Source organism: Protopterus annectens, chromosome 1.part2 (genome assembly GCF_019279795.1).
Source record: "Protopterus annectens isolate FY-2018-M chromosome 1.part2, PAN1.0, whole genome shotgun sequence".
Lineage (NCBI taxonomy): Eukaryota > Metazoa > Chordata > Ceratodontiformes > Protopteridae > Protopterus > Protopterus annectens.
The window spans coordinates 980269348-980413526 of record NC_056727.1 but is presented as its reverse complement, the minus strand read 5'-3'; positions in this window follow the sequence as shown (position 1 = coordinate 980413526).

Sequence of the window (144179 nt, the reverse complement as noted above, 5' to 3'; positions counted from 1 at the left end):
AGGAATCATCTGTGGATACTGGCTCTGGGGGCTCTGCTCTAGGCCTCTTCTCTGGAGGTGGATGAGAGGTCCTGTCTGGATGAGGCTGGGATCCACGAATTAAAGAAATGAGATCCTCAGCCAAAGAAAGCATATGGGAGCTGGTGCTGGGCCTGTGAGAGGGGGTCTTGACAGGCACCGTTTTTGAAGCTTTAGCTGCTTTAGCCCTGGCAAAGGCCTTAATAGACATGGCTGCAGGAGGCCTAGCAGCTCCACGTGCAGGGGTTGAAATATCCAAGGGAATAGTGTCTGATAATTCCTGAGAAACCACAACTGCAGGTTGGATTTCAGAAGCCGATTCCACCAGGTTAGAAGAGGCCTCGGTAGAAGGCATGTTTTCGGCTGGGGGAAGAACCGCTTGCTCGGTTTCAGCCGAAACCGAGACACTCGTGGTTGGCTTAACCGCGGTTTCGGCCGAAACCGCGGACCGCGAGTGTCAGTCCTTTTCCCTGCGTTTTTTGGTTATTTGTGAAGTCGGAGGATCCGACGGCATGATATAAGCAAAATCAGAGCCGAAAAACTGTTCTGCAAATTCCGACCGACGTCTAAGCGTCCGTCTGTTAAAAGAAGCACAGGCTAGACAAGCTGCTACGTCGTGGTCTGGGCCTAAACAAGGTAAGCAGTAAGAGTGGAAATCTTTATGAGGTATTTGTTTCCCACAAGTTAAACAGTTATTCACTTTTTCTGACATCGGCTGAGGCAAGAAAGAGTCCCCAACGGGGTACTTAGCTTTTTAGAAGTCTTCGAAGTAGTATTCGGTATGTAGTAATCTCTGGTTCTGACCGACCGGCACTTGCGAACAGCTTCTGCTTCGGGCGCCATGCGGCAAGAAAGACTGAGGAAAATGGCATCGGCTGATGCCTTTATACCCGAAAAACTGCAGCTATGACATCGGGTGAAGCGCGACACCAGCCGAGGCCAGACCCAGACTTTGGAATCCAGCCGACCGAGGGGCTGCCTGACGACAGGACAACCCATTTGTAAGGACTGCAGATGCATCCTTGAAGGACATCACAGTAGGGGACTGTGCTATGTGCTGTGCAAATCATGCTTTGGACTACAGAGATGGGGGGAGGGCATAAATCCTACAGTACAGGCAGTGAGAAGTGGAAAAGAAAGTAAAGTGAGTACATTAAAATTGCGCCCTTTATGAGACCGGCCTGTACGGTGCCCTAGGCGGCCGCCTAGTTCGCCTATGCCTAAGGCCAGCCATGAACCAGAGGGGAGAGTACACTAGATAATGTTTTCACAAACATAAAACTGGCATTTAAGGCAGCACCTTATCCACACCTGGGCAGCTTGGATCATCTTGCTGTTATGGCCTACATCTGAAAATATGTGGATGATGTGGCAACTACCAAAGACATCATCATACGTGCAAACCAAATACCAAGGCTTTTCATTGAGGTGTATAAGCTTATAACGGCACATAATGCAGCATTCAGATATAAAGACAAGGATGCCCTAAGGGTAGTCAGATTAAACCTAAACAAAGGCATAAAAGATGTAAAGAGAAGCTACGGAAGAAAAATTCAGGGTCACTTTAATGGCCAAATGGAATCTAGACATCTGTGGAAATGTATACAAACCATAACTGACTACATTTACATCCACCCAGCATGTCAACAGTACAGAATTCTTAAACAAATTATGCATCTTCTTCAGCAGGTTTGACGTGGACAACATAACTGTGACAAATAAACTACTTGTCAGGATGCGAAAGTGCTATGCCTCAGCACAGCAGATGTACTGAAAACTTAAATGAGTTGATCCAAGGAAATCAGCTGGTCCAGATAACATTCTGGACAGGGTTCTCAGGACCTGTGCTGCACAGCTGGCAGCGGTACTCGGACATTTTCAATACATCATTGTGATTAGCATCATACCGAGATGCTTTTAGAGCATGACTATCATTCCCTTACTGAAGAAAGCACAACTAGCAAGTCTGAATGGTTATCAGCAAGTTGCTCTACACCAACAGTAATGAAGTGCTTCTTGCGGCTGATCAAGGGCCACATCTCAGCAAGCATACCTGCAACATTAAATACATTATAGTTTGCCTACAGGTCAAACTGCTGCACAGCAGATACTATCTCTTTAGCACTTCATGAAACCTTGAATCACTTGGAAAATAAGGACTATTATGTCAGGATGTTATTCATCAACTTCAGTTTTGCCTTTAATACTGTCAGTTCCCCAGAACCTAGTGATTAAACTAATCCAACTGGGCATCAACACCCCCTTGTGCTGTTGGATACTAGACTTTCTCACAGACAGTATGTGTGGGAAGTAATAGCTCTAAAAGCATAACTCTGAACACAGGTGTACCACAGGGCTGTGTTCTGAGTTCTCTACTGTTCACCTTGCTTGCACATGACTGTGTAGCCAGATATGAATCCAGCAGAGTTATCAAGTTCGCAGATGACACCACAGTCATAGATCTTGTCAGGAATGGCGTGAAAACTGCATATAGGAGTGAAGTGGAACATCTGCTAGGCTGATGTGACAGCAGCAAGCTGGCATTGAACGTCAGCAAGATCAAGGAACTGATTGTGGACTTTAGAAAGTCATCAACTTCTGGAAATCAAGGGGCAAGCAAAAGAAACAGTCAAGAACACAAAGATCCTGGGTATGCACATATCAGAGGACCTGTTTTGGTCGGTGCACACCAACCACACTGTCAAAAAAAAGTGCAGCAATGTTTGCACTTTTACAGAAACTGAGGAAAGCAAACCTGTCACAGTCCATCCTCCAAGCCTTCTATAAGGGGACCATCGAGAGCGTACTGACAAACAGCATCATTGTATGGTACAGGAACTATAATGCCCCAGATTGCAAGGCTGTCCAAAAAGTAGTAACAGCAGTGGAAAGAATCATTGGCTCTCCACTGGCATCCTTGGATGACTTACAAAAATCTTGATGTATTTGAAGAGCTGGAAAGATAATGAATGACCATACTCACCCTGCTTGTGGTATGTTCTACTACCTTTCCTCAAGTAGACATTACCGCAGCATGCATTGTAAGACTTCCAGGCTCAATGGAAGCTTTTTGTTCCCCTTATCCACCAGATTGCTGAACTCTAACAGCAGGGATGTTAGAAGCCATTCTGCTGTTTCAACCTATTAACTGAATATACCCTTGGATGATGTACTCTCGTGTCCATTTATTCTAAGATCACTATTACTAGTAGCATACTTTAGTGCAATATCCAAGTCTTCATCTGTTCTGAAACTTGAATGTGCAATACTCTGTGCAGTATTTTTGCTTCATAGGTACCTGTTCATGTGAAAATTCACGTTTGTGCATCTACTTGTGCAATACCCTAAGTGGCACATTTAGATACTTGTAATGTCTGTAAGTGTTTGTCATAGTATTAGTAAGTAGTAACTGTATGTATGTATGTATGTTTCTTGCACTGGAAATGGAGCAACATACTTTCATTTAGCTGCACTATGTGCAGATCTAAATGACAATAAAGTTTACTTTGACTTTGATTACGTTGTAGTAGCCATGAAAAAATGGCAAACTACTTTGCAAGTAAGTTATGATAAAGGGCAAATTACTCTTCTGGGGATAAAAATTCAAAGAGGGATATTCTAGGGTGAGTTTTTGTTACCAATATTTTTTTGACTTGCCCTTAACCCATTAAGCTGTTTACTTAACAGCTTAGGTCTGAGATCTCAAACATGTGGCCCATGGGCTTCATGTGGCCTGAAAAGTAGATGTTCTTTATGTTTCACTGTTGCAGTCATCACATTTGGGTTATCCCTGATAGGGTAGCCCTAGGCTGGCCTGAATACCAGAGGCTTATTATTTCTGTGTTGGTTGCTGTCACTTCAGGACTGACGTCAGGTCATCAGTAGTATAAAGTAAGGCAGCCGACACCATTACATCAGTCTTTCTTACCGAGGAGCCTGAAGCAGAAGCAGTTTGCATGAGTGCCAGTCGGCCGCTACCTGAGTTTCGTCTTCCGAATTGAAGCTCAAGTCTTCTAAAGCTAAGAAACCCCATTGGGGATCCTTTTTTCTTGCACTAACCGATGTCAGAAAAAGTTAACAATTGTCTCACCTGTGGAAAGCAAATATCACACAGAGAATTTCATTCTTACTATGTCACTTGCTTAGGCCCAGACCACGATGTCCCCCGCTGTTGCTTCTGTGTTTTGTTCAACGCCAAAACTGTACATTGTCAGGCCCTTATTGTAGCTAGATATTTTTGCTTACAGTCCTTGAATTCCGATATGGCTTCGGTAAGCTATCCGACAGCAGATCTTCTGAAAAAATGCAAAGATAGACCACACAGGTCCAAACCTACCAACGTCGCTCCCGTTAAGCTAGTCATCGTTCTCTGGTCCTCAGTAAAGTGCTTTTGCAGCCCCTGATGCCCGCTTCTGTGGATTCGCAGGCCGCTACCAAGACCCTTTTGGAGTCCGGTATGCCACAAAACTCTTCTTTGACTAAGGATCCTGTGGTTGTCTCTACCTTGGATGGGTCCAGAGCCACTGAGCAGGCAGCAGCTTCCAAGGAAGTCCTTCAAACTACCGATTCTCGACTCAAACCAACGACCTGTTTCACGACTACTGTTCTTTCGAAAACTACCGAGTTTCTTAGGCCCAGGTTACGAACCACACCCAAGAAACCGACGATCCAATCTCAGGCACCTGCTTCTTTGCCTCAGTTTCAAATGCTTAAAATGGCAGAAGACCTTATCATGCTGATCAGGGTAAGCCAAGCTACCCCTTCCAAAAGAAAAAGAGATCTGTCCCCTGTAGTCCAAAGACTCTGATGTATCTGAGTATGAAGACATGCAGCCCTCTCTGCTTATGAGGATTCTGATGCAGAGGATTCCATTCCTTCAGCCCCTCCCCCAGAGGATTTTCCTTTGAGGAAACCCTTCACACCTTAAGGGAGCATTTCCAATGGGAAAGTCAGGACAACCCTCAGTCTAAAAAGAGACTCAGGAAATTCTTAGATTTTTCGCAGCACAGACCCCTGACCATCCCCCCAGTCCTGGATGTTGTGGAGGATGTTTTCCTGGACTCCAGCTTGAATCCTGACACCCTCCCTCCTGCACCCAGAAAACCAGACAGGTATTAGAGTCCCTGACTCACACAAATTTCTTTTTAAAAATCCTACTGCTGACCCTGAGGTAATTTCTCATGGGTTTAAAGGAATTAAAGCAACCTGTGCTAAGAATCCCACCCCCTCAGATAGTGATTCCCAAGCACTAGACAGATGGGGTAAAAAAGTATACACCTCAGCTACTCTTGCTATCGGAGCACTAAATTGTCAGTTCCATATGCTAAAATTTCAGCAACATACCATGGAACTCCTCAAACAAAAAAAATGTCTTCCTTTCCTGCTTGTGCAGAATCTAGAGAGTTACAAGAGTTAATGCATTCTGCAAGTCAGGTAACTAAACACACCTTGCACTGTGGTTTTGATGCCCTAGAAGCTTCTTGCAGGGCAGCAGTCACTGGTTCTGTCCTTAGAAGGCATGCATAACTTAAAGAACAGCCCTTGCCAGACCATGTTAAATCTAAATTGTTGGATGCCCCCTTGCACAAAGACAACTTATTTGGCACTAAGGCAGAAGAGTTCTTAAAAAGGATGGAAGAAAAAGCAAAATCTATGCAGACAGGTAAGGATTTCTTACAGGTCCAGCCACCCAGGGTCAGCAGGCAATGTCCCTCCAAGCAATGGTCCTTTTCTGCTCCCATCAGTTCAGTTCAACCTAGACCCCGGGGAACCAGACCCCACAGACAGCAGCCACAGGGAATGCAGAGATCTAAGCAGAGGACCACCTCCACTTCAAACCAGGTAGTTGTAAGCCACCCCCCTTATGGCAAGAACTCGCAATGACTCTCCTCCTCCACCCCCTCCTGCTGCCCACCTCCACTTACATCTAGGAGGAAAACTCTCCTTTCATGCAAACACCTGGGCCACCATTACCAACGACCACTGGGTTCTCAGCGTAGTGTCCCAAGGATACAAATTTTCTTTCCACACCCTTCCAACTCCAAAAGAGCTCCCAGATCTACCTCAAAACTACTGGGCAGTGGTGCAAAAGCAAGTCCTTTCTCTGCTGTCCATGAGGGCATTAGAGCACGTTCCTGCAGAACAGAAAGGCCAAAGTTTCTGGTACCCAGGAAAGAGGGCACCTAGCGCCCCATCTTTGATCTATCCATTCTAAACACCTTCCTGGTGATCCCAAAACTCAAAATGCTCACCCTTCAGCAGATGCTACCCATGCTCTCCAAGGATGCTTGGCTGGCCACCCTAGACCTAAAGAAGGCGTACCTCCACATTCCTATCAGGGAATCATGCAGAAAATATCTCAGTTTCAGGGCAGGATCTCAGCACTTTCAGTTCTCTGCGCTTCCCTTTGGCTTATCTTCTGCTCCCAGAGTTTTCAGAAAATGTCTGGCTCTGGCCATTGCCTTTTGCAGACAAAGGAATATCCAGATTTACCCATACTTAGACGACTGCCTTATTCAGGCAGACAGCTAGGAAAAATTGCTCAAGCACCTGGCCTTTGTAAAATCCTTACTAACCTCCCTAGAGTACACAATCAATGAAAGAAATCCAAACAGATACCCACCCAAAGGATTATATTCCTGGGAGCAAGCCTAGACACAGCATCCCAGATGGCATTCCTTACGCCAGAAAAGCAAACCTTCCTGACAGCCTACTTGTCTCAACTAGCCACCAGACCCCAACTATCTGCAAGGAAAATTCTGCAAGCTCTGGGGTTCATGGCATCTTGCATTCTACTCCTTCCATATGCCAGACTGCATATGAGGAAACTCCAATGGTACCTAAAAAGCCTTTGGTGTCAACATCTGGAGGCTCTTATACCTGCAATACCTTGCCTCAGAAAAGATTTTCTTTGGTGGGCAACAGCATGCTCCCTCAACAAAGGAATACCTTTCTCACCACCCCACGCCACCCAGACACTCCCACAGATGTATCAGATTATGCCTGGGGTGCACACCTAGACAGCAGGTGCATACAGGGCCAATGGAGCCCACAGCAAATCCATCTGCACATCAACCAAATAGAGATGATAGCTGTCCAGCATGCCTTGATAGCTTTCAAGCCCCTTCTCTCCCCAGGGGCTCTCCTGATCAAAACAAACAACACAGCTGTGATGTGGTATATCAACAAGCAGGGATGGACTCAGTCCTACCCTCTATGCAGGCTGGCCATGACTGTTTGGCACACAGCCTCGGCCATGCAACTCCACCTGTTAGCACAATTCCTACCGGGTTCTCTCAACTCTCTGGCGGACTACTTAAGCAGAAATCTTCTGGACCCACATGAGTGGCAGCTCAACAAAAGAACCTTTGCCCTAATAACTCAGAAATGGGGCACCCCAAAGGTTGACCTCTTTGCCTCCCACACCAACAATCGGCTCAGCAAGTTCTGCACCAGGGAGCTGCTAGACTTGGGAAGTGGATGCCCTGTCCTTCCCCTGGGTCAATCTATCAGTCTATGCCTTTCCTCCACTACCTCTCATCCCCAGGGTACTGCTCAAAATAAAGGAGGAAAGACCAAGGACAATTCTTATAGCTCCAGACTGGCCTTGCCAGCACTGATACCCTTGCTGCACAGCCTGTACCCTCTGCCACTTTGGCATCTCCCACAGATTCCAAACCTCCTGACCCAGAGGGAAGGGGAATTCATGCATCCCCAATTGCAGACACTCAATTTGGCAGCTTGGCTTATTCCCTAACCCCCGATCAATCTGCCAACCTCAGCAAGCAGGTTCTAGATGTAATACGTAAACCCAGATGCCCTAGCACCAGGAAGTCTTATGCTGACAAATAGAAAAGGTTCTGCACCTGGGTTCAGGCTAGGAGATCCAATACGGCACAGCCCTCCCTCTCATTTTGGATTACTTAGCTGACCTGCTACACAGTGGACTCTCCTTTTCCTCTATTAAAATTCATGCCTATGCTGTCTCTGCCCATTTTCTCACTGAGCAGCCCCTTTTTCTAACACTGGCTGATCAGACAGCTCCTAAGAGAGGCCAGCAACTTGAGGCCACCCAGAAGAGCACCAACCCCAATTTGGGACCTTAACTTTGTGTTGGAAAAGCTCACCCCCCCTTTCAAACCTGCCTCTTCAGCAGAGCTAAAGTTTCTCTCCTGGAAGACAGCTTTCCTTCTTGCTATCACTTCAGCCAGAAGGGTCTCTGAGCTGCAAGCACTCATGGCTGTGGAACCCTTCATCATCTTCCATGCTGACAGGGTATCACTCAGGACTAACCCATCCTGCATGCCCAAGGTGGTGTCCAGTGTGGCTCCTAACCAATGCATTCATTTGACCACCTTTTTCCGTAACCCACAGAACAAGGGTGAAAGGATCCTGCACTCCCTAGATGTGCACAGACAGCTCAGATTCTATCTAGACAGGACTAAATCATTCAGAAAGTCTGATCAATTGCTGGTTAGCTTTGCTGCAGGGTCAGAGGGTAAAGCCATCTCCCAACAAACCATCTCCAAATGGATAGCACCCTGCATCCATTTCTGCTACAAACAACATGGAAAGCCTCCCTCCAAGGGGGTAAGGACTCACTCCACCAGAGCAGCCTCCACCTCTGTTTCCTCAGAGGAGTCCCCACCAGGGACATCCCGGAGGCTGCCACCTGGACATCTGTTCACACCTTCACCAAACATTACCACCTGCTTATCTTCTCCAAATCCAGGACAGGGTTTGCCTCTGCAGTCTTGCAGGGCATCCTAGCCAGCCCTAGTTTCCTTGACTGCCTCCACCCTTTTCCTCAGCTTTGGGAATCAACCCAAATGTGATGACTGCAACAGTGAAACACAAAGAACATAGTACAGTTGTGTACACAACCATAAATGTAGATGTTCGAGTGTATTCACTGTTGCAGTCCTGGTTTCCCTCCCCCTCTTCCTTCTTCTCTTTCCTTACAAGGGACATATTGGTATTTACTTTCTACTGGTGGGGTTCTTCCACCAGAACCTGTCTCCCACTTGGGGGCTCCTGACAGGTTAGGGCAAGAAAAACTGATATAATGGTGTCAGCTGCCTTACTTTGTACTACTAATGACCTGAGATCAGTCCTGAAGCAACAGCAACTGATGCAGAAATACTAAGACTCTGGTATTCGGGCTGGCCGAGGGCTACCCTGGCAGGGATAACCCAAATGTGATGACTGCAACAGTGAATACACTCGAACATTTACATTTATGGCAAGTGTACACAATTGTACTTTTTCTGCAGCCCGTGATTACTTGGTTTGGTATCTGTTTTTTTTAAACTATGTATGTTCCCTGATCTATTCAAACAATAAATTCTGTCATCGAATGTGCCCAATACATTGGAAATGTGATTGGAGGTTACAATCATGTAATATTTTTTACTGATCCTTCTCCAATTGCATCTCTCCATTGAATTTGCCATGTTTGTTAGAGCTGTGGTATGGTTGGTTGATTTTTTTTGTCTGTAGAGCAGTGGAGTCGCTAGGAACAGTAAGTTTCTTTTGGTTGTTTGTGCATACTTGGACAAACTGCTGAAGGGATTGGTGAAGATATGTTTCATTTTAGTCTTTGTGCATAATTGGACTTATTGATGAAGGGGTTGGTGGGGGAAGTGTTTCATTTTGGTGCTTGTGCATATCTGGACATACTATTGAAGGGGTCAGTGGGGAATGTTTCATGTTCATGCTTGTGCATACTTAGACATACTGATGATGTGATCAGTAGGGGATGTGTTTCATTCTGGTGCTTGTGCATACTTGGACATACTACTGAGTAGGTCATTTGAGGAAATGTTTCTTTTGGAGTCAGTGAAGTGCCTGTACATAAATGGGCAGACTACTGAAGGGTTTGTTGGGGTAAACATTTCATTTGGTGTTAGGGATGTGCTTGTGCATAACTGGGCAGACTACTGAAGGGGCCATTGGGGTAAATGTTTCATTTGGAGTCAGTTAAGTGCTTGTGCCTGCTTGGACATACTACTGAAATAATCAGTGGGGGAAATGTTTCATTTTGGTGCTTGGACTTACTGCTGAAGCAATTAGCATTAGAAGTGTTGGAAGTGTTTCATTTGGAAGTGTTTCATTTTGGTGCTTGTGCATAATTGAGCACACTGCTGAAAGGATTAGTGAGGATGTTTCATTTGAATGTTTGTGCATACTTGGACAAACTGCTGAAGGGATCACTTGGGGAAAAGTTTCATTTTGGTGCTTGTGCATATTTGGACATACTGCTGAAGGGATCAGTGGAGAAAGTGTTGCATTTTGATGCTTGTGCTTACTTGGGCATGCTGCTGAAGGAATCAGTGTGGTAATGCTTCATTTTGGTCTTTGTGCAGAATTGGACATACTACTGAAGAAATTGCTTGGAGAAACATTTAATTTTGGTGCTTGTGTATGCTTGGATAAACTGATGAAGTGATTACTGGGAAAATAATTTATTTTTTTGTCATTTCAGTGCTTTTGTATACTTAGACAAGCTACTGAAAGGGTTGCTGGGGAAATAATTTGTGTCAGTAAAGCACGTATGCATACTTGCACAAACTACTGAAGGGATGGCTGTAGGCAAGTATAGTTTGTGAATGCCTTAAACTTGCGGCCCACCAAAAAATCCTTGGTGTTACTGTATTTGCAGCACTCATGCTCATTTGAGTTTGAGACCCCTGGCTTAGGTTATGGTTACAGTCTAACTTCTAGAAACTAACCTTGTTTAATGATATCCCAGCTATGTTTTGTGAATGATTTAAAATTATATAGGTCATCAGATGAGCTGAAAGCACAACTTCAAGTGGTTAAAACTTTCTGAGATGATGTAAGAACAACATGTGGGCTTGATAAATGTGCAAAAGAAGCATTAAAAAAAGGAAAGCTACAGAACCAAGAAAATAACTTGGGATAGGAATGTGATATAGAGGAGCTTGATTAGGAGGGAGTGCTGAAGTGTCAGCAGTAAAGCATGAACAAATGAGAATGAAGTTCAGTAAGAAATACTTCTGAAGACCAAAGTTAACATTGAAAACATCCTTAATATCTAGGAGTAAAGTCCAAGCTGTTAATTTGTTTGTTCTTCCTTGGATCACTGTTGCAGTATTCTAAACAAAAAGGTTATCCTGCCAAGGCATTTTCACTTCTAACTGAAATACCAAAGTCAAAACCTTCTGGATGCTGCACATGTCTACCTTATGACCTCAGTCCATGCCAGGAGGAGTACATAACTGAACATATGGGCACAAGATCCTCAGACTATCTTGCCACCAGTCCAAATGCAGGATCCTTGCTCCTGTATGGTTTGAACACTGTGTTGTCATTATTGCTGCTGTTACCTGGACTTACTCAGCCAATTACCCTGTTGGGAACCTTCTTTTTCTTCTCTTTATTACAAAATATTTGTCATTGTCAGCTAAGAGAGGGAAGTGTGATTGTCTTAGGCAGATCCCGTATATAGACCTCCACTCCTGGTGTTTATTTTGTCTTGGGGCTGAACATGTCTACAAAAACTGTAAAATCTGACAGTCATTCATTCCTGACGCCCTAAAACAAGATGTTCCTCCCTGAATACCTACTTAAAAAACCCAGCATGTGAAGATTCTCATTCAAAGCTAGATGGATGAACCCTTGGCCTAGAATGTCCCACTCCTACCAAAAAAAAAAAGTTCATGAAGGCTAGGTGTTAAACTTCAGCCATGCAGTTTGACTCAGATGTTCCCACTGAGATGCAGCAGGAATCCACTGAACATCTAAATTCCTTCACAGACACAACCATAACAGAGGCTGATATGGTATCTGTCTCTCATATATCTAAAGAGACAGAGTCTACCACAATAGTAGAGAAGGGGGAGCCTAGGTAATTTAGTTCTGAGGTACCACAAGGTATACCTCAGATCCTGGTAAGAGAAGAGGTTCCTGGAACTTTAATTGAGGTATGACTGGGTTCCATTCTATCAACCTTTGTTAAGTGGATGTCCCACCTCAGAAAAAAAATAAGTATGGTTCTTCATAGATATCTCAGTAAAATGAATGGCTGAATTCTCCAAAGGCCTACACAAGGCCATCTTGTCCTTAAACCCCCCTTTTTCTCTGTTCCACCTTCAAGGCCCCCCACCATCAAAACAACAACAAAAGTTTTCATTGAGGAGAAAGAGGAATTTCATTTGGATGAGGACTCCTTAGCTTACTCATCTCAAATGCATTCTCCTGGACTACTTGCATTAGATGATGAAAACACCCTATCCCCAGATTCCCCTATAAAAGAGACACTGTTACTAGGGTGATGCAACATTTTGAATAGTAATCCAGACAAGTTACTAATCTACAAAAAAGATATGACTTGCGTGATGTAGAAGTACCTAAAGCCTACCTCTGTAGCCCAATTGTAGGCTTTTCTGAATCTTTTGCATCCACCTCTGCCTTCCTTGACTCCCAACAGCCAGCTGCCAAAAAGCCATACAGGTTTTACATGGTCCCTGAAGATATGAAGTTTCTCTACAAAAATCCTATAGTAGACACGTTAGTCCTTTCTATCTGTACTGATAAGCCTGCCAAGCTTTTCCCTGCAGCTAATATATTGCCTTCAGACATAGATAATAGAGCCATGGACCATTATGGTAAGAAGGTCTACACCTCTGCCACCTTGGCTTTTAGGGCCTTAAATTATCCAACCCAGATGACAAAATATCTACTGTCTTTTCTAGGATAATTGAGTAAAATGTCTTATTGGGAGAATTCTGGGCATAAGGCACAGATGGCTGCCTTGGTCAGTCAGGCTATGCAAGTAGCCAGACATTTTATTAATACAGCTATGATGCAGCAGATGCTTCCTCCTGAGCTGCATCAACTGGCTTTGTCATAAGCATATTTGCTTGCTTTGCATCCAGTCCCTCCCAGTGGAGATCAAAGCCAAGTTAATAGATTCTCCTCTTCATATGGATCTTTTGTTTGACTCTAATGCAGCTGAACTTTTCAAATCTCTGCAGGAGAAGAGAGAAATTTTACAGGATTTCAAACAGATTTTTCTCACCTCTTTCCACAGATAGCAAAAAAATCACCCCTTAACGCTCACTTCATGTCTATGTAGAGAACAAAAACAATACAGAGGGCCAGGAGACAGCTGGGGAAAAGATTTCAAGAGAAATCCTCAAGAGATTCCAAACCTGGAAAAAAATATTTTTATTTTTCCCGATAGGTCAGCCTCAGATTTAAATATCTTCTGCCCCCTGTCTTGTCCTGAAGACTCACTTTGTCCCCAACAGCTTGAAAATTCATTACCATGGACAAATGGATCTTTTCCATCATACAGCAAGTTAAAAATGTCCTGGAGGGAGCACCCCTCATTGAGGAGAATGCCTGTACCTAATCAGGTCCACCTCCTTTCACCCCTCATTCAGGGTCTCTTATCCCAGGTGACCATACAACTCTTGCTTCCCCTAGGCCTAGAAAAATGTTTTTTTCTCCCCAAGCTTTTTCTCGATTCCCAGGAGGGAGGATACTTGGAAATCTGTTCTGGACTTGTCCCATCTGAGCACCTTTCTGAAAGTGTGATCTTTCAAGATACTCTTACTGCAAACTCTACTTCCCTTCATTCTCCCTCAAGCCTCTCTAGTCTTCCTAGACTTATAAGGATGTGCATTCTGGCACATCCTTATACACCCCGTCTGAAGGAAATTCCTCAGGTTCTGCTTTTTTCATTGCACTTTCAGTTCTGTGCTTTGTCCATCAGTCTATCCACTACTCCCAAGGTCTTTGCAAAGTGTCTGGCATTGGCCACTGCCTTTTGCAGAAGACAGGGAATGCAAATATTTACATAACTAGATGATCTCCTCATCCAGGGATGCTTCAAGAATAGCTGTAGTGCATCTGAGATGCACTATTGCTTCTTGAAAGACTAGGGTTCACCCTCCTACTCAAGTCTTCCTTGGTCCCCTCCCAGGATGTGGTCTTCTTGGGTTGCAGGCTGAATGTTCTCTCTCTGACTGTCTTCTTTCCTTCAACACGATAAAGTTCTATCCCTGACCAGCTACTTTGATTCCCTGCTTCCTCTGAAATCCACCTCAGCAAGAAGATTTTAAGAATCCTGCATTATATGACATCCAGTATATCCATGGTGCCATTGGCAAGCCTACACATGAAAGATCCAGTGGTATTTGTAGTCCCTCTGGTCCCAACACCATCATCCTCTATACTTCCAAATCCCTTTCTTAACCCTTTCTGAAGCAATGGTGACTCTCCCAAATTCTTCTCAAGGCTGGCCTGCCTTTTTGCCCACAGAGAAGTTTCAGTTCTAACCTGAGAGGCCTGGATGGTCACACAAGAGTTCAAGGTCAGTGGTCATCCAGAGATAAGGGACTATATCAATATCAAGGAAATGAAAGCCCCTATTCAAGCCGGTCAAGTGTTCTGCCACATCTTGAACTCAAGTCCACTCAGGATTTATTTATTCTGACACCACAGTCATGTGGTACATAACCAGGGAGGGACAAAGTCCTACCAGCTTTGCAGGCTAGCTCTAGTAGCATGGTATGCAACAAAAGCAAATCTGTTCCTGCAAGCTGTTCACATTCAGTCAGAAGACAGTGCTATGTTACATTCCCTCAGCAGATCAGTGGAAGACAAACCTGAATGGATGTTAAACAGAGATGTCTTCCTGGACAAGTTATGCATTGCTCCTCAAATAGATTTGTTTGCCTCCTCTCAGAACAGAGAGCTCAAACTGTTTTGCTTCAGGATCACTTGCCCCCAGACCTGGAGACCTGACACATGATCCTTAAACTCTGATACATCTCAACTTGCAGGCTTTCAACCTGACTTTCTGGGTGGTAGGATTTTAATGCATTTTGCACATCAGTTTTCTGAGGATGTGTATAAGTACTCCAGGAAGCAAGGTAGCCTACTACTAGAAAATCTTATATCGCCTCTTATATCGCCAAATGGAAGAGGTTTTCTATCTGGTGTGTGAAGAAGAATGAGAACCTATTTTTAGCTGGGATTCCTTGCAGACTTATCTTTGTGTGAGTTACTGAAGAAAGAACTAGCCTACTCTTCTATAAAGATATACATATCAGTTATTTCTGTCTGCATGCTTTTGGACCCTCCTTTACTCTCTAGGATTAAAGACAGACACTTTATGAAAGGAGTCCTGCATCTAAATATTCGCAGGTGGATGCTTCTGCTCCATGGTATTTGAAATATTTCCTGGAAAAACATACTCTCCCTCCCTTCAAACCAGGAGTTACTGTCCCATTGAAATTCTGTACCAAGTAAATGGTCTTACTGGTTGCACTAACCTCTGCCAGAAGAGTTTCTTAACTTCAAGCCCTTATGGCCATTCCCCCTTCCTTATTTTTCACAAGAATAGGGTCTTGTTAAAGGCTAAGTTTTCCTTTATGCCTAAGGTAGTGAATGAATTCTCACCCAGACCATCTGTTTACTTACCTTCTTCCCTAATCCTCAGAATAGGGATGAAAAACTACGCCATTCCTTGTACATGCACAAACAACTTAGATTCTACTTGAACGAGACAAAAGCTTTCAAGAAATCCAACCAGCTTTTTCTCACCTTTCAGGAGAGTGAACTGGGTAACCTGTCTCCAGACAAATGATATCCAACTGGATCTCCAAATCTAGCTCCTCTTCTCATGAAAAAATCTCTGCCTTTACCAATGAAGACTTATTCCACAAGAGTTCTCATCATCTGAAGCCTTCTTCAAAGGTATTAACTCCAGACCATTGTGGTGGCAAGTACCTGATCCTCATTTCACACCTTTACTAAACATTATAGAGTGAATGCATTTCTTCAATCTAGAACCTCTTTTCCTAGATCTGTTCTGCAAGGTCTGGTAGACAGGGCCCATGTCTCTGATCCATCCACCTTAAACAAGCTTTAAGTTTGGGAATCTGTTTAGAATACCACAACAGTCATCCAAGGAAGGACGCAGTACAGTTGTGTAAGAACTTAACAACAGATGTCCTATTGATCACTGCTACAGTGTTACTTCCCTCCCATCTACCCCATTATCTATTGTTATTCCTTTTTGGACCCCCTGCACCATATTGAAGGGGGATAATCACCTCTCTTCATTCTCTTTAGCTGGGCTACTACTCATTTGTGGCCCTTAGACCCCTCCTGGGTCTCCAGGTTCTAGATAATCTGAGATTTTTACTCTCATACTTCTACTGATTTATCCCTTTCCCACAGGCTGAGGTTGAAGTCAGATGTATGCAACATCCAGGAGGTTTTGGCTTTGGTACAGAGGCTGGACATTGGGTTATTCTACTAAGGTAACCCAATGTACAATGGCTGGACATTGGGTTCTCTTAGTAGGATAACGCATGTGTTTACAATAGTACAACAGTGATCAGCAGGACATCTGCTGTTATGGTAAGTTCTTACTCAACTGTACTTTTGAACTTACAGCTTTAATGTGATTGACTTGCCTCAAAAAGAATTAAATAAGAAAATGTTTCATACTTACCAATTGATATATAAAAACAGTATGTACTAAGGTTATATATCCCACTCTCTGAAGCAGGAATGGACCCCCTTGAAACTCTATAGTATAGGTCTGCAATTGTGGGGCTACATAGATCAAATCCAAGCTGAAAGTTCTAAAGTATGAAGAGATGAAGTCTAAGATGACCTCTGATGAGTTCAGCAGAAGCATTTTGGAACAGGGAATAGAAATCAAGCCAGAAATACACAAAAATGAAACGGCAACTATAAAAGTACCAACATTCAATAGAATATAAGGAAGAGACCCAGAAGAGAAAGAAATAAATCCAGAAAATCTGCAAATATAGTGGCAAGTATAGAAAGCATCTGAATAACCTCATGTTGATTGTGATTTAACTCAAGAATGGTTAAGATGAGGTGACTTGAAACCAAAAACATGAAAGGCTAATAATGGTGGCCATGATAGTGTTACATGAATGCTGATTTACAAAGTCCATTAAAAAAGTGGGAGAAACTGATACATTTAGATTCTGTGAAACAGATGCATATCAGATATATAGGTTTGATGTACTCATTGCTGAGGGTCTGTACACTGAAAGGCACAATAATGTGGCAAAACTGTTGCATTGAGGATTGTACAAACTTCATAACACAAAAGTAGCTGAGAAGCATTGGAAACATGATTCACAAAGCATTATTGAGAATAATGAAGTTTATATCATCAGGGGGTACCCATTACCAACAGCTCAAAAATAGTTGCAGAGTTGGCCATTACAGTGTCTTATGTATGGAGATATGCAAAGTTATAAAATACTGGAATTTGCAAGCAGAAAAAAAGAGCAATGTGGAAGAAAGATACCCAGGCAGTTCTAGTAGTAGTAGGAGCAACATAACTAATAAAAAAAGAATTTACAATCATACTTGTATTGCTATGAATACATGTAAACCTGTATGAATTGCAGAAAGAGGCAATTCCAGGTCCATTGTGGGTGCGGAGAAGAGCACTGTTGGCTAACATCAAAGACTGAAACAGTAAAGATTTCATGAACTCTCTACTCTGACTTAAGAATGGGGGGGTATATTCAGTAGCGGCCTTAGGTCAACTGGTGCCCTAGGCAAAAGGGCTCCATGGCGCCCCCCCACCACACCACCTGGTGCCCCCATCCTGGTATACCTACACCAAATAAATACTGGAAAATCGCCCCTACTAGAGCGGTGCCCTAGGCCGCCGCCTAGTTGGCCTATGCCTAAGGCCGGCTATGGGTATATTTCTGCCATGGTATTAGAAATTTAAAAGCCTTGAAAAAATTAAATTGTGAGAAAAATGGTGATGTATCAGTATCAATTATTCTCCTCTTAAAGTCATGCCTCAGCCAGTGTTACATAGCTCCTTTTTCCCTGGATCTGCTTTCCTCCTTCCTAAATTGTGTCTTCATGGTATGACATTGCAGAGTCATCTATATTAAGATCCAGTTGTCTCCCTTCATCTGACCTCGTTGATTTTGCCCTGCAAACAAAACTCTTTATCTTTGCATTTTTTCATTGCATCTGATTAGAAAATGACAATTTTGTAGGTCAGCTGTCCCTTGGCAATCATTTCTTTCAACACTTGTCTTTGTAGTCTACCTTGACATTGCAGTCTGTTCATTATCTGAAGTACTATTTTACATCTCTTTTCTGATATCAGCTATGTCCATAATCTTGACCTTATCTTACAGCCAACCCCTCTCCTGCTCTCTGTTCTCTCATTGGTAGGCTCTACAGCTATCTGGTGGTTGAAAAAAGTAGGTGTAGCTCTCTGAAGATATATATTTTTATATACATATAATTTACATATTTTTGCAGCTCCATATCCATCCTATTTACATAATTTTTACAACTTCATCAGTAGTACAAGACATTTTTACTGTATACTTCTCTTATTCCATTTTCCTTAACTTTCATCTACCTCCAATGCTTTTTCCACATACATTTTTTTATTTTTGACAATGCACCTTTGTCCCTTCTAATATTGTTATGCAATAGTCTTTCACAACTTCTTTTCCACAATACCCAGATTGTAACAAATAATATTTTATCCTATTTTATTATTTTATATTCAAAAAACACTGTTTAGTAGTTTCATTTACCTTGCAATCCTAACACATTCATTTTTTCTATTACTTCATGTATCCCTTAGCAGCTAACTTATTTAACAAAATTCTCCATAATAAATCCCAACTTCATAAAAATCTTCACACCTTTCCCTTTTTTGCTTTAGCACAACTCTACCATTATCTGATAAATCATTACAAGAAAAAAAATTGCATAACTTTTATGGCACTCATTCCTTTTATCAACACATCAGTTTTTAATTTCCATAACTTTACCTTATTTATATATTTCTTTATTTTCATAATCTTTGTTTTATCCCATATTCTCCTTTTTACTTGTTTCAACATCTCTTCAGTCGTCATATAACAGTTTTATCACTGTTTTATTATGCCTGTGTTTCATAGTATTAATAACCCAAATTGATGCATCGATGCTTAAAAAATAGGACCTTTCAGACCTAAAACCTCTATTTCTTTCTTATTGTTTAGTATTCCTCTTTTAATAGGATTCGGTCTTGAACCCCATATTAAACTAAAAAAATCTACCAATTCCTTTCCCATTTTTTCCTGGAAGCATATAAACTCCTCCCAACATAAACAAGTTTACCCAAAATAGCCGTATCATACACACCTTTTTATTGTATGATAAATTAAAACTTTTCTGCCAAGCCAGTAGTTTTTTTTTATTTCTTCCATTTTCACTTTCCACATATAAAGTGCTTTCATAGTCCCCAAACTTAACAAGTAATATATTTCCTTCCTATCATAATAAATTCCATTACTATTCCTTATTCCACCCAATCCCTTACTTTTTTCATTAATCAATATTAAAACTGCCTTTAAAATAACTTTTCAATTCTTGTAACACCTGTATTCGACATCCTCATTTTTTTTTACACTAACTAAATCATTTGCATAACACACACTGGTGACTCAACTTTCTTTCACATCTTCCAACTTACTTCATCCATTTCTGATTCTTCTTCTTCTTCTTCTTTCGGCTTTTCCCGGTTAGGGGTCGCCACAGCGGATCACCTTGTCCGCACATTGAATGGCAGTGGAGTTTTACGGTGTCAAGTTGCCAGCCCAACCTTCCACAGAAGGCACACTCACACGCACACCTAGGGCCAATTTAGAGTGTCCAATCCACCTGCAGCATGTCTTTGGGATGTGGGAGGAAACCGGAGCACCCGGAGGAAACCCACGCGACCACAGGGAGAACATGCAGACTCCGCACAGAAGGCACCCCAGCCGAGGATCGAACCGGAGAACCTCTTGCTGTGAGGCGGCAATGCTAACCACTGCACCACCGTGGCCGCCCAACTTCATCCATTTCTGATATAAAAGTTTAAATAACTGCATTCATTACTAAAAGAAACATGCACATACTTGAGACTCCCCTCTTGTCCTGTTCTCTTTTCCCATTCATCCATTTGCTATTGCTTTCAGTCATGAATTTTCCACTATTTTTTATTTATCTCATATGATTCTATAATTTCACATATCTCCTCATGACGTCACATTCTGAACCTTACACGTAATCACTCTTACCTCATTTTTTTTGTCAAAATCGTACTTATTTCTTTTGCTATTAACATTTCCTTTACTTCTCTCCCTTTTACATCAAACTTTCCATTTTCTATTAATTCATTCATCAGCTTTGCATTCTTATTTGTATACTCAGAAATATTTTACCTAATGTTGTCATTTTCGTTCACTCCTCAACTGACTGGTTTCAGATCTGACTCAGATGATTCTTCCAGATCCTTGGATCAAAACTCTTGAGCTCCTTCCTTTACCCACAATGCCCCACCAGCATAACATAACCCAGATCTTGTTTGCTGCCATATAGTTACAGATGCAGATCCTCTTGCTCGTGAACCATTGGTGCTTTTTCTGAATTAAAACAATGGGTTTCCATTTTTTTTTCTCCAGTAGGCTATTCACTGGATTTCTGTCACCGTCCTCCCTTCATCCACTAAATTTATTTCTTTACTCAAGTCCATTTTTCCCTTTTCTGTCTTTTACCTAGACCTCTGTATTACTTTAAGTACCATTACTGGTACTTTGGCTTTCCTTCTCTGTCCTTTTCCTATCCTTTTTATGGTATTCTTGATTACCATTGTTGGTAGCCCTTCTTGCCATTTTCAAACAAAAAAAAGTGTTGTATATAATTAATATTTCCATACTTGTAGTTATTTCTTTTTGGGCCTTTCCTTTTGTAGATATTCATTAGGATGGCTGACAAACTAACAGGCTTCAAAAAATGCATCTCCTGTGGGCACAAAATAAAGATTCAACTACAGGGCACTCATGGATAAATGCAACAAACTTGCTTTGAAGTTTTTTTCTTTTTTCACCTTCTTCTTCCTCTACACTAGCTGGGGATCAAATCTGAGCCTTGATCTTCTATTCCACTGAGACAGTTAGCCCATTCAAGTATTCATTCAGTATCCCAGGACTCCCCTAACACTTCTGATACTTCATCAGACCATCCCACTGATGAGGTCTCTCAGAAGAGAACATGTAAAAGGAGACACTTAGATTCCCCTCAGGAATCTTTCTCTGAGAATACTGATTTTGATGAAGGGGAATGTTTCTCCAGATCTACATGCAGATGTCTCCTTTGAAGACATTCTTTAACTTGTTGACCTCATATCTCACCAGGCATGGAAGGATCCAGATACTGTGGAGCCCATTCCTAACTGCCCAAATAAGTTTCTAGCCAAAAAAGACAGGACACAAAGGAGCAATGGAGTCCCAGTTGATGCAATGATTGTGGCAGTAGCCATTAAGAAAGTACTTGCAGAGCTCTTCTGTCCATCCCCTAACAGGGAATCTAGGGCCTTGGACAGCTTTGGTAAATGCTTTTATGCTTCAGCAACCTTTGCTGTGTGCTCATTGAATTACATAGCACTCTTCACAAGACCGCAGAGAGATTTGACTAAGGAGCTCTCCAAATCTCTTTCTGGGTCCATGTCTGTGGAGTACCAGAATAGTCTCTTTGCAACTGGCCACCCTTCAATCTATAACTAAATCATCCATGAGGCTGATTTTACATGGGGTGGAAGATACCTCACAGGTAGCGGGTTCAGTCATAACCATTAGGAGGAATGTTTGGATGTTTCTCTGCTCCATTTGATGGAGAGGAGAGAGTTCTGCCATTGGTAGGGGGGATTCTAATGGAAGATGCTGTCCCCACAACAGAGGGGCCTGCAGAACCAGGGTTTCTGGTATTCCCTCTCAGATAAACCCTACTAGCACTCCTGAAAGGTGGCCCAACTGTTGCTCTCTTGAGGCTGTTAGAAGGCATTTGTCTCTGCATCACAAAGCCTGGGGATCCATTAGAAAAGATTGCTGGGTACAGAGAATTTTATCCAGAAATTATATCATGCATTTTCCCAAATTCCCCCAACAAGAATGAAAAATATCTCTTATGTTTCATCCAGTCAGAGGGAGATGGCAGCATTAGAAAGAGAAAAGCTTCTCAGAAAAAGAGTTATCCAGGATGTCTTCCCAGTGCAGATAGGATCCTGAACCTACTCTCTTCTTAATCTCAAAGAAGACAGGTGACTTGAGACTCATCCTGGATCTCAGCAGATTAAAGAAATACATGAAATATTCAAGGTTCCAGATGGTCACAGCTCAGTTCATTTTTGCCTCTACTGCGAAAGGATGATTAGATGTGCTCAGCAGATCTTCAGAATGCATACCATCACATCAAAGTGAACAGGTGCTTCAGGAGATGTTTATGCTTCTGGCTGGGAGCCAGTAATTACTAGTTCAAAGCACTGCCCTTTGGCCTCTCCACAGCCACCTATCCAGAATTTTTCTAGACTATCTGGAAATCAATGATTTTATGGTAGTCTGGAAAGCACTGTACAAATGCTGGTATTCTGTGTAGAAGTGTTAAAAAGCAACCCTTGTCTTTTTTTTTACAAAAAGCATCACTAAAGCAATGTGGTGGAGTCTGAGATACTCCCCAACAAAGAAATAAATTGTAATGCTACTTAGGTTAGACAATTAGGCAAGTGAAAATGGACTAAGAGGGAAGTTCCGCCCTAATGACATATGTGTTTATGTCACAAAATGGGTGTGGTTGTGGTCAGAGATGGGTTGGGCCTGGGCAGAGTTGTGGGCATGGCTTCAGTCCAGTTTTCAGCATCGCAAGAGGTGGCAACCCTACCTCAGGGTGTTCATCAAATGCATGGCAGTGGTGACAGCTCACCTGAGATTTCTGGGATTCAGAGTGTTTCTGTACCTAGATGACTGACTCCTAACTACTTCATCCATACATCTACTTTTTGAGTAAAGTGACTACTTTTTCCAGCTGTGTCTACATCTAGGCATCACAGTCAATTACAGCAAGTCTCAACTCACACCCATGCACATTCTGGAGTTCATAGGTTTTCATCTAAACATGGTCACACAGATAGTCACTCTTCCACTTACACTATTTCAGCCACAAAGATTCCAGGTCATGAAAGTGATATCATGCACATCTCTGCCAGCATGATTAATCTTACAAGCCTTGGGGCCCATGGCAGCAGCCGTCACCCTAGTTTCTTTCAAGGATTCATATGCAGATTCTGCAATAGACTCTGTCATTATAGTGGTCTATTCTTCAGCAACCTTTATCTTCCTCAGTCAAGACCATACAAGCTTGCAAAATATATCTTCTTTGGTGGCTTCACTCAAACTTTTTCAAGGCCATCCTTTTCTCTCCCCTGACCATGGCCACTGTGACCATGGATGCCTTCCAGCTTGTGTGGGGGGCAATACTTGGGCAGGACAGTCCAAGGTAAGTGGTCCCCAGAAGAGGTCAAAATGTATATCAATGTCCTGTAAATAAGGGCAGTCCCCCTAGCATTGCAGACCTTTCAAGGCACTCTCCCATCTAGGACAGTTGCTGTTCAGATGGACAATATGTCTATAGTCTGGTACATCAACAAGCAGGGAGAAACCAAACCATCTGATGATGTCAGTTTTCATTCTGTCCTCAACTGATGGGTTCAGATCTGATCCTTTGGATCTGACCCAGCTGTTGCTAAAGCTCTTGCCAACCAAAAACTCTTGAGCTTATCCCTTACACATAATGCACCATCCCCAGTTACCTCAGATCTTATTTGCCACTTCAAGCAAAAGATATGGTCTTCCATCACTTTCGAGCGTATATCAAATAAGTTTCATATTTTCTTTCAAACTATGTTAAAAAATTTATACTACTTCCCTTGCCTTCATCTATAAATTTATTGCAGTTTCTTACAATTTCTTATTTTCTTCTGTTTTTAGTACATTTTCTGTACCTCTCAGATACTAATGTTAGTATCTTTCTTCCCCCCATGACACTGTCATACTGTCGTAGTACCTAGATTTACCATTGTAGGCATTTCCATCTCTCCTTTTCCTCTATTCTCCTGTTATTTAAAAAAAAAAAACTTATCTGTCCTGTTGTGTCATATTGGTAATGATAGATAATCCAGCAGGTTTTAAGAAATGTATGAAATATGGGCACAAGCTGCCACTATCCGATGCCCACACATGTGTTTATTGTTTATGTAATCTCTATTTGCAAAAAGATTACTCAATAAGTTACAGCTTTAACCCTCATGCTATAGTAGAGCAAAAAAAAAACTGATTCAAAAAAGGTTTTCTTCCTTCATCTTTTGGAGAGGCTATATCTGAGGGTTCTTCCTCTTCTAAAACAAAAAGTATAAAAGTAAAAAAAGTCCTCTTTTCTGAAGCCATCTTCCTCTTCCTCAGCTTTGGGCTTCTTGAGAAATAGGTCTCATAAGGATCTGATCTCAACCCTGAATCCTAAAAAGCCTAAAATCCAAGACCCTGTCAAAGAAACATTACTGGATCTGATGCCCTCTAAGTTGGATCTGATGGAGTCAAAACCCTCGGATCCAACTTTGATCCAGGGCAATCTGCCAAATTGCTACCCAGGACAAGCTACTGTCCATCTCTGGATCTGGTTCCTAATAGGGTACTTTCCCCATTTTTAGAAAGACCAGGGTCACCATCCATATACTCCCCTCACTCTTCCAGAAATATTACAGAAGAAGATGTGGAGAGACTGGTGAAGAAGATTCTTGGCACAGAGCCAGATTAGTGTTCCTTCAGCTCCTACTCCTTTGGGACAGGAGATCTGTACATCTGCTACCCCCCATTACAGATTCCTCTTCTGACTCATGTAGTGTCAGAGTTTTTGGACCCGAGTCATACTGATCCATCTGGCTAGGATCCCAGGATAACTTTATTCTCAAATCAAAGATCTGTGAGGGCTTCAATTCTATCAGATCTGGAGATCTCCCAGAGCAGTAGTCTACCTGTTAGATCTGAGGTGTTGCATTCAACTCCAAAGTTTTTGGAGCTGTCTCTGCACCTTGGAGCCTCGGCACTGGATAGCTACCCTCTTTGGCTTCCACCAGTGAGGTTTAGCCCTCAGAGCAGGGAGGCCTATGATTTAGAAACTTGTCTTCCCAGATCCAATGGTCTCTCTCTCTCTCTCTCACTCTGAGCCACTCTGCCTTCAAGGCTATGAAGAGAGTATTTTCTACCTCATCAATTCATATGGATCCTTCCCCTCGGATCCTAAGACCCCTGCCATGATGTCTCAGTACTCAGAGCTTCACCATCTCCTTCCACAAGGACAGCCAGTACTAAAATCCCAGGCTTCTGCTCATGGAATTGTAATCTCCTCTTCTGGTACCTCCCCAGAACACTCCACTGAGGAGATTCCCTAAGAAGAGGAGATGTAAGAGGAAACACTTAGACTCCCCAGTGGAGTCCATCACTGAAGATACAGATTTCGATGAAGGTGAAGGGTGCCCATGATTACCTCCAGAAGATGGCTCCTTTGGAGAAATACTAGAAATCCTTAAGCAGAGGTGGTTGGAAGTCCAGCAACCCTATGTCTGAGGAATCTGTTCTCCTGGAGCTGGACCCTCTACCTCCTGGCTGACTCCACCCACTTATGACCTCATTAGTTTGATCTCACATTTGACATGGAAGGACCCTGGCACCATAGAACCCATTAATCACAAACTGGATAGGCTAATGGCACCAGTAGTGGATAGACAGTTTTGGGTGTAGAGAGTTCCTGTTGATGCCATGATCATTGTGACAGCCACCAAGAAGGAACTAGCTGAGGAAAGTTCCACTGTCCATCCCCCAACAGGAAGTTGTGGACAATGGACAGATTTGGGAAGAATGTCTTATGCTTCAGCTCCCTTCACTTTGAAGTCTCTGAATTATCTGGCACACTTTACTAGGCTTCAGAGGGATTTGATCAAAGAGTTACCAAATACCCTGTTGAGTGCTATTTCTAATGAAGTTCAGATATCTGTTACTCCTCAACTGATGAACCTGCAGTCCATATCCAATTCATCCTTGAGGTTGATTTCACATATAGTGGAAAGAACATGAAGGGCAGTGGGTTCAGGAGTTTCCATAAGGAGACATGTCTGGATGAGCCTCTGTGAGTTTGCAGAGCCTTTCAAATCTTCTTTTGTCAATGCTCCTTTTGACAGAATGTCTTTATTTGGCCCCAAGATAAAAGACATTCTGTCCAGGTGTGAAAAGGATAGAAAGACCCTGTTTGCTGTGGGCATGCATTTTTTGAATCCTCAAAGAATCTTTTCTGGCAATCAATAAGGTGGTTGAAAAATGTGGTTCAAGAAATCTCAGGGTCCTTTTAAAGACATACATAGAGGAGCTTCCCCCAGAGCCAGAGGAGAGAACTTGAATGGGCAAAAATGCCTCTTTGGAACCAGGGTTTTACAGAATCTCTCTTTGACAAACCCTACCAGTGCTCCTGAAAGGAGGCCCATTTGTCCACCTCTGGAGACAGTCGGGGGAGTTTTTCCATGTACCAGACAGCCTGGCTAGATATAACAAAAGATACTTGGATGCAGAGGATCATTTCCAGAGGATATATTATACCCTTTTCCCTTTCTCCCCAATCCAAAGGAAAATCCCTGATGCTCCACCCAGTCAGAGGGTACAAGTAGCAATTCAAATACAAAAGCTGCTAGAAAAAAAGTCATCCAAGAGGTCCTGCCAGACCAGAAAGAATCCAGAACTTAGTGAAGGTTCTTTTTAATGCCAAAGAAAATGGGGGACAGGAGACCAATCCTGGATCTTGCCAAACTAAACAACATAGAGACCAATCCTGGATCTCTCCAAACTAAACAAGACAGTTCAAAGAACCAAGTTTTGGATGGTCATGGTTCAGGCCATTCTCTCATTTCTGAGCAAGGATGGCTGGATGTGTGCTACAGACATTTAGAAAGTGTATTATTACATAAAGATGAACACACAGTCCAGAAGGTATTTACACTTCTGGCTGGGAGCCAGTCATTATCAATTCAGTGTACTGCCATTTGGACTCCCCACAGCCCCCAGGGTGTTTACCAAGTGCATTTCATTAGAAGCAGCTCACCTCAGACTGCAAATATTCCAAGTGTTTCCATATCTAGATGACTAGCTCATTACTGCTTCAACCAGGCATCAACTCGTATGTGCAAGAGACCAGGTTCTCCAGACTTACTATCATTGGGGGCTAACCACAAACTATGACAAATCTCATCTGGAACAAACTCAGACTTTAGAGTTTATAGGAGCTATTCTCAATACAAAGACAACCATTGCTTAACTTCCATTACTGAGAGTTCAGACCATAAGATTTCAAGTCAAAAGGATAATATGCAACACCTCAGTTTCAGACCAAATGGTACTTAATAGGTTCATAGGTGAGTACTGGGCTAATGGCCCTCGAGCCAACACAAGCCTAGCCCAAGAATATTCCCAGTCGTCCTGTTACCGGATGTTTGCAGATGACATTGTGATCTGTAGTGAGAGTAGGGAACAGGTGGAGGAGACCTTGGAGAGATGGAGATATGCTCTAGAGAGAAGAGGAATGAAGGTCAGCAGGACTAAGACAGAATATATGTGTGTGAATGAGAGGGAGGATAGAGGAATGGTGAGGATGCAAGGAGTAGAGGTGGCGAAGGTGGATGAGTTTAAATACTTGGGGTCAATAGTTCAAAGTAACGGTGAGTGTGGAAGAGAGATGAAGAAGAGAGTACAGGCAGGATGGAGTGGGTGGAGAAGAGTGGCAGGAGTAATTTGGGACTGATGAGTACCTGTAAGAGTGAAAGGGAAGGTCTGCAAGAGGGTAGTGAGACCAGCTATGTTATATGGGTTGGAGACAGTGGCACTGACAAAAAGACAGGAGTTTGAGCTGGATGTGGCAGAATTAAAGATGTTAAGATTTGCATTGGGTGTGACGAGGGTGGACAGGATTAGGAATAAGTATATTAGAGGGTCAGCCCAGGTTGGAAAGTTTGGAGACAAAGTCAGAGAGGCAAGATTACGTTGGTTTGGACATGTGCTGAGGAGGGATGCTGAGTATATTGGGAAAAAGATGTTAAGGATGAAGCTACCCAGGTAACAGGAAAAGAGGAAGGCCTAAGATAAGGTTTATGGATGTGGTGAGAGAGGACATGCAGGTGGTTGGTGTGACAGAGTAAGATGCAGAGGACAGGAAGAAATGGAAACAGGTGATCTGCTGTGGCGACCCCTAACGGGAACAGCCGAAAGATGATGATGTCCTGATACCGGACATTAGTTTCCTGTGCCTCTATCGAGCAGGGCTGTTGAAGTGATCCCCTTCAGGCTCTGGGATAGATGGCAGCAATAATAACGTTAGTACCACTCGCCAGGTTTTATATGAGAATTCTCCAATGGATGTTAGCTACTTAGTGGTCGATTCTTTATCAACCAATGTCTTAAAAGATAGAAATCCCTCACATCTGCAAGAGAGATCTAAAATAGTGGATTCATTCAGACCCAGGTTCTACAAGGTCACCCGGTCATTTTCTCTCAACCCAAAGCCATAGTGACCACGGCTGCATCCTAGCTGGGGGGGGCATTATCTTGACAGTCCAAGGCACCTGGTCTCCAGAAGAGGCCAGTTTGATTATAAATGTCCTGGTGATGAGAGCAGTGCTGTTAGCATTTCAGGAATTTCAGAATGCTCTGCCTTTGGGGACAGCTGCAGTACAGTCAGACAACATGTCAGTCTGGTACATCAACAAACAGAGAAGAACCAAACCCTACCCATTGTGTCAAGAAGCTCTCAGAGTGTGGCAGTGTAAAATCTCTTTCAATCACTTTATTTTAGCAATGCACATTCTGGGGAAGTCCAACTTGATAGCAGACAAATTGAGCAGATGCATTCTTCTACCTCACGAATATTTCTCAACTAAAAGATTGCAAACACAGTCTTCCGACAATGGGGCCAGCCTTGCTATGATCTATTTGCATCCCCCTGAACAACAAATACAGCAGCTACTTTTCCCTAATCTCCTCACGGGGGAATCCCCGAGGGACACTCTACTTCATAACTGGCCCTCCAGTCTCCTTTACACATATCCTCCCACTCCATTGATTCCCATATTTCTTCAGAAAGCTGCAAGGTTAAAGAGCAAAGTCATACTATCCTCATTGCCCCATATTGGCCTCAAGAAATTTGATTTCCTTTCCTTTGGCCTCACCTGATTCAACCACCTTGGCTTCTGGATCCAACTGCAGACCTCTTGTCTCATCAACAGGCATGATATATCCAAACATAGTGAAACTCAGGCTGACTGCCTTGTTCCTCCAGTTCCATTACTAGCCAGACAACATATGCTCTCTTCTCCTGTACGTCATATTCTTTTGTCCTCTCATAAACCTTCCACCAGAAAAAGTATACTGCAGCAAATGGAAGAGATTTGTTTTCTGGGCTCAAAACTGTAATACTGAAGCTTTCTCAGCCTCCATTCATAACATCTTGAAACTTCTAGCACATCTTTTTGAAAAAGCAGTTAGTTCTTCTGCTGTTAAAGTACAATTAGCATCGATTTCCATTTTTCATGTTGGGATAAATGGTTCTTCTGTAGCATCCCATAAGTTGAGCAAAGCTTTTTTGAAAGGCACTCTACTCTTTAATGCCACCCTTTAAAGACCCTAACCCCCTTTGGGACCTTAACCTCATGCTGCAGTCTCTTACAGTCTTGCAATCTCCCTTTTGAACCCTCAGGTACATGCAAACTCAAATGTCTTTCATAGAAGACAATTTTCTTAGTGGCCATTAACTTGATCAGAAGAATTTCTGAGACTCAAGCATTGTGGTCAAAAAATCCATACTTGGTTTTCCATAAAGACATAGTTACCTTACGTACCAACTCGTCATTTCTTCCAAAGGTGGTGTCAGATTCCAATATAAATCAGTTGATTCATTTGACAGTATTCTTTCCTAAAATTTCTAACAATGGAGAATACATATTACATTTGTTGGATATTCATAGACAGTTATATTTTTCCTTGCATAGGACAAAAAAATTAGAAATTCTGATCAGTTTGTTTCATATGCAGAACCAACATTGGGTAAACCAGTTACCAAAGTTACTCTATCTAGATGGATAACAAATTGCATTTCCTTTGTATATAACAAATTGGGCATTGTTTTGACAAAACCTGTTCGAGCCCATTCCACCAGATTCATCGCAACTTCCTCAGTTTTCATTCCAATGTCCATGAATGATATTTGTACAGCAGCTACTTGGGCTACTCCCCATACCTTTATTACTGATTACAAATTAGATCTATTCCCCAGAGGAAGGGCATCTTTTTGTTGTATGGTTCTCAGGAATATCCTTCCTTGAGTCCACTCTGGAAATTAAGTAGCTGGGGACTCTGCCCCATCAGTTGAGGACAGAATCAAAATTGACAGAATCAGATAAACAAGTTATGTACTCACCATAATGTTTCATCCGTTTTGTCCATTTTCATTCTTCCTCAACTCCCTTCCCACCAACCCCCATCCTTAAGGCTTCTGGAAGAGCGAGTGCTTACTGGACCTGTCTGTCCTTATGTTTTTATATATGCTCCAGATATAGCTTCTCATAATAATTTCCATATTTTACTTTCTACTAAGGCTGCAAACAAGATCTGAGATAACTGGGGTTGGTGCATTATGGGTAAGGGATAAGCTCTAGAGTTTTTGGTTGCTACGAGTTTTAGCAATGGCCAAGTCAGATCCGAGGGATCAGATCCAAACCCATCAGTTGAGGAAGAATGAAAATGGACAACACAGATGGAATGTTATGGTGACTACATAACTTCTTTTTGCCCACTATGTTGAGAAGCAGTGAGAGTGCGGCAATGGGCGATCTCTTCCTGTGCTTTCTTATAGCAAGGTACATTCTGGGGAAAGCTGATGTGATTGCAGACAAACTAAGCAGGTCCATTCTGATGCCTCATGAGTGAACTCTCAATGTCAGGATGGTGGAGAGGAGTTTCCTTCAGTGAGGCCAACCATGCTGTGACCTTTTCACCCCCCCCCAACAAGTGCAGCAGGTTCTTTGCCCTGATCCCTTCAAAGGGGGAGTCACAGAGAGATGCTCTAGTCCACCATTGACCCTCGAGTCTTCTTTATGGTTACTCCCATTACCTCTCATCCCCAACTTTCTACAAGAAGCATACCAGTTGAAGAGCATAGTTATCCTAATTGCACATTTTTGGCCACATCAAATTTGGTTCCCCTTCTTCTGGCCTCATCTTCTACATCTGCCATAGGTACTGGTTCCCAATCCAGACCTACAGTCTCGCCCAACAGGTGTGACTCAGCCAGACTTAAAAGGCCTCAAACTAACTGCATGGTTGCTCCAATTCCTCTGATTGCTAGACAGCCTACAGTCTTCTCCCTGATCCATCATGTTTTTATTATCTTCTCAAAATCTTGTACTATAAACATTTATAAAAATGTAAGTGGAAGAGATTTGAGTTCTGAGCCCTTAAGAGTGATCTGGACCCCTTTCCTGCTCCTATACCATACTTGATTTTTTAGTTTCACTTTTAAGTGGAGGGGCAAGCTTTTCTACCAATAAGATCCAGTTCTCTGCCATTTCAAACTTCTGTCTAGGTGAAAATAATTCTTCGTTAGGTTCTTCTAAATTATACAATGCTTTTCTCAAAGGATTTTTTTTTTTACTTAGACCTTCATAAAGGATCCTATTCCTCCTTGGGATTTAACTATCTTGCTTTAAACTCTGACCCAAGGGTCTGTATTAATTCATCAAAGGGTACATTCTGCGAACAGGTATTCATTGACAAGAAAACACTGAATGTCTGTTTCAGTGCACGTGCACATCAACGAATTTAAAATCATTGAATAGTTGTAGATGGCCAACATTGCAAATCTGAAATAATTCTGTAAAACATAACTGAAAAGAAACACCCTACATGAACACTACTTGTAACATATACAGTACATATCTAAATCCATACAGAATACCTTCTTACATGAATAAGTAATGACATTATACCCCATCTACAATGAAACATGTCTGTAAAGAAATAACACCATCTATCCAAGACATAGATGCATAAGAGAAACTCAGTAAACAGAGTTATGCTTTTAAAAGGACAGCTACAGCTGTTATAAAATATTGCACATCATACTTGTCTCTGTTCTCAAGCACTACTTGCAGACATCGATGCCTTTGTATAATCTTACATTTCTTTGGAGAAGGGGGAACCTCAGCCAACAACTGCAAATCATCCAGTATATTTTGCTCCCTCACAAGTACAAACTCAACAGCAGGGATATTGGAAATTCTTAGCAAACAACAAACTCACCTATGCCATCCTTCCACATAATTCTGTGTGCATGGGAAGCACAATTCGTTCAGACAGGAAATATTCCAGAACTTAACTGGAAACATAGGAGGAAATCAAGAAGAAGCAGAACTATGAGTATTTACTTTACATGGATGACCTAGCAAGTAAACATTCCAGGAATAAAAAAATGCAGGCCAAGAAGAGCTTGCAGTAGTTTACTAAAACACAGAAAAATTGGCAAGATTAAGCACTTTCATTATAAAAATATACTTCATCAGAAGATTCTGATGAAGTATATTTTTATACGAAAGTGCTTAATCTTGTCAATTTTGCTGTGTTTTATTAAACTACTGGAAGCTCTTCTTGGCCTGCATTTTTCATTCCTGGACTGTCTTGCTGGTGGTGGAATTTAGCTGGAGTTGGTCTTTGTTATTTTGGTTACCCTAGCAAGTAAACATCTGTAAAGTATGCAAGAATGTCTTTACCTTCAACTGGAGATGTCTTGTATAAGTCATGAAAGAGGAACAACCTCATTTTATTTTAGAAATGACAATGCTATCAGTTTTTTTGTACCAAATTGAAATGTCATGCATTTACCATAATGAGATGATAATTCTAACAACCGAACTTTTCGCCAAATGTTTTGAGCAAAGTGGAACAAGCAGCCTTTACAGTCAACATTCTTAATATTATTTGTTACACTTTTTATAGTAGCCAGTTCAAGGTCACACAGTATATACTTCACAGTTGCACTCAACTCACATGTAGACAGCAATTAGAAAATACATTCCCACATGTAGTTATAATCTTTGCATGACTTCTTAGTCATCAAACAGTACACAAGTGGGAGGCATTTTGTGGTAACACCATATGTTATTAATCATATATACTGTACAGCTGATATCAACATCCTTTAGTTAAATAAACTCCATCCATAAACCATATATGTGAACTACGCAAGTCATTTAAATTCTCTTTGGTTGAAAATACTAATACATGCATATAAGTATGAATATCCACCATATGCTTCTGAATAAATGTACCACATTTTAACTCACAGCTAGTTACAGACACACTACTTAGAGGTGTGCAAGTTTTGCTATTTAATAACATTTTTTTATGTCTAACATGATTAAATTGCTTTAGCATACACTTTCTACTTGATAGAGACATTGTACTTTCTAAAGATGTAGTGTCTCTACATGATATAGCATTTTCTTTTATGTTATTACATGCTATATATTTTCCACTTCAACTGGATCAGAGCCATGATCATGCATAACTTAGTTCCTCTCTTTTCTTTACAGCTTGTCCTTTACTCTTCTCATTAAACTTTAGACAACAATGTGATGATGTGAGGTAGTGCCACCTATATCAGACAGAGTATGGCAGTGCATGTGTAACATATGCCAGCATAACTAGTTGGAGTTTTGTAAAGAATTTTATGTCATCTGTATATCAAACTGATTTGTACAGATGCTTGTGTTAAAAATGTATTTGTAAAATTGCTTGTGGTAAAAATGTATCAACAGTGGGTCCTGCTGGATAGAAAATAAATATGCATTTATATCAGACTACACTGTTGCAACTGAGGAAATATATGTATGTTAACAGAGGATGCTGGAAAGGAAGGGTTAAGCTCAGCTCTCCTTACCTTAAGAAAAATAGCCAGAAATTAAATGACTTGGTTTAGGCCATATAGTCTTTATCTCACAGGCCTGAATGCAACCAGAGATGCAATGTCTGGAAAAGGCCTGTGCTCTTATTGTCCTTAGAGGTGAATTAATTGCTACCCTGGGATGCCAGAGACTGGCTGGTTAGTCTTGCCTAGGAAGGATGAAAGGGTTGGAATTGTTTTTATTGTCTCCAGATGCTGGAAGAAGCATTAGAAAAATCTTAGGTGTGTATTGTGACACATCTGTGCTAGATCCTGGTTCAGATTCTAGTCAGGAGGGTAGCGTGGGAACCACAGAATCAGGTGACAAGATATGATTTAATTCTATAACCAGCACTGAAATTATTTCAGATATTAGTGAGAGATGTGATAGTGACACTCAGGACTCTGTTATTGGAACTGACAGCAGACACTCATCAATTTCATCTTTCCTTGCTTTTGTAAGTGACTTAACTAGAGAACAGTAATTCTTCAGTCAGTGAGGAAAATAGTGAGATTAGCTAAAAGTATTGTTTTTTGTATGTGTCTGAGTTTTCCATCTCTGTTTTTTTTATATTTCCTGTGAATGAAACTCTGGTGTTTATTGTAAATAGATACTCAGTATTTCCATGTTTTCTATTTTATTATTAAATATATCTAAACCTTTCATTGTGGCTCATCTTCTAGAAATTATTTTCACCTTTGAGAGTAATTGCATTTATTTGGTGGCACTGTAGCATCACAGTCTTGAAAGTCTTGCTGCTTGGTTAATACTATCATTTGTATATATACTCATTTTACTAAGAGTAATTGGCTACCCTGGTAAGAGTGTTAAAGTAGCTGGCTAGTGGCAGTGAATCTACCTTATAGTCTTGGTAGAGGTGGTATAGCAGGTGAATCTGTGCCAGTCTTTCCCGGGAGTGTTTGTGTGTATGTGTGAAAATTAAATCTCAAAGAGTGTGTATGTCAGCTACTTGAAACAGGGACATAGAGCACTGTTTTCTGCAGAGAGAAAAGAGGAAGTCTTATTTTTGGGCCTGGAGAAGAAAACTTAGCCCCAGGTCTGGAGTGTGCTGCCTGTCTGCTGTTAAGGGAAATTGTGCTTGATGCAGAGACCTGCATCTGAAAATACTGTGTGTATCAATTTTTGTTCTAAGTGAATGTTTCTCACTGGTGTCAGTAGTGAGGATTGAGGCTCCTTGATTATTGGCCCAGAGAAGGGACGTCACAGACAGCACCAGTACTTTCTTTCCTTGCCTACCTTTTCTAAATTATACAAATGACCATCATATCCTTTCTTTCAGACTTCACAGTACAGTACAAATTCCCTAACACACCAGGAATGTTCTCAGATGTTTTTACCATAATACAGTTTACAGACTGCTGTACACACATTGAAATGTAATGCTCATACCTCTTATATATCAGTTTTATTTGGCGGGCTATCAAACATTGCAATATACTTATGCTTATTTTAAGAAAAAAAATGGAACTATAAATGAGCTGTTACATCATTAAACAGCAACCCTCAGTGCTGAGTAGAACAAGAGATGATGCATCTGGGACAGAACCTTTGTTCATTAGCTCAGTGAAAAGAGAGGACGCCTCCAGGCACTGCCATAAGAGCTCTAAATGTGTATTTTAGCAGTTTGCTGAAGTCCTGCCTCAAACTTCAAAAGGAGATATTGTGGGAACCTAGAGTCAGGTGAACAGATGAGGTCATTCAAGTCATCTTGGATATTATATTTTATAGGGAGTAATCTCAGAATATAGAATGTTCTGTTTGGGGCCTGACTAGCAAGACTGCTCACGTATTTCATCTTGCCTTGTCCAAGTTACTAGGGAAGAGTAAAATTATCTTAGCTTCAGTCAGGAATATAGTGAAGCTTAGTTTAGAGATTGGTTTTCTTTATTTGTATGAGTCTGTCCATTAATGTTGTTTTCAATATTTTCTGTGATTTCAGCTTTGTGGTTTACTTTGGATATACATTTTGTATGTTCTTGTTTTTTTATTATTTATTATTAAATATATTTAAACTTTTCATTGTGACTGGTCCCTTTTAGAAAGTACTAACCTTTGAGAATACTTATATTTGTTTCTTGACACTTTGTGGGCCACTCCAGAAGGCCTAGCCATCTTGGTGAACTACTACCATTTGTATTAGCATTAATATTGCACAGCATAATTGGATACCCTTAGAGTAGCTGATTGTGAAGTGTCTGGTGGCAGTGATAACTACCTTATACTCTGGGCAGAAGGGGACACAGCAGGTAAACCTGTGCCAGCCTTTACCAGGTGTGTGTGTGTGTGTGTGTGTGTGTGTGTGTGTGTGTGTGTGTGAGAGAAGATTAAATCTCTTGGTATGTGTGTTTCAGCTATGTGGGGAAAGGATATGAAGCACTGGGTTTACAGAGGGGGTGCTGGAGGACTTGGCTTAGAGAGTCGGGTGAGGACCTAATCCTACTAGTGGGGAGTCTTATTGGGAATCTGGAGGGAGACAGATATAGAGACATCCAGACCCCGGCTGTGTGTTCCCTGTGTGCTCTTAAGGGAAATTGTATTTGCTGCAGAGAGGTTTGCATCTGGAAATACTGAGTGTATCCATTTGTATTCCAAGTACACATCCCTCTCCAGTGCCAGTGGTGAGGATTCAGTCTCCTTGATTACTGGCCCAGCATGGGGACGACACATAGTGGTGCCCATCACATATTGGCAGCAGTGGTGGGCGTCACAGCGTCCAAGGTTCATCTAGCTGGAGACTGTCCAGTTAGTTGAGAAATGAATGAAAATGAAAACATCAGATAAAAAATGATGTACTCCCCATAACATTACATTTGTGTTATCCATTTTCATTCTTCCTCAACTTCTTCCCCTCCTAACACTCTTCCCTCTGCTTCTGGAGAGGCTGAAGAGTATCACTTTAGAAACTATTCTTCCTTGTTTGAGCTTCAGCTCCATTTCTTATTCTGTACCTTCTTGAATTCTCTTAAAGTATTGTGGATTGACTCTTATGGGTAGCAAACTAGATATGAGGTATGTTAGGCTGGTGGGGCATTATGGGTAAAGGGAGGAGCTTGAGAGTTTGGATCTGAGGATCTGGAAGAGGTGCTGAATTGGATCTCAGATCCATCAGATGAGGAAGAATGAAAATGGACAGCACAGATGTAATGATATTGTGATAACTTTTTTATAATCCATATTTCCTAACGTTGTAGGTTTCCAGTTTTTTATGTCTTTCCTTTCATCTTTTTCCATCTAAATTTTATCACTTCAATGCATACTTTTTCTGCACTATGCCATCATTTCACCATTAATTTAATACTTTACAGAAAATCCAATTTTCTTCCATCTCCATTCAGTTGTGTAACTCATAAATTAGTCTAACCTTGGTGCTGCATTTTTTCTAAAGTAAGCTCCTTTTCCAGTTCTTTGTACCTTCAGATATTTTAATACAAAATTCCTGTTTCACAACTTCTTCCTTTTCATGCATTTTATCTGCAAATCATCTACTACTTCCATTATTTTTTTATTTGTATCTTACACCACCAGCGTTGTCATATATTGTACCCATTCCTCATTCTTTTAGTCTCACGTGCTTTCCTAAATAAGGCAATACTGCCTCCTCTTTTTTTACCTTTTAAGAAAAATCTTTGGTTAAAGAAAAGAGTTTCTGTATTGATACTACAAGGCACATGTTTGTTGCTATTATTTACTTTCATTAAGGTGACCCAAACCTTCTGTCTTAGTAGCTTCACCACTTAACCTTTTTATTTTTATTTTTTTTCATTGTTTTATCATCACTTTACTCTTATCTGTTCTTGCCCACACAGGTCTGCAATCAGAAATAACAGGAATTTCCACATATCCCATTTCTTCATTTTTTTAGAACATATTACCTAGTCTGTTTTAAACTTCTCTCATTGAGTCCACTCTCTTTTTTCCTATCTTTATCATCCACATTTTATAACTTATTTCAATACTTTCACATATTGTATTGTGTTTCTCTTATCCTTCCTTAAATTACAGTTTAAAGTCTCCAACCCTAATAAACATATTAATCATAACATAGTTTTAAGACCTCAGACATTTTTCTTGTCTGTCATATATGTATATGCATAAATTGCAAATAATCTTGCACATATTTTTCTGTTTCTTATATCACTCATATCCATCCAACCTGGTATTAATATTATAACATCTAATTGTAGCATCTAATATTATTTTGTCGCTTATCAAAATACATATACCTGAGCATTCTTTATTTCCTACAGACCCTATAATCTTGTTTATCCATAACTCCTCAATTATTTTCCATTTCTCTTTTTAACACATCTTGTATCTAAAAAATTCTAATTTGTGCTTTCACATTCCTATACAATTCAATTGCCAATAGCCCTAATATCATTTGTAATTTTTTCATTAATACTTTACATCAGGGGTGTCCAACCTTTTCAGTTGCAAGGGCCGCATTGAGTCAACAGAAATGGTCTGGGGGCAAACGACAAGTGAGGACCAAAAAAAAAAAAAAGGTCTCAAATTAACTGAAGAGCAAAAAAAAAAAAAATCTTGTTTCTGTGTATAACAACTGCATTATAGGCTGAGTGGGTAGTTCATTGACAAAGTAAGCATCCTGCACAAAATACTTTGCAAAGAGCAACTAAATAATGCAAATAAATAAATGGCAGTATAAATGAATGAATAAATAAAATAAAAAATAAAAAGTGAGTGGGCGTTTTAAAAAACAAACTAAAAAAATATTTTTTTTTAACAAATATATTCTCTGCACCCCAATGTCAATATATATTTTTCTATAATGTTATACTCTGTAACTAACTGATGATAGATATTTTCTCCCCCCTCATGACTCTGTACCCACATAAAATTTCATCCGGTGTCAAAATATTTTCTGTGGTCCGCATCTCTCTCTCTTATTTAGTGTGAATAGACAATAACCATTTTTTTTTGATGATGATAAAGCCAAATTTTGTTTGTTGTGTGTAGTAAGTAATACCTTTTTGTGTAGTATATGAGACTTGCTATCTGAATAGCTGCCCTGGGCTGCCTGGCACTCCTCCTGCCTGAGTGAGGTCTGGCCCGAATCAAATAATAAAAAAATAATTTAAATAATTAATTTCTAACCTGATAATTCTCCTCTCCTTGATCACACCAGGTCAGATGGTGATTTTTTTTTTTTGTTTTGATTTTTCGAGACAAAAAAAAATGTAAACTTTTGCTTTATAAAGCAAAGCACTGTGCGCAGTTTGCTTTAGTACTGACAAGTACTTTGTTTTAGTTCTTACTCTAAAGCAATATTTCTGTACTAATGCCTATCGCACCAGGCAAGGCAGCATCAGCCAATCATGCCTGCCTCCCTAGTTAGACCCCTGCAGACTTCTCTGCTTATCTCTAAAAAGCTTGCTTCTATATATATTTATTAAATCTAATGAAAAGAATACTTATTAACATACTGAGACTGAGTTGAAAATAAAAGAAACTGTATTTGGTTTCAAACTAAAATCCTAAATAAATGTTAAAATCTAAAAAAATTTTGATCTTTTAATATTTTAGGAATGTCTTTTAAAATTACAAAAACAAAAATTTTACATAAAATATAAAAGCACAAAATAATTTAAAAGCTACATAAGGCTATAAAGGCTAAGTAAAAACGTAGAATGTTTGCATTTTCATTTTAGCTAGAATTATTTACCAGAATGCACAACATTTGTACGAATCTACAACAATACAGAATACACACAGAATAGTTCCAGCCACTTAAGCACAGCTGCCTTTGCTTTGCTGTAGAATAGATAGCTGTAAAAACTAAATAAATCCATCTCCTTTCGCTCCTGATCTTCACAGCGAAAATGACAAAACGGTGTTTTAATGACAAAAAATGAGCTGAGATGAAAATGGCTTGAAAAAGAAAGTGAAAAGAAGAATTTTTCGAAAAAGAAATAGCTGAAAAAGTAATTTTTGGCAAAAAAACCACGGAAAAAAAGACAAGGAATTAGTAAAAATTCGGAAAAAAGTCGGAGGACCTCCTGGGCATGCGTCTGGGGGCCAGCGGGCCAGACACTCCTGCTTTACATCATCCCTTTCCTTGCCTCTTTTTATCTTTTCTTTTAATTTTTCCTTTTCTTCTTCTGTTCCTTCCTAGTGACTTTTCATTGTTTTACTCTTGCTTTTCTCCTGAGTGAAACTGACCCCTCCCTTCCTTCATTTCTTCTCTGTAGTTCATACGTATGCTTTTACTGAATCACATCTTTTTTCCCAGTATTTAACTCCATTTCTGTTAAATGTGTTATATATTATATATTTTCTTCCATAACATTTTCTGTGTCATCTTCTTTGCTGTTATTTTCAGTATTTTCTTCAGTTATGTCTTCATCCTGTAAACTAGGACAATCATTGGGCATTGCATTTACTCCCATTTGTTTCACAGTTTTACCTATATGTTCTTCCCCTCCACATTGGCTGCATCTTCTTTTTTTAAAGTCATGTAGTGAAAGTCTTTCATCTCCATTAAAAACAAACATACAAAACACATCTTTGTGGTTGGCCCCAGTGTCTCTCAGTCCTTCTCTTTCCATTAACATTTATTACATTCTGAATATACGACACCCTTCCTTCTTTCTGACATATTTAATGTTACCACCACTTCCCATTCCAGTCCACATATTTCTTTCATGTACCATATGGATACAAATTTTCATTCATTTGCTACTTTACAAACAAAAAGATATGAGAAGGAAAGAAAACTGGATATAGTGGCAAGTACAGTGATCTCATGTTGACCAAGATTTGACACAGGAATGGTTAAGGACAGATAAATTGAAACCAGAAAAATGAAAGGTTAATAATTGGGGCCCAGGATAGGGGATTACATACACATTGTTTTACAGAGTCCATTGAACATGTGAGAGAAACACAAAGAACTAGAAGTGGTCTTGTTGCTGCGTGTGATACACTCATGGCAGAGGGGCTATCTATATATTAAATAATGTGGCAGGACTGTTGCATTGCAGATTGTGCAAACACTACAGTATAGAAGTAGGGGAGAAGCATTGGAAACATGAACCACAAAGCATTATAGAGAATGATGAAGTTAATATCACACAGGATTACCCATTACCAACATAAACAAATAGATGTGAAAAAATCAGATATAGTAGTCCATAAAAAAAAAAAAAGCATTGATCATTGAAATTGCTACACCCAGTGACTACAGTGTCCCATGTACAGAGACACAAAGTTACATAAATTACCAGGCTTTGCAGGCAGAAAGAAGGGCAATGTGGAAGATACGCAGATAGTTCCAATAGTTGTTGGAGCAACAGATCTAAAAAAAATTGCAGTCATAATTAGATATGCTATCAATACATGTAACTTTATATGAATGATATAAGGAGTCAGTTCTCAGCATATTGTGGGTGCTGAGAAGATAACCTTTGGTTAACATCAAAGATTGGAACAAAAAAAATTTCATGAGCTTTAATTGTACTCTGACTTAGGAATGGGTCTATTCCCATCATGGCATTAGAAATCCAAAAGACTTGAAGAAATTAATAAGTTGAGCATTTGGTTGTATGTAAAAAGCAAATTATATAACAGACATTGCTCAAATAGACTTGGTGGCAAGTGACTGTTAAAAATAAGACAAAAAATGACAAAGGGATGAAAGGATAAGCACATCTCTCAGCCTATTAGCACAAGAAATCTGGACAAATCCTGACATTATGGGGTGACAAGGGCCCATAAATATGGACAACTTTTAAAGTATTGCTCTTATAAACTTAGAAAGTTGTTAGAATAACAGGATTTGTATTAGCATGAATTTTTGAAAGATATGAAGTCTGAAACTCAAATGTATGTCATTATTTAGTGACTTCATTCCACAGATCCTCCCAGTGAATTGCCAGAAAATCACAAATTTTATGAGGAACAGACCAAAAATGTGAGGCAAAAAGCTGGACATTCTGTGAAAATCTGGGCAGTTAAGAGCTATGGATAAAAGAGTCTGAAGTTTTTAAAGTGATAACTACATATAATTGCCAATTTACTAGAACATTTTAAAATTGGATCCGAATAAAGGAAAAAAATAGTAAATTCATGCATTGACCAAGTCAGAGAGTTAATCACTGTAGGGGAATGTAGAACCGCCTAACAACCCAAAAATAAAAAAAAAATCCCATAAAATACTAAAATCTCATCAGTCCAATAATGTTTAAAAAAAATGAAACAGCTTGCTTTTAGGTTCTGAAGGTCATAAGACAATCTGGACCATCCACTTATGGTTCAACTTGCTGATTAGTCTTTACATAAGAACATCAGAAAGGTATTCCAGCCTTTTGTAGGTTGAGGGAAGCCCGACCCTGCCAACCACTGCACAACATGCTCCCCAGACAGCAAACCTTTTGGACCAGGAAAATACTCCCGTTGCATTTGATATGCATGCAAGTTCACTTTGACTGGTTAAAATTATTTCCTTTGAGTGTATACTAACCTTTGCAAGATTCTGCAGGAATATTTTATCTTCAATATTTAAAACATTTAAAAGCAAAAATGTAAATTGTTTTTGATTCTCTTAAGCAGAGTGGACCTCACACTAAAGGCTACCTTGAATTTGTAATGTTACTTGTGGGAATGTAAATACTATGCATTTTTATTTAAGAAGAGTCCCAACAACTGCGACAAATGCACTTATGATTTGAGTGTGTTTGCGGATGAATAAGAATACATTTTTCGAGACATAACTTTGTATGTATATTTTTTCCCATTAGTATGTAAACCTAACAGCACAGAATGCACCAATGTCCATGTAGAGAAGTGTGATTTTGCAGTACTTTACTGGTTGGGGTATTACTCTCAAAGCCATTAATATCTAGGAGCCAACGTACTTATTAGCAGACTCCTTCATTTGCTTTTCCAGTATTTTCTTGGATCTGTAGAAACAGGAGACCTGCTGGGGGGGAGATTTACAAGGAATGGGGCACCATGGAAATTGAACTGTTCACTGTGAAGAAGATTGTAAGTTTCCCTAATGCTGCTAACATCAGCATTGCTGCAGGGAATTCATGTTTTTCATCTTCTAACTTCAGTGCAAGGAAGATTTCTGTACACATTGTCCCCTTTTCTTCTGATTCATTGCTTGCTAGCCAGATTCAGACACGAATGACCAACGTTAAACCTTGTTGACTGATAGTACTATGGTTTCAAACTTTCAGATATTTGAGATTACAGTAGGCTATTTCAATACAATCTAGATGAGTCCTCCTGGGTTGGGGCAACATTTGACTCCATCTTTGAACCAGTTTTCTACTTTAGTCCTCCTAAGCATGCTAGACAGGTAAAGGTCTTGGAGATGACTGAAACTGCTGTAAAAGCCTTTCTTTAGACAGATACAGTTTTAGTAAGTTATACCAGAGAGGTGTTCCTTCTTAGAGTTTGAGATCACATGTGATTCTCTCATCTCATCTGCCTGGCTTAGATGCCAGTTATTTCATGATTAACTTGCATATTCTGACATTTTAGTCCATCACAGTTTTCTGGATGGCAGGGATGAAGTTCACCTTAGGCATGTGAAGTAGTTCTTTAAAGGGACATTTTTGTCTGCTTTGACAAACCCTTTTCCTTCTTGAGAATTGAACATCCTGATTGATAAGCTTACCTGTCCTCTTTGTGAGCCATCTAGTTTGGCAAACATGAAGTTAGTTTCTTGGCCAATGTAGTTTCAGTGGCCAGTACTGCCATTCATTGGATCTTAGAGCTGCTGGTCCTTCCTGGTATGTAATCTTGCCTGGACTTTCACTAGGATCATATATGTGTCAGGACTAATCTACAGTCCCTAACATCATTGATGTTGTTAGTTCATGTTTTACAAGCAGTGGGGGCTTATGAGCTCAGGGGGATGGTCCAGCTTTTATCTTGTTTGCTGTGACTGGAAAGACCTGGCTGAAGCTAAGTGAACCTTATCCAGATGAATTGCTAACAATAAAGTTTTTTGTCAGTTGGCAGCAAATTACCCCTTGGTAAGGCTACTTTTAGTCCCGATTCAAGAAAGTGTCATCTGCAGACGTCTGTGTTTTGGGCAATTGGCCATCTTTTCAAATCTACATCAAGCAATATTACTTAAAACTTAATTTCAGCTTTCAGGTCTCTTTTGGAAATTTATTGCTTCATTATTTGACCTCCCACGTTTTGCCTTTTTAGCACTCTGGCTCCTTCCTTTATTGGATTTTTTTGTGTTGCTAGGAATTCTTTACATATGTTAACCACTGCAGATGTGCCCTTTAAAGTAAAATGTAACAGATATGTGCATATTTTTATCATCTGATGTTTTGAGAGGGTTCTTAGCATTGTACTTGCTACCCACCATACAGTACATACTCTAGAACTGCCCTTCCACCCACTTTGTGGATGTATAACCTTGTTAGTATGCAAAGAATGGAATTTGCTATATCAACCTGGGTGGATATAACAAATTTGCAGGCTGATAAATTTAGCTCCAGCTTCACCCCCCATTATCCCCATTTCCCCCCAGGAAATGCCCTCTACCATTTCTTCCCCAACTGTCACTAAGGTACAGGTCCTCGTGACACTCTCCAGAGCTAAAAGCACTGCATCAGTGGGTCTTGATAATATCCCAGGATACCTCCTAAATAGCTTGAAACATTACCTGTCAAGCCCACTGGAATCTCTACTCAACCACAGCCTCCTGATAGGCTTTATCCCTAGGGAATGGAAGATTATAAGGGTCATCTCTCTACACAAAGATGGACCATAGACAATCCCAGGGATCTATAGACCCATAACTTTGACTAGCCTTATATGCACGACCAGTGAAAGAATTATCATGGCCCAGATAAATAAAGAAATAGGAAATCTTCAAACACTGGGCCCATCTCAGTTTGGTTTCATGAAGGGGAAGTTATGTATATTGAGCTTGATGGACTTAGAGAAATTCACTAGAGTCATGGATGAGAGCAAAACAGTGCATATTGCCTACTTTGACCTGGCAAAGGCATTTAACATGATAACTCACTCAGGTATTACAGACAAACAACAAATTTAGGCATAAATCCCAATGCCACCCAATGGACAGCCAAATGGCTCACATTAAGTTAGGACAGGGGAATCCATCTCCGCTAAGAAGCCTGTTACTAGTGGTGTCCCACAGGGCTCAGTACCGGGACCTCTCCTGTTCAGGCTATACTTCTCTGAAGTCACGACAAATGCAGAGGGCCTTTGGCTGGTAAATCTGTTGATGACTGCAAGTTGGGTGCAATCACTGAATTCCCCAAAGGTGTAGATATCCTCCAGAAGGGTCTGACACACACAAATAATTGGTGCTAGTACCATGGCCTAAAACTCATTGCAAAACATTTCATAATTATATCCTTTGAGAAGCAGACCACCCCTACAAATTGTAACCTTGATAACACTTCCCCAAGAGTAGACCCAGTGATGAGACTTGGGAACTCAGGTTGACAGTAACCTAAACATTGATCACCATGTGTCCATGGTAGTGAGCAACTTATAAGTAAGGACATGGCATCCAGATCTAAGGAGATCATAGTCCTACTATACTCAACCCTCATTTGACCAATAATCGAGCATAATGCACAATTCAGCATGCACCTGACCAGGCATTTGCAACAGCTGGAATGTCCACAGCAATTCCTCAGTAAAAGAATACAGGCTGTAAATAATACATTCTATGCAGACCACCTCAAAGCCTTGTTCCTGTACTCAGACTCCTACAGACTCCTGAGGGGTGATCTGTGCCTAACCTACAAGGCATTCTCTTTTCCAGTCCTGATGGATCTGCTGCACATTCGCAAAACAAACAGCACAAGAATTACCCAGTCTAAGGATCTAAACCTTGTCTGAGACCTAAACAAAACATATTGGAGAGTCAGGTATATGTTTCAGAGATTACCCCTTCTCTGGAACATTCTCTCCCCATTCGTGTGAAACAGAGCTCTTCCGTAAGCCTAGTCAAATGCAATTTGGACCAATGGATGGGATATTACAAATTCACCCCTGGCTTTTCGCCTCTGGTCCTATGGACAGGGGCAGTTGGTAGATGAAGATGCAAAAAACAAATGGCTGCAGGTACACTGAGGTGCCCAAAACACACAACAACAGCAAGAGTAAATTAAGGCACCAAAGTTACACACTGGAAATAAGTCACTGTACTTTATTGCAGAAGACAAACGGTAAGCGCTTTCACAACTTAATGTTGCTTCATCAGACCACATAACTACAACTGATGCTTGGTTAAATACTAGGACAATTAGTATGACATCACAATTTAAAGAGATATTACTCCACTAACATAAGAACATATATCGATATGCATAAAAAAATGCATAAAATATATAGAAAGGTGTGTATTTACACACAATAATATTTAAAAAAGGGGGAATGTCATCCCTGATGGTTATTAAAATATACATATACACACACATTTTGTGCACATATAACCATAATAGTACAATAAAAAATATATAAAAAACTCATATTTAGTGTTTAAGGCATCTTGCCTTAAGGTAAGGAACTAATGAGGTGCAGCCATTCAAACCAGGATATCTATCTGCTTGTAATTTAGTGATCCATTGTTGTTCTAATTCTTCAGTGTGGTTTTCTACATCACCACCTCTGTTTGTCCTTACTATTTGTTGTAAGATTAAAAATTTAAAACAATGACTACTGTCTATTCAGGACATGATTAGCTAGAGCATTTGATTGCTTCTGGTTCCGTATGTCCCTTATATGTTCTAACATTCTTTCTTTAAAACTCCTATTTGTTTTGCCTACATAATAGGCATGGCATGCTTGGCAAAACAAAATAAACAACATCGACACTTTTACAATCATAGTAATTCTTCAGATAAAGTTTAAAACATTTCACAGGATGAATGTACTCATTTTTAGTGTAGACATGCTGACAAGCAGCACAATTCCTGCACGGGAAGGTGCCCTGTCTGTTTGAGAGATTTTTTCTAAAAGACTGATGTTCTCTATTACAGAGCTGCTGCTTTAAAGACACATTATTTCTAAAACTGAAGTTTGGGGTGTCACCAACTGTGGAAACCAGACCTGGTATTTCATGTAATAAGTGCCAATTCTTTTTAATAATTTCCGTATACTTATTGATGTCACTTGCAAATCTAAACACTATTCAAAACTTATTTCTATCAATACTTGTATCATAAGGTATACTTGTATCAGCACTATAAGAGCTCATGTATGGTTTACATCTTGTAGATCTCAATTTCCATGCAATTTCAAGTCTGTGAGTGTCACCCTTACTGATTTAAAGCAGATAAGAAACAGTATTTATCACAAACCCACAAGAACTAATGCCTGTCTTCACAGGTCAAGCATGCACCCGAGACACATACCTAGAAATGACCTCAAAGGACAAGTCTATAGAACCCTATGCCTACATAATAATGATGAAGAGGCAGTAGTTGCTTTAAATAAGTTACAAGACGAATTTCAAGCAAGAGGCTATTCTAGCTCAGAAATCACTAGAGTGATAGCAGATGCATGGAAATTGAGATCTACAAGATGTAAACTATACATGAGCTCTTATAGTGCTGATACAAGTATACCTTATGATACAAGTATTGATAGAAATAAGTTTAGAATAGTGTTTAGATTTGCAAGTGACATAAATAAGTATACGGAAATTATTAAAAAGAATTGGCACTTATTACATGAAATACCAGGTCTGGTTTCCACAGTTGGTGACACCCCAAACTTCAGTTTTAGAAATAATGTGTCTTTAAAGCGAACAAACCTAAGTCTGTGTAATAGCTTGCCATTTCTCTTTGCATGGGCAAGTATTTTAGAAAAACAAAAGGTTCATCGTACTGTTCACTATGCAGTCTTTATTTTGGGATATCTTACTTGCAGATAGCCCAACTGGCCAGTCCAACTTCAAGAGCTTTACCTTCTTGCAAGGCTTCAGAGGAGTCTCACTCACTGCCCCTTAAGGTCATCAGTGGGTATAAGAAAGGTGATGCCATCTTCACATCTTTCTTCTATGCAGTTTGCTAGTTGCAAATGCTATCCATGCCATCAATTTGTAAGTCATCCTGCTGTTAGAAGCCAGATAAGTACACCACAGGAGATTTTCTTGTCTGTATAGTGGCTTAGATATCTAATATCTGATAGTGATTCACATTCTGGGTCTCCTGTGAAAGTAAACAATTATACTATATCTGCAAAGTAAATCCCTCATAAAGACTTTGTTCTGCCTTGGGCAAGGCCATGTCATGGACACATATCTGCATTGTGCTAGCTTCACCTGGAAGACACTGTGGGAGTTTGCAGTGAAAAAAGCTTTGTGACTGTTTCAAGGCACAATGGTATTAACCAAGGACTCTAGGAACCTTCCATCTAAGGGAAAATAAATCCAAGAAAAAGCAGGTGGAGAACCATTAAGAGTATGAATGCACTCTACTGGATGACTCTGATCTTCCCCAGTTTTGAGACTCAGGACATTTAGAGGTACTTTTGCAGCCCCTGTCTTTAGAGTCTGTGCCAGCCAGGACCTCTGGCATAACTGATGTCCAGGCCATCTCACCACTGGCTCTTTGCATGTCCTAACATATTAAAGATTGTACCATGCCTTCCAATACTGAGGTAACCTTGGTGTCAGGGGCTCACATCCTGATTACTGAACAGGAAGTGCAGAGTACAGACAGTATTTATTCACAAGTAGAGTCTTAGGGACCAGATTTAGGTATTAATCACCCACGCTTAATCCAAGGGCTCTGTGGCTGTATTATAGGACACCATGAGACAGAGCAGTGAAATCTAAACCTGTGCCAGTCAGCTTGTCTTGGCCTAGGTTGAGTAGTCCCTCAGTCCTTTCTACTTCCCAGGTTCTTTCCCAGCAAATGTTCTAGGTGGCACAGGATTTCATAGCTTCTTAGAAGTCTAACCAGTCAGCACTGAAAATTGCTGGGGAGTTTAGGACCCCTTCTATAAAGAGAAGAGTGGAGCCTACATTGGAGGATTCTGATACCCCTGACTGAAGCAAATTCACTGGTCCATGTGGATTAGATTGCCTATGCTCAGCATCTACCTACATTTCTACCAGACAGTTTCTCCTTCTGTGATAGTCGTCATAAGGTGAAGGAGGTATTCTAGTAGGAGACAAAGGAGTACTTAGAGGCCCAGCTCAGAAATCATGCTTTCATTGGCCTGCCTGGGCCTAGGACAGTTGCTGTTCCTCTAGTCGTGGATGTCTTGGAGGATGTGTTTACTGAAGCAGCTATGGAGTCAGATTCTCTCCCCATCTCCTAGGAGACCTGACTGCTTTTTCATGGTTAAAGAATCTCATTAATACCTATACTAGCATCTTCTAGCTGTTGTTTCCCTGGATTCCAGTAAGAATCTGCCATTTAGCACTTCTGTGGATCCCTAGTGATATCTGCATTGCTTACTGTACTTATTTCCTTGTTTCACTTGAAAGAAAGTTACTGTTTGTCATTTTTGCATTTAAGTTACCTGTAACACATTGCATTTAAGTTACCTGGCACTTGCTCACTAAAGCAATTATATAAGTCAGCTCTAAAAAATTAAAGCACTACACCCTCACAAACTCCCCTTGAGTACCTTGTTCCCCATTGGCCCTTTTTTCAATTACAAAGGAATTCCCAATACTATTCTAGCATGTCCAAAGGTCAGTTGTCAATCTCCTCTCCGGTCCAGCTGGTGAATCTGGGAATCTTGAGGCAATGTTACAACTGCCTCATGTACACAGACAACCCTCTCCTCCTCCCAACAAATTCCAACACATGTGAGAGATGCAACCATATAGCCAAACTGGAGGCTAAGCTCTCTCAACTCAGTACTGGCATAACCAGTCAGGAGGAGAAGAAAACCACACTCACTACAATTCCAGTCTCACATAGACCTACCACGACAACAAACCAAACACATAAACACACAAAAACATACTCAGAGGCTCTAAATAAAAATCTGCCTAAGCAGCAGAGACCTCCAAAGCAGACACCCAAGCAACCGCTACCCCAAAACAAAACACGTGCAACACATAGCTCACAAAGCCAGTGTGCCGAACAGTCACAGCCCTTAAGGCTAAACAACACACCTGATACACTTGTAATAGGTGACTCTATCGTCAGGCACACTGACGTCCCGCTCACCAGGCTGAACAAGGAGAAGGTCATGGTGAGCTGCCTGTCGGGCGCTAGGATCCGCCACATAACACAAGCACTCAGGTCACTCCAAGGCACGTACAAATATGACTCAGTCATTGTCCATGCTGGTGTGAATGACCTGAGACGTACCTCCCTGGCCTACATGAAAAGAGACATAGAGGAGCTCTCTGAGCATGTAGCCCAGGTTGGTATGACCCTGACCTTGAGTAGCATCTTACCCTCACCAAGAATGATGCCACAATATGAAGACAAGATGATCAATTTCAACAATTGGCTTAAGTGTTGGTGTCATTCAAAGAGGATCCAATGCCTGTCAGCCTGGGATGACATGCTCGACAAGCCACGATGCTTCACTAGGGACGGCTTGCACCTGTCACCCCTGGGCTTTCGGATATTGGCAAAGGCTCTTGCTACCCCATAGTGCCTTTTTAGGCAAGGCTCAAAAGACAAACCCACCTCCATAGATATCACAAGGGATAAGAAACTAAGAGTAATGCTACTCAACGCCAGAAGTCTAAACCTCAAGATGCACGCACTCGAAACTCTCCTTAGCATGGAGAACATCGATATCTGTGCAGTAACAGAAACCTGGTTCAAGGCTCCCGAGAGCACCCCAGCATTACCAGGTTATACCTCATACCATGCTTTTCGGCCCCAAAACTTGGACCGAACCACAGAAGGAGGGGAGTATGAATATTCGTCAAAGATACCCACACCTCCAGGTTGGTGGCACAGCACGAAGCATCAGAGACTATCCATGTGCAACTAACTGTGGGTAAAACTGCCTTCCAGTTTATAGCCTGCTACAGACCACTCTCCCAAACACAGGAACCCCACTTGGCCTTCCTGAGAATACTGGAAAATATGAAGGTCTCTCCAAACACCATTATATTGGGCGACTTCAACTACCCAAACATAGACTGGGAGCATTACTCTAGCTCCAACACCCTAGCCCAAAGGTTCCTAGAATTTATAAACTCAAATGCTATGGAACAACTTGTTACCACTCCCACAAGAGGAGAAAACATACTGGACTTGATCATCACCAACATGGGGACACTATGCTCCAGACCAGAAGTGTATCCCTCACTGGTAAGATCAGACCATAAACTAATCTCACTGGATATTCACATCCCGACCCCACCCCCTGCCCAGAAAACCACAGTGAAAAACTTCTCTAAAGCAAATTTCACACTCCTCAAAACCGAGGCGAAATCCTTCAAAGCCCCCGGGCCTGTGGAAAATACGGCCCAGACCGCAGAATCCTTTATAAACACATTCTATGAACACCTTCAGGAATGCATGAATCATGCAATCCCAAATAAAACCAAGACCCAATCCTCCAAAGGCAGACATCCTGTCTGGTGGACCCCAGCCATAAACAAACTATACAATAGAAGGAGGAAGTTACTACATGATAGAGCAAAATCCCAAAAAGGGAAGGCATCTCTGATCAGTATTAGCAAAAAACTATGGGCACTCATAAAATCGTCTAAGGCCAGCTTCGAGAGAAAAATTGCACAGGACACTAAGGATAATCACAAGGCTTTCTTTAGTTATGTTAGGAACCTGGGTGGGAATTCCCAGATATGCTCAGAATTCATCCAAAATGACAAAAAATACACCGAGCCCACAGACATTGCCAACATCCTAGCTGACAGTTTCAGTGCAAGCTTCTGCCCCCTCTCCCCACCAAAAGGGCAAATATCTATCCCAGCAGAGTGCTGCCCCCCCTGACATCTCAGATGCTCAGGTAAGAGCCGCCCTCTCCAAAGCAAAAAACACAGCATCAATGGGACCAGATGGTGTCCCGGGCTGCGTCCTACATGAACTCCAAGAAGAGCTAAACCCAAACATAAAACTACTGTTCAATCTTAGCCTTACTACAGGATATGTACCCAAAGAGTGGCGTACAGCAACAGTGGTCCCTCTCCACAAAGGTGGTGCCTCAATGGATCCTGGAAACTATCGCCCCATAAGCCTGACTAGCTTGGTCTGCAAAGCTATGGAAAGGATCATCATGGACCTCCTAAATAAAGATATTGGGGACCTACAGACACTGGATCCTACCCAGTTTGGCTTTGTTAAGGGCAGAACCTGCCTCTTAAACCTGGTCGATTTCTTTGAAACAGTCACCAAGGCCATCGACGAGGGGAAGGTGGTCCACACAGCCTACCTGGACCTCGCAAAAGCCTTTGATACAATACCCCACTCGAGCATTATAGATAAGCTCACCAGCTTAAATATAAACCCCTATGTCACTAGATGGGTTGCAAACTGGCTCAAGGACAGAACCCACATGGTTAGAATTGCTGGAGCCATGTCAGACTCCAAACCAGTTACAAGTGGCGTCCCACAAGGCTCAGTCCTGGGACCTCTCTTGTTCGGTATATATTTCTCGGTACAGGCCAACACAGAAGGACTGTGGCTGACCAAGTTCGCAGATGACTGCAAACTGGGTGCCATAATCAACTCTCCAGCTGACACAAGCATCCTCCAAAAGGGCCTCATAGAAACAGACAACTGGTGCCAGAGCCATGGCCTCAAGCTAAACGCCAAAAAGTGTATCGTCATCCCCTATGGCTAAAACAAAGTGCCCACAAATTACCACAGAGGTGGTAATCCATTAAGTACAGAAGAAGTCATTAGGGACCTGGGGACCCAAGTTGATAGCAATCTCTCATTTGACAACCACATGGCCAAAGTGGTTAAAAAAACATTTTATATAGCCCACCTAATCATGAAGGGATTCACATCTAGATCAGGGGAGGTCATCGTGCCTCTTTACTCATCCCTCATCAGGCCCATAATTGAGTACAATGCCCCTTTTGGGATGTACCTTACCAGACACCTGCAGCAACTGGAAAGACCCCAAAAGTACCTCACCAAGAGGATCAAAGGGCTCAAACAGATGCCATATGCTGCCCGGTTAAAGAATCTCCAGCTCTACTCAGTGGCATACTGCCTGCTCAGAGGCGATCTGTGCCTGACGTATAAAGCCATGTCCAACCCGGAATTAATGGACATGCTGCACCTCAGAAAATCCAAATCCCATCGAGCTATGTGCTCTAGAGACTTGAACCTCAGCACTGAAATAAATAGGACATGCTGGAGGGACAGATTCATAACCCAGAGGCTCCCTTCACTCTGGAATAAAATCCCAGTCCAGGTTAGGTAGAGCCCCACATTGACTCTCTTCAAGAGGAATCTTGATGAGTGGATGGGAGATCGTAGGTTTACCCCGGCTATCACTTCTGTGTCACTGTTAGACAGAGGCACAGTATACTAACCTCAAAAAAAAAGGCATAGCAAAATTAATTTAAAATGGGTGGCGAAAGCCAAACACACTCTGGCTAGGCTTATAAATGCCCTAGGGCAGATAGCCTAGTATGTACCTATGAACCTATTAATTCATCCAGGAACCCTATGTCCAATGACAGGAAGGATAGAATACTCCAGGTTTGGGAAGAAGGTTTATATCTGTGCTGCCCTGCCCTTCAGGGCCATGAACTGCCAGGCCCTCATGCTTACCTTTCAGTGATCCCTGTTGGAGAAGATGTCTAAGGGAGAGTGGTTCTCAGATAAGGATCTAAAACAGAAGATGTGTAAGATATGCAACTTCCCTGTTCAGGTGGCCAGGCCAGGCACTCCATAAATGTGGACGTGATGTAGTGGCTGCATCATGCTGGGCAGCAGCCATAGAATCTGTGATTTAGAGGCATTCCTGGTTGAGGTTTCAACCCCTACCTGACCATATAAAGACAGAGCTCCTTAATACACCCCTGGATAAAGGCCTTCTCTTTGGATTCCTTGCTGAAGATATTTTCAAGGCACTGGAAGAGAAAGGCAACACTATGCAATCTGTCAAGCAACTTTATTCAGCACAGGTAATGATGTTCAGCATAACTTACTCAGTTAAATTTAGGCCCTTGTATTATAAACAAGACATGAACAAGTCAGGAAAAGGAAAAAGTGAAAATTTCCAGAAAGACTGGCAAACAAACCTCAAGAAGAAGCCTACAGTCATGACTCAGCTGGGCTGCCCCCTCTGCCCTCACCTTTAAGGTCACCCCAACCCAACACTCTTGCCCTCCTTCACTTCAGTCCACCTTCACTGAGGGCTGGAAAGCACTTGGCCATCTTTGTTCAAAACTGGGAAAGCATTACTCAGGACCATCGGATCCTGAGCATTGCACATCACTGCTTTGAAAAAGGTCCATTTTCAAAAAACTCCAAAGTAAAAAGGAATCCTCCTGTTCCAGTAGACCAGCTCAGTCTGGTGCTTTCTCTGCTGAGAGATATTCTCAAGGAAGGAGGCATAGAAAAATATTGTCACAAGAGAAAAGCATAGGCTTTAATTCCAGATTGTTCCTGGTGTGAAGACAAGCATGAATACAGAAATCCTTACTGTGCTTAAGTCATTTAAGCAAGTCTGTCATCTTTCAAAAGTTCAGAATGTTAACAATCTAAAATCTTCTCTCATTGCTGTCCCCTTCATTGCTCATGGCCAATGTAAACGTAAAAAATGCTTACCTCCAGAGTTGGGCTGGGATGTGCACACCATTTCACTTCCTTGGCCTTTGGCTTGCTTACTGTATCCAGACATTTGTCTCTACAGTAGTAGTTTTCTGCAGGACAAAGAATATTCACATGTACCCTTACTTGGACAATCATCTCATTCAATCATGTACCTTGGAGGGAATCTGCAAGGCATTGGCCTTTACCCTAAGGTGTTTGAGGAACATGAGCCTCTCAGAAATTCTAAAGTCCAACCTCTCTCTGACTAGGTACCTTACTTTCCTGTAGGGAAAATCTAGACATGCACCTTCAGAGAACCTTCTTCCCAGAGGACAATGTGTCTTCTCTGACTCTTAATTTTCAGACATTTTTAAGCAGGTGACAATATGAGCCTGAGAGGTTCTTATAGTGCTGAACTGTATATTATTATTATTTATTTATTTATTTGCATTTTATAGTGTCATTAACATGCTTGCACAGAAAAAAAACTCAGGTGGTATATCAGGAACAGATGGTGCCAATGCTGCCAGTTTCTGGGGACCAAGATTCATGGTGGTAGAACAGCTGCAACTGAATCTAGAACAGCGATTCAGAGCAGTTAAGCCTGCTATAACCTTTACAAAAGACTTCCCAGATCTAGCTTGGCGGACCTAGGTGGCAGACTTCATGTGCAGGGAACTTAAGACCAAAATATGAAAAAAAATATATAAATATAAAAGAGTTGATGGTTGTCATTTTTGAACTGAAGTCCTTCAAACAGTTATAGAAAAAAGGGGGTGTTCCAGATCATGGCAGATAATAAGACTGCAAATAAGGACTCACTCGTATCTACTGTGTATGCTTGCTATGCATAGGGGGAGGTAGCACAAGGGATGCAATGCAGAGGGGGAGGTAACCCAAGGGGTGCTATGCAGAATGAGATGGGGAGTAGCCCAAGGTGTGCTATGCAGAGGGGTAGGTAGCACAAGGGGTGCTATGCAGAGGGGAAGGTAGCACAAGGGGTAGCATGACTCTGACAGCAGCCTGCAATCCTTCTCAAGAAAATTTGTTGGTGGTCAGGTTGAGATAATTTCAAACGATCCTCATAAATGGATCCTGAACTAGGATATCTTCATATATCTGCTCAGGAGGTTTAGTGTGCCCGAATTAGAGCTTTTTTCTTCACCTCTAAACAGGAAGCTGAGGAAGTTCTGCAACATAAGCCTGGAAAATAGAGTTCTGTCTGAAATGGACCTGTCTATTTTATGCTTTCCCTCCTTTAAGCTGAATCTGCTGAGTACTGCTAAAATTAAGGAAGAGAGGCCAGAAGTAATAGCAGCGCCTTTATTTTGGCCAAGGAAACACTGGTTCTCCGTCCTGCACAACCCAGCAAAGGAAAAGTGGAGGGGTGTTGCCTCAGTGTGTTGACCTTCTCACACAAAGCAAAGGGTCCCTCCTGCACCCCAGCCAGAACACTCTGTGGCAGACAGCTTGGATTCACATGAATCCTAGCTATGCACATGTATTCTGAGAACATGCACAACATTATAAAGGAGGCTAGGAAGCCAAACGCAAGGAGATCCTATCTAGCAAAGTGTAAAAAGATTTGCCCTCTGGTACCTATCTAGAGACCAAGACTCAAATAAGGTACACCTGGATTACCTGTTAGACTTTTACAAGATGTATTTCATATGTATTTTTAAAGGCTTGTACACCTGCCGTCTATACTTGTCTACCCATGGACCCTCCTTTGTACTCCAAGCATCAGTAAACCCATTTCTAAAAGGGGTTTTCTGTCAGAGACAGCTAAAAAAAGGGAGTATTCTTCCTTGGCATCTTAACTAAAGCTGAGAGAAGCTGGGCCCTATCTTCCTTTGAATCAGCTGTACCTGCATCCCTACAATTCTTATCTTGGACGATCTTGGCGGCTATCATTTCTGCCAGAAGAATCATGGAACTTCAAGTATCGATGTGTATATGACCCCTTTTAGTCCGCTATCAGGAAAGTGTATCTTTTCATATCTATCCCTCTTTTATGCCTAAGGTGGTCAAACAGTTATCCTTCAATCAAGTCATTCATCTACCAATCTTCTTTCCTAATCCTCAAAACAAGGGAGAAAAAATCATTCCCAGGATGAGCATAGACAGCTGATATTTTAAAGGACTAAAGAGTTCTGAAATACTGAACAGCTGAACTCACCTTTGCCAAGGAAACAGGAAGGTAAACCAGTCAGCAATAATTAATTTCAAAATGGCTTGCACATTGTATTACTTGTTGCTGCTCAGCACACTGTATTACTTGTTGCTACTCTGCACATTGTATTGCTTGTTGCTACTCTGCACATTATATTACTTGTTGCTGCTCTGCTCATAGTAATCCTGCTCTTGAGCATGTCAAAGCCCATCCCACTAGAGACACTGCAGCATCCACAGCATTCTTCATAGGGGCCAGTATGTAAGATAATCTACAGGCTGCCACCTGGTCCTCTAAGCACATTCTCCAGGGACAAAAATAAAGGGGGAGGTCAAGAGCTAGGAATGGACTTAGTATCCTAACAAATTATTCCCTGCCAATCATCTTGTGCTTTCTTGTTTTGGGAATCTGCCCAAGAAGTCAGGATTGCAGCAGTGAATAGTATGATAAGCATAGTACATTTGTGCTGGGAACTTTTCATAAATGTGGCGTACATTCACTGTTATGGTCCAGGTTCCCTCCCACCATCCATCTTTTCTTTTTTTTTCTGCTTGGTATTCTGGGTTGGGGTAGTTCCTCATCTGATCCAGTTTCACTTTCATTCTCATCTCTCTACCAAGCTTCCCTCCCTCTTTGCCTTGCCATATTTCCTGGAAAGGGAGAGTAGGGACCTGTGGGATGGACCTGCAGCCTGCTGTCATTGTTTACCAGGGTTTTGACACCGGGGTCTTCTTACCTGGTATTGGTAAATAATGAACAATCTGAATATGGTGTTGTTCAGTTCTCCTCCTAGAACACTGATGTGTTTATGTGGCATTGGGAAGAAGTCAACCAAAGCCATGGTGGGGAAGGTAGGTTGGGATACTTGTAGGTAGGATATCTCAGTAAGTAAAGACTGCAGCAATGAATGTATATGAACATCTACATTAATAATATGCTCCTGTCCCAGCCATACTATCTAATAAGTAGAAGGCCTACTTTGATAATCTGTAGTACTTGCAATGCAAGTGTTGGGGCTGTTTAACACACAAAACTTTCCCAGCCTGCTTTACACCCTCCTCCTTCAAATCATGCAGAGTTCAATAACTTCTCCTCAGTTATTTCTTGCTACACAAAATGCTATGGTCAGAGAAGATATGGCCCATAGGCAGCTTTCAATATTTTTGAACAACATTTGTACTGTGAGGGTTTGTTTTTCCTTTACTTTCTTTATCATACTCCACTTCTGGTGTTCTCACCTTCCTTTTTTTTGCTGTGGAACATCGGCTATTATATCATGCATGATGTATGTCTTGACACTTGGATATCCAGGCACTATTATTGCTGCTCTGTGTAGGTCACATTGAAAATAAGTCCAAGACAAACTCCTTATCTCTTACTTCAGTTCCAAATAAATGACTTCCTTCTTCAATTCAGCATACAAAATGACCAAGATTAATGTACATCCACTAAACAAATATATGCAATAAAACTGGCCAAATTGCAAACCTGGCTAAAACGATATTACCATAATATATTAGCTGAAAAAATTTAATTTGATTTGAATGTACCCTAACTACTATTTTTTAGATGTTGTACAATATTTTTTAAAAGGGTCTATATCATATGAGCGAATCTCACAAATTGCGAATGCTCATAATAGCGAACGTACCGGACCTCAAACTTCCTATTGTGGGGGGCTGCACCCCCCACACCCCCCACTAAATATATATTCCAACTCTGAGATCGCACTACAGTGAGGAAAGGGCAAATATATCATTCTTCACTGTACCGCGATCCCAGAAAAAGCACTTCGAGGTCCGGTACATTCGATATTATGAGCGCTCACAATTTGTGCGATTCGCTCATATGATATAGACCCTTTTTAAAAGACTAACAGGAAACCAAAGCATAACTGAAAACAACCTGTTGATTTCATTTATCTGCAGTGCTCCATGCACTGACTTACCTCACATATACAACATTCAGGTAATGCATTCATATCAGGGATTCAGGAATCACTAGGGTTGCCACCTTCCTTTGTGGCTAAAACCAGAGTAAAGCCATACCCCTCGTGTCACCAGTAACCTCGCCCATCCCACCCCTCTACCGCCACATTCTGCCCATTTTGTGACGTTGCAATGACATCACTTGGCAGGGAACGCCCTCTTTTTTCATTCCTGCTGCCTGCTTTCGGCTGATTTACTATGCTTTTCTGTAAAAGAAAGCATAGTAAATCAGCCGATTTACAAACTCCGATAGTCTGTTTCCTTTTTGAAACAGAATACCGGCGTTTGTACAGTGTTTTTCGGACTACCAGAGAATCAGTTTGATTTCCGGATAGTCCGGAAAAAAATCGGAGGGGTGGCAACCCTGGGAATCACTGTTAATATGACCTTTTGTCTAAATGACAAATTGACTACTACTCCCATTTGCATTTCTATAAAGAATACTGTGCTGTTATTGAGACACTGGATCTCTTCATGTACCTGAGTGCAACCACAGCCAAATTATTTTTGAGCATGTCATTTGTGCAGCGTAACATACTCATAAAAGGCTCATTGCTCTGTACTGTACAAAACATTACCTAATTCTATCATAAAAAAGACCCTAGCCAACTCGCCATTACTGATCAAACTCTTCAGTACAATCACAGCCATTGGGACTGCAACAAAATCACATTCCATACATTAGAATCCACATTTTTGCAAAATAGTTAAATTTGCTGCACAACCTCTGAATCCCCCCCCCTCACACACACATGATATACAATAAGTAAACAAAATGAATGCATATCTGTAAATGTTCATCACTTTCCTCACTTCTGTACAACTGTAAAACTGAATGAGTCTTAAAGATCATCAAACAAAAATATACGGATGATTAAAAAATCCTCAAAAATACATGAGTAAACACCTACCTACTTTTTTAATTCTGTTTCCCAGGAGTTATGTAACATTAGTAATTTCACATCATTGAAAAACTTACAAACTCCACTTCAGTGCAATATTATCCTGCCCTAAATTAGGTGTCAACGTATTTTTTTTACTTCAATTCTTTCTGATATGATATAGTTACATTTCCAGTGAAATAACCACTATTAAATATGAATTTTCTCTTGAGCTGCTACTTATTAATCTTGATATACTTTCACTTTGAGCTAACTAAAATGTCTATCCATTACATTCCTGGCCCAGCATACTCACCTTTCATTATATTTTCACCTATTCAGTACCACTATATCCATTAATCTTCCTCACTTACTACTTCCTTTCCTCTCCTCTACCTCGTCCATAGATGTAATATACACATCCTTTATTTTATGTGACTGTGTAGATGCATTGCATTATAATTGCTTTTATCTTAACTCTCTGGTATTGCATAAATGTATGATTAATCTTGTTTTATTTTACTTTATTCTATCTTCCCTGAAAACGGGCCTTGCCCAGAAGGACTTATCGAGTTAACCTAATGTAAGTAACTAAATCAGTGTTTGGCTGCCTGATGTCTAGTGATTGTAACCAATGGCATGGGTGAACAGCTGCTATCATATCTATAATTATAACTGGTGCCTGATTCATAGTATTTACACTATACTTGGAATACCAGTGCTGCCATTGTTTCACATATTGATTGGCCTGGTGCATGAGTTCAGAAGTCAGTGAATCTCGCATTGTGCCATATGCATGCTAGGAGACCATGCCACATTTATGTGCATGACAGCATCACTGCAGCAGACTACAACTTTGACTATTATTCTCCTATATCTGAAACACATGGATGCCAGTGCCTAGAATGTTCTGCACAACAGTACTACTCCATGAGAATGATGTTTATGAATCATGACACTTTTCTTTCTTCCTTATTAAAAAACAGATAATTACAAATACTGTTGGCTAATGGCTATCTTTTATGAAATTTGGATCAATACACAGATGTCTGTTAAACTTTAGTGTTGTAGCATACATAAAGAGATCTTTGTTTATGAAAAAACACAAAGAACATATTAACATACAACTATGATAACAGAAGATGAGTTTGTATAGTTATCCAAATAAAAAAGCACCGGTCCACCAGGCTGATAGATAAAATTATAGCTTATTTAATAAAACAGCAGAGACAGGTAAACGCTTTCAGGTAAAACCCTTCATCAGACAATTAACAAAACATCAAGATCAGTATTTAAAAAACAGCAACAACCAATAGAATTTCAATAATGAACTCTCTGCCTCTTCAGGGCGGGTTTGAGAGGTACAACACCATTCAAGCCAAGAGCCCTGTCAGCCCTTGGCTCAATAATCCATTTGGCTTCATTATATTCAATCAAATTTACAATGTCACCCCCCAGTGTTCAACTTCACAACCTGCAACACCATAAAATTAAATACATGTTCTTCATTGCTTTTAATATGTTGACATAAAGCATTGTGAGCATCACCCAAACTTATTGCTGAAAAATGCTTTAAAATACTGCCTTTTAACCGACAGTTGGTCTTTCCTACATAAAAAGAGCAGCATGACCTACACTGAGCTAAATAAATAACATTCATAGTCTGGCAATCAACATAATGAGTAAAATAATATCTTACATTAGTGTTAGGGTGTATAAAAAAAGTTTTGCCTTATAATGTAAGTACAAGCCTTGCAATGTCTGCATGGAAAAGTACCCATACATTGATGGGAAATTGTCATAGAAGATTTCTTTGTCATACCTTTGTCTCTACATAGTAAATCCTTCAAGTTATTATTACACCTAAAACTAAAAGAAGGATTCGCTTGTATAACAATTCTTAGTTTTTCGCCAGTTAACAACATTTTCTAATTCTTGCATATGATCTGGCACACACCCCCTATATTATTATTACTATATCTTAAAACCACATATGGCACATCTGCTTGTGTGCTCCTACCCCTGGAGGCCTGCTGTCCCAATGTAATATCTGAGAACCAGGGTTTTGCATTTGTGGCTCTCTCCCTCTTGCTGGCCTCAACAGCCATCTGAATAGTTTTCTGATTATAACCTCTATTAACAAAATTAGTGACCAACTGATCAAACTCCTTATTAAATTGTTCTTCTTCTGTACATAGTCTAAATATATGCCTGACCTTTTACCACATTTTTAAATAAATGCCTAGGGTGCATGCTATCAAAAGCTAAATAATTATTCCTCCAGCAAGCCTTCCTATACATAGAAGTCTGAATGGTTACCATCAGACCCTCTCTTCAATTGCACATCCAAATAATCAATCTCAAAATCTGAACAAGACATACTGAATCTTAGAAAATCTGTAGTAGATTCTAGATAGACAATAAATGAGTGTAGTTCATCCCGTATTCCCTTCCACAGAATAAACACATCATCCAAAAATCTCACATAGTAACCCAAGTGTGCCTTCCATGTATGTTCATGTTCAAAAATCACCTCAAGTGATTAAGTCGTTTTTTTCTTAAATAATGTCATTATATAATAGCAATAATTGACTCCGTGGTGTGGTATACTGAAGATTTACCCATGGTTATCTTTGTTTAATCACTTGGGCTTTGTCCTCGTGATTAAACCAGACCAACTGTGGGTAAATCTTCAATATACCACACCCACGTTGTTGGTTATTGTTATATCCTCCACCCTATTCTTAGTGAAGGGATGCATTGTAATTATTAATTCTTTGCTTGACTACCTGCTTAACCCATTAGCACCTATGTGGTGTGGAATGTCACACCTCTAGCAGCCTACACACATCTTTACATTCCAGAGCATTTTCTAAAAAAAAATAACTTTAAAGGCATAAGATAAACAAATATAAATATTTTGTGAACAATAAAAGCTATTAAAACATCACAAATTGCAATTTTATCAGTAAGGGATATTCTTTGCAGTGATAAGTCAGTCCATTCAAAGCCTTTCCATAAATGTTATATTATATTATAATGCACACTAAACCAGAATGATATATATTTTTTACTAAACTTTCACAAAAATTGTCACATCTTGGAAAATATACAACTTAAACATATAGTCTGAGAATACTTTTGTTAACCAGACACAAGCTTTCACATGACAGCAATAAATTCTTCTTTGAGTGCATATTTACTGAGATACTTACAGAAATATGAAAACACTCATATAATTAGCAATGTAGACACTGTAACACTGAATATTTCTAAATATGTGCAAATTACAGAACAAATATCAATAACATCTAAGGTTTCACGTGATGCCATGCAATAGTTTGTAAGGGACATTTTTAATATTAAGTACATGTGAAGATACTGCTTATTTCCATAATTACAAACAAATAGCAGTATCTCCAGTATATTGTGATCCTAAGGGTCACTGGCTATGAATTATTCTGTCGCTCACCATGGCATTTCACACCATACCCCTCAATAGCATGCAAGTCTTCTCTGGGTTTTGAAAATATGAACAAAATATGAAACTATGAATAACAGGTGGCAAACGGTGATTCATTTCTCTACTACATGACATCCTAGGTTACAGTCTCGGTGTCAGTTTGGTAATTACTTCTTGCCCTTTCTAATGCTGCCTTTTATTAGCTGGTAAGTCACTTTGTTAAAGTAGCCAGAACCAAAAAGGTCTGGATGTCATAAGGAGCTATGGGGGAAATAACTGGAAATGTATAAAAAAGGAACTATAGGCTTGAATGAGTTAATCCAGAAGAGCATGGCTGAGGAGGAGCAGGAACCTGTTCCAATACTCAGCAGAAGCTAAGCATGGAAGCTCAGTTTGAATGGGATGCTAACCCATTGCAGGGGTGCAAAGATATAATTGCATTTTTATATTGCATGCTTAAATACAGGCAAGTTTGAGGATTTCCAGTTCACCTACAGCAGATCTTTGAGATGTAGGACGAAACTGGAGCACCCAGCAAAAATCCATACAAACAAAGGGAAGAAGTACAGATTCCACACATAAGGTATCTCATTTGAGAACCAAACTGGAGAGCCAAGTGTTGGATGGTAGCAGTGTTATCTCTTATGCCAGTGTGCTACCCTTACATGGCAATTAATTTAGTGCAGCCTATTCAAGTTCTTTTTCTTCACTCATAAAAACCCCCCCTTAATGACCAACACAAATGACAACATAAATACATGTTTTTGTAGAGGGAAGCCCATCTGTACCTTTTATACCCCTAGGGACAAACCTACCTAACCTTTTACACCCCCTAGGACTCTATATAATCTATGGGGTTGCTCATCCTTGAGACTGAGGGAGTAGTTCCTTACTCCTAACTTCAGTCACTGGGACTTAGTACATATGTTGCATGCCACTAAATGAGACTCAATGTTACAAGCTGGGAAATCTGGAATTTGAACTAAGTATGATTAGTGAGATCCCAGGGTACTTAACCGATTAGCAGTTCCTTACATCAGTCTTGGAATGTATTTTCTTCAGCTCTCATTAGCGCTTGATTGTCCTTCTCTGTCAGTTTATCCATCAGCCTCCTGAATATGCTGGGTATCCATATTACATGACTTTACCACCTTCCTTCTGCTGGTGGTCTACATTCCTAGGTTTTCAGGTATTTCCTAGTAGCTTAATACTTCCTTCCGTTTTAATTTTATGGTGTGTATTTTTTATCTCCTTTTCTCGGAATCGCCCCAGAACTGTACAAAGTACCCACAGTGTAGCCCTGGAAGTGTTATGGACTAAAGCAGAATGATTTTCTTGATGCAAGATTCAATTACATTAACTATGTGTGTCAACATTTCTTTCACATTAACTACTGCCCATGGGGCAGTCACTGTGGTGAAGCAGTTAGCTTTTTGTTACCTCACAGCAAGAGGTTCTCTGGTTCAATTTTTGCCGGGGTGCCTTCTGTGCAGAGTCTGCATGTCCTCAATGCAGTCATGTGGGTTTCCTCTGAGTGCTCCAGTTTCCCCCAATATTTCAAAGACACGCAGTAGGTGGATTGGACACTCTAAATTGGCCGTAAGTGCAAGTTTGTGTGTGCTAGTAAGTAGTACAGATGAACTACCGTGGAAGGGCTAGCCACCCGGCGGTGTGAATCTTGACTCAAGATGATTGTCACTGTTGAACTGACCCCCCAGCCCCATGTGCAAAATTAGGAAAAGGGGTTGAGGGTGGGTGAATGGAACTATTGCCCTTTCAGACTGTACTTGGTGGCTCGTACTAAGAGTGATCATCAACACTACATCTTTTTCTGTAATTCTCTGATTCATGACATTAAGTTTGATTTCACACTCTGTTGCAGTTAATATGCATAACATCTAATTTTTCTGCCTTGCTATTCCAGTTTCCTCAATTTCATCTTTCGTTTTTCACCTATCATGTTTAATACTTCTGTTTTTTTGTCATCAGCAAAAGATTCTCTTAATCCACAGCAGTTTTCTTCTACTGAGTAATTTACTTCCTGGAATTTGACCATTCTTTCTTTCAGTATCGTGTCCATATTTTTTCCAGAATGGATAAAAGGCTAACAGGATTGGTGCTTTTCTGATACCAGTGTCGTGTAGAGGTAGAACAATGGCTTTCCTTCAGGTCAGGGGCACCTTCTCTGTATCTAAAATCAAGTTATACAGGTCTGTAAGTGTTTTGCTCAGGTCTGTTGTCATTTGCTTTAACAACCTTGCTGGCAGCCTGCCCAGTCCCTAGGTTTAATGTCCTTTTACATTTAGTTCTTCCTCCATTTCTTTTTTCCAGTATCAGTAACTTTCATCTGTCCATTTGTCATCCTCTAGCCTCTATGAGCGAATCTTTTCTGCTTCTTGAGCATAACTGCCATAGCAAGGATCTCATTTATGACTTTTCCTTGGTCTTTCATATGTACAAAATGTTTTGGTGTGTCTTTCTTTCGCCTATGTACATTTTTTTTTATTTTCCATGTAAATGCCCTCCCTTGTTTTAAATCGGCTTCTTTGTTTGCTATTCACCCAGCACCCTGTTGAAATGTTGGCACTTAAAATGCCGAGTGCTGACATGCTGAAAAAAAAGACCAAAAACACAGAAGAAGGGTGAATCTCGATCACTCTTCTTCTTAAAACTGCTTTTTACAGGAGCAGTAAGACCCTCCAACACCCTCAAAACTTATATATACCAACTCTTACCCCTTTTGTCGATGCCAAGCTTTGTTCAGACTGCCTCCACCCAATCTATTAGTTTTCAGATAATTTAAACCATGTAGTGTGTTCCTTTATTTTTTCTTCACTGCCTCTGGTAGCCTATGGCACAAACAGGACTTCCAAGAAAGCCATGATACTTCTTAATGTTAAGCATTTTTATAGGTTCATAGGTTCATAGGTAGGTACTAGGCTATTGGCCCTAGGACCTATATAAGCCTATCCAAAAAGTACCCTGGCTTTCGCCATCCAAGAAAATTATTTTCCTGTGCCACTGTCGAGCAGAGCCACAGAAGTGATCCCCGGGGTGAATTTCCTATCTCTCTTCCAATCATCAAGGTTTTTCTTGAAGAGTGCTAATGAGGAGCTTTGTTTGATATAGATAGGTAGTTTGTTCCAGAGTATGGGAAGTCTCTGGGACAGGAATCTATCCCTCCAGCATGTTCTGTTTATTGTGGTGACAAGGTTTAGGTCCCTAGAGAGTGTAGCTTGTAGGGATTGGGATTTCTTTAAGTGGAACATGTCCAAAAGCTCTGGGTTTGACATAGCTTTGTGTGTTAGGCAGAGATCGCCTCTGAGTAAGCGATATGCGATGGAGTAAAGCTGCAGTTTTTTGAGACGGTCTGCGTAGGGCATTTCTTTGAGGCCAGTAATCCTCTTTGTGAGGTATTTCTGCGGCCTTTCCAGTTGTTGTACCTGTCTTGTGAGGTACATACCAAAAATGGCATTGTACTCTATAATGGGTCTAATGAGTGACGAGTAGAGGGGAACAATGACCTCTTTTTTCCTAGATGAGAAACCTTTTGTGATGAGGTGTGGTACGTAGAAGGATTTCCTGACTACTGTGGCCGTGTGATTATCAAAGGAGAGACTACTGTCCACCTGTGTCCCAAGGTCTCTTATCACACTTCCAGTGTTAAGTAGACTACTGCCTATGCGGTAGTTCATGGGTACAGAGTTTTTACCAAAAGAGATGACAATGCATTTTTTGGCATTGAGCTTGAGGCCATGGCTTTGACACCAGGCATCTGTCTCAGCGAGGCCCTTTTGTAGGATGTCCACATCTTTTGGAGTTTTGATTATGGCTCCTAGTTTGCAGTCATCTGAGAACTTTGTTAGCCAAAAACCTTCTGTGTTAGCCTGTACTTCCGAGAAGTAGATACCAAACAGGAGAGGATGCAGGACTGAACCCTGTGGTACTCCACTTGTCACTGGTCTGAAGTTGGATTTGGAGTCTGCTACTTTCACAGTGTGAGTTCTGTCAGTGAGCCAGTTGGCAACCCATCTTGTGACATAGGGATTTATACCTAGTTTAGTGAGTTTATCTATAATTCCAGAGTGGGGGATGGTGTTGAAAGCCTTGTCGAGATCTAGATAGGCTGTGTGAACCACCTTAACCTCATCTACAGCTTTGGCGACTGCTTCAAAGAAGTCTATCAGGTTTAGGAGACATGGTCTGCCTTTTATAAACCCGAACTGGGTGGGGTCCTGAGTTTGGAGATTACCAATGTCATTGTTTATAAGTTCCATGATAATACGTTCCATAGCCTTGCAGACCAGGCTTATCAGGCTAATGGGGCAGTAGTTTCTGGGGTCCATGGTGGCTCCCCCTTTGTGGAGTGGGATAACCGTCACTGTGTGCCATTCAGTGGGTGCATAGCCTGAGGTGAGGCTATGATTGAACATGGTACTTAGGTGGGGTGCAAGTTCGTTCTGTAGTTCATGTAGAACACAGCCTAGGATGTTGTCAGGTCCCATGGATGCTGTGTTCTTGGCTTTGGAGAGTGTGTTTTTTACCTGTGCAGCCGTGATTACAGGAACTTTGCATTCTTCCGGTATAGAGATGGATTCTTTAGGGGATGAGGGGGGGTAAAGTTAGCATTGAACCTATCTGCCAGGATGTTGGCAATATCAGTTGGTTCTGTATATTTAGTGCCATTTTGCTGTAACTCAGAGAAGATCTGAGTGTTGCCATTGAGATTCTTGACATAGCTATAGAATGCTTTGTGGATGTCTTTTGAGTCAGTGGCAATTTTGTTTTCGTAACTAGCTTTGGAGGATTTTATGAGGGATCTCAGCTTCTTACTGAGGCTGACCAGGGAGTTCTCCAATCATGGGATTTTACTCTTTTTTTGCAACAGTTTCTTTCTTTTGTTGTAGAGTTTGTTTATGGCAGGGGACCACCAGATTGGCTTCCTTGTTTTTGAGGATAGCATCTTGGCTCTGTTAGGGATTGCATGATCCATGCACTAGTGTAAGTGCTTATAAAGTGCATTTGTGTAGGATTCAGCAGTCATACCTCTATTGTCCGTCAGCATGGGTGTCGTGAAGTTTGCCACTTCTGTCTTAAGAAGCGTGAAGTTGGCTTTGGAGAAATTTTTTATGGTGGTTTCCCTAGTGGGGGGTGGGGGAGGGATGTGGATGTCTAGGGTGATTAGCTTGTGGTCGGATCTGACCAATGAGGAATTGACCTCTGGTGTGGAGCACCGATTGCCCATGCTGGTAATAACCAGGTCTAGGATATTGCTGCCGCTGATGGGGGTGTGGATAAGTTGATCCAAAGCACTGAAATTTATGAATTCCAGAAAACGCTGAGCACAAGAGTTGGTACATGAGTAGTTTTCCCAGTAAATGGTGGGGTAGTTGAAATCGCCCATTATTAGGGTGTTAGGTTGTACCCTAATATTTTCCAGTGTATCAAGAAATGAGGAGTGGGAATCCTGGGGCATGGTGGGGGATCTGTAGCAAGCTACAATTTGGATTGCAGTCTTGCCCAGAGTTAGTTGCACTTGGATAATCTTGGATGCATTATGCTGAGCAACTAGCCTGGAGGTGTGGATATCCTTAATGAATATGGACACGCCTCCACCTTTAGTGTTTCGGTCCAGATTAGGTGGCCGAAAGGTGTGGTATGAATTATAGCCTGGTAATGTAGGGGTACTCTCTGGAGCCTTGAACCAGGTCTCTGTCACTGCACAGATGTCGATGTTCTCCATTTTAAGGAGTGCCTCGAGTGAGTGCATTTTGAGGTCTAGACTTCTAGTATTGAGTAGAAATACCCTCAGATTCTTCTTGCTTGTACCTGTTACGGTGGTGAATTTGTCATTTGAACCTTGCCTAAAATGTCAGTATAGGGGTGGCTAGAGCCTTAGCCAGTACCCAGAATCCCAGGGGCGGTGCAGGCCATCTGTGGCAAAGCATCATGGTTTGTCAATCATGTCATCCCAGGCAGACAGATACTGGATCCCCTTAGAATGACACCAGAAGCTTAGCCAATTATTGAGGACAATCATTTTGTCCTTGTACTGTGGTACCATTCTGGGTGATGGCAGGATGCTACTCAGGGCTAGGGTCATACCTGCCTAGGCTACAAGATCAGACAGCTCCTCCATGTCCCTTTTCATGTAGTCCAGGGAGGTATGTCTCAGGTCATTCACACCAACATGGACAATGACAGAGTCATATTTGTACTTGTTGTGGAATGACCTGAGTGCTTGCATTATGTGGCAGATCCTGGCACCCGACAGGCAGCTGACAGTAACTTTCTCCTTGTTTAGCCTGGTGAGTGGAACATCAGTGTGCCTGACTATAGAGTCACCTATGACTAGAGTGTTGGGTACGTTGTTATGCCTTATGGGCTGTAGTTGAGTGGCACACTGAGTTTGTGAACTATGTGTCATTTGGGTTGTGTTGGGGGGGTTGCTTGTGTTTCTGCTTTGGAGGTCTCTGTTGCTTGGGCAGGATTTTACTGAGAGCCTCCGCGAATGTAGATGTGTGTTTTGTGTTTCTATGTATATGTTTTGGTGGTGTAGGTTTTGAGGGACTATATGCTGAGTGTGGTGTGGTGCAAGTGTTTACCTTCTCCTCTTGACTGTCTAGTCCAATCTTGGGTGAAGAGAGCTTTGCTTCCATTTTGGCTATATAAGTGCATCTCTCACAGGTTGTAGTGTTGGGTGGTAGGAGGAGAGGGTTGTCTGTGTACATGAGGCAATTGCTGCATTGCCCCAAGATTCCCAGATTCATCAGGTAAACAGGAGAAAACACCGGGAGCTGACCCTTAGACATGCGTGGATAGGTGTTTATTTATTAAGTACTAAAAACTGCTTTCCACTAGACAAGTGAAGAAAGTTGAGTGCTGTAGTAATTTGTAGCTTATTTAGTGCTTACAATAAGTTCTGAACAAGTGCTGAGCTCAAAGAAACAGACCTGAGTGCTGAAACTAAAAAACTGGCTAGTTCTAAGAAACAAAATTAAGCTAGAAGGCTACCCTCCAACACAGAAAGGCTTGGGGGCACAGAGGCCCACAAATAGTCCTGGACACAGCAAATCTGTATCCAGACTATACTACCCACGGGAAAGGCAGGAAACAAGCTTAGAAAAATTTTTTTTTCTTCCACAGGTTCCAGCTCTTCCAGGCTTAGTCTACTCTGCCATTTGCCAAGTTACTGACCTCCATATATATCATCACACAGTGTTCCTGTTGTCTTCTTCTCTCTCTTTTTTTATGTTTCCTTTAGTCAGTTACTATCTCCATCATTATTAGAATGCTTTTACTCACCGACTTTGTTTCCTGGTGATAACATTTTCTAGCTTTAAAAACTCTTCCACATTAAATCCCCGTCTCTCACTGTATGGTTCTGGCTTTAGCCTCTTGTTTTTTCCTCTCCTATTACTGGCAAAGTTCTTCTTCATGCTTCTTGTCCACTTATCAGCTCACAGGTAATCACTGAATTTTGTCCCTACTCTCATTACAATAGTCTTTATTTTTGTAGTCCTTTCACTACCAGTTTTCTTTACAGTCCAGTATGGCTTTTTCCCAGGTTTTCTGTTTTTTCTCCTGCTTTCTGCTTCTGTTTCTGCCCTTTATGTCATCCTCTTATTTTGTTGTTTTATAATAGACTCTTGATTCTTCCATGTAGGCTGTATGAGTCCTCTTGCATGCTATCCCCTAATCTTTCCTTTTTCCTCCTGTATATTATTTGTTATTGTTAGCCACATTAGATTATTATCTTTTCCTTCAGAGTTATTATTTTTTTGCCCACCGCGGGTCCTTGTCCAATCAATTGCCTACCTTCCCCTACTTGGCCATTCATTCCTACTCAGGAACCCAGTGAGCCTTCCATTTCTGGAGATAGGTGGGGTGGTAGAGAGCAGGCCAGCTTGCTTTTCTAGATGGTGGCCTACCCTTTCCCTTTTGGAGTACTACTATCCCTCCTTGCCAGCTTTTTTTAGCCTGCAGTCACTGCCTTCTGAGGGGGAGTGTACCACTGCCTGCCAGTTTCCCCTTGGCTGCATAGTACAAATGCACTATGGTAATGCTGGCTAAGTCATCTTAGAACTCCACTACATGAACACCTAGTGCCTTTTGTTGGTGCCCCTGCCTGGTGAGCCAGAGCTGCCTCCCTTCCCCTAGGATGGGTGAGTCAGCAGTTTAACAATTAATTAGTTCCAGAGTTAATAGTCTGCAGTTACTGCTGGATAAAACTATCTCACCTGTTTTTTTGGCTTATCTTGCTCCTTTCAGGAATACAAGTGATTCTTACACAATGACTCCCATTTGTTATTTATTTGCCATAAGTATACATCATTATATAACATTAATACATGAAAATATTCAGTGTTGTGCTTTGTTACATATTTGTTTATTACACATTTGTACATATCATTATGTGCCAAGCTGGTATGTGAATGCACATATACATCTTGTGTAGGCATAGATTTGCATATCTGATTGTAGCCTTTAGAGGAGCCAAAACCACAATAACTGTGCCTATTAATGTAGCACTACTATAATCTTCTGGTAGATCCAAAGAAAGTAATAACTGCTGAAAACTTAGTACTTAGTAGGGCTATACAATATCTTTCATGTAATACTGGCTTATCACAAAGCACTTTGTGGATTAATTTATCCCTCAGTACCATATATGCACGCTTGACCAAAAGCACTATGTACATAACATTTCCATGTTGTCTTATCCACAAGTACTTTATATTGCCATCTTAACCAAAAGCACTTTGTATGACAACTATTACAAAAGTTCCAAACTGGGTAATGGTTGTGTCACAGAATGGCACTTAAATGAAATTAGCAAGCCCTTAGCACTGGCCAGTGACTTTTAGTAGGTTAATAGGTTCATTGGTTCAGTTGTTAAGCTTACAACTTACTGACCTTCAAGAAACTTGTTTCCCATAACATCATGTTGATATGTTTTACTTCACATTTATATTAAGATTATTTCTGAATGAAGTTGATTAATTTCTTCTGAATGTAGATGTAAGCTTATTCCACAGTCTCGCAAGGAGTTGTGCACAGTCACTATTATATTACTCCAAATGAAATGGATGTAGTCTACCATTTATTTATTCTTTGTTGACCAAGCTAGTTCCACTAAGCTGGTCTCCTTTCGGTAGAGATCTGAGGTGGTATTTAGATTACTAGGGTAGATTTGGCTAGGGCATTAGGGAACTTCACCTACTTGTTGTTTGCAAGTGTGACTCATTTTGCATGAGCACTTCCTATTTTTGTTCCAGGTGTGGGGGCAGCCCAGAGAAGGAGGTAGGCAGATGGAGAGAGAAGGAGATAATGGTGCGGTGATAGAAATGGAGGAGAAAGCCAATGCTGAGGCCGTAGGATTCGGAGGAGTTGTTTCAAATAAATATGTTTGATGGAGATGAGTTGGCATATGATGGATGTGTAATTACAACCCCCCTGTCAGGAGGGTTGTAGGATGATTTACTTAAAGAAATAGTGAAGCAGAGTAAGTCAAAAAAGAAGGAAATGTTTCCTGGGGGAATATTATGAACAAAATAAAAAAGGAGGATGCAGAGATAATCCCGAAAGCATAGCGGTGAGATGGAAAAGCAAACATATGCAGAGAAAGTAAAAGAAGGCAAAAGGAGAATAGCAGAAAACAAAGGGGCAGAAGAAAATGAAACACAGAAGTATGTGGTAAGGATTCAAAGTAAAGAGGACAAAGACATGGACAGGCATGAAGTGTGGGACAATTTAAAAACGCCTTTGGGTGTAAAAGCACATGAGGTAAGAACACTTATTTTATTACCAAATATGAATTTTGTGACATTATATTTGAGATGTTTGTTATTCACTGGAAAACTTTCTTGGAGAATATGAAAAAAAAAAGAAAGACTGTAATCCATGAAATCTTTATGTGATAAAAGCATTTAACAGCAAAAAAATGAAAATTCACGTACAATTTAGAACAGAGGTTGAAAGAGAGACTTTGAAAGGAAATTTGAAAATTTTATGTGAAGAACTATTGGACATTGCAAAAGTGTATGATAAAAGGGATTTATGGACTTGCGGATAGGATTGTAATATTGTGTTAAAAATAGAAAGAGAAAAAATTATATATACTTAGCAAGCATGATGAATGTGGAAAGGAATAGGTGTGTCATAAAATACTGGGGCCAACCCAAAACATTTTTTCGTGAAAAAGAAGGAAATTTGATAAGTAATTGTGATAAAAAAATGTTATATTTGTAGGGAAATGGAAAATGGTGCAAAATGTGAATTGAAATGTTATAAATGTAACAAAATGGCATAATTATGGTTGATCTGTAGAAATGAAAATAACAGTAGGGAAAAAGAAAAAAGGAAAGAGAAGAAAATGAACAAAGAGAAAGCATTTTAGAAGAAGTAGAAATAGAAGAAAAATCAGATGAAAAAATAAATAGCATATAGAAAAAAGCTCTGAAATAAGTGATGAGGAAGACAAAAAAAATTGTTGGTAAAAAACAGAAAAAAAAATTTAACGGCATTAATACAAAAAAGAAAGGAAATGGATGAAAAAGAATATATAAGCCTAGTAATTATATATGAACTTATGAAACCATGATTCTATGGAAAAGAGAAAATGAAAATTTTAGAGTGCTTTCTGAAATACAATTAGTATTAAGAATGTAATAAGAAAAAAGGGATTTTGGAATGGTGTAATACATGTGATATAGATGTAATTATATCAGAGGACACAACATTTTTAACAAATGAAGAAATATTAAAAACAGGGAAACTATGGGGAGGAAAGACAATCTGGAATTTGAGAAATGAAAGATGTTCTGGAATAGCCATATTTTGTAGATATACAGTAAAGATATTAGATGTAACTTTAGTAAAAAATTGGAAGATTAACCATTATAGATTTAAAATGGAATGAACAACTATACATAATTATAATATTATAGGCTTATACTAATTTCAAAGAAAGGGAAAGCTTATTTCTTCAGATTTAAAACTATGTAGTGATAAATATGTATATTATAATAACAGAATACTTTAATTGTGATTGAAGAGGCAAGCATAAAAAGAAAGGAAATGATATAAGAAAAGTGTTAGCAGTTATAACTTGTGGTGAGTTAAAACTTTGAGACAAAAATTCATAGACTTACAAAAGGGATATGTATAAAATGGGTCTACTTTATTAACTTGAACATTCAAAAGTTCAAATGCATAAAGATCGACACATATGCATCAAACTCAAATGTTCGAAAGTTAATAAAGAAAAAATACACAGGAAACAAAAAAAGATGTAGGCAAGGGGGCAAGCCCCCCTGCACCCCCAATGTGGGGGCCCCCCCCACCCCCCACTACTTAAATATACCAACTCCGAGATCACACTACATTGAAGTAAACAGAAATCTCCACCTACAGAGATTTCCGTTTACAGTTTTTGACGGCTTGCACTTTTGATGCATATGGTCCGATCCATATGTATTCGCGGTTTTCCACTTTTGTGTAAAGTAGACCCGTATAGAACTATAATAGATTTTATAGTATCAGAAGGTTTAGTTATAGAAGAAGGCGAGGTACTTGAAAAACGATTTTCTGATTGTCCTGCAATATAGCTAGAGATAAAGGAAAACAAGGAATATATAAAAATAGACAAAGGAAAAAAAAAAGATAGATGAAAAAAACATGGAATGAAGAAGAAAATAGATTAATAATACAGTTATAGGGAGATTATATTACTATGGGAACATTTTATAAAAATTGGTCTGAATGGTGAATAATATTTAAAGAAAAATATAAAAAAATGTTTTTTTTTACAGTGGTAGTATGATGTGAGAAAGGTAGAGAAAGAAAAATATACAAGGATATAATGATGCATTGGAAGATTTAGAACATACTGATAGAAATTACTTTGGCCAAGAAATCAAGAAAAAAATACAAGAATTGTTATGCAATCAAAGATATTTTTACAAGGAAAAAGAGAAGTACTGAGTTATTGAAGCAGATTTTTTTTCAATAAACATCTTTATTAAATTATCACATATGACATAGGCAATCTTACATTTATATAAATGAAAAACAAACAACATTGACACCACTTTAGTTGCAAACATTATACATCACAGACACCATTGAAACAACTGTAGTTGCAAACATTATGCATCATTTCTAAATTCAAATCCTGCCTCTTAAATCTCATTCCTTTACAGCATATATTGTTCCCACAATTCCTAATTTTTTCTATGTAGTTTTCTCTGTTCCTTTTCTAAAGATCACAGTTTCAGTTGTTTTATCTCTTACTATATTCACTACTTCTAGTAAAGTGGTGTAGACTTTGATTTCCATTTCCTAGTAATTGCTTTTTTGGCAGCCATCGTAATTAGACTCAGCAAGGCTTTACTATGTCTAGGTAATTCTAATTCTGTATCATAGCTCAAAAAAAGCATCTCCCCAGTGAATTCAATCCACTCACCAAGCATTTGCGACAGAGCGGTTCACATGGAATCCCTAAAGTTGGCCAGCCTGTTACACTCCCAAAAATATGTGCCCAGCCACCTTTTTCATGCCAGCCACACATCCAAAATTTGCTATCCACATGAGGAAAAATTATTTGGAATCTACTTGGGGAATAAAAATATCTGTGTAAACACTTCCACGCAAAGATCCTAAATCTTCTGGACTTTGTTTTATATTTGGGAGATATACATATATCCCCCAGAGTTACTTAAGCAGATTAGTAAAGGAAGATGGTAGAGTAGTGAGAGAAATAAAAATGTAAAAGCAGAAATAGAAAGAACTCAGAAAAAGATTATGAATAGTATAGTACAATATGTACAAGAAGTGTTTAAACAAAAAAAGAAGGTAGTAAAAAACATGGAAAGTAAAAAAGTTAACAGAAAAAGAGAACGAGAAGTTGGAAAAGGAGATTACTTTTTAAAAGCTAGATAAAGTATTAGCACAAGTAAATATAAATTCAGCTGCAGGTCCAGATAGAATAGGGTATGAAATGCACAAAAATATAAGAATTGAAAAAAAATATTTTTAAAGATTTTGAATGAATGGTTAAATGAAGGTTTTGTGTATCATGTAGTGGAATACTTAAATTGGTATGGAAGAAGGAAAACAGAAGAGCATTAAAAACTGGAGACCGATAGACCTGAATAATAATTATCATAAGAGCTTTATGAAAATAATACAAAAGAGATTTGAAACTAAAATAGAAAATACTATGGAAGATAGTATATATAGTATAAAGGGAAATGGCTGTCAAAAATTATTACTGACAGTTAAATTGTGAATGATATTATGAATAGAAAAAAAGAAGCAAAAATCAAGAGGTGTGTATGAAGAGTAGTGTAAGACAGGGATGCACAAAGAGCTGTATACTCTTTGTATTAGTTATCAATTAGTTATGACTGTCATAGCATGTGAAATTGGGTATGAAATATATAAAACTTTAAGGGATTGGTAGAAAAAATATTTTTAAGAGTATGAATCTTTCAGAATCTTGACCTTTGTGTAACACAACTGCAATAGGTTTAATTGGGTTTATCTAAATTTGTATGGAATTATCCGGTGGAATCCTCCAGTTATGTTGTCAGATTCTAAGGAAATAAAATGAAGGAGGAGGGAATGAAACATCTGATGATTAAGAATTTCAGTTCTGTTAACATATGCAGATGACATTATAATACCTGAAAAACAAAATTTGGATAAAAAAAGTAATAATTTGCACAAACGAGTGTCTAGAGGTGATAGGGATGATTTTAAATAAAGAGAAAAGTAAAGGTTTAGGTGATGTAGTAAACATAGGGGGTATATATTTTAGAATTAATTATTTCCTCACAGCAAAACGTTCTTTGGTTCGATTCTTATCTGCGGTGCCTTCTGTGTGGAGTCTGCATGTCTTCCCTGCCTTCTGTGTGTTTCCTCCAGGTACTCCAGTTTCCTCCCCCATTCCAAAGATATGAGTCTGGAGCATTTCACCCCGGGCCTCTGCTGAAAATAGCCTCTGCCCTAGTTGGACTTTCCTGATCAACAAATGTTAAAAAAATATGTAAGTAGAATTCAATGAAAAAAAAACAATAGAATTAAAACAAACCTATTTTTTTCTGGAGCACATATAAATAATCATTCAGAAAAAAAATGTTTATTTGATAAATTCATTATTGATGGGAAAATAGCATACTTCAATCCAAACACAGATGCACGTTAGACCCTTGCACGGCCAAAAGCACCAAAAGTCCAAAAGAAAAAAGCCAGCAAGTATGGATGGTAAAAAATCCCAAAGTTTATTGGAACCTGGGGGAAAAATCCCCTGGAAAGCACATCAAAGTATCCAAACCGGTTTCGGCTTAACAGAGCCTTCTTCAGTGGATAGCAAACAATCAAAAATACTCACAACCCAGTATATATATATCAAAATATATATACCTAGGTAAATGACATCAGAACCAATAGAAACAAATAATTAATTAGTAATTACATTTGGTCATTAAGACCAGGTGGAAATAAAGCTCCAAGCTTTATTATCCATTTCTTTTCTTTAAAGTTAAGCATATCATGCCAGCTTCGTTTATCTTTACAAATCCCTTTAATGTGATCAATGATAACAAACTTGTAAGAAGCTGTAATGTGTTTTAAACTGTGTTTATATAAAGCATTGGTAAGGCGTTTGTTCTTAATATCACTAAGGTGTTCACAGATTCTTAAACGAAAAGCTCTAGAGGTCTGCCCAACATAAAAAGCAGAACAGGTACAGGTCACCAAATATATGACCCATTCCGTACTGCAATTAGCCCAAAACTTGATGTCAAAAATCATGGACGTATTTTTGCTACTAAATTTACAAGTGTTGGAAACTCGGACACAAAAGGAGCAATGACCACATGGGATGCATCCAAAAACTGGTCCCCCTGTGAGAGATATCTGAACAAGGGCTTTGGAATCAAACGCAGGTTTTTTGTAATGACTAAGCCTAGAACCTAAAGTACGTCCCCTTCTAAACGAGAAAGAACATCTATCTCTAAGAAAAGGATGAAGTCTATCCTCAGCCATTAAAACATTCCAATGCCTGTGAATAATGTTCATAAAACCCTTAGAATTGCATCCATAGGTCGTAACCAGCCGTATAGGATGTTTATCCAAATCTACCTTCCTATCTTTGTAACACAATAGATCTTGTCGATTTAAATTAGATGCCCACCTTTTGGCCAAATTCACAGTCCCTGGACGATAACCTCTCTCTAGAAATCTATGGGCAAGGTCATCCCGAGTATCTATATAAGACTGTTGGTTGGAGCAGATCCTCCTGGCTCTTAAAAATTGAGATTTAGGTATATTCTGGATGATATGTTGTGGGTGGAAGCTGGAGGCATGTAATAGGGAATTATATTTAGGAAATTTTCTAAAAATTGTAGTGGATAAAGTGTTATCCATATTTCTATTAATTTTCACGTCCAGGAAAATAATCCTAGATCTGTGGAAAGTTAACTTGAATTCAATTACCCATACATTGCCATTTAGGTAGTCTAAAAACTCCTGCAGATAGTGTTCATCAGCCTTCCACACCAACCAACAATCATCCAGATACCGACGCCAGATGTCCATCTCACACATAAAAATGTTATGGTTAGGGTCATAAATCATGATCTCCTCTATATATGCCATAAAAAGATCCGCATAGATGGGTGCAAAAGATGCACCCATCGCAGTACCTTTAATTTGCCAAAAACACTTATTTTGAAAGTAAAAAATGTTACTAGTTAGCACATATTCAGTTAGGCATACCAAAAAGGTGTTATGTCCAGGTTTGTAAAGCCCAGATCTCACCAACCAATAGTCAAGAGCTTGCAGACCAGCCCAATGGGGGATATTGGTGTAAAGAGAAGTGATGTCCAGGGTACATAATAGCCAGTGGATTCAAGCTGTGTGTCACAAAGTATGTCTAAGAACTGCGTGGTGTCTTGGATTCTAGCTCTAATATGGGGAAGTAGTGGTTTTAGATAATGAGTAAGGTATTCTGATAATGGTTCAGTAAGAGACCCATGTCCAGAGACAATGGGGATTCATGGCCTGTTTATGTATCTTGGGCAACAGATAGAAATATTGTTGACTAGGAGAAGAAACCATAAGTTGTTCCTTTATGGTTTGAGTAATAATGCCTTCATCCATAGCTTTGGTCAAAAATTGTTCAATTTTCTGTTGAAAATGAAGAGATGGATCCAAGGGCATATAGCTATAATATTCTGTATCACCCAATTGTCGCATAGCTTCCTTATCATAAGCAACCCTATCCAAAACCACCACAGCCCCTCCTTTGTCCGCTTGAGTGACAACCAAGTTCTTATTATTAGCAAGTTCTTCAAGACAAGATACTTCATCCATAGACAAATTGTTATATGATATAGGGAAATCCCTTAGATTGCAGTGTAAATCCTTTAACACATTTTTAAGGAAAACACCTACCAAATGTGTCATGGGTGGGTTAAAGGTAGATTTCTTGAACCTAAATTCTTGGGATTTGTAACTATCTTGATCAGCAAAAAATAATTTAAGATTAAGCAAACGATAAAAATTCACCACATCTTGAGCAAAAGAATATTCAGAAACAAAAAAAACGGGAACATAATTTAGCCCTTTATTCAATAACTTAACTTGTGAGTGAGTTAATTCCACAGAAGAAATATTGTGAACATTACAAAAATTAGTCAATGTTCTATCATCATTTTCAAAAGGGTCTCCAGATCCAGTTTGGGCCTGTCTTTTTTTGTGTTTCCACCCCCCTCGTCTGGATCTGGACCTAAAGGGTTTAACAGATTTACTCTTTTGGCATTAGGTGAGACATCAGAATGGTTACCCTCCGATTCATATTCTGTGTTAGAAGAAGTATCTTCCCCAGAAGTAAGGTTAGAACAATCCAAACTTTTCTTCAGAATGGATTTAGGTCTCTTTCTTTTGGGAGTGGAAAACCTTTTGTTGCTGTTGTTATAGTCCTTAGGTAATCTAAAGGACACATTCTTAGAGGTATCAAACGGTTTTCCCCTCTCATAATCACCTACATCCCTAAAAAATCTTTTAAGTTTCCTTTCCTTTAAACCAACTTCCAGCTTCGATAACTGCATAGTTAATTTTTTAACTTGTGAAGAAAACAAATCACATGTTTCAAACGTATTGGACTCCAAACAAGTAGCTTCTAATTCTTTGACCCCTATTTGCACCCTACGCTCATAAAAATCAGCCAAAGCATCCACAAATTTTGAAGAAGCTGATTGTTGAATATGACCCCACACCTCTGTCAATTGATCATCAATATTCGATACCTTAACCCTAAGACCACGTGGGGTAATCTTTTTCTGCTGGTAAGCCTTAAAAAGGTGTAGGTGCCACACATTAGTCCGAACAATTTTCATGTTTTTATTCAATCGACTGAAAAACATTTCGCATTCAGTATTCAAATCCCCCTCATGGGTTTCAACTGTGTGTTGGGAGCTACGAACCCCCAAACCAAAAACCGATAGGTCATCCAAATCTGAAGATAACCCCTGAATGAGAGGTGAAAGTGCCATATTTGACCCACCAAGACCAAAACTTTAGAAAATATTAAGTGAATGGACCACAAACCAAAACCCCCTCAGGAAAAAATATAGCTGTAAAACGTATAGACACCAAGAACAGCACACCAATGGAATGCCAACACTAAAAACACTCAAAATATCTATAATCCAAAACAAGGTCACAATACAGAGACCAATATAAGTCAGTGAAAAATAGCATAAAATATAAAATAGCATACTTAGCAAGTGTATTTATGTTGCCAACAGTATTTGAAAAGGAATTATTACAGATATATTTTTTTAATTTATATGGGATTCTAGATTAAACTCAGTAAGAAGAGGAGTTTTGAATGTAAATAAAGAGGAAGGAGGTTTAGGGTTAATTAACTCAATGGCATATGCTGCTTCATTAAATTTGCACAAAGTGTTAAAGTGGATAAATGAAAAAGATGAGAGATTATTAGTTAAAATGTATAAATATAATGATGACAAATTTTGGGATATGGTAAAAAGGAGTAAAGGAGAAAAATAGTGCATAAATGAAGAAAAAAATGTTACCAAGAAAAGAATATATTTTTGTGGAAAATAAAAACTGATTATATAGAAAAAGAAAGAAAAGCATGGTATAAGCATATAATAATAAATATTACTATGTAAAACCATGGCAAAATCTAACAGATGAAAAAAATTAAAATAAGAAGCAAATGGTGTAATCAGAAAGCAGACTGTCAGGATTTTTTTTGTGGAAACTGCTAATAGATTAAACTACCAGTAAAATTAAATATGCCATATAAAAAGAAAATTGCTAGAGTATCGTGGGGAGTCAATAAACTCTGTGTAAGCTTCGTGTGAAGACTACATGGAGTTTATGTGTTTGCACTGTGAGCAGTGGCGCTAATTACATATTCATGCCATGCATCACATTTAAACGTAAACAAACATGGTTTCATGGCTAGCAACAGTGTTGCTGTTCAGGAAATCATGTAAAGCAACACAGATAGCAGCACACATGTAGACCTGTTTACTTACGAGTAAATGAGTTGTGCAGGATTGCATGAAATGCCACAGTGATTACCAGGGTTAATAATATAGCAATGTGTATGGTCCAAACATATTACAGGACAGTGCATACAGTGCCGAGTATTGTGGAATCCCATTTCAGGCATCCTGTACAAAAGCTGTGTAAATGATCTGAAAAGGTACATGGACTGTCATTTAAAATAAACAATCAGGGGAAGTGTGTGTATTGAATAGGGGCACACAGGTGAATTGTAGGAATGAATACAGGGAACATGGACAGATGAAACATCTTAATGTATAGCAGAGGAATACATTTAAATGAAGACAGTTGTAGCAGGAACACTAATCACGTATCTACATGATACAGAGCAGACTGCACAATGTAACTGTATATTGTGACTGTCACACAAGGTGACAACAACAGAGAAGATATCTTTGCGATATGAGCATCCTAACATGTACAATGGAGAGAACATCTATCAGGGATGTTATATACAATAGGGGTTAGCTGCATATTGTGAAGCTGTGAAAAATTAGTTGTTGAATATGACTGTACTGTCAGCAGAAATCTCTATCAAGTGTGATAGATATATACAGGCTCATGGACAACAGTAAACTGAAGCACGCACAATCATGGACAATATCAGAATAATACCACCAGTAATCTGATGCCTCTGGCATAACATATGTGATTGCAAGTGATCATAGATGTTTCGTAGCTAACAAACTTTTACAACTATTAGGAGATGTCAGCAATTCATGAGGGTAATGAAGCACATCATCCTGACACTGTAACATTTTCAGGAGGTGTTAGGAGGGTCACTGCTATACCTGTATGTGACATTATGAAGAATCCAAGCTAGTTGACAGGTGTGCATGGCATATGTATGGCACAATCCACACTGTCACAAATGTAACCCATGCCATCAATGCTACCAAATAGCTATGTAAGTACTGTGTGCATCAGTTACTAAGCAATCTTCAACAGGACCTAGCAGACCAAATTACTATCCTCTGTCTCCATAGCCTAAGAACAGGTGTGGTTCAAGTGGAATAGAAAACAGCAGCAGTGATCTCCTTGCTGAAAGGTGGCAAACAACCAGCCCTGTGAAATATGGACCTATAAGTCTAACCAGTCTCATCTGCAAAGCCATGGAAAGAATCATCATGGATCTTATCAGCTAGGATATAGGTGACCTTCAAACTCTAGACCCAACCCAATGTGGCTTTGTTAAAGGTAGATCAAGCTTATTAAACATAATACACTTCCTCAACAAAGTCAACAAAGGGCCAGATGAAGGTAAGACAGTGCATACTGTCTATTTTGATCTAGCCAAGGATTTTGAAACAATCCTCCACTCAGGTATCATTGAGAAACTTTCCCAGCTGGAGATTAACCTTGCATCGGTAGATGGTTAGCCAATTGGCTTATTGACAGAACACATACTGTGAAAGTTGGTGAATAAACCTCTACCAGTAAAGCCACCACCAGTGTCGTACCACAAGGATCTGTGCTGGGGTCTTTACTGTTTGTAATCTATTTTTTGGAAGTCCAGGCTAAAGTATATGGCCTTTGGTTTACAAAGTTTGCTAATGATTGCATATTGGGTGCAATCACTGAGTCCACCAATGATGTTTACATATTACAGGAGGGGCTAACACAGACAAATGATTGGTGCCCAAGCCACACGGTCTACAAAAACCACATAAATGTGTCATATTTGCCTTCTGCAAAGTGGAATTCCCTGCTAATTACAGCATTGGCAGCAGCCTCTCCCCTCCACAGGTCAGGCCTAGTGGTGCAAGACCTGGGAACACAGGTAGATATCAATCTGAAATTCAACCATAAAGTTTCCACAGTTGTAAGGAAAGCCTTTTATGTTCTACACCTCACAAGTCAAGCCATCGTATCCAGATGTGAGGATGTTATAACACCACTATACTTGAACCTTATCAGAACACTAATAGAGTACAATGCTTCCTTTTGCATGTACCTCACCAGATACCTGCAGCAGCTGGAGAGACCACAGGGTTTCTCAACAAGAAAATACAGGGCCTACAAACCATACCATGACATATGTGGATAGACTGAAAGCCCTGTCGCTGTACTCTATATTTTATAGGATGAGGTGGCTTGTGCCTGGCCTATAGGCCAGTCTATGACCTTGTCATGATAGAAATGGTTCACATTCATAAATCTGATAGCACAAGAGTCACTCACTCTAGGGATCTTAACCTAGCCTGTGACAATAACAGAACAAACTTGAAAGACAGTTGTAGCTGATGACATCAGCAGAGTCTGTTGAGAGGAAGGTGGTAATAGCAGTGTCCAACATGCTGGTGTAAAATGCTCTCCTAATGTCAAGCAAGTGCATAAAATACACATCAGTTGACTGTTGTGGCAATAGAACCCCTATATACACCAACTGAAGATCTCCATATTTAACTCAAGCATCACAGCATAAGTCTGACTTGGAGACTGTTGGACAACACTTTATAAGTGATGACATCAACAGTGTCTGGTGAGAGGATAATGGTAACAGCAGTGTTCAACATGCTTGTTTAAAATGCTATCTTTAATATCAAACAAGTGCGCGCACACACACACACACACACACACACACACACACACGCACACACACACACACACACACACACACACACACACACACACACACATGCACCAGTCAATTGCAGTGAGAACAGAACCCCTACTTAAGTACATGGACTAGAGAACTCAGCACTTTATGCAAGTTCCATGGCCCAAGTCTGAATTTTCAAGCAACAAAAATACCTTTACTGTGGCAAACTGCATCCAGTATGAGCCACAAGTCCAAACAAAGAAAAAAAAGGATAGCAGAAACGCTCAGTTAAATTCTCTTCACTTTATTTTTAACAACAGCAAAGCTTTCAGGTTTCCCCTTCTTCAGTGCTAACATAACAAATCAATTATCTATTCAAATAAATAGTAGCAGCAATAAAACATGTGGCCCAGCCCATCCAATGTAAAATAAACTAAAAGCAATAATTAGTTAAAACACAATTAACACAATACAAGTATTTCAATTATATAGTTAATGCAACTTTTGTTGCTTTTTGCATAGAACTGGTTTAATACTTATCACATTATTAATGCAAGGATATATGTCTGCTTGCAGCCTTGTAATCCAAGCATATTCTATATTTTCAAGCATGTTATTAACATCACCCCCTCTTATACTCTTAAATACTAACTTAATCACACTAAATTTAAAAATATGGTCACTACCTTTCTCATTTACATGCTTAGCCAGTGCATTAGTGGGTATATTTCTTCTGATATCAGATCTATGCTCAATTATACAATCTTTCAACCTTCTGGTACTTTTTCCCCACATAAAAACAGGAACATTTTTGGCAGACGGCTAAGTATACAATCTGTGCTGTATTACAATGTGCATAACATTCAAATGTATAAATGTTTTTTGTCAGTGGATGCACAAATTTAGTTTCAATAATAATATCAGCACAACTGCAATTTGTACAAGGATAAGTACCTTGTCTATATGACTCATTCCTGATTTTTCCTAAATGTAGGTCTTTATAGCATACCCTCCGTTTCAAATTCCTTTCATTTTTATAGGCAAAAAAGGGGGATTCCCCAATAACATGCTTCAATTCTGGCATGGACATTAAAACATTCCAGTTTCTACATATTATAGCTTCCACTTCCTTAGACTTAGTATTAAAATTCATTATATATCTAAATTTATTAGCACCTCTCCCACTGTCAGTCCTTACATTAGTCCTATTACTAAAATAGGGGGTCAGGCTGGTCTGCCTTTCATCCCTAGCTCCATCCGCTATACTATTTAAATCAAAACCATCATAGCCTCTATCAGTAAATTCACTCATCTTTATTTCCATCTGACTTTGAAGGTACAGTCTGTTGTATTTAGTCTGCTGACTCTACTCAGCTGACTTTTCACAATCCCCCTAAAAACATGGGGGGTATGCATACTACGCCAATTTGTGTATCTATTAGCATGCACCTCCTTTCCATGGACACTCGTATGTCATCTCTCATCCGGTTGATATCTAGATAAGTAATTGATTGGTTTAAATAAGATAGCTTAAACTTCAAGAAACTAATAGTGTTGTCCAAATATTGGTACTGGTGCTCCATGGGATTGTAGTGGTGGTGAAGGATACACAGTTATACTCTTCTGACTAGACAGACAGACAGACACACAGACACACATCAGTTGACTGCAGTGGGAAGAGAACCCCTGCCTATCTAAGTACATGGACTAGAAAACTCAGTACTTTATGCAAGCTCCATGGCATAAGTCTGATGTTGACAAGGCTGCAGGACAACTTATATTGGATGACATCAGCAGTGGATGTTGAAGAGAAGATGTTGGGAGGCTTGCATAAAATGGATAGCTAGCCAGATCCAAATGCCATGATATTAAAGTTATGCACATTACCAGATTGATGGTAATTATTTGGTCTTTCTTACGTTTCCAATGTGCATGCTTACTTTAAGAGACAGCTTTACAAAATATATGCAAACAGGTGTCCACATTACTACAAGTATTAGAAACTCTGAATGTGCATTGTCAATATAAGGATGTGCATGGTATATAAGACAGCATTTGTTATTTATTTCTGTAGTGTAGTTGATATATTTGTGAACAAGTACTGAGAGATCAAGGTTGCAGTCAGTGCATGGGGGAGGTAACAGATGGCTGCATTGTAAATATGTGTTATTTTCTTAGATAGTGCCTTCCTTTTGTTTGTGTTTCCACATGACGTTTCATGGCATGAAGACTAAAGGGACAGTAAACAAAAGTAATACATGCTATTATCCACTTTACATAGTGCAGCACCGAGCAGTTGGTTTGTGCGATGAATGGCAAAGTATTTGTACATGCGAGATATACATTTCTAATGCTTTCCCTGGTTGAGCATAGTTCAGCAGCAAGCAAACATGAGCCTCATTGATAAAATAATAAGAGTTCTGAGTACTGAGTGTATGAAATGCACCTGCTGCTTAGCTGACTCTGTGGCAGCAGGTGTAAATGCAGTGACATGTTTCTTTTGGAGCGCAGATGATATAGGGTTCAAATCCAAGTATATGTAATGCTTTTAAATAAGTGGTGATAATGCAATGAAATAATTATTTATACTACATTCACTGTGTGTTAGTGTGTGTTACCTTAGCTCAGCATGTTTAAGTGGCACTGCACTGAGGTAACCTCATGAAAGAAGAACTGTTCACAGTCACTTGCCATTGGTGCATGATGCCAAAGTCTGCTCAGACATAGAGGCTATAAAGTGAAGGGCTCCATTGCTTTTTTGTTACTTATGTGTGTTGTATGTGATTCTATTTTTTTATCAGATTAAAGGTGTTAAAATGGGGTAGATAGGAAAGTGGTGAAATAGAGGGAAAGCAGGGTGAAGAATAAAGGTAAAGCAATATAGGAATATGCAGGAGGGAGATAGGATAGAACCATAGCTATCCACTTCTTCAAAAGTGTAATATGAAAATATGGTACGGAATACTAGCTGAATTTGGACTGCCACCTCAACAAAGAGGGGGTGTCAACAATGCTATCATGTTGGGAGGGTGGCCTAATGGTTAAGGTGTTTGCCTTACAAACACAAGGTGCAGGGTTTGAGTCTCACAAGGGATAATTGGCTAAGCTTAAAATGGCTCAAAAGGGCAGTTAGCTTAGTACTAACCTATGAACCTATAACCTATGAACCTATGAACCTATAATGTTGTATAGCCATTTGGACCAAACAAAGTGTGCAAGAAGACGTGTGCGAAGTGAAGAGCTATGTATGGGACAACATTTTTTTTTTTTTGGGACAGATGCCTTTTTTCTTTTTTAACTTCAGTAAGAGAGGAATGTTGGGTAAGGGATATAGGTATTACTGGGTCAGGGAAATAGGGTAGGTGAGGAAGCAGAAGTAAACAAACAGGACAAACAAGACAAGACACAGGGATGGTGAGGGACACAAAAGTTTGAGGGACACCATGATTGGGGTTAGGGAGGGGACAACAGAAGCACATGCCCATCAAACATGGGTACAGTCAGAATCTAGTCCTCACCCACAGGACTGTCACACCATCCTCTTACTCCTCTGGCTGATGCAGTGCTTGACATTTCCTCCGCCTATGGACCATGAGAGAGAGCATCCTCTCCATCTGGCATAGGTGTGCACCAATAGTGCAGTGCATGACCCCACACACCAACCCTGGCATCTCCTGGTGGGTGATAAACTCTCCACCTCCACCATTACTCCCGGAGGGTACCACAACACCAACTGCCAGGGTAGTGCTACCTGAGGGGACGTAAATTTCATGACCTGACACATGTTTGGTTTGGCTTTATACACAGATAAAACTGATTTTTACAGTGTGAGATTCAAACCTATGCATTAGAGACAAAACATTTTATTCCACAACGGTGATTTTCCATCTTTGCCAAAGAAGAAGAGCTTTTCAAAACATAATCATGAATTATTTATAAATACAGATGACAGATTGAGGTTTTCACCATGTATGTGTGTGACCTGACAAGGTCCTTGTTTATACTTTCATTTGTGTATGTGTCTTATTGAAGTATGAAAGCCATACAAGTCCAGATAGCAGAATTATACTTACAGAAACATAGTAGACATTATACCCTCAGTCATACATGTGAACCTTCAAAACACAGTAAGGATGTCTTATCCGTAATACATATAATTCATATGCGCTCCATTGCTATGCATAGTTATTGTTATTTATAATTATGTATAAATTGTTATAAGTGATACTGAATATAATGTGAAATGGAACAACAGTAAAAATGTCTGGAATTTCTTGTAGCCCTACACTTACACCTGTTGTCACAGGAATATTGGAATAACACTTGGATATTTTCCTTTTCATTACTATGAACTGAACTGTAACAACAGTAAAAATATGTTGCACTTCCTGTATTAGAACCCAGGACCACCTGTATTACAGCCCTACACTTACACCTGCTAGCACAGGAATAGTCAAATAACAGTTGGATATTTCCCTTTTCCTTATTAACTTCACTCTGTTAACTGCCACGCAACTCTACTTACTGTGTTTGCATGGTACCCGACAGAATTGATATAATGTATCGTTTTGAAATTGTTGACTGTCTGCTTCCTCTTTGCAGGTGTTCTATGGCTATAGGTGTTGGGGAAGGTTGCTAATCACCGTGTAATATCCCTAAGTGGTGTTGTGTGATGGAAAGCAAAAAATGCAACAATGTATCCGTTTTGATATTTAGAATGTCTATGTCCTGTCTGCAGGTGTTCTGTATGCTTCCTGTGTGGGCCACTAGTCCAGATTTGTGTGATGATAAGCATCACACAAATGAGATAAGCAAAGCTAAACTTATTTTAGCCTTGTGATCAGTATTTATTAGATATCATCCTTAAAAGTCAAAGGTGGGACTTGAACCCCAATGTACAGGTAGTATATGGTGTGTGGATCAATGTGTTTAGCAGATGTGCTACACACAGAGGTGATTCATAGGGTAGTTGATATATTGATTATCAAAGAAGTACATTACATGACATTTATTTGTTTCCTGTGCTTGCGCTAAGCCGTGCACCACTCAAATACTGGCAATTAAAAAAACAAATTCTGTAAAATAAAAACTACAAAATATATGTTAGTCCACATGAAAGATGTTTACATACATTTGGAATTGAACTCTCACATTGATGAACCTTCAAAACACAGGGTAAGGGTGTCTTAGCTCTCTTTACCACAAAAACAACTTTGTAGCAGAGAATTCAAAATCATTGTGCATACAAGCAAATACAAAATCATCCACACTATCAACAAATCATATGGCAGTGGTACACTTATTTATTTATTTGAAGTTTGTTTTCCAGGATAGTCCATTGGGCCAGAAGAACCCATTTTTAATGGAGTCCTGGGGAGAAAAGCTCCACAGTATACAATGAAAAAACAACAAAATTTCATTAGTATAAAATAACAATAGTACAGATAAAAATGCTATCTGAAGGTGCAATTTAGTAAGATGTAAAAACAGAATTAAAGGCTAAGTGAATATTGTGATATTTACAAATATGTAATTCCATGACTGCAAATGCATACAACTTATAAGAAGATATTTACAGAATGAGTATTTCTGCTGAGGAAAATATGAAGGAGGAGGAAGAGATAGAATTGGGTATATGGGGTAAGGGAGAGATGAGTTAAGGGAAGAAGGGGAGTAAGGAAGGGAGTGGGGAGAAAGTACAGAGAAGGACGGGGAAGAAGATAGAGAATGGGGATATGAAATAGGTGCGTTACTGGGGAATTCATGTGTGATGGGAACAGGAGCATTCCCAGAGGGTTTTTAGGTAAGAATGGAGCAAGGTTTTGAAAGTAGAGAGGCTGCTAGTGGTGCGAAGGTGAGGTGGCAGGGAGTTCCATAGTTGTGCTAAGGAGAAGGATAGCAGAGATTTGCCAGATGGGCGTGCAGGCTTATGTGATTCGATCAGATTTTGGGTATTGGTTCTTAGGAGTCTGTTGGGAAGGTGAATTTTAAAGCTTGAGGAAAGAGAGGGATTAAAGATGAGTTTGTGGGCATGTATGAGTTGAATGTAGGTGAGGTAATTGGGCAACTCTAGCCAATTTAGTTTGTGGAGGGCAGTACAGTGATGGGTGGAATATCTGTATCCAGTGGCGAATTTGGAGATTTTGTTGTAACAGCAAGAAATTTTTGTCTGTAGGGAAGATTGTAAGTTAGGAGTGGGGCACCATAAAGGAGAGAAGGGATAAGATATGTGGTAGAGAGAATAAGCCTGGTAGAGGGGGTGAGGTAGTGATTGTCGTGGTAGAGTATGCCTAGTTTCTGGTGTTTTTTTTTTTATATTTGTGTGGAGGTGGATATCAAACTTGAGCTGATTGTCAATAAGTACTCCAAGCAGTTTTGCATTGGATACTATTTTAAGAGGAGTATTTTCCTTACTGATGATGGAGAATGAGGTTTTGTCAATTATTGTGGTTTTTGAGGGGGTGAATATCATGAGTTTGGTTTTTGATGCATTGAGTGCCAGATGGTTCTCTGACATCCATTGCTCAGTGCAGGAGAAGGCATCTTGTGTTAGTTTTATGAGAGTGGAGGTGGAGATGGCAGAGCAGATGATTGTTGAGTCATCAGCGTATTGGATAATATTTGCATTAGGGATGAAGCAGTGAAAGTCATTGATGAAAATATTGAACTTTAGGGGACCTAATATGGAACCCTGGGGTATGCCAGTGGGAGTGTTGAGGAATGGGGAGAAGGCTTTTTTCCATTTCATGGCTTGCTGCCTGTTAGAGAGATAGCTGGTAAACCAGTTGATAGAGAAAGGAGAAAGGTTTAGGTTAGAGACTTCAGTTAGGAGAAGGTTATGAGAGATAGTATCAAAGGCCTTAGAAAGGTCAAGAAGGAGGGTAGATGCAGTGTGTCCAGAATCATGGGCTTCATTCACTGTTTTGAGGAAGGAGAGGAGGGCAGTAGTGGTGCTATGGCCAGGTCTGAATCCATGTTGTGTGGGAGTTAGCAGATGGTTGTCTATGAGATATGGTAAATGTTGTAGGTGGATACACTTTTTAAGAAGTTTTGAGATGGGTGATGAGATAGCGATAGGTCAGAAATTAGAGATATTATAGTTGTTACCCCCTTTGTGGATGGGAATAATAAAGGCCTTTTTCCCGAGTTGGGGTACATGGCCTTCTTGGATTGATCGATTTATAAGAATGCAGATGGGGAAGGCAACAGCATCGGCAGCTGTCTTTAGGAAGTAGGAAGGAATATTGTCAGAGGCATTGGAGCATGGTTTTAAGTTCTGGAGGAGTTTTTTATAGTTGATATGGGGATGGGTTTTATAGACAAGGGAGGAGGTTGGGAGGTGAGAGTATTTGAGTAGGAAGAGATAGGGGATGGTAGAGGAGAGGATGTAAGGTTGTTTGTGAAGGATGATGTTAGTTTGGTTATTGAGTCAATGAAGAAAGAGTTGAATTGGGTGGCTAAGTCCTTGTCGGGGGTATAGGGGTCTGGGCTAGGGTTTTCCTTTCTACCAGGGTTAAAGAGGGAGTTAATACCATCCCAGAATTTTTTGGGGTTTGTCTTATGGTTGTTTTGGAGTGAGGAGAAGTAGGATTTACGGTCTAAAGAAATACGTTTTTTAGCTCTGTTATGAAGTATTCTGTATTCATTTAGGATGATGGGAGTTTTATGTTTATGGTGACGGTTTAGGGCTTTATCTTGGAGGTGCATGACAGCTAAGGTATCTTTGCTTAGCCAAGGGACAGTGTTTGTTTTTAGTGGGGCAATGGTATCTAAAAGGTTTATAAATGTGGTATTGAAGTAGGTGACGGCATCTTCTAGGGGGAAGGTTTTTAGGGGGCTCCAGATGAAATGTTTTAGTGTGTTGGAGAAAGTGGAGGGGTTGAAGTGTTTTAGGGAGTGTGTGGAGATGTAGATAGGAGAGAGTTGTAGGGAGGGGGAGTGACAATGAGCAAAAGTGGGATAGTGGTCACTGAAGGAGTCAGGGAGAGTACCACAACTGGATATATAATGAGGGTGAGAGACCAGAATCCAATCAAGGGTACTACCAGAGGAGTGATCTTTGGTAGGTCTAGTAGTGGTGTTGATTAGCTGATTGAAGCTGTAGACATTTATATTCAGGGGATTTACAGGAGATTGAATGCTGGTCCAGTTAATGTTTGTGTTGCCAAGGATTATAGTCTCATTGGTTATGTTGGTGGAGAGCCAGGAGAGTATATCTTCCAGTATATGGACATTGTCCCTGGGAGGGATGTAGAGGGAGGCTATGCAATGAACTTATGTCTATTTATTTGAAGTAGGGCGAGGATTAGTTCAGCGTTAGCGAACTGGGGAATGGGTTTAGTAAATGGAGTAACTGACAGGGAGGAAGAGTACAAGAGAGTGACACCACCACCTTTTTATGGATTCTGTCCTTTCTAATAATACTGTAGCTGTGGGGTGTTATCTCGTTGTCTTTTATGGATGGTTTCAGCCATGTTTCAGAGATGGCCAGGATGTCTGGTTGGTTATGGAGCAGCCAGGCATGTAGGTTAGGGATTTTGTTACATATACTTTGAGCATTTAGAGCTGAGAGAAAGAGAACTTTTCCTGATGAGGGGGGAGTATGAAGGAGGGAATTTTGACTGTAGGTAGGAGAGGGGCCAGGGTTAGGGTGCACATCTCCAGAAAGAAGAGTGGTAATAAATTGTTGAATGTGGTAAAAGAGGTATTTAGCCTGATTGTTATGTAGTTTGATGGTTATTTATTTTGTAGGAGTAGGCATAGTTAAGACTGGAGTAGTGTGTTTGTGGGTAGGGATGAGTTTGTAAGGGAAGAGTAAACAATAATTAAAGGAGTATAGATAGGGACTAATAGGGCTAGTAAAGTATATGTGTTTTATAGTGATTGAACTTGTTGTGTGAAAAGGGGGGGAGTGGTTATTATTGAGAGGCCTAGTGAGGTAACTTAGATAGGACAAGGTGAGGAGAAATAGTATTGGGGTTATAAACTGGGTTGGTTTTGAAAGCATTGTGGTTGTTTACACTTAGAGTGAGGGGGTATGGAATAAAGTGTACTATGGTATGGGATTTAAGGTAGGGTTAGTATTGTAAAGAGATGCTAGGAGGCTGGGGTATGGAAGTAAGGGGTGGGGGAAGGTATGAGTTGATTGGAGTAGGTGTGGTTTATGAGTATAAGTGTACAGGTGCTGGGGGTGGGTGAGAGTTGGGGCAGGGTACGGGAGCGGAGTGAGCCCAAAGGGTGAACGGAGCAGGAAAAGCCAAGGAGGAGGAAGAAAACGTAGCCAGCAGAAACAATCAGTAAAGCAGAGAGCAGAGCACAAGGTAAGGAGGCATAGGAGGATAGAGACTGGGTCGCTATGTAATTCAGGTAAATAGTAGCAGAAAATTCACAGGACTTTGGAGCAAAAGCAGAGATGTTTAATGTAACTCAAAGGAAAAAAGTTTGAACCTTGTAGTGAGATAGGAGAGGCTGGTAGAGGTAAAATGCTGCCACCTAGTGGCCAAATGGATTAAATTCTAGGTTATTGGCTTATCCCTTAGTGGGGGGGGGGGAGGGGCTGGGATGGTATAGAGCCTGGAGAGCTTGAAGGGAACCTAAAGTCTGTGGTGGGCTGCTAGCTATCACGCGTGGAGACAATAGTTAACCATAGTGAGATGAGTTACACAATAGTGTACATACACACTGTTTAAGTCCTTGAGGGGAGGTAGAATGGTTGCAGGAAGCACTGCTGGGTCCCCTTAGGCAGTTTGTTCTGGGTTAGAAGCCAGGATACAGTGAAGACAGTGTGAGACGCCTGGGTTGGATGAGATGTAGCTATTGCAAGCTGTAAAGGGAATAATAATTTATTATATAAAGAGTATAACAATATCAGCCACTAGTGAGAGAAAAACTTCAGTTTGAGTCGAGTGAGTATAGATAGGTAGCCTAAGGGAAGGTGAGGAGTGTGAGTGTTTGAATGCAGGAACAGTAGAGTAAAAGGGGGGACTATGTAGGAAGATAGAGCTAAAATAGTAATAGGTTAACAAAATAAAAGGCAAGTAAGGGCAATAGAGGTATAAGAGGGACAGTAGATAGTGTATCACAATTCAGTATTGCAGCAATCAAAAACAGGCAAAAAATGGTAGCTGAATGTTACAAGTCAGCCAACTGTAACAATTAAGCACTAACTAGGGCAGCAATTGCAAGTTAAAATTGCATAATAAAGCATGCGATGATATCAGCTATTGAAAACTAAAGCCCAGAGTGAGACAGCATTCAAATCAGGGTAAACACAGTCGCACATAAACAAGCATATGCTAATCAAACAATAAAATGTTACAGCTGTTAACAGTATGGACATAAAAACATGCCAGCATGTATACATGGTAGGGAGATAAATATTGTATAAGCCTGGGTACAGATAGAGCAAACAAGGAGTCTGTTCACAGCATTCAACAGTAAGCCGTATTCTGTGAGTTTGTTAGCTAAGCAAAAGGTACGCTGTGTACAGACAGCTATTTAGAGCTGTGCTAACACTGCTGTTTTAAAACGCTGGTTTAAAGCAGAACAAGTGAAGGAGCGACTAAAAAACCCATTCAGTGTTAGTTATTGTATGCCTCTTCTGATTTTTTTGTACATGTATTAATTTCAGATGTAGTGCAATGAGTGATACAACCATTTCTGTCTATTGTTTGCAGAAATGCAGCTCTGTATGGTGTTCAATCTTCTCTTATCTAAGCAGTAATCTAAAACATGCAGTCTGTAAGGCATTTTGTATCATTGTCCTTAAAATGTCAGAGAATATTAAATGGCAATAATATCCAGTTTTCAACCAATGCAGGGGAGGTTAGATGTTACTGAACAGAAACGGTGAAATGTGTGCTGCTTCCTTACTTTCAAAACATTGATATAATTACTTTGTAAGACTAACCTAGCTGACACATCAGCTGGAGGTTAGGGAGTCTAAATTGCTTTTGTGTTTTCAGTCTCCCTACCAGCATTTATTCATGGTTGCAATCCATTAGCAACAAGCACTGAGGGAGTGACTGCACTGTGTTTCCATCTGCTACACAGAGCCAAAATTTGGGATTTAGCAATTCTAATGAGCTCACACCTAATTCACCATGCTTACAGCCATGAATCTACGCTATAAAAAGGTAAGCAGGTAGCTGGGGAACCTGAAGGTGAGGAGACTTGTTTTTGTGGATAACACAGTTGAGAATTGCTATTACTTTGGATTTATCTACACAGATGACTACTGATCTTTATAAAGTATGATTACATTTTTCATTTAGATACTGGATGTACTCAAATGTCAGTTAGAAAAATATTTGTATATATGCATTAGCAAATACTACTTTTATCTGTATGCACTTTCATTCTAGTGAGCCCTCAGATATTGGACAGGTGGAGGGTAAGACACTTGATCAGGGTAGTGTGGTTACTGAAGCTTCAGTGCCTGTTGACTCTGGCCATAGTTAAAGTGTGGGTGAGGTACCATGCAGGAGGGTTGTTAGGAGTGCTCAGAGGAGAACTGCAGTCCATCCTCCACCTGATCCAGGTGTGTATTTCTGTGCCACTCGACATTCCAATAGGGCCTCTGAAGAAATGCTTAGGGTTGTAGATGTGACACAGACTGACATGTGTGACTGCCTCCACCATGTTGCACATTCAGTGGATCAGATGAATGACACATTGGAACAGATGGTGTCTGTGATGGAATGTCTGCTGGGAGGGGGATGACATACATGTGGAGTAGATCAGCCACATCATCTGATGTTAGCTGTTGTGGCCGTGCCTGACCATGCTCCCATAGTGGCATTACTTCCACTGTCCTGTCAGTTGTTGAGGTCTCTACACCCAGAAGAGGCAGGCTATGGGGTTGTGGTCCTGGACGTACTTGTGAGGAGAGCTGTCCATCAGACATCAGTCATTCTCAAGTAGCAGCAGTGCATCTGACCATGGGTATGGACATGACAGTGCAAGTCCTATCAGACAGTTCTTGTGTCGGGGTATGACGACGATGAACTGCCACCTCTACCATGCACAGCTCACACCTGTCCAACATACCAAGATGTAGAGCTAGCACAGTGGTGTGCAGACAGTCACATACCTGTTTCACCTGGAGTGCCCATACAGACACATGTACAACAGTTACATGGTTCAGTTGTTAGGCTTAAAGCTCATTCTTACTCAATGGACATTTCATATTTTATCCAAATTCCTGCCTGTTTCTATTTCTTTCTCACACAAACCGACTTACCTTTTGTGTCAGACTAGGCTTCCTCTACCCTCCCCCCCCCACAACACCCCATGCAAATGATGATAACTGTGCCATATCCTTGTTTTCTATCTTTTGGATTCAGGGATACATAAGCTTTGTGTCTGATGCTCAGGATGCATAGCTGACTTAGTGCTTAGAATATCTGTGTTTGTGATGCTGTTTTGCTAATTGTATTGCTTTCTTACAGGTTTTGTAATGTGTACATGCCTCCCACACTCTCACAGCAACAAAGGTGGCCCAAGCCATAAACAAAAGTGGGACAAGCTGAACAATAGGGACGCTTTTTCAATATTTTGGTCTTACAAAGTTAGAGACAGATAGAATCAAACAGTTTTTGCATCAGTAATTTTAGGATTTTTCTGAGGGATATGAAGTCTGAAACTGAAATGTGTGTCATTAATTTCTAACTCCTCTCCTTAATGATTTGACAGTACAAAAGTATGAGGCCAAACTGAGGACATTTGGTGACCATCAATATGTTTTATCTGTATGAATGTGTGAATCTGTGATGCCTGAGACCTATTACTTGACAAAGGACACAGACATTTGGTGACCATCAATACGTTTTATTTGTATGAATGTGTGAATCTGTGATGCCTGAGACCTATTACTTGACAAAGGACACAGGTATTCACATATATCACTGCTGTCTCATTTTGAAGTCATTGCTGTCAAAATCAGCCACCTTTTACTTACTTACTTACTTACATTACCAAGTAACACTATTCAAGGCTATTCCATTAATTTGTATTATTACACCTGTTTTGTTCTATTCCAGCGTCAACACTTACCTTGTAAATCCAGCAGTTGCTACTGTTTTAGTTCAGGAGTGATTCTGTCTGATGCTTGGAGTACACAGCCATTACATGGGTAGGTAAAGGTTGGGAGCATTGCCTGGCATCAGTGTTACTATATGTATGTTCATAGAATTAAATTTTTAGCCCTCTAGGTGGTGGGTGAGTGTACTATGCATTTCCTCTTAGCCAGTGCAAGGGCATATTGAGCATGCCTACATCTGCCTACATCCACAGCACCTGATGGTTCCCCCTCTGACTCCTCACCTGCATGTGGATGTGGTAACCTTGCCATTGGAAGTGGGATGTGTGCCCATTCCCCTTGTTGATTCTGCTGAAGGAGTTTTCTCAGGATGATGTTGTGAAGCATTGCACAGACGGTGAAGATTTCAGTACATGCATGTGGATTGTACTGCAGGGCTCCCCCAGATGTATCTAGGCACCAAAAGCACGACTTCAGCAGCCTAAACACATGCTCTATGGTACTTCTGGTTTGAGCATTTGCTTCATTATGGCATTCTTCAGCGGGTGTGCATGCATTTCCAATGGGCATCATTAGCCACAATTCCAGTGCATAACGTGCATCCCCAGTAAATGACCCTGTGAGATATCACCCCTAGTGAACATCTGATACAGCTGGCATTTGTGCCAGATATATGAGTTGCGGTAACTGCCTGGGTTGCCAGCAAGCATATTCAAGATGATTCCCTTAGCGTTACACATGACTTGGCAGTTAATGGAGTGGAAGCCCTTTCTATTTATGTAGATCTTTCCCTGTTCCCAGGGTGGTGCTTTGATTTTTATATGTGTACAGTCTATGGCACCCAAAAGTTCAGAGCAGTGTGCTGCAGGGTAGAACTGCATATTTGTGGTCCTGTCCTCAGGTGTACTGGGAAAATATATGTGGTTACTTGCATATTGGAGCATAGCATTCAGGAACTGATGGGGATCCTGGATGCTGAGGCCTGTGACACCCCCAGCATGTCCCCCTTTGGTCTCTGGATGGTTCCTGTAGCTAAAGTTGTATGTGATACACATACCTCTGTCTTTATTGGTATTTGTTCCCCTCTGTTTACCCTTAGTCTGAGTTGAGAATGACAGAGCTTGCAGAGTTTGCCTCTATCCACCCTGTAGTACTCTACAATTTCCACCTCATGTAGATTGTGGTAAGTTAAATGGGGTCTGAAAAGTCTTCTCTTTCTTGGCTGTGGTCTATCTGGAGCAGAGGCTGAATAGACTTCATCCTGTTGCACATACATAAGCATTAAAGAAACAGTAGCCCCTAACATTCTTTCAGTATGGACTCCTTTCTGTGGCTGTATTCCAATAGGTTTTAGAATTTGCAGGGAAAACCAGCACTAAGTCTACACTGTTGCATTATAGCTTGTTGAATATCTTCTCCATCTTGGATTGTTAATTAGCATAAAATTCATCTGCTTACACCGTAATTAGCATAGCACACTGTTTACTGTGTTTGCATGGCTCTACACACTGTGTTGAGCCGCTTACTGAATACAAAACAGTGTGCGGCTGTGTGCGTGTCATGTCATGACATGCACATGGTTTTAGGGGCTTGTGTAGGCTTTATTGAATCTGCAGCTATGTTTACATTGTCAAGAAGAAGAAGAAACTATTGAACATGTGTTTTTGAAATGTAAAAGAGTAAAAAGGTATAGGGAAAACTATGTAAAGAAGATTTTTTAAGCTGTAAATGAAGTGGATAAAATAAACTTGGATATGATTAAATATGGATATTATAAGAGTAGAAGTAAATATGTTAAAATAATAGATAAAAACCTATATTATGTCATATGGGTTATATGGAATGAACGAATAAATGAAATGTTTGCTGGTAAATGGATTTTACCAACAATATTAAGTAAAATCAAATGGTGGTTATGGAAAAAGAAGTGGGGTTCTAATAGGGATGAAAATTTAATATGACTGTAAGGAAAATTATGAATATGTATAAATATATTTGTATATCTATATATCTCTGCATTTTAAATATTTGTAAATATGTTGTAAATAAGAGTTATTTTTGTATATAAATAAAGGACCCCTACTCTTTTCACTAGGTGCTGTGGGATATTTTTATCTACCTGAGCTACCATCAACGCGTGCTAAGGGAGCCTTGGTTTAATATTTCATCTGAAGGGAAAAACACTTAGAGGAGTACAGCACCCATCTTATGCTCCATTGTAGTGTCAATAGTCTGTTTCCCTGGTTTGGGAATAGAACCACAGTCTTGTATACAAAAGGCTAGCAGTTGTGCCACTGAAGTGCCTTCTGAGCCACTAATGACATTTGTATCACTTGACTATGTTTTGCATGACCTCCTTCATCAGTACCTATGTCAGCATTGATACTGAGTTTACCTTTGCGTGTTTTATGTGTGGCTGAAACAGGGAGTTACATTACTGACAGACAGCACTGTACTGGCTATTGGCCCAATTCCAAACAACTTGCTCTCAGTGTAAATGACTTACACGGTCAAGGTGTTTACCTTACAGGCACAAGATGCAGGGTTTGATTCTCACATGGGGTAACTGGCTAGACTTAAAATGGCCTACAAGGGCAGCTAGCGTAGTACTAATCTATGAACCTATGAACACCAGTATAAGTCTGTCCTGATTCTGAAAGACTTGCTCTCAGTGTAAGTAACTTACTTCAGTGTAAGGCCTTTCTATAAAAAGTCTTGTACCGGGGGGGGGGGGCAGATTCCATAAGACTTACTCTCAGTGTAAGTGACTTACTCTGGTATAAGTCTGCTGCCCAGATTCTGAAAACCGTGCTCTCAGGTTAAGTGACTTATTTTGGTGTAAAGCTTACCTGTAAAAAATCTTCTGCCGGGGGGGCCAGATTCTAAAAGTCTTGCTCACAATGTAAGTGATCTACTTGTAGAGCATTTCTTTTGGAATCTGTCTGTTTATTTGTGTTTTATGTTGTGCTGGCTCATAATCCCATTTGAAGAATGTTTCAGAAACAACAGATCATTTGTCTTTCACAATTTAGCTGAGAGGAACCTAGGGTGATAACTTTGAAGGATCAACATAAATCCGTTCTGAGCTACACCTTTGCTAGTGCTATATTCCAGAAACTTTAACATTTTTGTATCTTCTTTATTTTCAGATTAAGGATAAAAAGAGTTTCATACACTAGTTTATTTACCTTGCTTGACACAAGAACCATTCACACTGTCATTTGTTGTGTATTTGCCATTAGCATGCATCATTTCTTAACTTTAATAAATGCAAAGCGCTAGAACTGTGCTTTTTTTGTACGTATTTTTACATACATGTGTAGTGTGCCCAGCTGTTCTATGAATATACACACAGATTTTGTGCACTCATAGATGAGCATATCTGACAATAACCTTTAGAGAAACTAAAGTCACAGTAACTACTTCTGTTAATGAAATACTGTGGATAGCTTCTAGTACATCCAAAACCAGTGATAAATACTGAAAACTTAGTAGACCTAAGCAACATTTTCATTGTAATGCCCACTTCTCTCAAAGTACCTTTTGGGTTAACTTATTCCACAGTACCTTATATGCAAGTTTAACCAAAAGTTCTTTATGTCATACCTTTTATGCTAGGTTATTCAAATTTACCTTATGTACTAGAGTAACACAAACACTCTATATAGCACCCAGTGCAACATTTTGCAGAGTAATAACTGTGTTACTTAAAGGTAATTAAATGAAATTAGCGAGTCCTTAGACTACCCATTTGGTTATCCAGAGCAAGTTTTCTACATTTATATATGAAAGAAACTGGCCAAATAGTAGTGGCCATGGGACAAAGCCCTGTAGGACACTACTGATATCTCACAATGGGATAGAATGATAACACGCCAAAACTGGTTTGTTGTGCCCTACTGCTTAACCATTGTTTAACCTATTGAATTATACATGTGCTAAATACTTTTAATTTGGCAATTACTCTCTCATAAGGAATAATTGTGAATGCATTAGCAAGGCCATGATAAGCAGCATGCACCATGAGTCCCTCATCAAGTGTTGCTGCTACTTTAACTAATGCTGCAATTTCAAAAGGGAAGACCCCAATGTAACAAAACTATACAGTTCCATATTTAACAGAAGTAGGTTCCCTGTGTCATTTTTTGATAAGCTCCAGTATAATTCCATGCATTCCTTTATGTAAAATATTGGTCAGATTCATGGATCTAAAATTGTTTGTTTCTGACATGCAACCTCTCATACCATAGTTCAGAGAAGTGATGTGTCCACATGTTGAAATATTTTGAGCCTGATTCCAAAAGACATGGGGCCCAATTCCAAAAGACTTGCTCTCAGTGTAAGTGATCACTTACACTGACAGCAGGTTGTGTGGAATATGGACTTACACTAAGAACTTGTCTTTTGAAGTCAAGTCTGCCCTGATTCTGAAAGAATTGTTCTTGGTGTAAGTGACTTGCTTTGTTGTAAGGCCTATCTGTAAACTTTACTCCGAGGACCAAATTGCAAAATACTGGATCTCAGATTAAGTGACTTACTCTGTGATCACATCTTTCAGAATCTTGCCCTTTGTGTAACACAACTGTGATATGTTTAGTTGGGTTTCTCCGAGTCTGTATGAAAGTCTTCAGTTATGTTGTCAGATTCTATGAAAACTGAAGTTTTAATTCTTCTTGTGGCTATGGTTATAACTCTAGTTGTAGAAGTTCTATATTTTTATCTAAAGTACTCTGCCAAATTCACTCTCCTTGTACTTTCACAGCAATGTTTACTGAAGGAATGTTACTGTCCTGTCAGTTTTCTGATATAGTTGAAGAATTGCTTGTTATTGTTTCAGTCTGTGAAGTCTAGATGAGTTCACAGACAGAGTCGGAAATTTTGATAGGAAAAGTAAATAGTTCCCATGTTTTACTTAATTTAAACTTGTTTTAAAACTATGGTATTTTTGAAAGCTAATATTTCTTTTCTGTTGCATTACTTATTAACTTTGTGATTTCATCAAAGTTTTTTTTTTTACTTGAAATCGCCTGTATATTTTACCAATAGGTGTTCATGAATGTAAAAATTAATAACGTTGTCTAACTCTTTCATACTAACATTGGTAGATTTATTTAGGTCACCTAGGAGACCTTAACTATGTCATGTATTGCATTCGTATCTATTTGTAAACTCTAGTAATGATGATTCATTTATGGCTGAGGTGATTTTACTCATTAATTAAAGATTACAGTAACTATGGAAGGTATATAGCTATAGCTGGGGAGTGGAAACATCTTCATTTTGTTAACATGCTATTTAAGATGCTGCCATTGATTGTCAACTGTTTTTTTTTTCAAATTGTTTTGACTAGCATAAAATTCTTTAGTGCATAAATGGGTGATAACACGATTAATTCTTTTCCATATATCACCTGTGCAGTTTTACCTGAAATTAATAGCAGTTCTTAAATTGTTGCATATAAAAGAACAAAACAACAAATGTAACTAGCTGTGCCATCCATCTGTGAAGGACAGACCATACAATAACATAGCATTTACAGACCAAAAGGAAGACAGAAACAAGGGATGGCAAATGTCTAACTCTGGAAAGGAAGGTGCCGTACTTTGATTTCCCCTGAAATATAATGTATGTAAGATCTTTGTTAGGAGAAAATACATTCCGATGGTATATTTTATTGTTTGCTGACTTGTTGCACTCTCATATCAATGTCAAACAACTTCATAAGCTATATTACCTATTTAAGCAGCACAGGAGAACCATTTGAACTACATGAACATGAGCCAGACCAGCCTTCAGTGGACACTGACACTATGCAGTAAGCATCTCTGCTTAAAAATAAAATTACAAAAAATTGAAATAAGCTATTTTTCACACCTAGTAGTTTTAAAAGCAAAAAAAAAAAAAAGAGCTTGAGATGTGAAATGAAAGCAACTTAACTAACATTTAAAACTGTATTCTTCTTCTTTTTTCTTGTACCATACCAAAACCAAACATGCATAAAATAAAGGACATTGGTATAAAGAATCATTCTGTGTATTAGCAACTACCAGGAAATTACACTTATCAAGGTACTTACAGATAATTACAGCCTTCTGAGTTTCTGACTTGAGGACATACTCATTAATAATACATTTTGAGGTATACGTTCCTGGTATCCACTTTTATGATTGCTATTATCCTATGCAGCTCTGTTGTTTTTGTTGTCTTTGATAGTAATATCTTTAATTATCTCATGGTTGGTAGGCTGTTACGTAACACTACTTTTAATTTTATCTTTTTGTTTGTTTGATCATCCATTTTGGTATGTAGTTGCAGCAGCATGTTTTGCATATACTGCTTTGCCACTGAATTACATTAAATGTTGAATCCAGTAAACACTAAACTGCACATATCCACACGCCATAAAACTATTGGATTCAGGTCTCTTGCAAACTCCATGTGGGTGGCTGTGCTCCCATAATCTCTTCTTTAAATATACTAACGCTGAAATCACACAGCCTCAGTGAAAGGCAAACACTATCACATCGCCTGTTTTGTGAGGCTGTGCAACCTCAGAGTTAGCATATCTATCTAATGAAGTACAAGAGCACTCCACTTTTTTAGGGGGTGGGAACCCGTGCCACTACATGTATCTTACATGTGCAGACATGTAGATTTTTTTTTTTGAGTTTTCATTGCATGTTCAACAGTTTTTTTTTTGAGCAGCTTTAGTGGGCTTTCATTTTATAGATAAAGTCACACAAAGCAACTTTTCAGCTTGGAGTGACATCTTATCTGTTAAAGTTATGCAGATTTGTTTATGTGACTTCATATAAATAAGTCAAAGTTGAAATAACTGATTTCTGAGTGGCATGCTCAAGATATTGCAATTACAAATTGTGAGTATACCAGAATGTTAAGATGCCTACGGTGATGTGTGTGTGTGTGTGTGTGTGTGTGTGTGTGTGTGTGTGTGTGTGTGTACATGTGTCTGTGTGTGTGCGTGTGTCTGTGTGTGTGCGTGTGTGCGTGCAAGTGTGTGTGTGTGTGTGTGTGTGTGTGTGTGTGTGTGTGTGTGTGTGTGTGTGTGTGTGTGTGTGTGTCTGTGTGTGCCTGTGTCTGTGTGTGTGTGTGTGTGTGTGTGTGTGTGTGTGTGTGTGTGTGTGTGTGTGTGTGTGTGTGTGTGTGTGTGTGTGTGTGTGTGTGTGTGTGTGTGTGTGTGTGCATGCTATTTAGTTTTAGTGTTATGACTAGGGTTACCATTAGCATTATGGTTAGGTTTGGAATTAGGGTTAGAGTTTACATATGTAAGTAAGGGTGGTACTGGGTGTTTTCTCAATATGTTTTTTCCCAGAGGGACAATCCCAATACACTTCTTTTGGGAGATGCCCAAATCACCTCAACTGATTGTTCTCAGCACAAAGGAGCAGTAGCTGTACTCTGAGATCTTTCTAGATTCCCAGGCTCCTCACTCTGTTATGGAGACTGAGCCTTGGTTCCCTCATGGGGAACCTCATTTTTTTTTCATTTGTACCCATAAGCTCATCCTCTTGGTCACTATCCAGTAGTCTTGATGACAGGTGAAGATGGCCCATAGAAAAACTGGTAATATGAGAGATCGATCCTATGACTCAGTTCCCACTTCAGTAATGCAGTCCCATAAAACACCTTTAGTACAGATGCCACTGCACTAATCTGTTGGGTATTCTCCCATTCACCCCTACCTTCACTCATGAGCAAGACCCCAAAATAGTTCATCTGCTCCACCAGAGCAAACAGCTCCATAAAAGGGTCAATCCATACTTTACACAACATTAAAATGATGGATTCTGTAACCTCTGATTTGGAGATGTTGACTTTTTTTTAACATAGCTAATTTAAATTCAGCAACAGATTGCTGCATTGCATGTTGAATGTTACAGTATTTGGCAACAACATCATCTGCAAACAAGAAAGGTCACAAATTGCCTTCATGTCCCTCCAGAATATACTCTAATGACCTTAGCTCCACTATGATATCATGTTATTGAAAATCAAGTGGTGAGACAAAATGCATGCTTGTCAGTGTTCTGTGCTCACACTGAACATATTGGAATGTGGACACATCTCTTACGCCTTAGAAACTGGGACTGAATGGCATACAATAATGACCCTGTGACCCTGGGAAGTCATAGTGTTGTAGTACATTCCACAAGGCATTCTGGGGACATGGTCTTATGCTTCTCCAAGTCCTCAAAACAATGTAGTCATGTTATCATAGGTCCATTGGTAAGTACTAGACTAGCTGCCTTTTCAGGCTAATTTAAGCCAAGCTAATTTCCCTTTTGGTGCTCAAATTAACAAGCCCAATTTGGTTAGAGACTAACCTTACCCATCCAAGTTCGATAATTATATATTATCCCTAATGAGAATAACTGGGATCATATCCTAGATAATTTGAGGGGACCCATGCATGTGATAAAGCTTTTAGGAGCTGCCTCTGTACATTAGTAGTACAAGGGGCAGCCCTTGGGTAAATTTTCTGTTTCCAATCCATAGATCCACATTGGCCTTGAATATGGGCAGGGATGAGCTTTATTTTATGTGGATGGGGAGTCTGTTCTAGAACAGTGGTATCCTCTGAGATATAGCTGTCCCTCAAAATGGTTCTGTTAATGTACAGAAGAGGTTTAGATCCCTAGACTGAGTATTTATGATCCTATATGACTTGCTGATGTGCAGTAAATTCATCAGTACTGGGTCATCAGACTATCTGGGATGCATGACTAGGCTTAAAAAGGCCCTTGTGATCAATAGCCTAGTAAACACCTATTACCCTATGAACCTATGAAACTATGTAGACTGGAAACCTGGGTGACTTGAGGTGATGAGCTGTCAGGTGATCACCATTTTGTGATAAGTTAGGTCATATAACTGGGAGAGTGTTTGGACAGATCTAGAAAACCAAATTATGAACTGAGGGTGTTCTAGGAGTACATCGTAGCTGATGCTTCTTTTAGGGTGAGTTTAATTTCCACCTCAAGAAGAACTTCTCTCTACCTAGGGAAACCAGGGACAAAAATTCTGAATTGACCCTGTTCAAGACCTCAGTAATCGATGTGCCAGCAAGGATTTGTGGCAGATTTGTGGTATTGCCAGAAGGAAATGGTGGAGATGGATCCATTTTGGTAGATGATAAAAAGTCTTGCTGTGGCAAAGTAAGTGAGACAGGATGAGATCTTCTGCTGAAGAACCTACATTTTGCGGGAGAGTTCAAGGCTAACTTGCCTTATTAATGTAAGAAAGGCTGGGATAATATCTCTGGATTGGCAAAATGGGGTGGTGGTCTCTGTTTTCCAGAAGGGGTTAGGAAGCTGTGTTCCAGTTAGAGTGATCATACCCTTTAGCCTCCCTGGAAAAAGATATGTCATCATGATGGAAGGGAGACTTCATTTAGTAGTCAAGCCTCTGATTCAGGAGGAGAAATGCAATTCCTTTCTGGCCATGTCCTTATACCAATATTGGAGGGGGGTCAAATAGTTTGCCAGTACTACCTACATGTGTTTTGTGGACTTGGAGAAGGCATATAACAGTGTACCTTGAAATGTTTTGTGAGATGTAGTACAACAGTACTGGAGCCCAGAGCTATTGACGAGTACCACTCAGTCCCTGAATTTGAGGATTGCTTCTATATTGCTTGCCACAAAAAGTAACGATGCATTTTGGTTTTTATCTATGATTCCTAAGCATATTCCTTTAAAATAATATATATTCAGACAATGACACTTCCTGGCATCTTCATTACATTGATTTGTATGTCTTTCAGCATCCCTATGTTTGGGATCTGATAAGGTTTAGATTTTTCTTTTCACACTGGAATACACAAAATATGGATATGATGAAATGTCTGCTAGTATCTTCAGGGTGCTTATCCAGTTTTGACAGGATTATTTGATTAAAACCCATTCATTTGACCTCAGTGGACTACGTGACTAAGTGAATGTCCTTCAAATGATTTAAAAATGCCACAAAATTTGACCTGGGAGGTAGTTATAACAGTTGAAAGGTGCACATGGAATGGGGTGTTGCTTCCACATGACATTACTTTCAACAGATGCCTACTAACTTCATTGGTCTTGACTAAATGTACTTTTGCTAAATTAGGTATTTGGGATCTAATCTATACTATATCCTATCTGCAGACCTCTCACTGGCTGCATCCCCCCTTTACAGTGGCTAATGGCAGAAATGTTATGTTACATTTGCTGCTAGCTTAATAATATTATCTTTGCTAAACCAAAAGAGCATAGTTCTAGCTTATTGTGAGGACTCTGAACTTTATACAACTGTTGCAACAGTACCTTTATTTGGTAGATTCTTACCACTTCTTTCAACTGCATGTGCTATACCTGAGAAATTATTTGATGGTCTCGAAGTCAGATCATCACTGTAAAAGATCTTTTTGCTAGCCCACTGACTTGGTTAAAAAATGAATAACATGGACCAAACTGGGTGAAAAATAGTTTGATGATTAGGTGTATTTTCTATCCCACCCAGCTTTGGATAGGATGTGCACCCTATAAGTGATCATGATCATTTTTGTTTTTAAGAAGTAACAAAATAATTGTTGTTATTGTACTGCAACTACAGCACTGATTAAAATCATATATACTATAAAGATTAGGAGGGTGGCCTAATGGTTAAGGTGTTTGCCTTATAAACACAAGGTGCAGGGTTTGAGTCTCACAAGGGATAATTGGCTAGGCTTAAAATGGCTCGCAAGGGCAGTTAGCTTAGTATGAATCTATGAACTATGAACTTAAGCAATTTTTCAGCCTGTAATACATCCACTCAGGATCGCACCCAACCACACACTCACCTATTCACACACACACACACACACACACACACACTACTAGATACTCCCCAGAAATCCTAGATTTTCACACACACAGACACTCACTCAGCATCACACACAAACACACAGTCAATCAGACTGACAGACACACTTACCACCCACTCACACACATGCTTACATGTGCACGCACACACACACACACACACACACACACACACAGAGTCATCTGATTCCATTCATACCCAGACAGACATGCACACACACTGCCAGACATGCTCACACTTACCTCCGTCACTTACATCTCTGCTGAACTAAACTGAATTTACCTGGCCATCTTAGTTTTTCAGCTAATCATGGCAATTTAAGCATCTGAGTGATTACAGCATAAATCAGTAGTCAGGTATTTCTGGAGGAGATCACATGGATAATTTGCTTTAGCCACTCCCCCCAGATTGCCTCATTACCATTTACTATGTCTAATGGGACTACCTTATGCACTGATGCTCCTTGTATTTCTGCGGTAGATCAGTCTCTGAATCAGAAAGGGTTAGCATGAGGGGAAAACCACACATTGTACAGCTTATTGTTCATGGTAACCCTTTCCAAATCCCAGGGATTATATGGATAATCACCAGGGCCACTGGAATACTGCACCTGTAATTTTTCTATAATGTCTGAATTTTTATCAATTTCCATGCAAAATCCATGGAACCTGGTCATATGTCAAAAATCAACTGCAAATGGTAGTTAAAGGAAAAATATAATGTGAACAGTAGAAGAATCCTCCCGCTGTCAGACTGGAGAAGAGAGAAAGCTGAAAGCTATTGAGTTTAGTTGTAAATTTTGGAAGCAATGTGAAGGAGTGATAATGTAAAATGAGTGTAATTTGTACAAAGTGGTGTATAATGATTTTGATAACTACACCTTCTACAAATAACAACCTGACACAACACACAAGAGGCAACTTGTACTTAAAGACATGCCAAAGGTGTTAGTCGTGAGGAACACAAATGACAGTGCAGGTTGACATTGCCTCACACAGAACAATGCAAGGTCACAAGGTACTGGAAGACAATGAAACACCATATTAATGGAGTTCAGACTTGCAAAGTCTTATCAGCTTGTCTACAAGTGAGACAGTGTCACGTAGTTTAGTGCCCAGCAATGTGGTAATGACAGGCATGGCAGGATGGCAAAACTGCAAGCAGAAATACCGTGTGTCTGGGAACAGCAGTTTAGAAATGTCAGAAACAGGACACACACCATATTTACACAGATAATGTACAGTCAGTAGATCATCATGCCAGCCACACAGCATGGAGGATGCATGGTAACAGAAGATGATGTGCAGGACTTCTCATAAACACAGGAATTGTATACTTGTTGTAACCAGACATTAGTCTTCAAAGGCAGCCCTCATGATTTCTCATTTTGTGGTACTTTGGTGACTTCCTTTCGTTATTCAATAAGAGGTTTTTAAATCACAGATGAGGGTCTTCTGTTTTTCCTCTAGATACAGATAACAGCTATTTGGTAGGTAGTCTGTCTGCCCAGCATTGTCTGGAGTCAGTGATACCATGATTCTTTATGGTTCTGTGCATATAGATGGTCAACCGTACACAACAGGCATGTGCTCCAGACAATGGAAGATACAGTGGGGTGGGTGGTGGAGGCAGTTACCTATATTGTTGCAATGGGTGCCTTCTTTGCACAGCTACCTGCAGATGTATTTATAATTGAAAAAAATCCAGCAGTGGGGCAGATACATGTGGAAACTTTTATCTGACATCTTTAAATGTAGGGGGTATGTCAATAATGGGCAAACAAATGAAGGCGGGAAAATGTTTGCAATAACAGTGCAAACATTCTATCCATTCCATGGCTGCTGATACAGCCCATTGCATTGTATCTGATCCCAAATTATTCTAGCCAGATGAAACTGCATCCTTTGTAACAGGTCATAACAAGTCTGTTAAATGGGTGGTATCAGTGCCACAGCCAGTGGAAAGACCACCATGTTGTTCCAGCTACAGTATACCCAAGGATGGAGAATAGTGGGCAGTTCCTCCTCCTAAGGATGGAAAAGTTGCCATCCAGTAATGGTATGTTGATTGCGGCGTGCTCCTGAGTTCACTCTTAGTTATAAATACTAGCACAAAGATACTGCCCTTCATAGACAGTATGCAGTATAGCAATCCATTCTTGCATAATGCAAAGTACAAGTTGTTCAAGTCTTTAATTGACTCTGTGGTATGTGTCAGAGCCTACAGGCTCTTCTTCCAGATTTGTGTCACTAATTCAGCTAGTGAGTTCTGAGAAAACAGGGTATCCACTACATCATCCACCCATCTCTGTTACACAGTCGAGTACCACTTTGCATAGCATATCGGTGCTGACCTGGCTTCATCTGTCCATAGACTCCATGACACTTGCTGCACTAGGTGCTGATGATTCAGGGATATGGTTCTGATCAATGGATTTCATCACCTCCTCTCACACAACCACATTCATGGTGATGGCACATCCTTAAGAGCGTCTGACTGATCTAGGAACTGTATCAGTAAGATTTACTGATACCGTGTTTTTCCTCATAGTAGATTTATCCATCATTAACTTGCTGGTTGCTTGCATTTCTTTGAAAATCTGTACTGTTAAGTGCTTCCTTTTATTCCAAATGTTGTTATATAAACAACTGATGATGTACCTTCTTTGGGACCCAAGTGTCCATATTCCTGTTTGCTCTAGTCCTTGCTTGTTCATGTTTATATGTTAAGATTGTTTTTCTTCCTGGTAAAAGCCATTAATTTCTGTTTTTAGTTACTCTTGCACATTGTACCTACAGACAGTTACTAGTTGCATTGTACTATTGTGGTGTGTGACTCAGGTTAGTTGTACTTACTGTTGCTTGATATATGTACATAGGTTACTGTTTCTTTTTGTACATGGCTTGTTGCATATAAAATCATAGTGTCAGTATTTTTTTACTTATGCACTGTATTTCCCCTTGTCTGTACATGGGTGTATGTCTTTTTCTCAAAAACTCAACATTTCAAAACTCATTTTATCTAAACCAGCAAAACTAAATTAGTGGTCAGTGAAGTGAAATTTAATTTTAGGTGGATGTAAGGAGGGTTTAGTTTGGCTTTGGTTTCTCAGACTGAAGAAAGGTGCATCTTTTATTAGTTAGTTGCTAAGGGTAGGGAGGGGGGTACACTTGTATTGTTTAGGAACCTGAAAAGTTATGATCCTAATGGAAGGCCAATTCTTAGGTTCATAACTGTATACTAGGCCAATAACCACAAGGGTCCTTATATGCCTAGCCATGTAATCCACGTGACCCACAAATTTGATTTATACAGGCGGTGATTTACTGACTGTCTCTGTCCATCAGAAAGATAGGGGCCAGACCAGGGGTAAATTTCTGATTACCCATCCATTGGGCCAAATTACGTTTAGAAAGGGATAGGTTAGAACTCTGCTTCACATGGCTGGGGAGCCTGTTCCAGAGAGTGAGAATTCTTTGAGAAACATCTCTCTCTCTTTGTTTTATAGGCAGCCATATAGCTCATTCATTAGTTTTTTAATCGGTGCTCCTATTTTGGGGTGAGTGTTACACATTTTATTGGTGATTGGATTATAGTTGAGATACGTTTGGATATGGAAGTTTTCTAAGGGAAGGCCATATTCCATTTAAGCTAGACAAATAAGTTTCCCTACTGCAGACTTTGTTGCTTTGGTGAGAAAGGGGGAGATTTTTCCAGTTTTAAAGAGTACAATGTTGATCTTTTTCCTTGTATCAGTTAAGTGAATGCACAGCATTAGAAAAGGGTCAAGCTAGATGCCTAGGTATTTGAAAGACTCAGTGTTTTCATTTGCACTGTTGTTGTTGTCTTTTATTTGTAAGGGAATTTTGTGCTTTTTTTCAGTTTTTGTTTAGTTTCAAAAAAGCATGTTTTTTGTTTTGAAGGGACTGAGAAGGTTTTTTTTTGTTGATCCATTGGATAAGTGAGTAAGGTTCTCACCTTTTCAAATGCCCAAAGTGGGACAGTTTTTGTAGAAATGTGAGCTTTTGCAGGACAAAACATACCTACAGCCAGGCAAAGGACAGAACTTCACTTTTTTGCCAAAATAAAAAAAGTCCCCTCTAAGATAGAATTAAAAAATTCATCAGTTATTTTGATTTTTCCTGTCAAATTCTTTTCAGTTGCTTATGCTATTTCATATAATATTTATGTTTCAGATACAAAACAACTATTTTATGAAACTATTAAAGAAAACTGAATAAATATATTTTGTATTAAAATCTTAGAATATTTGCCCTTTTTAGTTTTTTTTTCGCAGGACACAACAGCCTAAAGTGGGGCTGTCCCTCGCAAAGAGGGACAGGTGGTAACCCTGTAAGTGAGAGAAAATCATAAATCAGACTGTATGTATTTCTGAATATTCCTGAGTGATTGATTGGTACAGAACAGAATCATGTCATCAGTGTATAAAAGGAGAGAGAGGTAGGGGAACTCATTGATAGCTTGCTGAGAATGCAAGAGAGGAAAGGAATGAGTATGGAACCATGTATCACACCTTTAAGCAGTTTAGCCGTATTTAAGAGAGCTAGGGTGATCACGGTGGTGCAGCGGTTAGTGTTGCCGCCTCACAGCACGAGGTTCTCTGGTTCGATCCTCGGCTGGGGTGCCTTCTGTGTGGAGTCTGCATGTCCTCCCTGTGGTCACGTGGGTTTCCTCTGGGTGCTCTGGTTTCCTCCCACATCCCAAAGACATGCTGTAGGTGGATTGGACACTCTAAATTGACCCTAGGTGTGAGAGAGTGTGTGTGTGTGTGTGTGTGTGTGTGTGTGTGTGTGTGCCTTCTGTGAAAGCTTGGGCTGGCAACTCAACATTGTAAAACTCCACTGCCAATCATGAGCAGACAGGTGATCCACTGTGGTGACCCCTAACCAGGAAAAGCCAAAAGAAGAAGCCATATTTGAGAGAGCTGAGTTTATTTTGACAGAGAAGTGGTGATTTGTCAGGTAGGCAAGAAACCATAGAAGGGTGATGGAGCATATGCAAAATTCTAACAGAATGTTTATAGGACTGAGGCTGTTGTAAGCTGCTAATTTAGAAGTAAAGCAAAAAAAATAAAACATCCTCAGATAACCGCTGACTGTTCATTTGTCCAGCTACCTCACATAGTGTTTTCTTCTTGCTCACAACCTTTGTTAACTGATTCTTACTGAATTATTTATATGCCTTTTTCACACCTCATTTTCAATCTCTTTAGAAAATATATATATATATATATATATATATATATATATATATATATATATATATATATATATACAGAGCTTTTCAATCATTTCTCATATGACCTGCAGTGTCCACATATGAACTGTCATGCTGTCCTAGTCTCCTGGCAGATTTCTTATTTTATTTTTGTTTGGAATGTCTTATGATACTCTCATGAGATACTACGTTGACTTGTACTACAAGGATGGTTTTCACTAGGGCGTTTGTAGCTTATTTCTTGTGCTTAGAATGTCTCTTACTGTGCAGACCTGTCTTTGGCTGGTCCTTCTTTCTCTTTCTTTCATTATCTGGTCACCTTTATGTCTTTTGGTGTACTTATGGTATACTTACTCTTGATTGCTGGGAAAGGAGTATTCCCCCCACAGTAACTTCTGTAGAATCAGTTCATTTTGTTAAAATGTCCATTTTCAACCAAACATACATGTGTATTTCCTATTTCTCCTTTGATGTAAACTTTCTCAATTTATGAGATTCCACTTACCTTTCAGCAGTAAGTTGAAATGTATTTGTGATGTACCAACATGGACAGAGTAAAAATGAACAAACTGTAAAAAATGCTTTAGTTAACAGTTTTCTCTAGTAAAAAAGAATAATCAGAAAGTGACATTTATGAGGGACTATGTTCAATTTACTTCTAAAAATACCATCAGAAGTGTAATGCTAAAAGTAGAGCTGAGTTTGGATTGCAACAGTTCCAAAATTTACCACTAGATGATGACAAAAGCATTTAATTTCAACATTTTGTACATTCTGCATGGCATAACTATGCTCCCAAAGCACCTTTTCAGACGGTGCTTCTAAATTATAAAGGCTTATATATATACATACTTTTTATTCTCAGAAAGCAGGTTTACTGTTAAAAATACATCTGACGTTAGCATTTTTCATGTTGAACTGACAGCTGCTGAAATTGTATTTGTTTAATATAGAGTTTTTTTTTTGCACTACAGCAATTTTCCACTTGAGCCATCAAGTGGAGGATTATGGTTAATACATTTGGGCCTATAATGCAAGTCTTAAACTAAAAATATTCAAGGCTCCTTAAAATATCCCACAGAGGTAAATCTGTGTTTGGAGATGTGCCCGTACATGTATTTGCCATAATTTTCTGCTCAAACTACTCCTAGGTAAGTTTTGCGTTTAAGTTTAATCAGATTTATAGGGAGTAAAATCATACCTCTCAAGCTCTTAGCACAAGAAATCTGGACAAAGCCTGACATAATGGGGGCAAAGGCCCTAACATAAGGATACATTTTAAATATTGCTCTTATAAACTGAGAAAGTTGCTAGAATAACAAGATTTATGTTAGCATGCATTTTCTGGGATATGAAATGTGAAGCTCAAATGTATGTCATTTCTATTCACTTTAATCCTAAAATCTTCCCAGTGATTTGTCAAAATAAAAACACAATTTTTATGAGTAAAAGACCAAAAATAGTCAAAATATCTGGAAATTCTGTGAAAATCTGTACAGTTCAGAGGTATGTAAATAAAACATTTGCTGCATTCTATAAATTAGTATCACACACTGTCTACAAATCTTCAACAGCTGTATGGTAAATACTCCTACCATAAACATTAAACAATAATCTCTAGAAACATTTACTTGCCACTTAAATTCATGCAGAGCCCTGTTAGCAGGAAAAGGCCGCAGCCCATCAGTTTGTATTCCTTTCTTTATTTTTAGACAATTTGTTATTTAATGAGTATTGTATGTGAAAGAAACCTTTTAATGCCCGATGAAGTACTTGTATGGTGCGAGAGCTTACACTATGATTCTCATTAAACTCTAGGAATTTAACTGAGCCACTGGTGTTTTTTTTTTAATTTAGAGCCTGATATCAAGTCCTAATGTCACTGGGATATCTCATTAGAAGTGGCAGAGCCTTTGCATTGTTTTGCATTTCATTTTGTTTGCATACACTCCCAAATTGTTCTTTGCTTGATTTTCCTTTGTTTATTTATTTAACATTTGTTTACTGTAGAAAGTCTGACTTGGAACAAGCCAATTTTCAGCAGACACCTGGGGAGAAATGCTCCAGACACATGTAGGAAACCGGAGCACCCAGAGGAAACTCACACAAATGCAGGGAGGACATGCAGACTCCACACAAAAGGCACCCCAGCCAAGAATTTAACTGGAGAACCTATTGCTGTGAGACAACAATGCAAACCGCTGCACCACTGCGCCATCTGATTTGTAGCCTCCCTGACACTTTTACCATTTCACCTGTAGCTAGTACTTGCTCTGATATTTTTGTTGCTTTCGGTTAACCTAGTGTTACTAATATGTGTAATGCCTCCGGTATGCATCATCACTGGTATTGTTATGGACTCATCATTTATAGTTATGTGCATTTGTTTTGACTCTGTTGCCTTGCTGATAAACTAGTCTCTAATATCCTTGCAGTGCTAGTGATGTGGGTACCTGCTCTAATCCTTATGTTTGTTCCAGTTTTGTAAATTGTGTTGCTCTTCTCAGTGGGTGGTATTTCATGAACTTTTATACTTTTGGTAAAAGATCGGTATATACCTTATGATTCTGGTACTCGTCTGGGTTTCATAAAGCCTGGTACCCATGAGTGTCTGACAATATATTGAGATTAAATACTCTGAAACAAACATACAGAAATACTGAAAATAAAATGATGAATGGAAAAAATTACTGAAACTAACAATATCAACATAACCAAATCAAATCTCAAGTGTTATAGTTACTGTTAAGGTTAGGGATAGGTTTAGCATTATGGTTGGAGTTAGACTTAGGGTTAAGGAGAGGATTAGCCATAACCCTATCACTAACTCCAACCCAATTCATACAACTAATAGTGAGCCTATCCCTAATCCTAACAGTAACCATTGTATGATGGCTACAATTAACCCTAAATCAGTTTCTAACCATATCCCTAACCTTAATCCTGAGCTAACATATATGCATTTTTACAGGGAATACCCAACACTGATTATTTGTCTTGCTAAAGTGACATTCTGGCATGGTCACAATTTAGACTTATGATGCTCTGCTTTTGCAATTCCACAGTCTCATTTTTGGACTTGGACATATTGCCAAGTACCTTGTGGTCAGTGTCAGCCGGTCCACATAGTGTACATCTGGTAGCATGGTGTGTGATGCACATAAATCTTGGTACTAACAGTGTGAAATTGGTATGTTGCTCATGCTGTAAATGTGGCACGTGTAAATTTGGTACCTAGTGTACAATTCAAAAAGTATGATGCACAATGCATAACTATGATATGTCAGTATAATTCTGATAAATAAAATAAATTCAGAATACATGTAGAACAAAAATCTGAGATGATTTTCATAACTGCAAATCAAGGACATTATTGAGGACATCTCAGCTATAGTGCAGACAAATGCACAATTCGTAAACAAAACTGCATCTGTCAGTATATACTCATTGCCCAGTACTGTGATATAAATGGTGCACTTGGCAGCAGCTTTGTATACAATTCACTTCAATAGTGCACTGAGTGCTGCATGTAAAAGCACTGTGTATCTGGCAGTTGGTGCAGAGTATTAAGACTGTAAACTGTAGTTCCTCTGGTAGAGGGTTTGATTCCCTTAGCCCTAATTTGCCTACTGTGTGACCTTGAGTGGGTACTTACCAAACACTGCTTAAGGTCAGCTGTGATTTTGGGCTAAGCTTCTCAATGATCCCCTGGACTGTGAGCCTATTAACTACTTATGAATCTAAAGACATGGAACTTTGACAGTGATAGCTGGTATGGGACCCAGTATGTGGCATAGTGCAGTGTTCAGCTGCAAATTAGTTAGGAGGTGGCCATGGAGAGGGATTTGTCTGTTTCAGGGCTGTACCGACACTTTGTCCAACAGGCATTCTTGGAGGGGATTCCTTTTTTTTTTAAGTGCCCAAAAAATCACAAGCTATTTGTATTGAGACATATTAGTAGTAAAAGGGATAATACAGAAGCATTTTCTTTGAAGAGAGATGCCCAGAATTACATATTATAAATGTAGAGACAGAAGGGATCATTCTATAACTGCAGTTATGGGCTGATACTCTTTAACATCTACTGATGCTGATATAGGGTACCAAAGAGAGATCTTTATATAAAAATAATCCACAGCAAGGCAGCACTGTACACCTTACAATGGAATGTAGCCATTTGGGAACAGACTGCATAGGGTTCTATGTAGGGAATGTCTGTATTCAGTATGGACCATCGCTATTACTATTAGACAGGAATAAACAACACAATTCAGAATATTTCTGAATTGCACTGTGCACATTACCCATTTCTACATAACTCTGTTCATTTGCATTTCATTTGGGCTTCAGACTCTATGACAGGATATCACAAATGTAGAAAATCATTCTGTAATTTGTACAGTGAGAGTAATGTTTTACTACTCAGTACCCATAAGGCTACATGTTGAGTGTCAGATGGTTCTGCTTGTTTCAGCATTGCTGCCATGTTAGTAAATGCAGACATTCAGAACTGGTTCCAGTGTGCCTGAGCTATTTCAACTTTTCATTAGCTCTAGGGCAGAACTGAAGAATCCACACACTGCATGATAGCAGAACAGTATGAGTAGCATTTGTGGATTCCACATGTATTGGCTTTTGAAGCAGAGGTGCATAAGTACTCTATTTTAAGGCATAACCCTCACATCCACATTTTCCAACAATGAGCCAGATCAATCAAAAATAGCATAATTGACTAAATCTAACTGTAGTCCACCAATGGAAAATATAAACATGTGAAACACTTTAAAGAAACAAACAGAAAATTAGTAAAGCAATCAAAATTGATAATGCAATGGGAGGCGTGGCTAGGATGTTGAAAGGATAGCAGCAGAATTCACCTGCTTTGCTATTTTATATATGTAGTTTTTACAGGAAATATTAATTTCTATTTATAGTATCAGCCTTATTGAAATAGTTTTATATAGGTTAAAGTGCCCTCTACGATAGAATTAAAAACATTATCAGTTATTTTGATTTTTTTCCTGCCAAATTCCTTATGAAAAGTACCTTCTCATACAGCCTGAAAATGAGCCATATGAAAGCAGACTCGCAGGATTCATCTCTTAAGAAAGAACTTCAGTCGGTTCTCTCTAATATTTGGGAATTATATTTAAAAATAGACAAAATGGACACTAAAAATGATAATTTCAAGAAGTGCTCTAAACAAATGGACCAAATTCATGAAGCACTTCAACAGCAGAGAGGTTAAATTTCTAGCATCGAGAACTCTCTAAATGATATAGAAGGGAAACTGAATGAGGATGAGATTTTTTATTAAAGCAGAGTACCTCTCTCCTGAACAAGATTAATGATCTAGAAAATAGATCCCACAGAAACAACATCAGGATTTTTGGTTTACCAGAGGAAGTAAAAGGAAATAGTATAGTAAACTTTTTGTCATCTTGGTTACCAAAAATACTAGACTTACTTGAAACTTTGTCATTTGGTATTGAAAGAGTGCATAGATCTCTAGCTTCAACTTCTTCTTCAAAGAGCAATGCTTCTGCAACATCTATTATTGTAAATTTTTTTTTTCTTCACATGACAAAGAATTAGTCTTAAAGACTGCTTGGTCAAAGTCTCCCACTAAACTTGAAGAACGAATTTGCCAGTTTGATAATGACTATTCCTCTTCGGTTATATCTAAAAGAAAATGCTTCCTCTCACTAATAAGAGATTTGAAGAAAAAACAAATACAAGTCCATCTTTTGTTTCCAGCCTGATTAAAAATCTTCACAGCCTTAACATACCTGAAAATTAATAACATCTTAGGACAAACAGAGGATATGGATTTGAACAATAATTCCTTAAAGAGACAAGCAGAGAGAGCTGGATGGAAGACAAGTGGAAAGAAGAAGAAATTAAAGGACAAATACATTGAACACTACCTATCTTCACTATGTTAAATAATTTTAATTTTCTCTATATCTCCCCTTCTTATCTACTTATTATAGCTGACGTTGCCTTGTTTGACTTCTAGGTGGTAATGAAAGGGGACTCAGATCCATCTGTAATAAGGTAAACTAATTTTATGTAACTTATTAGTAATTATGAGTCATGGTTAATGATATTTGTTTCTAATAGTGCCTTTACATTATAATTTTGAATGCTTTCTGGGTCTCATTTTATTGACTAAATGATATATATTTCATGTACCTATTTCTATTCTGTTAATATAAATGTTTTATGTATGCCTAGAATAGAGTATTATTTATGTTTTGTTTGGTTCAGATGACACACTGCAATATAAAGGTGCATGCAGCCTATAATTGATTTTCTGATAATATGTCTTTTTGAAGAGACTTTTCTTCTCTCTTAACATTCAGGTGCTTACATTGTTCTTTAGTGAGATTGCCTCCGTTCATGACTTATATGATGTCTGTCTCTACTTGGCTGATATGATTTGCCCAGGTGTGGGTATGTGCATGGGTCGCATTTGTGATGTGTCTGTCATGGACTGTGATATGCCTTTACCCTTGTGTGGAGTGGATCTTGGTGGTGTGTGAATGGAATACTTTTGGGATAGTTGAAGTCTTTGTTGTGTTGTGTGATGGGTTTTTGTCTTGGGGTGAGTGAAGAAAATGGGAGTGCTTTCTCTGGGATAGTTTTTTGGTCTTGCTTTGGTTATCGGAGTGATGGAAAGATATGACTTCTTGTTTTTGGCTTGTCAGGTGAAGCTATCAGCTTCTTGTTGGCTCATTCTTTGCTTTTTCTAGATTTTAATTTCCTGCTGAGTTTGCATGGAATATTTCAAATAAGAAAAAAAAAAATAAAAGAAAAAAAAGTGCTGCTGATGTCATTGTGCTTTGCAGTCAATCAAACTGTTGGGGACAGGTTTTTAACCTTGCTCAATTAAATGGACACTAGAACGACATTGGAAATATAGGCTGCAGTGGTGCAATGGTTAGCATTTTTGCCTCACAGCAAGAGGTTCTCCTGTTCAATTCTAGGCTGGAGCACCTTCTGTGTGGAGTCTGCATGTCCTCCCTGTGGTTGAGTGATGTTAAAGACATGCAGGTAGGTGTGTGCGTGAATGTGCTTGCCTTCTGTGAAGGTTGGGTGTCAGGCTGGCAACTCGGCACTGTAAAAATCCACTGCCAATCATTAGCAGACAGGAGTTCTGCTGTGGTGACCCCTAACCGGGAAAAGCCAAAATAATTTTTTTTTAATGACATTGGAAATAATTAATAAGACAAGATGGTATAACTTTTTTCTGTAATAGCTGTTGCTGTATTAACTCCTCTGAGACAGTAACTACCTATCTTTACATAAATGTCATTTTTCTTTTTATATGTTTTATTACTTTAGCTCACTTAATTTATCAGCTGTTATAATGCACAGAGCTATGATTACTTAATTGAAATCTTTGCTGTTCTAGATTCTGTGACTATGCAGTCATTGTTATACTTCCTAAAGCTATGTATATTGTCTTATTATATCTATTCTTACCTAAATCACATAATATGGTGGCTGATAAATATTTAAGCATTTATAAGTACTCTGAAATGGGTACTTCTTCATGGATGGACACTAGAACGACATTGGAAATATAGGCTGCAGTGGTGCAATGGTTAGCATTTTTGCCTCACAGCAAGAGGTTCTCCTGTTCAATTCTAGGCTGGAGCACCTTCTCTGAGTGTGTGTGCTGTCTCCCTGTGGTTGAGTGATGTTAAAGACATGCAGGTAGGTGTGTGCGTGAATGGGCTTGCCTTCTTTGAAAGTCTGTCTTTTAAAAGAAGCATTCTTTTTTTCTTTTTATTTGCTACTAGTAAAATATTAAAAATGGTCTAACACTGAAAAGTATTTATGCAAGTTCAATATATTTATATTAATTATATAATAGATTCTAGGTTACTTAATTATTTCATTGGGTTGGTAATAAATATACCTTAGCTGTATGTTTAGAACTATTAATAACTGTATATTTCTTGTATTACTGTGTTTAAGGCTCACTATTTTAGAAACCCCCCTATAGGGTTTATTGATACAATATTTTTTCTATTAATTCTTTACATAACATCATATTATTGTTAGTAGGATGTTAAGTATTTATATAATTAAAATTCTTTGGCAACATTTAAAAAAACTTAATTAATATGGGGACCTTTTAACTAAAATCTTGTTTATTTTTAATTTTTGTAATGGAAAATATTATTTTAAATATAATAGAGAGGATGTTGACTTGTTGGCTTTTATTTTTTTACTTTTTTGGTTGGGTGGGAATGTTTGGATAGTTTTACTATTCAACCAGGGGGTTTTAGACTCCATGTGGGGTTTGAAGGGTTTTACAAATGTATGTTTACTTTCAATGAAAATAATTTCCTATTTTTTGGTGTCTGCTATTGTTTTTCTTGTATTTATAGTTAGCAGTCTATTTACTAATGAATATTTTCTCTCTTATGAGTTAATTTTCAGATGGGATGTGATTCAAAAGTGTATAGAGTATTTGGAATTCATGAAAGCTCTTTATATGGAACCACTACTTCAAGTTTATGTCTTGTTTTAAATGCATATCTTTAAACATTATTGGTTTAAATAATGTTTGCAAGACAGGGAACCTAAATACATTTTTGAAACTTTTTAAATCCCAGATCATATTTTTGCAAGAGACTCATTTGTTACAAGCTGACATTGATAGACTTAATTCTAAATCATATTCATTACTAACACTCACCATAATCAGAAAAAAGAGAGGTGGTAGTTTTAAGGAGAAATATTATGCCTATCCCTAAGACAGTTAGTTCTTATAAAGATGATAAAGGTTTACTATGCCCAGTGACATTAGAAATTAATAGCAAAGTCTATATCTTTATTAATTTATATTAGTTTCCTGGAATAGGAATTTGGACTGTTAAACAGCACCTAGAACAAATTGTTCATATAACAAGAGGCAGTATAGTATTAGCAGGAGCCTTTAATTGTGTTTTAAAGGATGAGGATTCTAACACCACTAGAAACAGAAGAATATCAGCACCTATTAAAGAATTAAAAAATATTGATCTAATCCAAGTTAAAGATATACAGGATTTTTCAGATCCAGACTCACTTTTTTTTACTCAATACTCACATAGACTTGGAAGTCAGACCAGAATTGATAGAGTTTATATATCAAATGACCTAATAAATAGGCTAGGTAAGGTTAAGGTTATATCATGCCCACTTTCAGACCACAATGCTATAGCTTTTGAATTAACCCCAAAGCAAAACAACAGCGTTTTAATTAAATGCATACCTGCTTATATAACTAACTTGAATGACTTTAAGCATTATTTTCTAAAATAAATTAAAATTTTATGGTTTCCAATTACATGAATGACACATCTGAGATATATTTATGGGATGCTTTAAAAGCATATTTATATGGTAGAATTATACCCTGGTATACTTTGAAGGGAAAACAATGAGATCAAGAGCTCATTGCATTGCTAGAACAAATAGATAAATTAAAATTAGAAGCCAAAAACAAATGCAAACATGATAAAAGATATAAACAAATTGAATGGTAAATACTTAGAAATCTTAAATCATAAAACCATGATCAGTATGGAAAGGAATAAAATAGTTGTTTGGCTAATCCTAAATACATGCACAAGTTAGCTATTAGAAGAAAAATATATAACAAATCTAATCATATTAAAGAAATACACTCCTCCCTAAAAAAGAAAGGCACTGATTTAGAGTACATCTTGAAATAATTTAGGGATCACTTTAACATAATAAATAGCAACACTAATGGATTCCCAAGAGGAAATTAAAAAAAAATATTAATAAATATACTAAGAAAAAATTAACCAAGGCTCAAATTAATCTTATTGACAGGCCTATTTCAAACTCCGAATTAAAAGTTCAAATTAAGAAATTAAAATCAAGCAAGGGTCCTGGGAATGATGGTATCATTCTTGAACTTTATAAGTTAATACCAAAAGAAGCTTTGGATGCACTGCTTAAAGTTTTCAAGGTAGATAAAAACTTAGAAAATGTCCCTCCCCCTTGGAAATACACCTTTATTTCCCCAATTTTAAAATCAGATAAAGGCCCTGTAAAATGCTTGTCTTATAGACCAATCTCTTTATTAAACATAGACTATAAATTATTTATGTCCATTCATGCTGATAGAGATTAAAATAATTTCTCCCACTCTTGATTAATGATGACCAGACTGGTTTTATCTTAAATAGAAATTCCTATGACACTATTAAAAGAATTTTAACATTAACTGACTTTGCAAATAAAGCAAAAGAGAACTTAACTGTAGTAAGTCTGCATATCAATATTGTGCTGTTGATTCAGTTAATTGGAATTACCTCTCACTGGTACTTGAAGAAAGTAACTTCTCAGATAAATTTATACAACTTAATCTTTTATATATTAATTCCTATGCATATATACAGGCTCATTCACTTTAGAATCAATTAAGATCTGTAAAGGAACTAAACAAGGATGTCCACTTTCACTTTTTTTACCTTAGTAATAGAGCCATTTGCCAATTTGATAAGATCATGTCTAGACAGTAAAGGTATTCACATAGATAAGAACCTAACTTCCAAAATCCAGTTGTTTGCAGACAATATTCTTCTAACATTAAATGAACGTAATAATTCACTTTCAACTCTCTTTATTCTAATGGAAATCTGGAATTTCTTTTAATGAAAATAAAACAAAACATTCTATTTATAAATTATAACAATACTGTTATACAAAAAGGATTTAATAAATACATAGTCCAGGAAAAAAAATATCTAGGAATAATTATTGCTGAAAACATTAACAAAGTAATAGACATCAATTACAATAGTAGGTTCATTTCTATAAATAATCTCATAAATAAGTGGAACATATATCTTTTTTTTTACTACGGACAAGAAATCTTCTATAATTAAAATGCTTATTCTACCAGAAATACTGTATAATGTGTAAACATTATCTTTACCCCCTCCTAAAACATTTCTAAAAAGTTTAATTATTTAATTTTGAAGTTCCTTTAGTTCCCTAACAAGGCCAGAATAGCTCTCAGTCATCATATTAGAGACTGGTCTTCTGGGGGTATTGGGTTACCAGATCTAGAACTATACTCTCTATGATCTGTTATCAAAACAATAAATCTTTGGTCAAATAGTTACTATACCACTAAATGGAAGGACTTTCAAGGAAACTTTTGGATACAATCTAGCTCCTCTAAACATTCTAATTATTATTTATTTCCAAATAATTCTTTGCTCTGGCTATTAAAAATATTTCATAAATGACCCTAATCAAATAATTAATTCTAATAATATTACTATTATACTGAGTACTCTGAGAAAATTTCATTAATAGAAATCCAGTGTGCAAAGCATGTTTTTCCTTATTTTTCCAATAGCTTATACTCAAAATAATATTTCCACTCTAAATATATCTGCAACAACTACTTTCAAGGAAAATAACCTGATATATTGGTTCCAGTTAATGAATAAAGAAAACTTGTACTCTGCCCAATACATAATTAATACATTTGATATAAAACATGACTTATAGTTGCATGTACAAAACTGTAGACAGTTTGTGGAGCACAAAATTGAGGTTATGCAACCATCACTGGGGATACCTCTCAACTGTCCAGATTTTCGCAGAATTTCCAGATTTTTCCTTCATATTCTGGATCTGTTCCTCATGCAGTTTGCAGTTTTCTGGATTTTTTTGGCAAATCAGTAAGGACTGAACTCACTAAATAATGACAAGCATTTGAGTTTCAGATTTCACATCGTTCAGAAAATGTATGGTAACACAAGACCTTTTATTCTAACAACTTTCTAAGTTCCTAAGAGCAATATTTAAAATTTGCCCCTATTTCTGGGGCTTTTTTCCTCCATTATTTTTGTCGTTGTCCAGATATTTTGTGCTAAGAGGTTGAGAGCTATGTCACAAAGAAATTTCATTCCTAATTTAATTGGACTTTTAATTATTATGGTACATCAGAGAACATCTGGCAAATGTCTTTTACCAAAAATTTATAAAGTGATAAAAAAAGAATTAGAATATAATAAAGAAAGCTATTGGAATAACTTTAAACTTATAAACAACAACTCCCCTGATTACATGGATAAAAAAATAATTTTATCATCATCCAAACAAACCACTTGTTCACTTAAATGGAAGCTATTCCCTTGGAAATTTTTACATAGCTCTTTTTTTACTTCACAAAGAATAGAATTAATATCCCAAAGCAAGTTGGTTTGTTGGAGATGTAAGTTAGACAGTAAAGCTGATTGGGAGCATATGTTTTTGACTGTGTTATAATTAAGTCATACTGGAAGGAGATCCATGCCTTCCTACAAGCTTAATTTTCTGACAAATTTAATTTAACTAAATCACTAGTTCTTTTTAATACTTCAATCCCTAAGTATGTTACAAGACTGAAATATCCAGCACTGTGGACCATACTAACAATTGCAAGGAAAGTAATGACAAGAAACTGGAAGAATGAAACTACTCCTTCCTTCAATTAATTTTTGAACATTGCAACTGAAGTTTGTCACCAGAAACTTATCACCATTAAATCAAAATCTATAAGAATCGCTTCTTCATTCAATGCTTGGAAAAGTTCAAAAGAACTATTAAATAAACAATTATAATTTTTTTCTTAGAATAATTGAAAAAATGATGCATTTCTTAGATTTTTTCTTATTTAGTAGACACCCTTGTAAATAGTTATTTTATGTTTTTTTATATAATGGTTTACTACTAGGTTTTTATGTTCTTTTTTCTCCTTATTATGTCAAATATTTTCTTTTTAAATGAAATGTTATCATTTCTTTTTATGTTTTAAAATAATGGTTAGAAAATTATAATCTTGTCAGTAATGTAACAGATATAACAGAGAAAATTAAAGTTACAAACCACTACTCTTCTTCACCTTGCTGAAAATAATGCTATAAAGGGATTTAGTACATTTAATTTTACTAAAGCTCAACAGACTGATTAGGTTGTCATTAAGAACAGGCCTAAGCAATACTGTGACCCTAAAAACATTTGCCTTCCAGTTATTTATTTTTCACTAGAAATCAAGGGCTGCGAGAGTCTGTTGATGCCTAAGTGACTGAAAGGAGATACAGAGCTATGTGATGTGCATAGTTCATTGCTGAGATATAGATTTGTCTGTGGCATAAAAATGAAAAAGTGAAAAGCAAGCATGTCTCAGAGTCTGAAATGACATTAAAAAATCTCTGAATGTGTATAGAACACTAGAATTAGCTAGCATTTATATGAAGGAGCTTGCTGAGGATATGGATGTAAGTAAAATTAAATGAAGCAAAACTCTGTCAGAAATAACATAATAAATCTATTTGGACACATTATAATGTAGACATAATTAAAAAAGGATACAGTTGGACAGATGCCATCTGGCTCAATGTGTTTTATTTGCATGCTAAAAAGCCATGTTCACCTGTAAAGAGATAGGGAGAGCATGCAGAAACTTTAGAAAGCTTAGCCATTTGTGCAAAATGTGCAAGAATAAAAGAAGGAGAAAATGTTAGCAGAATGTTTTGCTAATGACTAATAGAAATAAGCTCTTCACTATTCATTTGTTAACTCAAGAAATGTTGGGACGAATGACTGTGATTATGCATACTTCTTCTTCACAAGGGGGGTATACATCAGTATTCATAGTAAAAAAACACTGGGCTGAAGCATTGTCTATAAATGGTAAATGCATTACATTTAAGCTTAATACTGGAGCAGAATGCAATCTCATAACCAAGAGTACATTCAGATATTTGGGTTTGAAAGTCAAGTAAAAGAGTCTAAAGCTAAGCTGGTAAATTGTAAAGCTTTATGTATATATGTTTATGGGCATGAGGTAAAACCACTGGAAGATGTGTTGTGTTTATCAAAACAAAGCTTGATTTTTTATTTCAACTGTGTCAGTACAGCAACCAAATATGTGTGCAAAATGGCTTGTGAGCAATTGGGCATGATTAAGTAATACAAAGTATGATGCTACAGTCAAAGTTCACTAGGGAGCAGTATGCAGTAAGTTACAATGAACACTTGCACATCAAGAAGTAAATGATTTGTAGAGTTACAGAGTTGGAGTCTGACTTGTGGATGAAGGCTAATGCATGTATTCACTAAATATGTGATCTGCATATTTGTGAAGTCAATAATTTGCAGACTCATGAGGCCAGTGATTTGTACACCTGTACAGTGCAGTTTGTTAAAGCAAAGAAGTGGAATCAAATGTGCAGTGACTGAAAAATACTAATGAAAACTACAGTGTGATTGTCAACATTTGATTTGACATTTTTGCATGGCACATTTACTTACTTACAGGACCCGATAATATACAATAATTTGTTCAGGATACCGAACTGTTCATTAAAATGCAAATGCTGAAAATACAATACTGTCCAGATGGACATATGAAAATAAAAAGTTCCCATTCAAATGTGCTATACATTCTATGATAAAATTCACATTCAGAAGAAATGTTGTTTAAATGTTACAAAGTCATAGTTCCAAACCAGTTATGTAACAAAACATGTGAGAAAATACATGAGCATGGTTGGCTATAGCTAAGTGAAAGCAAAGAGAGTATGTAACATAATGGTTTGGCCTGGCTTGCTTCCTCAAATTGAAAGGAAGGTAAAAAAAATATTGTCACTTTTGCAATATGTTTCATAAAAAAATACTACAGAAGAAATGCTACCTTGCAAAGTGCCATATAGACCATAAGATAAAGTAACTACATATTTATTCCCATTCCAGTTACCATTATTGCAATAGTGTTGACTGTTATTCGAAATACACTGAAATCAGAAAGATGTGGTACATCATCAAATGTAGACTATCCTTCATAAAGTACCTTTTTCATGTCATAGGATTCAAGTTGTGCTTGCTTTTCACTATGGTCTGCAGTTTGCAATTCAAGGATTGTATTCATTTTAGCAATAATGGGTATTTCAGCACATCATGAATAGTCTGCTCCACAATCAAATGGGCAAGTTAAGATAGTCATACAAACTGTCTAAAGCATTATAAAAATGTGTTGCTAGCTCAAGGTAGGATTGCTTCACTTTGCTTGAATATAGAAATAATCCTACAGGTAGTCAGGTTATCTCTGTTTATATTGTTAATTGGGAGGAAAAGGCAAAGGTGTCCAATTTAACCAGTATCGCTGCCAGGTTGGTAAACAGAATGGACATATCCTGTGTTACATTGCCTATCTAGTAGGTGTAGCATAGAACTGAAGAACCCCACATGATAGGCTTACCCTTTTACTGTCCCTTATTTGCCTGTACTGCTGTTGGCAGAGCCTAACAATGGGCTGTGGAAGCAGTTAGGGGTTTGCTCTTCTACAACAGAATGATTTCTGTTTGTGTGTGTGTGTGTGTGTGTGTGTGTGTGTGTGTGTGTGTGTGTGTGCACTTAGTGGAGCCAGTGGTACCGGTTGTGACACTGATATACTGTATTAGCAGTATCAGCTTTATACAGATGCATAATGGAAGACTGATGGACTTATGTCTATGTTAGTGGAGAAGCTGGTAGTCCTGAGTTATGCTTTCATACCAGCTGCTGCACCTCTATGAGTATAATTTAATGCACTTTCTGTGGGTAGCCTTGGCATATGGTAGAGCTGATTTTTAATTGCGTAACTACTCTTCTTTATGCTATGCAGCTCATTTGTATGTATACTGCATACCATATGCTCGCTTGGTGCACAGTAACATATCACTTCTGTACTCTTATTACTTAGTTGTCTCTTAATCAGATCTTTACCTGCATTTATCCCATTTATCTGTGCAGTGTCCCTATGTAATGCAAACTGTGGCTATGAACCTCACCAAAACTGCTCTTCTTTGGACTGCAGCTTAGGATTTTACAGATCTCCCATGCAAATAGCTGCAAACGTCTACAGTTAACTTTGAGTATGTGTCTAACTGTTTGAGCCAATCTTCATTTTCCCCTGGAGAGCACTGTGCTTTGGCTGTAAGCAGCCCCCCACCACCACACACATCTTCCACTTTCTCTTATTCCCTTCTGTTAGCAAATAGTATCCATAACTGATCAATACTGTGTGTTTGTTTATTTAAACTATACCACAGTAGCCTACTGATACAAGGTTATCCTGGTTTTCCACCTGAGAAATTAAGACAAGACTTACAGTTTCAGAGCAGTCCTTGGTCAATTGTGATTGTTCTTAACACATACTTGTCTTGCTTTGTGATTGTTTCCAGCCCTCATACAAGAACCTAACAGGGTTTCTACCCGCGCTCCCGCCCTGCCCCCTATTCCCTCCCGCCCCCAGTGGTCCCACCTTTATTGCACTCAAACCCCCATCTTTCCAATAGCCAACCACAGCTAACCCAACACTACCTCCTCCATATTCCCTCTACTATCACACCTCCTCAACTGACATGTACAAGCATACCTTTCCTTTGCTCACTGCATGCACTCTCCTTGCATATCTTACATCCTACCAAAGCTCCATCATTCCCCCACTCAACCACTACCACTGTACTACTACTCACACCACCACCCATGTCTCACCCATACTCAGCTCCCCTCCCACCAGCTCAAGAACCATCCCTATGCACCCCACATATTCTACCAACTATATTACTCAAACGTAATCCCTACAACTTAACATAGTAACCCTCCCACCATACCTATTACTCACAGAGAACAATCATAAACTTTCCCTTATAAACAAACACATTCAAAAACTGAGAAAACTAATAATCTCATGCATATCAAAACTAGCCCTAAGTGGAGACATCCACCCCAAACCCTGGCCCTACCATCTCCAACCCCAATCCTCATAATCAGACTAGAAACCACAACTTCTCCCATATTACAGCCAATAGAAAGCCAAGTGACTTCCTTCTACTAAGCCTAAATATTAGAAGTATATCCAACAAAGTCCATGAACTCCATGCCACCATAGACTTATACTCCCCAGATATAGTCGTCCTGACAGAAACCTGGCTTAAACCTCACATTACCAGTGAGCAAATACTCCCTACAGGTTACGGCATACTAAGAGTTGACCAGCTAAACAAAAAAGGAGGTGGTGTAGCTATAATATTTAAACAACATCTAAACATCCAGATCTTAAAATCATCAGCTCCACAAATAGGCAATGAAGAAATAATATATACCAACCTCAAAATTAACCAAAACAAAACCATCAACATAATTGGATGCTACTTCCCACCTGGCCAAAACATCCCTCCACTAGAAAACCTCCTCAGCTGGTCTACCCACCATCTCCCCCAAGAAACTATCATCTTAGGTGATTTCAATATTGACTGGCAATCCTGTTCTGGCAACAATCCAACCCATCATGTACACCTTCATGGCTTCACCCAACTAGCCCAGTCACCAACAAGGATAAATAAAAACTCCAGCAAGCACTCTACCCTGGATTGGATACTAGTATGTAAGAACCCCCAGTCATATATAACAGGCTGCTTATCAGATAGCCTCAGTGATCACTCCCCAACATTCCTACTCAAAAAATACCTATACCAAGCTAAACCTGTCATCTATCGTCAAATACGTAAAAAAAAAAACTTTAACCCACTCACATTCATCTCATCCCTCAAAGAATGTAACTGGCATGCTCTAAAGTACCTCAGTCTAGATGACGCAGTTGAATCTTTTAATACTATCTTCCTGAACATCCTTAATTACCATGCCCCCATAAGATTTTCCAGAACCAAAGCACAACCCTCCTCATGGCTACAGAAAACCACTAAGTCAGAAATGAAAAACAGGGATAAAGCCTGGGAGCACTGGCGCAAAACCAAAACCCCACAGCTAGACAGAAATTCCTAGAACTACACAATAGAGTCAAAAAGCTAATAAAACGGGACAAATTCCAATACTACCAGTCTGCCCTAGACTCCTCACAACACAGCCCCAAACAATTCTGGTCCTCCATAAACTCCATCCTCCACCCAGGTAAAGTCAGTACCCTCCTCCTAACATCCCTCACTCCTCAGAAAATATTGCTACCTCATTCAACACACACTTCACAAACCATACTATCACTAGCTAAACAACACAACCCCCTCCTCCAACCCACACCTTCAACTAGTAATCTCCCACTGCCTTCTCTTTTCTCCTGTACCTACCTCCAACATAAAAACTCTTAACTAAACTTAAACCCACCAAATTAGCAGTAGACAACCTCCCAAGTGAATACCTACAAATCACAGCTGATGCTCTGGCCTACCCAGTATCCATCTTGATTAACCGATCTCTGTCAGAAAGTTACGTTCCCACATTGTGGAAAGTCTCACATATAATTCCCTCCACAAAGGCGGACCCTCTGCAGAACTAACCAATTACCGCCCCATAGCTATTCTCTCTCCACTCTCCAAAATACTAGAGAGATGCATACACTCTCAGGTCTCACACTACCTCCTTACTAACAACCTCCTTTCCAGTACTCAGCATGGTTTCTGGCCAAACCATAGCACCACCACTGCCTTACTCTCCTTTACTAACTCTATCCTTCAGCATAAAAACAATGGCTATCTCTCCTCTGCTACTTTCCTAGACCTATCTAAAGCATTTGACATGGTCCCACACAAACAACTTATCTTTGTCCTCAATAACCTATCCTTCTCACAATCAGTCACCAGCTGGTTTCAGAGTTACCTGTCTGACCGCCAACAATCCGTTGTATGGCAGAATGACATATCTCCCCAACTACCTGTCTCCATAGGGGTTCCCCAAGGATCCATCCTTGGACCCCTACTTTTCTCTGTTTACATCAATAATCTAGCCTCTGCCACCAAACATAGCACACTCATCCAATACGCAGATGACTCTACCATCATCTGCTCAGCCCAGTCCCTACCCAAACTGCAAAAAGTCACACAGGAAGCCTTTTCCTCTGTTGAAACATGGTTATCCGATGCCCAATTAATACTCAACCCAAACAAAACTAAACTACTCATCTTCCAACCCACCAAACATACTCAAAACAACTCTCACTTTAACATCACAGCAAAGGACAACACCACTATATACCCAACTGAACACACCAAATTGCTAGGAGTGGAAATAGACAATAAACTAAAATCTGACATTCACATATCCATGACCATAAAAAAGTCCACAAAAAACTAGGAGCATTATACAGAAATAAACAATTTCTCACCAAAGCAGCAAAGATTTCAATAGCAAATTCCCACCTTATCTCCACCCTACTTTATGCCTCTCCAGTATATACCAACCTAAGGCAATGTGACCTAAGCAAGCTAGAGACCTGCTACAACAAAATCGCAAAATTCGCCACAGGGGCATCCTATCGTAGTCACCACTGTCTCTCACTTGCTGAACTGGGCTGGCTTGAACTCCCTCACCTCTTTCAGTGGTATCAACTCTCACTCACCCACAAACTAGTAAACCATCCACTAAATGTCCCATCCCTCCAGAATCTACTCCAACCCTATCGCACCACCAGACCACTAAGATCCAGCAACAAAAATCACTTGCAGATCACTAAAGCCAATAACTCTGCTGGTGAAGCACTATTCTCTTGCGCCATAGCAAAATTATGCAACTCACTCTCACCCACAATTACCTCCGTACCATCATGCACCAACTTCAAAACTTTATTAAAAGCGCACCTAAAAACATGCTGGCTATGCCCTTGTCACTCCCACTCTAATATCATCCACCCCATCCAACTACTACCTTTCTTTCACCTCCACTAACTACCTTTATGATAGCAAACTCAGATGCTCATAAGCCTAGTACTTATTATACAGCAGGAACTTCTCATTGTTACATTTGTTAATGCCTGTTATGTACTTCACAGATAAAGATTCTAGTTGTCTACTGATGTACTATGTTCTTCATCTGTAAATATGTTGTAAGTAATTTCTATGTTAAATTGTTAATCACTATGTAATCCAATGTAACTACTGTCTGTTTATTTTACTGTGGAGCTTTTCTCCCCGGGCCTCTGCTGAAAATGGACCCACGTCCAGTCAGACACTCCCGGTCAACAAATTTAAATAAATAAATAAAAATAAATAAATAAAATAAATGAAAGTGCATGATACGCATGAGAAGAAGAGAGTGTAATGGTAGCTACATAAAATGACACAAAACGGCAAATTAAAATATGCGACTTAATGGTATAAAGATATCTAATTGGAAAAAAGGTACTGCAGTTGCTATCCAGGTTAATTATACGGAAGTAATGGAAGAATGCGATAAAAATGGATTAGAAGCATGTTTAAAGAAAGGTCGCAGACATGAATGAGTTACTATTAAAAGTATCTAAATGGCAGAGTGACATGTCAGCTGACACATACCTAGTGTGCAGGCTATCTACAATACTGTGCACAATTTCTATAAGTATTCTGTCCCAAGATTAGTGAGACAGGTTAGTTCATTGTGCCTGATTTTATATATTTGCATGGTGATCAGTTTGTTGGGGTTATAGTGAAAGACTGAAAGGAAAACAAACTGTAAACAACTGTTATAATATTTTACATCATAAATTGCACTAGCCTTGGACTTGACTGCTGTCCATACAAACTCAGTTGTGTAGCTTTACCAAAGCTGGTCGATAGTGTAAAAATAAAGAAATGAATGCCATCTGACTAGCTGGCTGGCTGCCCTAGCTGTAATCACAATGTGTGTGGCCTAATCTGTAAAAACCTATAATACAATGTAAAGAATATGGTCCAATGTCCCCTATTGCTTCTATGACTCAGTGGCTTACTTCATCATTGGGCATTATAACATAGAAAGAGTAGTGTAAACACAGTCCTGTTTTTGGCATCCTTTTGACCACAAAATAGGAAAGCTTTTGTCACAACTAGAATATCCCAATGATTTAGAGTATCACCTCTAAAACCTAGTCAGATCCAAGACTTCTTACAAGATTTCATGAAAACTCAAAGACTCAAGAAAACAAACCAAATAAACAACAAACCAAAGCTTTAGGAAGCGACCCACTCAAATTAAACATAAAAGGTTATTTGATGATATTATTATTTATTAAATAATAATATCATCAAATAACCTTTTACGTTTAATTTGAGTGGGTCGCTTCCTAAAGCTTTGTTTTTTTTTTTTCTTTTCTTACAAGATTTGTTGCTTCATGTATCTCCTGGAGTCATTATTTCCATAAAGTGCACTGAAAAACAGTGGCTTGTATTATTATTATTATGATGATGATTATTATTATTATGATTATGATGATTATTATTATTATTATTATTAGTATTAGTATTATTATCTCTGCTTAATAAGACACACAGCATTCTTTTTAAATATTCAGTACAATTTGGAGCCTCAGGTAAATAGTTGTCTCTGACTTTGGAGAGCATTGCTTCCTCCCCAGACTGCTGTGTGTTTTACTCATGAAAAAAATAAGGATCTTAGCTGGGCTATTTCCATACTCTTAAAAATCTTGTGTTAGAAAATTACAGAAAGGTAGAAATGGAAACAACACTTCTTGGGAATGAATAAGTCTTTGGAATTTTTTTTTTCTCTTACATTGCTTTTGTCTCTTATAGGTTCATAAAATAAATACTGGAATGCTGAATACAAATTTTTTGCAGGATATTTAAGCTTGTAGTAATTGCCTGGGTTTCATACTGACCACAGCACAGCACAGAATTAAATCTAGGGCCTTGAGTTTTTTTCATCTGGCCAAGGATGTTTATACAGGTTTATTAAGACATTTTTCATCTTATTTCCCTAATACACTAACAACATCACTGTTGTTTATTCTACAGGAAAGCTTCACATCTGCCACGCTCAGGACATATACATAAAAGACCCAAATTCTGATCTCAGGGATACTCAATTAAAGGGCCAGACTCCTAAACAAGAAGTGCAAAGCTTGTTTTACCTAACACTTGTAAATGGGATTAAGCCCCATAAGAAAGGACTCCTTCTTCTCTACTTCAAATGCACCCAGCAGTGACTTTTCTAACATTATTCTCTGAAGTACCCTTGCTGGCAGCCACCAAAATGCTCTAGCTGCCCTGACCTCTGTTTCTACATTATTCAATTACTTTTATAACATTTGAGTAGGTTAGCTGGTCTGCAAGACATAACTGGAACTAGTTGCCTAAAACTGCTTTCCTCAATAGGGCCTTGGGTCCCAAATCATTATTCAGCTATGCTCATGCTCAGTAGCTCCACTGCATTTAAAAGCAAGATGGTTTGCAAAATTGGTGATGTTCCACTGATACAGTACTCTAACGAGTCTACCCTGCTTCAAAACTCTATACTTTATGCCTCTGGTAAAAGGACAGCAGACTGTCATTACAGAAGGTTAAAACCAAGGTCATGGCATATGGCAATGTTTTCTAGGTTCCAGAATGTGATTTAATATAATTTGTTTTTAAACTTTCTAAAGGGACCTTTGAGATTGTCCAAACTACAAATGACAGGGCATATTAATAACCAGTACACTGTGCTTCTAAATCTTCCAAGCCTATACATGGCAATGCCTGTACTCACCAATCTCTAAAGCACTCAGCAAAAGCAACACCAAACACCACACATATGTCTACACCCAGTGGAGCCCCAAGAGCAAAGCCCATAAGGTAAGCCAATACATTACCCATGACTCTTGTCATCGGGGATTCCAAGGTATGACATACAGATGTCTCGCCCACCGGGCTGAACAAAGAGAAGATAGCAGTTAATTGTTTATCTGGAGCCAGGATCTGTCAAGTTACACATGCACTCCAGTCACTACACCACAGCTAGCATTATGATTCCACATGGGAACTAATGACCTGAGATGTACTTCTCTGGACTATATGAAGTCAGACATTGTCGATCTGTCTGAATATGCTGTCTCAGGCAGATATGTACCTTGCATTGACCTGCATTCTGCTTTCACCAAGGATGATGCAACAGTATGAAAAACAAGATGATTGACCTCAACAATTGGCTTAGTTTTGGGTGTTTTTCTAGGGAATTCAGTATTTGTCAGTGGAGGAATACATGGTTAGCAAACCATGTTGCTTTACAAAGGATGGTCTGACTCTGTACCTGTCTCCCTTAGGCTTCCAAATATTGGCTAAAACTTTATCCACTCCCTTAGAGCCTTTTTTAGGCAATGCCAAATTGACAAACCTACCAACATAGCAAATAAAACTGAAAGAAGCCTAAAGGTGTTACTGCTCAATACTAGAAGACTAAACAAGAAACTCTGCACCCTACAAGCTCTCCTCACTCTGGAGAATATAGACATCTGTGCCATTACCAAGACATGGTTAAATCTGCAGAAAGTATTCCAGTAGTGCAAGGCTTCAGTGCCTTCCACACCATTAGACCATCAGCTGCACAGGCAGGGACAAAAGGTGTAGGACTCTGTATTAGCAACAAGCATAACTCTTTGTTGGTTAACCAGGACGATGCCCTGGAATTTATCCACATGCAAATCACCACAGACAAATTCCTATACCATATCATAGCAAGCTATAGGTCACCCTCTATGTCCTTAGTATACCATAGCTTGTACTTAGACCTACTGGAGGCACTCATCATTAAACCCAACATCCTACTCATGTGGGGCTTTAACTACCCCTTGATAGACTGGGAAACATACACTGCCTCATACTCGCAGGCACAATGACTCCTGGACTTTACTAACACAAATACCCTAGACAAGATAGTATAAACACACACACCAGAGGTTCAAACATACTGTACTTGGTACTCACCAATATGTGAGAATGCTGCAGCCCCCAGTTACATTCTCAATGGTGAGGTTGGACCATAAAGCTTTATCCTTCAAAATAAAAATCAACCTGGCAATCCCAACAAACCCTATAACAGTTTGGATCTATTCCAAAGCAAACTACATCCTATTAAGCAATATTTTGTCAAATTTCAATGCCCCTCCCAACCCTGATTTCACAGCAACCTTTGCAGAATTGTTCACAGAGACTACTATGTAAATGGCTGTACAGAGGCTGCTGTACCTACTAGAAGGAAGTTCAAAGCAAACTCTAAAAACAAACCACACTGGTGGAATCCTAACCTTAATAAGGTTTATAGCAAAAGAAAAAATGTCATGGCTAAAATCAGGAAGCCTGACTCCTATAATGACAGGAGCTCTCTAATTAAACTAAACAGGAAACTAAGAGGATTAATTAAGTCCAACAAAGCCAATTACAGGGTAAAGCTAGCCTGACAGGTTAAGGACAGCCACAAGGTCCTCTACAGCTATGTCCAAAACCTCAAAGGTAGCACACACCAGTGTGCCGAACTAATGACCAATGGTGCCACCTTCACTCTGGCTGACAAATTCAACTCAAACTTCACCCCTTACTTCCTCACCTCCCCCATGAAATACCTACTAGCATATCCCCCAACTATTAACAGTGAACAGGTCCTGGTGGTGCTTGCTAAGGCCAGAAACACAGCCTTGATGAGAACTGACAATATTCTGAGATGCGTACTAAATAGCTGCAAAGATGTCCTATCAGGCCACTTGAATCACTTTTCAACTATAGCCTCAAAACAGGGTTTGTACCATGAAAATGGAGAATTGCAATGTTTAACCCATTTTACAAGGGTGGACCATCAACTGACCACAGAAACTCCAGACCTATTAGTCTGCCTAGTCTAATATGCAAAACCATGAAAAGAATTATCATGGAAATGGCTAACAAAGACATAGTAGACCTTCAGGCACTGCACCCAACCCAGTATGGCTTTGTCAAGGGAATGTCATGCCTACTAAACCCGTTGGCATTCTTTAATAAGGTCACCGAGGGAATGGATGAGGAGAAAATAGTGCATACCACCTACCTGGACCTGGCTAAGAAGTTTGATACAAAACCCCACTATGATATTGTTGATAAACTCACCAAACCAGGCATAAACCCCTACATAACTCGCTGTTTCAAGCTCCTTATTTTACAAATGATACGTACACGTATTAGAGGGGGGTGACTTGATAAACTGTACTGAGAAAGAGGAATTAAAACAGATTATACACTTTTGAGCACATGTACCTCTAGGCTTTAATGGATGTTTAAACATTAAACCAGTTTTAAACAAGTTGCATAATGAGTATATTTCTTTAAAGTTACTTGATGTTTTAATTGTTTTTTGATCATGTGATTGTTTTACATTTTTATAAAATGTGAGACTTTGTATGTGTATTTAAGCCTGATGATGCTGTTTGCAAAGCTTTTAAACTAGCGTTATTAAACTTAGCAGTGACACTATCGTGGTTTTGGTGGACTTTTTGGTTTCATTTTTTAAATTGTTCCTTAATTAAGTCTGGATTTTTTTTACTTTGCATTCTCTTTTATTTTCTACATGCTGTACTAAAATACTCATTATTTGCTCTTGTGTTCCTTGGACCTCTCCTTTGACATTTTTTGTATCCCTCATTATATTGCTCTTGTGTTCCTTGGACCTCTCCTTTGACATTTTTTGTATCCCTCATTATTTGCTCTTGTGTTCCTTGGACCTCACCTTTGACATTTTTTGTATCCCTCATTATATTGCTCTTGTGTTCCTTGGACCTCTCCTTTGACATTTTTTGTACCCCTCATTATATTGCTCTTGTGTTCTTTGGACCTCTCCTTTGACACTTTTTGTATCCCTCATTATTTGCTCTTGTGTTCCTTGGACCTCTCCTTTGACATTTTTTGTATCCCTCATTATATTGCTCTTGTGTTCTTTGGACCTCTCCTTTGACATTTTTTTGTATCCCTCATTATTTGCTCTTGTGTTCTTTGGACCTCTCCTTTGACATTTTTTGTATCCGTCATTATTTGCTCTTGTGTTCCTTGGACCTCTCCTTTGACATTTTTTGTATCCCTCATTATTTGCTCTTGTGTTCCTTGGACCTCTCCTTTGACATTTTTTGTATCCCTCATTATATTGCTCTTGTGTTCTTTGGACCTCTCCTTTGACATTTTTTGTATCCCTCATTATTTGCTCTTGTGTTCTTTGGACCTCTCCTTTGACATTTTTTGTATCCCTCATTAATTTGCTCTTGTGTTCTTTGGACCTCTCCTTTGACATTTTTTGTATCCCTCATTATTTGCTCTTGTGTTCTTTGGACCTCTCCTTTGACATTTTTTGTATCCGTCATTATTTGCTCTTGTGTTCCTTGGACCTCTCCTTTGACATTTTTTGTATCCCTCATTATTTGCTCTTGTGTTCCTTGGACCTCTCCTTTGACATTTGTTGTATCCCTCATTATATTGCTCTTGTGTTCCTTGGACCTCTCCTTTGACATTTTTTGTATCCCTCATTATATTGCTCTTGTGTTCCTTGGACCTCTCCTTTGACATTTGTTGTATCCCTCATTATATTGCTCTTTTATTCCTTGGATCTCTCCTTTGACATTTGTTGTATCCCTCATTATATTGCTCTTGTGTTCCTTGGACCTCTCCTTTGACATTTTTTGTATCCCTCATTACATTGCTCTTGTGTTTCTTGGACCCCTCCTTTGACATTTTTTGTATCCCTCATTATATTGCTCTTGTGTTCCTTGGACCTCTCCTTTGACATTTTTTGTATCCCTCATTATATTGCTCTTGTGTTCCTTGGACCTCTCCTTTGACATTTTTGTACCCCTCATTATACTATTCTTCTCCTTTACTATTTTACCCAAATGTGCAGACCCTTCCTTCCTTCTCCCTTGTAAATCATATCTCTACATAAACAGAATGCTTAATTTGTTTCTTGGTTTCTTTCCTATATTTATTTTTCCATACCACAACACTCTCTTGTAATATTCTCTAAATTCTATAAAATATTTCTGTGCACTTTCCCATACTTCACTTTCTCTTCCTTTCTTACATTATCCTGCCATTGAAAAAAAGCACTTTTTATACTTTTTTAGAAATTTAGTCCAACATTTAGACCAGGTTTTATAGAAGTCTTTCATTGATATATATGATCTTTCCATAACTGCAATACTTCCTACTCTCCAATTTCATCCTATAATTTCTCATTCATCCTTTTTTTACCTTCCTATTTAAGCAATAACCCACGCCTGGGTGTGCGTAATGCTGAATTTACCCACGGTTGGTGTGGTGTGGTCACGAGGGTGAAGCCCGAGTGGCCAAACAAAGACAACCGTGGGTAAATCCAGCATTACCCACACCCAGAAGTGAGTTATTGCTGTTATACAATGACATTATTTAAGAAAACAAAAACGTACTTTTCTTAAATAATGGCATTGTATAATGCCGCCATGCTGCCCTTCCGCAGTTGTCCGGAATTCTGCAGCAGTTCTGATGTACTGTGCATGCGTATGCTTATGCAGTACATCAGAGCTGTGTGTGTGGAAGCAACAGAGAAAGGAAGATCTCCGTTGCTTTTTAAAAAGTGTCTTGCTATGTTAAAAGAGTTTAACATAGCAAGACAGCTTTAAAAAAAGTAACGGAGAAAGGAAGATCTCCATTGCTTTTTTTAAGTTATCTCACTAAGTTAAACCCGTTTAACATAGCGAGATTACAGCAATGGAGCTCTTCCATTCTCCGTTGCTGTCTAACACACACACAAAAAAAAAGACTTATACTAATGGAAAAAGTCCAGGCAACCGGACCTTTTTCCATTAGTATAAGTCTGATTTACAATGGGCATGCTGATCAATCAGTGTGCATGTTTTGGAATATTAATGGGGGGGTCATTGTATAATTTAATATATTCCATTTCTTGCTTCATCTCCATCCTTATTACTAAATGTTCTGAAAAAAACTGCCACAATTGTATCCCCATCTGCTATCCCCAAGCCTTCCAATAATACAAAATAGTCACTTTCAGATCCAAGTCTCCCCTTTAATAAGTCCACTGACTTTTGCACACAGTTAATATTTACCACATTTTATCACTTCCTGTATTCTTTCCATCTTTCCATTTCTGTTTGCATTTCCCCTTAATTTACGTTTAAAGCCCCTGCAATTAAAATGTTGAGGTCAACCAGTACACCGCCTAATATTGGGTGAAACAGATTATCTCTCTTTCCTTGCTAGTTATATATGCATATAATGCAGTCATTCTGTAAACATGCTGTCTTCCTGTTACATCCAAGACAGTAACCTTCCCATCCTTACCAGTGCTGCATCTAGTATTGTCACTATTTTTTACACAACAAAGCCGCTCCAGAACAACATTCACTTCCTAAGTTCAGTATTATGTTTCTACACCACAATTTTTCTGTTTGCAGTCCTTTTTCATTTGTCAGGAATCTTACATCGTCTAACAGAATAACATCAACATCACATTTAGCTCACCATTCCAGTACCCCTACCCTTCTTACAGTGTTAATAACACTCTTCACATTTACTGAAAGCGTTTTCTTCTTTTTAAGTTTAGGGGAAATATTTTTAAATTTTCACTTTCTTATTTTGTCTATCTCCCGAATTGAATATTTTTCCTGGGTTTATGTAAAAATAATCCTTGATCCTGTGAATCAGATTTGCACTGACTAAAACTTAAAAAATGTATGTATTAGTATCAACCTGTTCTCCTAATCTCTCTTCCTACATGAACTCTGTCTCTCCTCAGTTTTTACCTCCATATTTTTTTTTTACAGTTTCTTCTTCTCCTAGTTCACCTTCTTCCCCCAGCCTCTTGTTGTCCTTCCTCATGTACATTTTCTTTCCTTTCCCCTTTTTCTTTACTTACTGTTTGCTCCTGACAATGCATCCAAAATGTCCCTGTTTTTATACAAACACGCACTCAGGCACACACCTTCTTGCTGTATGTCCGTTCTTCCCACACTGGTTACAATGTATCTTGTCATAATCATTAATTAAATGAGAAAAGTTCTCAAAAAAACAAACATGACTTAGGCTAGCCAGCTTATTTTAATGTCCCTTTATGACCAGCCACAAAAATAACATTTCACAATATTTCACCGTGTTTTTTTCACATTTCCTAACAGCTAACAATCTCCATCCTGGATTCCATAAGTTTCTCGCATCTTTACATTTCACAAAATTTCAGACAGTTTCACACTGACCATGTATGGATTTTTTAATATTGTCTTCTTCCAGTTCTTCAGTTCTAAACTGCAAAGTAGCATTTAAATTACTTCCAGAAAACAAATAGTTGCTCCACAGATAAATGTCTTTCTTTTTGTGACACATTTCCAAAATGTTATCATCAGCCCCTCACTTTCAGACGTTAAGTCACAAAAAGTCTCTTTCCTAATATGTATAAAAGATCAAACACCCTGAGCTTTAAAACCCAGAACATTTGCCAAATTGTCCCAGACATATCTGTCTATTACAATGCCATTTTTAGTTGTGATTCTCACAGTTTTCCTACCTTCTTTTTAAAAACAGTTTTATTTTCAATTTGTTGCTGCTCTCCTTTTATACCTGTTGTTACTGCTACATATGTTTTTGTTACTGCATTATCTGTTGCTACAAAACCAGACATCTCAGTTGGTTGCTGCTTTACTCGTTTACTGTCTGTCACTGCTGCATTTGTTTTTACTGCTGCATTCTCAGCTGCCACATCACCTTGTTCCCTTTCCACATTACCATCTTCAGTACTTCCAAAAAAATATTTTGCCATCTCACCCCACGAAACAGCAGGACTGTCCTGCTTGAATATTTTTAACAGAACATCATCTCTAAACCCCCTGATGCCAGTTCTGTTATCTGCACCACTTCAACAGACTTCCTGCCTTCTCCATTGAGACAACTAAGCACTACTCATTTGTAACATCTACCACACAGGAAACTTTGTTTATATTCTGCAGCTCCATATCAACAATTTTTTCTACAAATTCTCATTTTTCACATCAAAACTCTCCATAGCTTTTCTCTCTGAAAATCTAAGGTGAATTTTGAAAGTAACAGAGAACACAGCAGTGAATATTTGTGAGGGAAGAATAGTGACATGAGTAGGTAGACTATGATTATGTAAAAAAAAAAATAACAATTTCAAACTGACAGCAGCTTATGTGTTTATAGAGCAAAAAAAAAATGGATATGCCAAATATTTATTTATTTATTCGGATCTTGTTGAAAAGGATAGTCCAGATGAGCAAACACCATTTTCAACAGAAGTCTAGAGAGACAATTTCAATTGCATGCCAAGTATAAATATTAAAATATGCAAATTTATACAGTTAGAAGGATTTAGGAGAAGATTCATATCTCTCTCTCTCTCTCTCTCTATATATATATATATATATATTTATTTATTTATTAGAAAAAACAAAAACACTGGAACCTGGCTGACCGCAAAAGAAATAATCAAACTGTTTTAGCGTACACAGCTCTTTATTCCACGCTTTAGTCAAAGACTTCATCAGAATACATGCCATGAAAATAGAACAAGTTTAAGCATCAACATTAATCAATGAAAACCCACTTGTTATTATGCTCTTAAGGAATAAAGAGTTGTGGACGCTAAAACAGTTTTTTTTTTTTTGCAGTCAGCCAGGTTCCAGTGTTTTTGTTTTTTTCAGTTGGTTTGGTTCACTGGATATGGATTTTGTTGTGGATACATATTTAATTATTTAATGGGAAAGCCCGACTGGGACAGACCCCATTTTCGTTGGAGGCCCAGAGAAAAATTATCCAGATGCGTGTCTTTGGAATGTGTAAAGAAACTGGAGCACCCAGACAAAACCCACAAGACTGATGGGAGGATATGCAGACTCTGCACAGAAGGCACCCCAGCCAAGAATCGAATCTGAGAACCTCTTACTGTGAAGTGAGAGCACTAACCACTGCAGCAGTGCACACCATATATATA